The following is a 140,845-nucleotide window of genomic DNA, read 5'->3' on the forward strand; positions in this document are numbered from 1 at the left end:
AAACAAAGCTAAGAGACTCAACCCTGATCACGACTCTTACTCTGCCTCCCAATGGCCAGGAAACACAGGTGAGAGGAGGGGCCCATGAAATGACCTCCATAGGGATGCAATCAATAAATCCAGACGGTGGGAAATGCTGTAGGAAAAATGACCGTGTTTCTCCACCAAAAAACTTACAAGGAAAATGAGAGAGAGGTGGAGGGGGAAATCTACACATTAAAAGAGATTTATTTTTTATTTTAGAGATGGAGTTTCGCTCTTGTTGTCCAGGTTGGAGTGCAATGGCACAATCCTGGCTCACCACAACCTCCATCTCCTGGGTTCAAGTGATTCTCCTGCCTCAGCCTCCTGAGTAGCTGGGATTACAGGCATACACCACCACGCCCAGCTAATTTTGTATTTTTAGTAGAGACGGGGTTTCTCCATGTTGGTCAGGCTGGTCTCGAACTCCTGACCTCAGGTAATCCGCCCACCTCGGCCTCCCAAAGTGCTGGGATTACAGGCGTGAGCCACTGCACCCGACCTAAAAGAGATTTATTAGGGAATATACTGATACCAGCAATGTATATCACTTATTTGGATCCTGATCCAAATACACTGGGGAAATTTAGACACTGAAAATATCTGACAATATTAAAGGATCATTGTTCATTTGGTTAGGTGTGATAATGGTATTGTGGTTGTACGTTTAAAAAAAGTTTCAATGTAACATCTGGGATTTGCTTCAAAAAATCCGGGGTGTGGAGAGAGAGGTACATGGGTGGGGCACAGAGGAAGCAAGCCTGGCCACATGCTGACTGCCAGGGAAGCCAGGTTCATGGGGACATGGGAATTTACACTATTGCCCGTAGTAAAATGTTAAAAAAAATTAACCTGCTGCTTGAAAAGTAACCAAAACATTGTTACGAGTGGTTGCCTTTGGAGAGAGAAACCTGACGGCTGGGAAATGGGGAGGGGGAGATTTACTCTTCATTGTTTTCTGTTTTGTACTGCTTGGATTTGGATTTTATACCATGGTTCTATATTAACCATTCAAGAATATAAACTCATTTTAAAAAAACCACCCAGTTTAAATAAAAAACTTCAAAGTGAGCTCTTGATCATACTTTTAATCCAAGAAGTGTCTTTATTTCCGTTTGTTTCCCAAAGATCAGGTTAGGTAAAACAAATTAGTTCCATCTCATTATTTGAAGACAGGGAGGTGTATGCAGATGGAGGGGAACTGACCTCTTGTGTGTGTGTGTGTGTGGCCTGTGAGGGAGCTGGGGCTATAGAGATGGTAGGCTAAGGAGTTAAACCCTTAGAGCCACCAGACAATGTCACTTGAAAACACAAGGTATGAAATATAAATAATAGTCAGCTACTTTCCTTCAATCCATTTCTAAGCAGTTGTGTGATCGATCAATTTATAAATCGATTGGCTAACTAATTCACCTTCTCTGCTGCCGCTGCCACCGCCTATGGCCGGGGTGGGGTCAGCCCAGCTTCTGGCTGGCAGTAGGGGAGGGATCGGTGGCCTCTGTGGTGGGGGAGCAGGGTCACTGCAGCTCCTTGAGCAGCTGGAGCACATTGGTCGTGTAGGGGTTCTGCTGCCCGCTGGCCCCGTGCAGCTGCACGGGGTGGAGGCTGGGGTGGGGAGGTGTGAACTGCACGGGGCAGTAAAGCTCGTTCAGGAGGAACCAGGTGGAGTCTGGGTCCACCTTCATCAAGTGGAGGAAGACGCTGTGGAGAGATGGAAAGGAGTGAGTAGAGGGTACAGAGAGGGAAGGCGGGGAATTCTACAGCCCCAACCAGGAGGCTGTTTACCGGGCTATTTGACAAAAAACTGATAACAATATCAAGTCACTTCAAATAGTAGAAAAAACCCACTTGAGTTCCTAAGACAGGACCAGTAGGATGGTCCCAAAGCCCAACCGAAATACAGGTAACAGTTTCATATCCATCGACATACAGAAACCAGTAATTAGTCTGAGCAGAACAATATTGACAGCAAACAAGCTCTTGGCAAAGAAAGAGGTTGAGTTCCAGAGTAGAAAGCAGGAGCTTCCACAAAGAAGAAAAACGACAGAGTGTACCCTTTCTTAAAGGCTTTGCTCAGCTCACAGGCCCAGCCCAGGGTTGAGGCAGGCCCAGGGCAGGGCTGCCTGTCCTGCTCGGGGGCCCTGAGCAAGCCTTAATATTATGGTCCTCCAGCACGCTGCTGAAGTCGGCAGTTGGACCCTTCCTGGCTGAGAGCCATGGATACTTGGTGGTGTGAACAGACACTCATGGCTCCCATGTGAGGAGCCCGTTTCCCCACAGGGATCAGATCCACAGAATATGCCGCCTTTGGCAGGCTGTCAAAGGGTTCCTTTATTCTCCTGGGGCAGGACTGGCTGAGCTCTGCTCTGTAACCTTTGGCAGAGATAGAGCACTGATGTCCTCTGACACATGACAGGGACAGAGCTCAAGGGCCCTGGGCTACTGGACACCCCACAGCCACCGAGGGTGGTTTTTATCTTCGTCTGAACTTTGGGGTCACAACTCTTGCCTCTTAGCTGCTCAAATACTATTTCTGAAAGATCAGTCACGTGCCCAGGGCCACTGTGTTGGGCAGTCTAAGCGTAAACTTCATACGTGGTGGCAATTCAGTCCGACTTGGCAATCCCTGGAAGAATGGGGCCCTCCCGCAGTGAGCAGGGCCTCCCAGCTAGTCTGCCCATCTCAGCTCACCGTCGCCTGCTCGGAGGCTGGGCTCCCCATGCCATTTTGCCCACACCACTGTGCCCAAGTAAGGCTGCCCCTTACTTTTCTCTTTCAGGACACCTTTCCTAGCACATATTGACCATTGATTGTCTCCCTCACAACATAAGCTCCCCAAGGGCAGGGACCAGGGACCACATCTGTTCTGTAGGTTGCTGTATCTCGGGCACCTGGAACGGCATGTGGTCAGCATCCAGTTAATATTGACTGAACAGGTTCTCGTTTCTCTTTTTTCCCCTGCAATGTGTCCATGTAACAATGAATGAGTTCTCATTTTAATGAGGACATGGTGAGTTACTACATTGCACATGAATGACTTTAGACGACAACCCTCTCTAGAATACTTAAGTTCTACGAAAGGATCTGAAGGAGGGGTTAAACTCTCACCACCAAGGAAGGAACAAGGAAGATTATTAACAGGATTCAAATTATCAGAGGCATCACTAGCTATGTGGCTTTGGGAAATTATTCAGCTTGCCCTGTTTCAGTTTCCCCATTCCAAAAATGGGGGATGTACTTCACTCAGGGTTTTGCTGAGGTTTAAAGCACAGATCAAGCCCTACACAGTCTAGCACGTGATCCCTATTTACCAATTAACAGTACATAGTATCTATTTGATAAATCACATTTTATTATTGGCAATTATTCTAAGGAGCCTCTTGCATACTGCTGGGCATTAAATAGGAACTTCAACGCCTGCTAAGTCGGAGTAAATTCTGGGTTTTAATTTCACTAATATGAAAGACCTGCACCCTCAGGGGATTTGGGTCTTACCGTGAAGCCAGTCTTGATATCATCCTTAGGTGTAGTGGACATACACTAAGGAGGTCAGGGAGGCAGTGGGGGAGTGGGGAGGGTGGACAAGGGCACTGAATTTTTTTTTTTTTTTTTTTTTGAGACAGAGTCTCACTCTGTTGCCCAGGCTGGAGTGCAATGGCGCGATCTCAGCTCACTGCAACCTTCACCTTCTGGGTTCAAGCGATCCTCCTGCCTCAGCCTCCTGAGTAGCTGGGATTACAGGCATCCATCACCATGCCCGGCTAATTTTTGTATTTTTAGTAGGGACGGGGTTTCACCATGTTGGCCAGGCTGGTCTTGAACTCCTGACCTCAGGTGATCAACCCTCCTCAGCCTCCCAAAGTGTAGGATTACATGTGTGAGCACCGGGCCTGGCCTACTGAATTTTTTCCTGGCCTGTTCTGTGTCCAAACAATTTACTTTTCTTTGCTAGGATAATCTTGTGTTTATAACCTCCACAGTGGTTGTTGGAGAAGTGATTAGAATATTCTAATTCATCGTTTCCACTTCACCGCAGAAAGATGAGGCCTGCGTGGGAGACAATTTTTGTTTAAAAATAAAAATATCTTTGATAATTAGAGTGGCAAGGGAAATTATGAACAAACGCACCAAAAGCGGGGAGCAGATTTCTATTTACACGTGACACAGTTGACAGTTTTCCCTGGTGCCAAAGACTGTTAGAATGCAAATGGTTTCATTTGATTTTTTTCCCCTTTCAAGAGCTGGAACAATTTCTCAAGCTACAGCATGGTGCTCTCCCAGCTTCAAGGAATATTTTTATCTGGGCAACACCCAGCAAAGCGGTGCCACGACCCAGTTCAGTCATAGCTGCGCTCTGACTTACACAGCATGAAAATGCTGCAATGTTCATTTTCTGAGCTCTTTTTAACATGCTAAATATGAATGTCGTATTTGTTGGCAGGAAAGGAAAAGAAAATAAGCCACTCTTTTTGCCCTGCAAGATATCCACATAAAATATTAACAGAAAAGCAAAGGAAAAACTTGTGCAAAGTTCACCTTCTTTTATTAAGCAAGAGCCAAACTCTTGGAAGGACTGTTTTGGGTCTCATTTCTTTGCTCTTAAAGGGGCAGATGCCCCAGAATGGCAGGAATGCACGTTCCTTCTCCCACCTCTGTGGCTTGGAGCAAGTGATTTTGCCTCATGAACCTGTTTCCTCTTTCTCCAAAGATGATCACACCTGGCCCACTCTCCTCACAGGTCGTTCTGAGGCTCTGAGGAGAGGAGGTGCAGGACAACACTTTGAAGTATATGATGAAAACAGTATTCCTTCTTTTCTTCCAGAAAGAGAGAGACAGACACAGAATCTGAGGCATAATTAACACCACCAATCTTAGCAGCACTACCATGCCATGGATAATTTTCAGATACCCTGAAAAGGGCAAAACATTTGTCTTTTGTTTCACTCATAATTTTCTCCATACTGACTTGGTGGGGGTGTCCCAGTTCTCAGCCAATGATGTTCTAATTTCACCCATTATTTTCAGGAAGAAACAAATGCAATATACTTTGTCCTCTGCATGCCTGAGGTGGGGAGCAAATGCCGTGCCATGCAACCAGATGGCTGGCAAGTGTAGCTGTGCTCTCACTCCGAGAGGCATGCGGCCTGCTGAACTCTAAACACGACAAATTCCAAACCGCACCCTTGTTGGCTTTAAGCCCCTGGGAGCTGAGCCTGAGGCCCAGGAGGTCTGATCTGAGTCCTTAGCGCCAGGCTTTGTTCCAAACTCTGGTGTCACTTTGTCCTGGGGCCAGTTCCTGCCCAGCCTTAGCTGAAACCAGAGAGTGAACAGCTGAAAGCCAAAGTTGTTGAAAACTCCTTTTGCATAAGCCAAAGCCAGAAGACAAAGACAGGACCTCTGCTTTGAAGTGACTGGGGTAACTGCCTGGAAAATGTTCCCAATACATTTTGCGATGCGCAGGGATGGCTGTTGAACACGCCAAATGGCCAGTTCCATCTTTTTTCAAACCCAAAGAGAAACACTTTTTAAAAAATATATGTACACCATTTAACTCCTGAACAAAAATTTCTTTCTCCTCCCCCCAGGCCCAAATCAGTGGCTCCAGAGAGCACAGTTATCAAGAGATTATCTGGTCCCCAGAGTATCGGGAGGCACTCAGCTGTGCCACATGCCTCCGAGTGTCCTGAGGCGAGTGATTATCTCTCAATAACCTGTAAGGCCGTGTAGCTTAAATGATAACTTGACTTTAAAAAATTTAGAACTCGCTGTTAGGCAGTTTCTAAGCAACTGTTTCCATGGCAAAGAAGCCTGGTGTTTATACTGATTTTTCACTTAAAATGCAGTTTTATTGAATTTCACTCCATGCAGGCAGCCATTTGCCTGCACTTCAGCCCTATCTACAACTGACGGCTATCAGTAAGTACCTAATAAACTCCAGATGCCAAACCAGAAGTGGCTCCTTCCTTCGTGATCAGTATGGGGGTGCCCCTAGTGAGCAAGCTGGGGGCGAGGAGGTGGGAATGGGGAGGGAGGAAACGTGCTCCTGGAATCTGGTCAGCTGGGTTTAAGTTTTATCTCTTCATGGTTTATCAAACGTTTACTAAAGCCTGGTCCAGCCCAGGCCCTAATTGAGGTGCTTGAGGCACAAAGAGAGAGGGACAAAAAAGGCTCTGCCCTCAGGGCTCCCTGTCTGCTGGGGTAGCCTAAGGGATCACAGAGGCCCATGGCACACTGTGGCAAGGGCCATCCTAGAAGTGATGTGCGGGTGGCACCAGGCATGGCTTCCTGAGGAGAGGCACGGCAAGTTGCTTCTCTGTAAAGAGCGAGTGGACCAGACCAGTTCTAAGATCCCTGGTAGCTCCAACAGACCACGAGAGTTTTCAATCATGGGCACTGGATCATTACCCACCCCCACCCTCTCAATATGGCAAAACCAAAAAGAACCCCCTCTGCTCTGCTGCAGGAGCAAATATTACAGAATATGTTCTCACCATCTCTGTCTAGACAACATCTGCTCAAAGAGAGATCTAGAAAAGCGCCAGCCAATGAAGGCCCAGTGAAGCTAAATAAACTGTAACTGAAATGCAGGGCTTCCAGCTCTCCTGGGTGACAGGCTATTCTTCCTGTGTCAATTACTTGCTTGAGGGATCTGCTGTTCTCCATCTCTTTCTGGATTTATAAAATGCTCTCATGAGCCATCAGGGTAAATGCCAGTGGTAAAGAACATGTGGCTTTGTGATCTGTTTGTTTGCTTACTTATTTGGGGCTTCTAAAGAAGTTACTCAGAAATGTCTCCTTAGGAACACGATACAGGCTCTCTCTATGTGGGCACGGTTAAATGCAGTGGGAAAGTAAGCTCACTTGTGGGAAAGCAGGCATACTCACTAAGTTATTTTGGTGTTCCCGTTGTTCCCTCTCTGGCAGCATAGCCTCCACACTCTCCTCCTCTCTGGCCATCTCTTCTCCCATCACTCTGTGCATGCTGATGCTGCAAAGGAGGCTGTGTGTTTCCTTTTAAACAAATGGATGCTCAGGGTGTTGATGCGTCCTAGCCAGCAAGCAGTGGGGCTATGTTTCTATACTTGGTAATTTACTCTAATGGGTCTCGGTTCATTGGTTAACCAGTATTTCAAGCCTGTCCTTTCTTGCTATTCAATTTAGCTATCTTCCCCTGCACGGAGGTCGTTTTTTATTTCTAAATGTTGGAAATGGAGGATTATGACTTGAAGCAACGATTTACTCTCCAAATAAATACTACCAATTACCTTTGCAGCTATACATGCTCGTTTGACTTAACTATGTTTACCTGTTCAAAACCATTCATCTATCGATCTAACGCCAACATGCATACTCACACAGAGACCCATATCAAAAATATTTAAATGCAACAAGGGCAGGACTTAAAACCATAAACACCAGTAGAAGCAAATGATGCTAACCATACCTCTGAAGTGCCACAAGATAAAGTATCATAAATGCAGAGGAATGATTCCATTGCTTTGCGCATATTTAAAAGGATATGGCGCTGAGAGGTCCAATCTGTTATAGACAATTCAAAAATAAGCCAGAATCTAGGAGGGTTTAAATCCCACTGGGGCGAGATTTAAAAGCAGCCCTTTCCATCTGGCCAGTTCTCCTGCCTCCAGGAACCCTGCAAGCCTAGATCCCACGACAGTGTATTAGGCACAGATTTCAAAGTGGCATTCTGTGCTGAGCACTATGAGGGCTGACTCGGACCTTTCCCCCAGCTGGCTGCACTCTCGGGCCACATTGTTTCCTGCCCCTCCCTGGAAGGTATGTATCCTTGAAGATAAAGACATCTTCATAGCAGCCTAGGTAGGCTTGCCCACCTCCTGCCTGAACTGTTTTCCTGTAACCTGTGCTCTGGCACTAAGCCAGCAGCCTCCACTCACAGATGCCTTCAGAAACAGCTCTAGGAAATGTACTTCTGTATTTACTGCAAGGACGTTGAGGATATTAGTCACAACAGTACCCAGTGTTCTTTTAAGATGACCCACAGAGAAATTTTCCTCAAGCGTCAGTAATAAGGAAAGCCATGCTTCTTTCTGAAAAGCTTTCTTTCCTTTTCTTTTTAAAAACTCTTATTCAGGTACTTCCTGTACCATTTTCCTCTTTGCTGTCTGTCAGGAAGCACAGAGCCACTCTGAAAGCTCCTCTCTAGCAAGGGTGCAGGGCTCTAACTGTATTGTCTATATTAACCTCAACTCAGTCTCATCTTGTTTTTGCTGTTATTTTTCCATTTAAAAAATTTCTTCACTTCCTTCCTTTTTTCTTTGTTGCAAACAATTTATAAGATGTTCCAAGTCATTTTTGGAATAAGAAGAAATTTAAATAATGATTCACAACTACTATTTAGTGACTTTTACTCTGTGGTGGTATTTTGTGCTACCTGACTTTACTGAATACTTGTCGTCATTGTAGTAGGTGAAATAAGCAAAATACCATATATGCTTTTTTCGGTCTTATAGATGAGAAAACAGAGACTTTGAGAAGTGAATTAATTTGCCAAGGTTATCTTGCTATTGAACAACAATGTGAGGCCTTGGTAGTTATCTCTGAAAATCTTCAACTCTCAACACAGCACTTGGCTCATCATAAGAGACCCAATAAAAATCTTTTAAAATACATCTATACAATAAGACAAATAGAGATCATCTCCCTGGCTACTTTATTTACTCAGTACTGAGATAACATTTACTTCCACGCCTCTGAGGTGTTCGAGAGGGATGACAGAGCCTGCAGAGTGAGGAAATGACTACCCTGTGGTCGACCACAGCCTCTGATGACCAAAACCCACTTTGCGCAGGCGGTGCTGCAACCAGGCTCGATCTGTCATCAAGAGCATTCTGCTCCCAACCTGGCACGGCATGTACTGTGCACACACACCCCACGCTTGGCTTTCCTACCGGGTGGTAAGATGGTTGACCCTGGCAGGTTATCAGTGACATGACAACACCAAGGAAGAAGGGACAGAATTGGCAGCACTGAATTTAAGTAGATTTAAGTAGCCCAGAGGTCCCTGCCTTCAGTTCTGAAACCCAGCAACCCACTTTGTTTGTAATCTGCCTGCCAGATGTCTCTTATCTTTGACACCATGAAATCAGGCCTATATATGCACAGTGAACAGCTTCAGATCTGAGTGTATTTTTAGAACAATGGGACTCAAAAAGAAAACCAGCAATGCCTGTCAAAAGATGGATAATAGGAAAGCTAACTACTTGGGTTTGGATTTGTCAACTATTAATCAAGTGTCAAAAGGAAAAAATATTAGGTGTGTCCTCATTTCCATGCTGGGTGCAATCCAAGGGGGAACAGCTTTGCAGTCCAAGCTCAGCCAAACTGCCCACACCATTTAAGGGGATGAGCTACTAATTTCAAGCTCAGCTGAACTAATGGATCACCTCTGTGGCTCCTCATCCGTTCAAATATAATAGGCTCATGTGTGGGTAAAGAGAGGAGTTGGGGCTCTGACAGGGATGAAATGAATGAGCCTGTGCCAGTCTGTGTTCATCCAGGGTTTGAAGGCACCAGCTGGTTCTTTGATGGGATGGGATCCTACTGCTAGAAAGGGAGCAGGGAAGTCAGTCAGTAAATGAACCTTCAAACCCGGTCCTGACTTCTGCAAACAGTGGTGGCACAATTAACATGAAAGATCCTTTTGAGGTGAAATCCCCAGTTCAGATTTTAGTAAAGATGAAGCAGGCTTACAACTAGAAATTCTGTGGCCAGTGTCTATGTGTATGTGTAACATACACATCATGTATAACATATTTGGGAAACTTACATACATGTACCCCACATAGGTGTGTACACAGATGTAAATATACCTTCAGAACATAAGCAGAGGGTAGAGGCCCCTATCTTGTTCCCTCTAATTCCAGTCCCTAGAACAGTACCTGGAGACTCCTTGGACATACTAATGTGATTCATCCACAAGCACCCTATGAGAATGGAGTTTTCATCACCCCCAGTTTACAGAGGAAGAAAATGAAACGAAGCTAAATCATTTGCTCAAGGTCACATGGCGAGTAAGATCTGAACCTCGGTTTGTCCAAAGCAAGACTGCTACTTTTTCTCTCACACACAATGGCGAGGCAGAGGGAGCTGGAATGGCAACCTCCCCAGCGCCCCATCAGGGGCTACAGCAATAACAGCATCCAGGACTTGCGTGGCCAGAAGGTACACCAGCTGGTCACCACCTGCTGGCACCCTGCATCCCTATCTGGGCTCTGGGGTTAGCAGGTGGGAGTAGGACTGGGGGTGGAGGCCAAGCATCCTAAAAGCTTTATTTTTCTATTATGAGACTTGTTGGGCACTGACTTCATCTTCTTCTTTTTTTTTTGAAACAGGGTCTCACTCTGTTGCCCAGGCTGGAGTGCAGTGGTGTGATCACGGCTCACTATGGCCTTAACCTTCCAAGGCTCAGGTGATCCTCCTGCCTCAGCTTCCCAAGTAGCTGGGACAACAGGTGCACACCACCACGCCTGGCTAATTTTTATATGTTCAGTAGAGACAGGGTTTCGCCATGTTGCCCAGGCTGGCCTGGAGCTCCTGAGCCCAGGTGATTCTCCCACCTCAGCTTCCCAAAGTGCTGGGATTACAAGCGTGAGCCACAGCACACGGCCTGACTTCATCTTTTCAAAAATTTGAAAAGTATTGTCTAGTTTTGTTTCCTTTTAGCCCAGGGTAAAAGGCTCATTGGATGATATAAAACCTCACTGCAAAAGCCAGGGAGTCTCAGAGTCTGCTAAGAGATTGGCCCAAGGAGTATGGTTTTAATGGAGTTCAACTAGGCTAAGTACATGTATGGACTTGAAGGACAAACAGAAATTTGGGGTGTATGCTCTCTTTTCAAATTCCTTTCACGTACAGGAGGCAAAAGCTACCTGGACAGAAAGGCACACAACTGTGAAGGCCCAGGGCATGCCGGGAGACATCCTGGAGACTGAGAATTTCAATCAGCAAAGTTTGCCACTGCAGTTGGCTGAGATGGGGGTGTGGCTGATCTGACCTGTTGTCTGTAATCCAATGCCTACCCTCAGGGACACTGTCTTATTTTTAGCTCCTGGTATGCTAAGCCCTCCTCCCACACCACAAATATGATTTGCACATTTGTTATCCATTGAAGTTACTTAACTAGAGGGACTTTGGGGGAGCTGGCTTTTTTTTTTTTGCATTGCCAGTTAACAGTGACACCTGGTGGTAACACACAGCAAGGTCACACCCTGCCCCCACCGTCCCCTGCCCCTCCCCCATGCCTCCCCCAGTTGGAAGATTTATGCCCCCTCCATACAAGGCACATTTGCTAGATAAAAGCATTAAACTGGAATGGCATCTCCGTTCTTAGCATTTACAACCTCGGTTACATCAACCACCCCCTGATCAATGTCCATTTCTAGAGTTTACTGCCTGGATGTAAAAGCCTGCCACAAAGGCTATATTTAATATGGCAAATTAAAAAAGCAAACACTGGTTTGGTCATTCTTTGGAGCCAGGAAAAGCAAATGGGAGCAAGGAAAAACCCAAGCATGATGCACATAAAGATGAACTCTCATGGGGCTGCCAAGTCTGCCTCCACCCCAACTCGATGAAGGCGCCCCTTGGAGGTCCTAAGCCCACCTGCCAGAGGGGCCCACAGACATGGCTGCTCTACAGGGCTGGTGCACATCCCTCTCCTTCCAGAAGACAGGAGGCCTCGGAGCAGCCTCCTGCCCTGAGAGCTTCCCTCACCAGCCCTCTGGCAGACAGGAGAGCCACTTCCAAAACAAGCTGGTCATCTGCCTAGGGTCGGAAACTCACTACCTCTGGCTTTCCTGAATACTAAGCCAAGGTTCCCACTTGGGCCCTTGCAACGAACACAGCTTTCTCTTCTCCCATGAGGGTAAGCGTGTGTAAGTGTGTCACTCTGACTGCAGTATGGAGAATACCTAGAGGGGCAGGACTGGAAGTAGGACCAGTGGTGAGGTCTGTTGTTCTGGTGGGAGATGATGGTGGCCTGGCCTGGCCTAGTGGCTTGGAGGTGTCGTTTTGAGAGCAATTTTCCAAGTGAAGTAGGCGGGCTTTACTTTTGGTCATGGATGTAGGGTGTGAAGGAAAGAGAAGAATTAAGAACAAACAACAGGATGGATGGCAGGGCCATGTGCTGAGATGGGACTCCACCTCATGCAGGGGACTTGGTTCCTCAGTACTAGTAGGTATGACAGACTGCACTCTGTCACCTAGGCTGGAGTGCAGTGGTGCGGTCTTGGCTCACTGCAACATCCGCCTCCCAGGTTCAAGTGATGCTCCTGCCTCAGCTTCCCAAGTAGCTGGAATTACAGGTTCCTGCCACCATGCCCAGCTAACTTTTTGTATTTTTAGTAGAGACAGGGTTTCATCATGTTGGCCAGGCTGGTCTTGAACTCCTGACCTCGTGATCTGCCTGCCTCAGACTCCCAAAGCGCTGGGATAACAGGCGTAAGCCACCCACCGCACCCAGCCGCCAGGTATGACTTTTCCATACTAAGTGGCCCACCCACCCACCCCTCTCTCCATGCGGTAATGAGGCTCACAGAGAGACCAGGTTTCCTATTGTCTCAGGCTTCTTCTCCCACTTAGAGAGCTTATTAATTTCAGCATCAAGATGCCAAATCAGCTCTTGATCAAGGATCAAGACTGATTTTTTTTCCCAACTTCAAGATAAGTTTGCAAGTGACATGTGTGAAGCAATCCACCTAGCTCTTCCTCCCCCTCCCTGCCCATCAGGAGGGAGGCCATCTGACTTAACACTTGAACGGAATGTGCTGGAGCAAACAAAGGGAGCTGCGGTCAAGTGGTGGGGCTGCGTGTTCCTCCACCTGAGGCTCCCTGAACACCAGCTCAAGATTCAGCAAGGTCCAATTCCGGGTTTAATTGCTTTCAGCAGCAAAAAAGAGAATCAGAAATGAAAAGATAATGAATTGAGAATATTAGCTTATTTGATGGTTCTAAACTTGAAGGATGGGATGGAGTGGGTGTAGGAAAAATAGAATGGATGGGGAATGTGAAAATCAGACCTTTAACTCTTGGTTGTAATAGGCATCTAAAAGGATTTACTTCAAGATAAACTCATTATGTTCTTGAGTTGCTCTTTAAATCACAGCACAATCAGCTCCAGGGGCACCGCCCAGGGAGGACTATTTTCACCCTAAATTGATTCTGTACGGAATAAAAATGCCTGGGGACAGAAGCTGGTTAGGATGCGCCCCTGTGCTCACGAAACTATGACTGATTCTGGGACTAAGGGATGTGACGGGAAAGGGACAGGAAAAAAAAAAAGGAAACGGGAAATCAAGAGCAAAAAACAGCAAAGGACAATAAATCAATTCAAGAAGATATTACCATCACTCCCAGGGAGTGCAAGGTTTCTAAGGAGCAAGCTGGCTCTCCTCACTGCACAGTCAGAGCAGCCTTTCCACCCCTCAGGGAATGAGTTGACTCCTAACTCCCACCCCACTGAAGAGGATCAGAGATGTGCCTCTAGAAGCTAGGAAGAAGCAGGGATTCCGCTGCAGGCGTGAAGCTGGTGAGGCTGAAGGAGCTGCAGGGCTCAGAGCGGCACAGAGTGCCAGGTCCAGCTTTCGCCCCAGCAGCAGACCTACCCTGGGATGGCAGTTCCAGGATGCAGGCTGCTCCCACCTGGAAGGAAAGCTTGGAGAAGAGGGGCAGAGTAGATTTGGGGTCTCATGTCTGGGGAATGCTGTTGTGCTCAGAGTTTTAGCTCTTAGTCCTAAAGTAACCAGCAACAGCTTCTTCTCCTAGAGGTGATACAGCTTTTCTCAAATAAGCATGGTCAAACTCTTAGAAATTGGAATCATCTAGTTTCAGAATCAGAAAAGGCCCTTTAAGCCATTAGTCTGGCAACTCTTCATGTTCTTCGGGTCACAGATTCCTATTAGAACCTATGAATGGTTCCTATTAGAAAAAGGCACATGTGCACCTGCCTGCACACAAACAATTTTGCTTTGCACTTGTGAGGGTTCATGGCACCGATGCCCATCTAAGACCTGCCGTGGAGTCGACATATGCCATATCAGGAACCCAGCACTTTCACTTTGCTGTTGAAGAAGCCAAGGCATGAAGAAGTGCCAGGCACCTGGTCTCCAGGCCTAGAAGCAGATTCCCCTCCAACCAGGAGGGTGCTGAGTCCTCTCTAGCACACCGTCTTTCTGCTTCTTGACCCTCTGGAATTGTTGCTGACTTTGCAGCAGAGGAAAAGGTTACTGGCAAAGAGAAACACATCTAGTAAAAATACCATCTCTAGTGCTGGCACAGTTAAAGAATTATCTTAACCTGGCAGGGAGACAGAGAAAAGAGCAGAGATGCCTCAACTCTGCTTGCCATTAGCAAATCATCTGTAATTTAGAACAAACGTAAAGGGATGCGGATGATCAGGCAGACGTACCTCCTGGCAGCCTCTTGTAATTTCACGGGCTGTTTGGCACTGAGGTAAATCAAGCAGGCATCAGCCACTTTATTCAGGTCACCCTCACCTGCAGAAAAGAAAAACAAAACAAGCATCAGCCCTTGCACTTCATTTGGGACAAGCAGTGACCAACTGTGTCTGGAGAAACTGCAACAGCTAGGCAAGATGCCCTGGGCTCTCTACTCCATCCCGCCAAAGAACACATCAAGATAAATGGACAAATGAGGCCAAAATAAGACGGAAGGAGGTACACAGAGGGGAGGGGAGGGGGGCACGACTGAGCAGAGGGCATGATGGCAGGGGTGAGACAGATGCTAAGTGTGTGTGTTCAGGTGGAACTGCCTGGTACCCACCTAGGTCCAGTCTCTCACAGAGGGGGCCCAGGCCCTGTAAGACAGCCAGCTGCAACTTGAAGGCCAGCGTGTGCGAGTAAACTGGTCCAGCCCTGGCACTGATGGGGGCCTGGGTGACTAGGGAGCCAGCCAGCTTTGGCAGGACATCTTTGCAGAACCGGCTGCGAAGAAAGTCACCACACTTGCTTCCCAGGGTACGTAAAACCTGCAGAAACAGCCCCCAACCTGGTGAGTGAACATTGCCAAGGCAGCAAGAGAGCTAAAGAATGCTTGGTAATTCGATTTCATCTAGGTCTCTGCTTGGAAAAAAAAAAAAATAGAATTACTGCTGTTAATTCCTTGCCCATGGTTTGTGATTCTGACAGTTATGAATTTGGAGGTCTCTGCTCCCAAGGCATGGCTGCTTCTACCCATAAATACAGATTACATGGGGAATAATTCAAAGGAATCTTGGGTTGGATGAATAATATGATTAATATCTTGATTTCCCTCCCATTTTTGTTAAAAAAAAAAAAAAAAAGAGAAGAGCTTAAAGCAGTTCACATAGATCATTTCTTGAATCTTCCTAACATCCCTTGAGAAAATATGTATGCTTTTAACTCTAGCTAGCTGAGCAAACACAAATACTATGGTCCAGCTGCTGCCACATGCAGGCATCAGGAGGTTAGTGACTGGGCCGAGGTCCCTGGGCTGAACCAAGGCAGGGTCCCTGAAGTTGCAGCCGACTCGGTGTTCCTTCTGTTCAGCTGCACAATCTCTTATGCACATCACCCTCATTCTATCTTTCAGAACAGATAGTTTCTTTGCATGTCTTGTTTTAAACTTTCTCTAGCAGAACATATTGAAATGTTTTGCCCTGCTGCACAAGACTGAGTATACAGGATAATAGGAATTTCTTTAAAAATTGGTAAGCAAGGCATAACCAGCACAGTGTTTGCTCATTTTGCAGAGAACAAGGCTGCATTTTAGGTCCCTCAGCTGAATGGCACAGCTTCTATAGACCTCAGTGTCATCATCATGTCTGCGCATGGGGAAAGCAGCCTCAGTTATTGTGTACACATCTTTATTTTTTTTCATTTTTCTATGCTTGCTGTTATTTCAGACAACCTATTAATTCTCACCAAACCCCGCCCTGCAGTACATCTGGATAAGATTTAGCAATACCACCTCCCTCTCCCTTAATCTCTTTCTTTTTTCGAGATGGAGTCTCACTCTGTCGCACAGGCTGGATGGAGTGCAGTGGCACGATCTTGGCTCACTGCAACCTCTGAAGCCTGAGTTCAAGCAATTCTCCTGCCTCAGCCTCCTGAGTAGCTGGGATTATAGGCGCCTGCCACTGCGCCCAGCTAATTTTTGTATTTTTAGTGGAGACAGGGTTTCACCATCTTGGCCAGGCTGGTTTTGAACTCCTGACCTTGTGATCCACCTGCCTCCGCCTCCCAAAGTGCTGGGATTACAGGGCTGTTCGATGGTGAGAAAATTCCTTAACTTCTCTGAGCTTCTTTCTTCCTCTGCCAAAAGTAAAGACAATATACCTACCTTGCAAAGTGGTTGTAAGGAGACAAACTCCTTTGTGGAGGAGTGCTGAGCTTACTGCCTGGCCTTTTCATCTACTAGTTCATCTGCTTCAAGTTCAAAAGGAGACTGTTACTTTCTTCTTTGTGCTTTTCTTATGTTTCTATACTTTCTTCACAGTATGTGACATTGCAATCGGGTGAAGAGAACCAATCCAAAAGGCCCCGGTGAGCTCTGTGCCTACTAACTCTACCCTCACAACAGACCATGGGGGATGCTGGTGCAGTACCTTGAAGGCTCTAAGCACTGCCAGGGGGGCGTCCCGTGTGAGTCGGTGAACGAGCGAGGGCCAGGCCTGATGAGCCAAGGGAAGCAGCTGGTTTTTGTGGGACTGAAGAACAACCACACACAGATCCAGCACATCCAAGACCTGAAAGAGACACGATTTCAGCAGATGGTATAGGCTTGAAAACAGATACCTGGGATCAAGTCACCATTTTCAAAGAATAACATTTAGAAACATATTAATTGGATAATTGTTTTCTGAGTGCTGACTACATGCCAAGCACTAGCTGGGTACTGAGGGGACACACAGGGACAAAATACACGTTTCCTTGCCTTCGCAGGGTTCATGGTCAGCTGGGGAAAGACCTTAATTAGATAACGCCTAAATGAAGAGATGATTAGCAATTGGGACAAGAAGGGAAGTCAAAGGTGAAATGCAAAGAAACGAGGGGAAGGATCTAAACCACAGACTGTTGGGAAGGCTTCGCTGGGGAAGGAGCTTCTAAAAGAAGACACAAAGGATGAGTAGGAGTTAGTTCTGTGAAGATTCATGCAACTGGAAACCGTGATGAGGAAGACTCAGAGGTGGAACAGAGCTTTCATAAGAAGTGAAAGAAGGGCAGCGTGGAGCATTACAGAGAAGAGGTAAAACGGGGCCCAACTACAAAGGGGTTTGTTAGGAATTTTTTTTATTTTGTACTAAGTGCAGTGGGGAGTCGTCAAAGTGTTTTAAGCAGGAAAGTGACATGATACAATTCATGTTTTAGAAAGGTCATTCTGGCTGCTGAGTGGAGAAGAGACTTGAAGGGTGACAGAGAAACAAAGAGGCCCTTTAGGATCCACATGAGAGGAGCAAAGTGATGTGGCCGCGTGATGGCGGCAGAGGAGAGAAGTGAAAGGACTGGATATCTGTTTTGGAGATGACGTGGCTTAAATTGCTGAAGGACTGGATACTGGGGAGGGGAAGTGAGGGTTTGAAAAGAGCTGCTTCGGTTCAGGGGTAGCAACTGAAGAGATGCAGATGCCACTGAATGAGATGGGGAGCACGCGGGAGGAGAAAGTTGAGCGGCTAGGGGAGACCAAGTTCTGTTACCACTACATGGAGAGGCCCAGCAGGCAGTTGAGGTACAGGTTAATCTCACCAGAAAGGGTTAGGCTACCCTACATATAAACTGATATTTTACCTTCCTTGTTTCCTGATCTCTTATATCTCAAACTCACTGAAAAGAGACTGCCTGCATCAGTGTCACAGGCAGCGGTCAGTATGACGGCCAGCGCAGGCTTCCCTCCCGCGTGGGCGGCCAGCGCAGGCTTCCCTCCCACATGGACGCCCAACCTTCACAGGGCGAGGCACTCGTTAGTCTGCAAGACAGAGAGAAGCCGGCCAACACAAAGCAGTAAACCCTACTGGGCGCCTACTATGTGCTGGTCCACACTGAGACTGGAACAGAAGAGACCCTGCCATTGAGGGGTGAATAATTAGGCCAGGGAGTAAGAGAAAGCTCAGCTGCACAGTGGGGAGCAGGGGATCAGGGGAGCAGAGTGGAAATGGCTTTGGTATCACTGACAGGCTTGGAATTTGAGCTCTGTCATTAATGGGACAAGTTACATTATATTTCATTGACTCAAAGATGCACATTTCCCCTCTGCCTGGAATGTTCTCCTTGCCCCTTTGCAGGGCTGCCTCCTTCTCAGCCTTGAGAAATGTTACCACCTCAGAGAGGCCTTCCCCGATGACCTAGGCTAAATCAGAAGGTAAGCTCTGTCTTAGTCAGCAGGGTTTTGCACTGAGTAGGTTCCCAACACGTATCTGCTGCATGGGTGAATTACTATTTTCTATCAAATAGAACGTGCTATTACCTTGACAGCCTTTCTCCAATATGTATGAGTCTGTGTATTGCCTCTCTCCCCACAAAAGACAGGGAGTTCCATGAAGACAGGGATTGTGTCTGCATCATCCCCTCTACACATCCTCTGCCTGACCTGCACTAGTCCTCAATAAGCATTTAGCACATGAATGAGTGTATGTGTCTTATTTCATGCTGTTTTATATTTATAATCAACAACGCTGTGAGGTAGGTACCATCATCTTCATTTTACTGATGAAGATGCTAAGGCTCAACATGATGAATTAACTTACTCAAGGTCACATGGCTAATAAGAGGCAGAAACAGGATTTGGACTGACTCAGGTATGTAGGTCTGACTCCAACACTGATGTTCTTAATAATTATGGTATGTATACAGCTGCTACAAATCCTCTACAAAAAGGAAGGTCTTGAAGGATATACAGCAGTATGTTGAATGTATCAGCCAGGCACCTACATTAAAGCCGTGCAGGTAAAAAGGTAAGTGCTTGCTGAATGGAACAACAGATGAATGCTAAGAGCTGTCTTGGGAAGACTAAACAAACTCCACACAACACAGGCGCTGAGATTTGAGATAATCTGTGGATCAGGGTTTCCTAGCCCATCACCCCTGAGCAAGGCAATGTACACTCATTACTAACAGTGAGTCACTAAGGCAGTTGTGTTTCTCTCTCTTTTTTTTTTTGAGATAAAGTTTCACTCTTGTTGCTCAGGCTGGAGTGCAATGGCATGATCTTGGCTCACCACAACCTCTGCCTCCTGGGTTCAAGTGATTCTCCTGCCTCGGCCTCCCAAGTAGCCGGGATAACAGGCATGCACCACCATGCCCGGTTAATTTTGTGTTTTTAGTAGAGATGGGGTTTCTCCATGTTGGTAAGGCTGGTCTCAAACTCCCAACTCAGGTGATCCGCCCACCTCAGCTTCCCAAAGTGCTGGGATTACAGGCGTGAGCCACTGCGCCTGGCCAACAGTTGTATTTCTCACTCCTGCTTGGGGGTAGGGAGGAATGCTGTCTCCCTTTGGGTGTAAGGTCTTCTCCAGGGTGATTCTAAAAGCCCTGCCCCCCACTTCTACCCCACCCCACTGTGTCCTGTTATTGCAGTCACTACTACATGCTTTCAGCCCTTGCTGATGGGGGTGCTGCTTGGCAAACTGCCAGCAAGCCAGTCTATATTAGGAAGTGTTCAAGTTTTCCCTAGAATGAAAACAGAGAGATAAGGGCTAGTGTCAGGCTTGGAAGAATGATCTCATTAAAGTATTAAAACCTGCATCCTACATAGCTGAGAAAATAATATCCTTTCCAAAGCACATGGCTTTCTTTTCCTTGGAGATTCAGTGAATCCCCAAAACTTGTGGTTTTTAATGCAGGAGACTTAGCTCCCTTTGGCATCTCAGCAGACACAGAAAGATGTAAAACTGTCACCCCACAGACAAATTCCTTTTGATGCCTTCTCTTGGCCACCACACGTGGACCAGGAGATAAGGGGAGCTACGTGCTCATCCGTGTAGCCACTGCCAACCAGGCCACACCTTAGTCCTGCTACTCTGGGAATGCAGAGAAGCAGCTGCGCACTGACCTTCAGGCGGATTTGCAGATTTTTATCTGACAACAAGTGGATGCAGCGTTCCATCACGTCCATGGCTATTTGGATCTGCAATGGCAGTGGTGGCTCCACATCTGGATGGGTGTCATTCTCGTCCACTTTGGGAGGGACTGACTGTTCCTCTGGAAAAAGAGCACAACTGGGGGCAGTGTTGTATGAGTGATAAAACAGAGATATCTAAATTTCTGTTCTTTATAAATTACTCAGTCTTAGGTATTTGGTTACAGCAGCATAAATGGACTGAGACACCTCCACTCAAGGGGGAATAGGTACAGAAACCATGGTATAGCCATATAATGGCATTTTATGAGGTCCCTATTTTTTTTAGGGACAGGGCCTTTCTCTGTCCAAGCTGGAGTACAGTGGTGTGAACACGGCTCACTGCAATCTCAAACTTATGGGGTCGAGTGATCTTCCCACCTCAGCCTCCTGAGTGGCTAGGACTACAGGTGCATGTCACCATGCCCAACTAATTTTTAAATTTTTTTGTAGAAATGGGGGTCTCACTATGTTGCCCAGGCTGGTCTCCAATTCCTGGGCTCAAGCAATCCCCCTGCCATGGCCTCTCATAGTGCTGGGATTACAGGTATGAGCCACTACACCAGGCTAAGCATGGGTTTTAATGACAAGAGAAATGCTTATAAAATAATATTGTCTTAAAAAGACAAAAAGCACAACACAAAATTGCATATGCAGCATGAACACTACTACATACGTTTTTGCATGAGAGGAAGTACAGCAAAATATTAAAAGTGACAGGGTAATGAGATAACAGATGACTTCAGTTTTTTTCCCTATGCCTTTGGTCTTTTCTAAATTTCCATTAATGAATATTTAAGATAAAAACAAGATATTTGGGAGGTTGAGGCAGGTGGATCACCTGAGGTCAGCAGTTTGAGACCAGCCTGACCAACATGGCAAAACCCCATCTCTACTAAATTACAAAAATTAGCCGGGCATAGTGGCGGGCGCCTGTAATCTTAACTACTTGGGAGGGTGAGGCGGGAGAATCGCTTGAACCCAGGAGGCAGAGGTTGCAATGAGCCGAGATCGTGCCATTGCACTCCAGCCTGGGCAACAACAGCAAAACTCTGTCTCAAAAAAAAAAAAAAAAAAAGGGAGAGATAGCAGGGTTCTCGTGTGGAGGAGCCTTGAAGCTGGGAAGTTCCATGGCTGGCCTCTGCTCTGTCCTTCACTTTTTTGTCTCCTCTTGGTTCATCCTTTGATTAAAAGGGGGGGTGCACATCTGTCTTCTCCACCAGCCTGTAAGAACTTCTGATGGCCAGAATCAAACCTTACTTATCTTTGTAGGTGAGGTAACAAGGGCAGCTTGGTGTAGTTCATAGGGCATGGGGTTTGGTTAGAGGAGGTTGGACCAAGTCTTGCCTCTAAAACCTATTAGCAACTTCTTTCATCCTACATTACCTCATCTGGAAAAAAAGGGATAGAGCATGTATACCTCACATGCTACTGAGAGCATTAAATGAGATGTTACCAGTCATTATCATTCTCACCGTCTAGAGTGCTGCGTTGCATGAGATAGATGTAAGTTTGTAAACGGAAACATCACCACAAGATTTGAGAATTGCATGAAACCCAGGTCAAAATCCTTACCCTGAAAAATTTTCCTGATCTACTTACAGCCCCCAGCCTCATGCCAACCCTGATTACCAGCTGTGCTCATTTCCACTGAGCAGAGCACTGCTCCCTTAACTTTTTCCCATTTCAGTTCCCTCTGCTGGAAAGACAGACTCTTACAGTAGAGGCTGCACCTGTCTCTAACAGATGCTGAAAAGATAAATTAAAATGCATTTGTAGAATGCTTGGATTTCTTGGAGAAAGGGACCTCAGATATACAAGGTGCTTTTATGTGCTTAAAACAAAAAACTCATGTCAAGCCAGCACTGAGGCAAACATTCCTCAGAATGCCAAGTGTGTGGTGTGTACTTGATGAATGATAAGCATGATAGGCCTGTGCTTTTTTCCCCAGAGGGGAATTTGTTGTTTGAAATTCACCTATTGCAGAATCTTATTTGAGGGATGTGGATTTTCCTGTTATTGGAAGAAGGGTTTGACTCTTTCAGTCTGCTCTACGTGAACATCAACTAACACCAGAAGATCCTAATCATGAAGGAATGGATTCACTGACAGTGCTCAAATTTTAAACAAGAATGGCAAATCTGGATTATGAGGGATCAGAATGCCTCCCCTGCTTCAGCATTTCCAGGTTTGGGTGAAGGGTGCAGTTCACAAAAAGGATTGGATTGGCTCGAGAAACAAATCTGAGAAGAAAAAGCCTGATAGATTTCTGATCAGAAAACTCTGTCCTCGGGGAGAGCAATGACTCAATTCTGCATAAATCATTATTTGGGCCCTGTGATGCCTTTTCTGCTATTTAGAAGGAATTTGTTGTAGTGAGTGGCATCAAGCTACTATTTCCTGTTACACTGCTGGAAGTACTGGCTTCAGTTCACCAGAATCTCACAGTGGAGATCACCAAAAGGAGGAAAAAAACAAAAAAAGGAAAAGAAAAGAAAAAGAAAAAGAAATGTTTTATTCCAACCTAACAAACTAATTTGGGACTCGGTTCGATTTAGGATGGTTCTGAGACCACCAAGCTCATTATGACTTGGCATTTTATATTTGCAGAGGAGATCCTAATAATTTATTAATCCTTCCGTGACCTGAAGCTCCAGATTGAGCTTGTGAATAAAACAACAGGCCAGAGCTTCAACTAGCCTGAACTCCCTTCTTCTTTATCATATAAATTGGTAAGAAAAAGACTGCAATCTCCTCCCACCAACAAACAAATGGACAAAGCATATAAATAGACAATGGGAATAAGGAAAAAACCTGTTAGGAAAGAAGCTTATAAAGACATTCAACCTCACTGGTAATCAAAGAAATGCAAGGTAGATAACAAGAACCATTTTTCACCTATTAATTTAGGAAGAAAACTGGAAATAGCCAATGTTGGTAAGGCTGTGGTGAAACCAGTATTCATCCTGCACTGCCGAAGGAAAAGTATAAATTGACACAACCTTTTTGAAAGGCAATTTGGCAAGCATTAAATTATGTTCATATCCTTGACCCAGAAATCCTACTTCTGGGAATTTAAAGAAATATGCAAAAAAAAAAAAAAAAAAAAGGTCACATGCACAGAATCATCCACTGCAGCACTGTTTATTAGAGTTATTATTAAGCCAGAAGCAACCTAAATGTCCTACAGGGGATGGACACTTAGTAACAGCTATTAAAACATTAATGATCAAAATTCAACGGCAATAAGCAGAGTTGCTTATAACTAAACACAAAAAGGGTACACAGCTGCAACCACGGAAAAACAGTTTTGTAACAGAAAAGAATGGAAAAAGATTACACAAAACAGGAGAATAGCTATGTTAGCCTGGTAAGGTTATGAGTAACTTTTCTTATTTCTACCCTTTCTGTAATGATGTTTCACCATTTTTACAATAATCTGTTTCAGAAAGAAAAAACCAGCTAAGCCAAAATAAACAAGTTACCTTCTTCATTATCAAAATCCGAGACATTTCCATCTGCCACATCCTTCTCTTTGAGGTAGTTCAGCAAAAACTGTTCAATGTCTTCAGCTGTGGTGGTGCTCTTCTCAAGAGTTGCTGGTCTTTGGTTCAAAGGACTTCCCTCTTCTCCTAAACTTTGCTCTTGGAGGTGCCCAAGATTACCTGTGTCTGGGAACCACTGGGCTGTAAATAAAGTGTTACAATGATCACCTTGGCTATTAACAACAGGCATGAGTACTTTATACACAGAATAAGCTCTCTGCCCTGGCCTGCGCAGCCCCCACATGATTCAGTCCCTGCCTGGCTCCCCGGCCTCCCAGTTGCCCATTAACTCATCCTTTTCCAGTTCCCTCAATGCGGCAAGCATTTTCCTGTTTCAGAACTCTTGCATATGCCGTTCTCTCTGTCTGGAATACCTCCCATCTACTTCACATCTGGTTAACTCCAAATCACTTTTCACATCTCAGAACACATAGAACTTGCCCGATAAGGCCCTCCCTTGACTCCCCTGTTTAAATTAGGTCACTTACACGATGTCTTATATAGCACTCTGCTCTTTCTCTTCATATCAGCTCATCACAATATGTGATTATATATTTGCGTATCTATTTATTTGTGTGTACTATTCAGTGTCTGAGCCTCCCATCAGACTCTATGTTCCATTGGTCACCACTGGAAATCTAATATGCCCAGTGTGGGTTCCAGCATCTCTATTCCTTCAACCAACTCAGCTCTAACTGCAATCATTTTTGTATGTCAGGGTTCCACAAAGACTCTTAGGAGAGCAATTTGATAACTCTCTCAAAAATTTAAACATAAACCCTTTAAACCAGCATTTTTTTCCAGGATTTCATCCTATCGATATGCTGAGGCATGTCCAAAATGACCTACAAAGATATTGGGTGCTCAAAGTATATGCAAAAGAAAAAATACACAAGACTGGCAAACACGTCCAAGTGACAAAATTCTGAGTACAGAATATACCACTCATTAGCAGAATACAGGCTTTACAGAGTCTTGAGAATGGATAGTCTCACCTTGTATTTCTCACATAAAATGCTTCAGAAAGCTGGCCATTTTCTCTTCAAAGTCTTCCCTATTCGGTGGTGCTCAAATACCTCTGGTAAGTCACCACAGAATAAACTTCTAACATCACTAGGTCCCGTGGTTTTCAAACTGTGCCTTGAGGAGCCTTAGGGCTTCACAGAAATGTCTCATGGATCACAACAGGGAGGGCACCAAGAGACGGTGGGCTACAGGCATGGGTTCCAGGGTCTCTATTCCTTCAAACAACTCAGCTCTAATTTCAATTATTTTTGTATATCAGGGTTCCCCAAAGGCTTCATTTCAAAAAAGGCTCTTAATACTTAAAGAATAAAACAACAACAACAACAAATCCCACAGCCTGAAAATCACTGCTCTGGTCCAGTGCCCTCCTTTTGCAGACAGCTGGGAAAAAAACTCTGATAACCTTTAGCACCTGCTAATCTCCTTTTCATCAAAGAGCATCTGCACAGAGCAAGAGCAGCAGCAGATGGGAGATGACGGGGCCAGGCAACTGGGAGTATCAGAGAGCAAATGTGTGAGGTGTGAGCCGGAGGTTCCTACACCCAGGGATCCATTATGACATTCTTCAAACTGCATCCCCAGTTGTCTATCAGCTACTTAGTGCACTCTAAGGGACTGGTTCCCAAATAGTTAAAACCTGGACCCAGCATTTACACTGCTAAGACTAGATATGCTGCAAAGATTATTTCTAGATTCAAGGCTGGTGCCAGACATTAAAATGTCTTTGCTCACAAATGGCTTTTAAACATATGAAAAGAAGCTCAATCTCACATTTAATGCAAATTAAAACTATAATAAGGTGCTATTTTTCTCCTATTGGATTAGCAAAGATCAAAAGCTTGGTAATACACAGTGTGGGTGACGGTGTGGCAAAACTGGCACTCTCGTACATTGCTGATGGAGTTTAAATTGGTACAACCTCTTAGAGAGCAATTTGATACTCTCTCAAAAATTTAAACGTAATACCCTTTAAACCAGCATTTTTTTCAGAAATTCATCCTATTAATATACTGAGACATGTCCAAAATGACCTACAAAGATATTCAATGCAGCATTTTTTGTGGTGGCCAAAGACTGGAAATGACCAAAATGTCTACCAAGAAAGGACTGGTTAAATACACTATGGTGCAGACGCATGATGGAATACTATGCAGCTATAAAAAGAATGCAGCAGCACATTCTCCAAGTTGTGAAGTATGTGACATAAATACTTATTTTCAAAGCTACCCTATTTTTTTCTTGTTATGAATAATCAGCTAACCAGCAGTTGGGATTAAGCAGTAATTAACTGATGCTTCTTGCCCTTACCGTGGCACCTAATGCTTTTTTAGTCACTGCATGTGACACACTATGTTAATGATAACTCAATTTCCTAAAGCTCTTACTGGGTTCTTCTAAGGCCTTTCAGAAGTTCTCTGAGAACACATTTCCATACCCATCTTAAAAGAGTGGACGTCAGTTAGATAATTCTATGACAAACAGAAATGACAGCAAAAGGTACTACTCTGATTTATGAGTGACTATACCAACTCCACCTGAGTACTACTTCCTGTTCAAAAAGCGAGTGTATTCTGGGTTATTTCAAAACTTTCAGAAAAGCTAGCTCTAAGTTTGCTTCTGTTCCAAGGAAGCCCCAGAGTCAGTCTTAACCATTCAATTTTCCTTTCTGCAAGGGAGACCCTCTCCCTCCACCTCATTTTTTTTTTTTAAAGCACTACAAAGCTACACAGGAGTCTTGACACTCCTCCTTCAGAGATGACCGAAGACATCAGCAATCTAAGACAATTCAATTTTGAAGGCCCAAATTCAGATACCTCTTGAGAGATATATTTCACAGGGCTTTTCTTAACCTACTTTTTAAAAATTTCAAATTGAAACATAGCATAGGTCGCTAAAGCAGTACAGGTGGGATATATTTGGCCCATGGAAGCCAGTCTTAGTCTGCATAAGCAACCAGTCAGTCCTATGAGGGGCTCCACGAGGGCAGGCCTAAGTGGGTCTTATTCATGGCTGACTCCCCAGTGACTAGCCCACTACACAGGCTTCTAAGTAGCTGCAAAATAAAATCCAAACTCCTTCTCTTGCTCCTCAAGGCCCTACCACGATTTGTCCTTGCCCTTCTTTCCAACTTCATCTTGCAACACTCTCTACAAAGGCCTCTTTTCCATTCTCCAAAGACCCATGCCCCTTCTTCCTTCTGGGCCTTCCCACCTGAATTTTTATTTATTTATTTATTTTTTTGAGACAGTCTTCCTCTGTCACCCAGGCTGGAGTGCAGTGGTGCAATCATGGCTCACTGCAGCCCTGACCTCCCTGGGCTTAGGTGATGCTTCTGCCTCCCAAGTAGCTGGAATTACAGGCATGTACCGCCACTCCCAACTAATTTTTTTCCATTTTTAGTAGAGACGAGGCCATACTAGGTTGCCCAGGCTGGTCTTGAACTCCTGGGCTCAAGCAATCCGCCCACCTCAGCCTCCCAAAGTGTTGAGATTACGGGTGTGAGCCACGGCACCCGGCCTGAATGTTCTTAAAAATAAATGTGATAGCCCCCTATGTGTTGATGGGCCTTTCTCATCCTTCAGGTTTTGGCTTTAGTGTTGCTTCCTCAGAGAGGCCCTCCCTGACCACTGAACTTATAGGAGCCTGTGTCTGTTACATTGAGGTGTTTATTTCCTTCACGGTGTTTATCAGAATCTGCCGTGAGCTTGTCTAATGATTTGTTTACTTGTTTATCATCTCTCTTGCAGTGGCAGGGAAGTTCCATGAGTTTATTCGTCTTTTTCTCTGCTCTATCTTCATTACTTAGCACAGTGTCTGACATACGGCAGGCACTCTTGAATGAATTAATGAAAAAGGAACATTTATGCTGAACGTGAATGCTCATGCATGAATAAACAAACACTGGAAATGGCATTAGCTACAGGGCAGTGCACTGTCCCTGCCCCAGTTACCTTCCATGAGAATGTTTCTTACAAGGTCTTGGCTTTTTCAACTGACAAAATGAGGCCAGTGACCATTCCACCTGCTCAGAGGCTATTAGCAGTACTGAGATAAATACTGGAAATATGCTCTTTAAATAAAAGGGACCCAAGCTATACAGCTTATTATTTTCTCATTGAAAGATTGACTATCCAGTTGAAGGATTCCTTTCCTTATAATTGAAGTCCGAAATTTTGCCATTCCTTTTTTTTTTTTTTTTTTTTTTGAGACAGAGTCTCACTCTGTCACCCAGGCTGGAGTGCAGTGGCGCGATCTTGGCTCACTGCAAGCTCCGCTTCCCAGGTTCAAGCCATTCTCCTGCCTCAGCTTCCCAAGTAGCTGGGACTACAGGCGCCCGCCACCACGTCTGGCTAATTTTTTTTTTTTTTTTTTTTTAGTAGAGACGGGGTTTCACCGTGTTAGCCAGGATGGTCTCGATCTCCTGACCTCCTGATCCGCCTGCCTTGGCCTCCCAAAGTGCTGGGATTAAAGGCATGAGCCACCGCCCCCAGCCAATTTTGCCATTCTAATAGTGGCTAACATCTTCGGCAAGCACCCAATAGGATCAGTGGGAAGAAGAGAAATTTAAACCAACTCACACAATTAAAAGGTTAAAAGGAAGTTTCTAGACCTGCTCTGTCCAGTATGGTAGTCACTAGCTACATGTGGCTATTAAAATTAAGTAAAGTATAGAATTCAGTTCCTCAGGTGCACGAACCACATGTGTATAGTGGTAACTGTACTGGATAGAACGAATAAAGATTATTTCTATCATCAAAGAAACTTCTCTTAGTACTGTTCTAGACAATATGTGACTGAATAATTCATGTTATCTCTGTTCTTCATTAGCATAGATACTGCTAACGCTATGCATCATCAGAAGCAGTTTGCTATACTGGAAAGAACAAAACTGTCATAAATCCTGATTTTATCATTTATTAATTGTGTGACCCTGGCTAAGTAGGATGTCACTGACCCTTAGTTTTTCTTATTTATAAAATAGAAATAATATTTACATTTATCCTGCAGGGTTTATACCCTGGCATAGAGCAGGAGCTCAATAAATGGTAGAGATTACTGAAAGTATAAAAGATAAACAGTGAAACCCCACCATAACCTATGGGACTGGAGAGAAAATGATTAAAACGTCCTCCATAGCATCACCACAAACAATGCAAAAAACGAGGCTAAGCAAACTAGGAGATTGAGTCCTGTCCCCCACACATCAGCATTAAAAAGGGCTCTCAATGTACCTAATGCTGCCATCAGAGCATGCAGAACACTGACAAAGGAAGCAGCTCTCTTATCGTAAAATTGGTCCAGGGTGGCCAAGACATCTTGAACCACATCTGCCACCAAAGGAAGCAGGTTAGCATGTGAGTTCCGCAGCATGACTTCCAGGACCTTTGGGGTATGAGGATGCAGAGCCAGATGACGCAGATTTAAAGAGATCCCATTCACTAAATAGTCTGAATTTTGATTGATCAGGTGCTGCAGGGAGTCGTAGCCACAAGCACGGCAAATGTCCATCATGGTGCTGGTAGCCACCTGACTAATGAGTAGGGTTTGGTCTCCAGCCTTCTCCAGTACTGGATAAAGGGCTGACATCAAGAGCAAACAGAAGCCTTTTCCTAGTGCATATGCAAACTGGCCAATTCCTTCCAACTGAATGCATATTTGCCAGATGTTACTGTTCATGGAGCAAATAGTGGGACTTGGCTTTGAGAAGGCTAGAAAAGATGTAACTTGGCAGGTGTGTTCACCAGACGTGATGGCTTGGAGGCCTGGGTGCTCCATCATCAGCTCCTCTCCCATTTCCTCAGTTTCAAGACAGGTAACCAAATACCAATTTTCTTGACTTGTGTATTCTTCAAGTATAGATGTCACAATCTCTCTCAGTTCTTCTGGGTTTGTTTTAATATGTTTTTCGTGAAGATCCTCGACCTCCAGCCCAGCAGCCCCTGTAACCAGTTCATTAAGGATCATGGCAGCTTGCTTCCGGTAAACCACAGATTGATGGTAAAGTTCCATAAAGTGATCCACAAGCAAATAAAGATTCCCATAATAACCAAGTAGCTGACAAACCTGCCTCAAGAGCATGAAGATTCTCTCATCAGTGAAGAAGCGGAAATATCTCCTCTGGATGCAGTTCCAAGGCTGTGTGGCTGAGGTCTTTGGAGAAGCATTCAGATCATCAGAGTTCCAACGCCGTTCCTCAACAATCTTGATGTCAGCCACGTCTAGCTCTAGAACTTGGATGAGTGCTTTGGAAAGCCGCTGGAGATGGGCCACAGAGTTGAGGACAAAGTTTATTTTTGGGCCCAAGAGTTTCAGATAACCAAGTAACAAGGAAAGAGTAGAGAATTTGCCCTGGTCATCTTGGGAGTTCATTAGGCGAGGAAGAGATGTGGCAAGGGAATGCAGGCTTTCTGACAAGATGTCAGCGAGGGCTTTGTTGCCCACCACTACTTTTTGATCTGCAAAATGTCTCAGAACTTTATTGCACTGGGCTTGGACTTCAGGACTCTCATCATTTACTAGTCCCACTAAGGCCTTCAGAAGGGGACCAGCACATTCGACCAATGATTGACTGCACTTCAAAAGAAGGTCCTGCACAAGTTCTACCAGTTCCAGTCTCACCTTCCAGTGTGGGTGAACAGAAACACACTCAATTATCTTTTTAATAAGGATAGTCAACTTGTCGCCAGTCTTTTTTACCCAATCTGCTTCCCTGTAAACCATCAGCTCCGCTATTCTGTGCTCAACTGCAGGTTTTGCTTGGACCTTTGAGATTCTTTTGAGCTGTTCATCAGCCATAATGAAGCTCACTGTCTTGTAAAAGATCTTTAGGGAAGATACAACAATGCTGTGACCTTGTTTAAAGTCTCCTGTGACAAGCCTGGTCAGTGCAGTTGAGATTCCAGGTAAAAAAGAGGCAAACAAATCCCCCAGCTGCTTTTGTTCAAGTTCATCCAATGACCTTGGATGGTCCTGACAATCACACTGCAAGAGTAGAACCTGTAAACATTTTAAGGCAGCAATTTTAATTTGCTTTGATTTCTCCTGTTCTGCAAGGCCTAACAGTAAAGATACAGCAAATCCTAAACGTGGCAGAATGGAGGGCTCATAAAAAGTCAGAATGATGTCCCCATAAGCTGAGTGCATTAATGTGCTAAGTCCCTGGATCACAGCCAATTTCAACTCCTCGGACACAGCCGCAGGTTTTTGGGAGCTGGGTGAATACAGACAAGCAGAGAGTTCTGAAAAGAGTTCCTGGAGAAGCTCCTGTTCTTTCACACATGTTGAAGAAAGGACAAATGTGAGGCATTCCACCACACTTTGGATCAAACGCTCTCTTTTGGGACCTGGGGTCTTCAGGGTAAATCGCAGAGGGAAGAGGATGTACTGCTGAAGTTCCTGAAGGGCACTGTCACTCACAGCTTGTAGTCGTGTCTGCAGATGCTCCACATTCTCCACTGTCTGGGTCTTTGTGAGCTGAACACAGACTGGACGTAAGACACCAAAGGCCTCCTCAGGAGTATCAAAAACTGCCATTGTGCAGCAGCCTTCCCCTCACTGAGGAAACATCCTGCAGGCTGGAGGAAGGAAACTGTTCAGTAAAAATGTCAAGTTCAAAGCAAGTATGAAGTGAACTTGCATTCATTCATTCAACAGACATTTACCTGGGGTCTATGTGCCAGCCACTGCACAAGGCACTAGGGGTGCAATGAAACTGAGCCCCCTGTCTAGTGAGGGAAGTACATGTACGGTTACAATAAAGTCTCTTCAGGATTAGGACAGGCCTAAGCTTACAGTCCTGAGTGTGGAAGTCATATCCTGAGGAAGCCAGGATGGGTCTCACAAGAAAATTATGCTCGAGGCAAGACTTGAGGGAGGAAGGAATAGGAATCTGTGGACTATTTTCAGGAGTTCGGATTTTAACCTTCAGGAGTTTGGATTTAAACCTTCAGGTTTCATCTTTTTAAAACTGAGGTATACATATGGTAAAATGCACTATCTTAATGTACAGCTCAGTGAATTTTTGTGTTTGTATAGAACAATGTAACCACTTCCCGAAGTAAGATACAAAATAATTCCAACAACCTAGAAGGCTCCCTCATGTCCTTTTGCAATTGATTCCTATTTCACCTGCCTGGAGGTAACCACTTTTATGACTTCTATCACTACAGACATGTTTTGCCTGTTCCTGTCATTAAGAGGTTTAAAGCAAGGGGCGATATGGTCAACTTTATGCACTGAAAAGATCCCCCAGGAGCCTGTAATATGGGAGAAGGATCAGAACTGGGTGAGACTGACAGCAACATAAAGCGAAAGGGCGTACCCAGAGAGATGGGAAAACTGGGAGCACACACTATCACAGAACACACAGGAGAAGACACAGTCCAGCAGGATGGAAAGATGGACAGCAGGCAGGCAAGCAGGCAAGCAGGCAAAGGAGAAAGGATTACAGGAAAGCAAAGAACAACTCAATATCCAAGAGTCTGTCTTTTTTTTTGTGAAGAGAAATTCAAAGTCATGGGCTGACAGTGAACAAGGAGAAGGATAAACAGAGGGCTTGAGGAGAGAAATAAAAGTCTCAAATACTCCCTTTGGGGAAGCAGAGCATGCTGGGAAGACTTACAAAAGTGTGGCCCAAGGGTACTGAGGACTGAGCTGAGTTGGAGACCATAAATGTGTATAACTGTAAAATGTCGGCATTGGATGGAGGCTTAGAGATCATCTAGTCTGGTGGTCTTGTGGTCTTTCTTTTTTCTCTGCTTGCTGGGGGCTTTTGAAGAGATGATAAGAAAGTGCTTGTGCTGCTTCTGTCTACCCCCAATTCCATGAACACTCCCGAACTCGGTGGCTATAGATTGGCAGGCAAGTCGTGCCAGCGGACGTGAGCAAGGCCTGCTCAGTCCAGAAAGAGAGCTGGTGCCAAATTTCCCCATGGAGAGACTCTGATACGCTGGAGAGTCTGGTCTACTGACCTCCCTGGAACCCTATGAGGAAGGGCACTGTTCGTCACTGTGAGGCTTCGTTGGGGTGTATCTCATGCTCTCTGTGGCCCCAAGAAGCCAGAGAAGGGAAGAAGCTTGACTCTTCCCTATCTCAGGCTAGAAAAATGCCACGCGTGGCAGCCACAAAGCTTGGCTGGGGTCTAATGACATCCCATGTGCACTGGCTCATACACTGATGAACCAGAGGCTGCTTTGCCACCTCCCTGCCTGAGATACTGGTAGTTGGATCAAGAAGTAGGAAAGAAAGAGAACTGCTTAATGGGATCCAGCAGTTATGGGTAGAAAAAGCATTTGAGCACTCCTTGAGGTGGTGAATCTTAGATTAACAGAACCAGAAAAAGAGGCAGATAAGAATTTTAATAATAATAATAATAAAAAGACCAAGTTCAATTATGACACCAAAGATGTCTCTTAGAATTAAAAGCATAATTTTCCACACACAAAAAAGCTCCACTGATGAAATTTTTAAAAAGACAGTTAATTGCCGAAACCCAATTAGTGGCCTAGTAGATCAAGTGGACCTGTCTTACCCAAAGCAGGGATGCAGAGACGCAAACTGTGAGACTTGGAGGACAGATCTGGAAGAACCAGCATGTAAGGGGGAATTTGAAAGGAGAAACATTTCCCTTAGCTGCAAAAAGATTTATCTGGAGACCAAAAAGCCTTGAAGGATACACACCTGACCACATTCTGGTAAAATTCCTTCACTCTGAATATGAAGAGAAAAATCACATATGCTTTGAGGAGGAAATGACAAATAACAAATAAAAGAAAAAGAAACTGGCTTTGAACTCCTCATTGGCAACAATGGATGCTAGAAGACAGTGGAATAGCACCTACTTACTGCAAATAAAGGATTGTGGCCCCCAAATGCCACTGAAGATGTTCTTCTGTCAAGATGGAAGAACAACATGCAAGAGAGGGTATTACCCACATATCCCACCAGAAGAAGACACTTACACTGCTGAGGAATTTTTTTTCTTTTAGTATGGAGAATTTTCTTCAAATACAATGTTTAAATGGAAGCCTGGTATACAAAATGGACAAAATCAGAGGGTGTCTTGTAAAATCCAGGGCGAAGGCAATGGCCTAGGGCTCTCTCTCTTATTTCACTGTAGGAGTTTCAAGAAGATAACTTGGGGTCCGCCCCCGACAGGGTGGTGGTTCCTAAACTACATTCTCAGATTATATAACAAAAACCGTAATAGAGCTAATTAAATGGGAATACACAGTATGTCTAACATTGACCTCATCGCTTTCTGCCATATTCCCTTGGTGATTTATAGTCAAGCTAGAAACCCTAGAATCTCTGTTTTCTTTCACCCTCTCTTAATCCCAACATTCCCTACATTTCATCAATTCCACCCCTTTGACACCTTTCAAATCTGCTGATGATGATAACCAATGTGTTTCATATTGGGTCAACTCTCTCAGTTTCCTCTCTGGCCCTTTGGCTTGTTTCTTGCGCTCCTCGAATTCACATTTCACAATGACACTTAAGTAATCTTTCTAAAAGAAAAATCTGATCGCAATTCTCTAGGCTTAATTCTTAAACTGCTCTCCATCCTGCATGAAGGGCAGATACTTCTAGGTAGAAGCTATACCTAAGCATTACCATGGCATACAGGGCCCTTCACCATCAGGCTTCTGCCTGTCTTGCCAACCTCATTTTTCATTATTCTACCACTTTGATCTCTAACCTGCAATCATGTAAAATTTATAAAACTTGCAATTTTCTAAACAGGTGGTGCTAGTTCACATTTGTCTCCTTTTTCCTACCCCTGTACACACCTCTATGACAGTATTTGGCATGCTGTATTATTTGTGTATATGTCTGTTTTACCTAGTTTAGACTAGAGGCTCTGAGAGGGCAGGGCAATCCTATACCTAGAAGCTAGAAGAGCATCTGGCACATGGCAAGCCCTCAAAAACATCTGTACAGATTCTGCTTCCAAGTAGGATATAGTATGGTTTGGCAGGCTAATACTCCTGCCAATGACTAGAAAAAGCCAAATAAATTACAAAAATCATTTCTTAAAGCATCCAATACTTGTGGAAGCAACAAGGACTAGATGGACTAACAGACTGAGAATGTTCAGAGGGAATCAACAATCAATAGCTTGTGTGTGTGTGTGTGTGTGTGTGCGCGCCTTTGGTGTGTGCGCACGAGCCTTTGGTGCATTTGTTGATCCTGGACGTGGGCTTGGGATTAGGGTGTGGTTATCATTGGGGAAAGAGAAACCACAATGCTTTCAATGGTCACCTGGGGCTGGAGAGACAAAACTGCAATCTTGAGGGACCTCCAAATACCCAACTTCTGGAAGAAGGCTGCTGCTGAAGACAACCCAGTAGAGATTTTGGTATTCTTCAAAGCTGGGGTAACAAAACTGGAGATTTGATGGACTTGAAATACTTACTTGGTTGGGGTCTTCCTCAAGACATTTAGTCAATTTTGAAATGATGTGAAGTAGTGGTAGGCTAAATAACTAAGCTGAAAATCTCAGGGGCAGAAGTGAACCTCCTAAAGGCTTTCATGTCTAAGGAGACAAACAGCCTATTAGGCTTTCAACTGAAAGCCCTGGAGGACCATACTCTAATAAGGATGAACCAAAGTAAGTTTGGGGCTTACCAGGATTGCAACCCAGCAGTGACCCAGCTCAATCCCTGAAGTATGTCAGACTAGACTGAAGTATTTAATTAACAGAAGAAAGGGGCAAACCTTGATGGCAGAAGATATATGCAGCCACTATGATTCTTTTATATAATGTTTGGTATATAATAAGTTTTTTAAGCATGTGTGGAGGTAAATGCCCACAGCTAGTAATCAAGAGAAAAAACAGACATTAGAAGCAGACCTATGGATGGCCCAATTACTGAAGTTTAGTAGTCAAGAACTTTGAAATAACCAAGATTAATAAAGTCAAGAAACAGAGGAAAAGACCAAGTAAATGAAAGGATAAATAATTTTATCACAGAATTGGCTGAAATCTATAAAAAAAATCAAATGGATACTTTAGAACTGAGAACTACAGTATCTATAATTAAGAATTTAATATAAGATATTAACAGTAAATTGGACTTAGCAGGAGACAAGATTAATGATTTGGAAGATAGGTCAATAAAAAATATTCAAACTCAATTAGAAAAATGAATGGTAAACACAGATAAGAACATAAAAGACGTGGAATAAAAGACGTGAATAAATGAGTCTCAGAGGACAGCATAGAGCAGAAGCAATACTAAAATGTTCAAAACAAATGAAAGAGATCAACCCACAGATTTAAGAAACTCAGCAACCCAATTATTTGGCCAATACAAAGAAAAGAACACACAGACATCATAGTCAAACTGCTGAAAAACAAAGAAAAAGAGGAAAACCTTAAAAAGCAGTGAAGCAATAAAAATGACAGCTGACTTCTCAAAAGAAATGACAAAATCCAGGAGTCAATAGAATGCTATCTAAAGAAAATAACTCCCAACTTTGATTTTTTTTTTTTTAATCTATGGACTAGGGAACCAACTTTGAATTTTACAGCCTATAAAAACAACATCTTTCAATAAAAAGGTAAGGCTGGGCATGGGTGGCTCACACCTATAATCCCAGCACTTTGAGAGGCTGCGGTGGGTGGATCACTTGAGCCCAGGAGTTTGAAACCAACCTAAGCAACATGGCGAAACTCCATCGCTACAAAAAATACAAAAATTACCTAGGTGTGGTGGTGTGCACTTATAGTCCCAGCTGCTAGGGAGGCTCAGTTGGAAGGATCGATTGAGCCTGGGAGGTTGAGGCTGCAGTGAGCTGTGATTGTGCCACTGTACTCTAGCCTCGGTGACAGAGTGAGCAGGTCTAAAAAAAAAAAAAAAAAACAGGGTGAAATTCAGATATTTACAACAAACAAAACCTGAGGGAATTCATTGCTATCAGGGCAACACTAAAAGAAAAAACAATGTAAGAAAATAAACCTAGACAGAAGCATGGAACTATAAGAGGGAATGAAGAAAATGAAATAGGTAAATATAAAAAAATTAACTGTACAAAACAATAACTATTATGTCTTCTGTAGTTTGTGTATATATAAAACTAAAATGCAAGACAAGAATAATTCACAAAAGGTAGGGAGGGGGAAGGAGTTAAGTGTCTAAGAGTCTAGTAGTGTAATGAAGTGATAAAATAATCTGTATTAGACCATAACATGTCAAGATGTTAAATGCATGTTGAAATCTGTAGAGTAAGCTCTAAGATAATTGTAAAAGAATAGCTACCTAACAAGATTACAGGGCAGTAAAAAATGGGATACTATTTTTGATTAATCAAAAAAAGGGCAAAAATGCAAAAAAAAAAGAAATAAAACTAGTGAGCCAAATTGAAAGCAAAAAGTAAGATGGCAGACAGAAGTCTGAAGTACAACTAAAACAGCGATTACATTTGTGCAGAGTTTCTCAACAGCAGCACTATTGACATTTTGGGTGGGATAATTACTTGTTGGTGGAGGGCTGTCTTGTGCATTGCAGGGCATTTAGCAGCATCCTTGGCCTCTGTATCTTGGCCATCCATCTATCTGCTGCTAGTAGCACCAATCCAGGTGTAACAAACAAAAATGTCTCCAGACATTGCTAGATGTCCTGTCAAGGACAAAAATTGTCCCTGGATTTGGTACCACTGGTAGAGTCAGCATAATCCTAATCAAAATCCCAGTAGGATTTCTGCAGAAATATGATGAGTCTAAAACTGATAGAGAAATGCAAAGGACCCAAAATAGAAAAGACAATCTTCAAAAATAAGAATGCAGTTACAGAACTTACACTAACTGATTTCAAGGTTTACTATAAAGATACAATAATTAAAGGACAGTGTATACTTGGCATAAAGAAAAATGAACAGAACAGAGTTCAGAAATAGACCACACATAGAATAGAGAGTCCAGCTACACATCTGACAAATATGACAGTAAAATGAAGGGGTGAAAAGAATGGCCTTTTCAATTAAAGGTGCTATGTCACTTGGCTACTCATATGAAAAAAAAACATATATGTATCTTGATTCCATCACATCCTATTTAAATGTGAAATGTAAAACAATAAAGCTTTCCAAAGGAAACAGACAAGAACATCTCTGTGATCCTGGAGTAGGCAAAGATTTCTTAAATAGGACACAAAAAGAAAAAAACTGATAAATTGGACTACCTTAAAATTTAAGAACTTCTCTTCATCAGAAGACACTATTACAGAGTGAAAAGGCAATTCATAAAGTGACAGAAGATACTTGCTATATATCTGACAAAACACTCATATCTATAATATACAAAAGATTTTTAAAAAATCATTTAAAAAAGGAAAGACAACCTAACAGAAACATGAAAAAGGACCTGAATAGACATATCACAAAAAAGGATAGCCAAATAGCCAATAAACATATGACAAGACTTTAAATATCATTAGTCAGGAAAATGCAATTTAAAACCACAATGAAATATCATTACACATCCATGAGAAGAGCTAAATTTAAAAAAGGGAAAATACTAGGTGCTGGCAAGGATACAAAGCAACTAAAACTCTCATTCAATGCTGGTGGGCGTATAAATCAGTGCAGCTAGTACGGAAAACTCGTTGGCAGTATCTATTATTTCAAAGGTGAATATATATATGCTCTATGATCTAGCAATTCCATTCTTTGATATATACCCAATAGAAATGTATATATAAGCTTATCAAAAGATGTATTCTGGAATTTACTATACACAATCACCCTAAAATGAAAACTACCTCAATGCCTATCTGTAGTAGAATGGATAAATAAACTGTAGTACATTCTCTCTATGAAATACTATACAGATGAAGATTTACCACAATCAGAGATCTTCAAAAGACTGGGTTATAGGCTCCGAAATATATAAACCAGCTTTCTCTAAGGAAGACAGCATAACACACTGCTACTTTGGCATAACACATTGCTACTTTGACATGACTATAAAAGGCAATCATATAGCTTTATGGGATGGCCATGAAATCACAGTTGTGTGACAATATGTCAATTACAGAAAGAATTGTTTAGAGATTTAGAGCCTTAGGAATTCTACATTCTATTCCTATAAAATGCAACCCTGATTACTTAGAGTGGTGCTGCACCAAAGTTTGATATTTATAACCAACAGCAACAGGGGCATTCTGGTCCAGAAAGTTATACTGGGATGAGGCATTCAGAACAAACGGATTCTCTGGATGAGTAGACAAAACCACCCAGAGCTCAGAGTGACTGAATAAACATGAATAAACATAAGCATGAGCAAACAGTTCTTGACTGCTAATGGACACCTAATCCCTTTCTAGTTTAGTGGCCCTCCGTTGTGGTCCTGGAAAGTAGTTGGCAAGTAGGCACTGGAGAGGTGGGAGATGAGATCTGTGATTGGACAGCATGAATGAACTCACTGCCCCTGGCAAGCCTCTTCCCCTCCCCTCTACCTGCCTTGTAACAGGGGTGGGCTATAAGTAAGATCCCTGGGCCATGGTGTAAAGGTGGTGAAGACAAATGGAACAATCTGTACAGGAGACGGTGTTATACTTTACAGATACTTAGATCCCAAGGTACTTACTGTATCACACAATCAAGAAGTGAAAAAGGGAGGGAAAAAAGTGCAAAAGGAATTTGGAAACAGAATGAATACGAACAAGGAAGAGGGAGAAGGATCTGTGTTGAGCTGGGGTACTATACACTTTGGGCTATGTGAGAAGGCTGCTCAAGGTGCAAGGCCTGTCACAAGCAAAGGCCAGAAGGAAGAAAAGCCATAGCACCTAATAAAGGCAGAGATGAGACAGAGATGCCATTGTGGCAGGTGAGCCAGGCCTCACACATCCATTCAGATGAAATCATTTGGTCAGGGCCTTTGCACTTGCTGTTCTCTCCCCCATGTCCTCAGGGCTCGCTCCTTTACCACTTTCAGGGCTTTGCTCAAGCGAGGCCTGGTCTGATCACCCCTATTAACACTGCTACCCATGCTTACTCCTCATCTCCTTTCCTTGCCTTTAAAATTTTCTTCCTTAGCACTTCAAAACAGCTGTCAAACCAGATTATCTACCTGTTTGTTTACTGTTTCTCTCCTTTCACTAGAATACTAGAATCAGTGACTTTTGACTGGTTTCTTAATTGCTTTTGGCACACAGTAGGTATTCAATAAATGCTCGTTGAATTAGTGGTCATAATGCAAGATCTGGTTCTGTCATTTGTAGAGTGTTCATATCAGCTATTCTGAATCGGATTCTAGATAAAACCTGCCATGCTCTTCTTCTCTTGGGGTGAGTTTTTCCTACAGGTAGTTGATCTCGTCTACACTGGGAGGGTCCTACTAGATTCATTCTGATGGGGTAATCATAGTTCTAGATTTGATTGTACTCCAGCCCACTTTTAGGCTATTTCCAGAACTGGGACAGAGGGAACATGTATATTTTCTCTCTATACATGCTTTCCCTTCTGAAGAACAAGTCGTAAGATGAAATAGGTACTTGTTCAATAATCCATCTGGTTGCAGTGTTCAGAGTACACTGGAGGACTGATCTGGGTTCTAGCCCTGGCTCTTACAGTACCTGGCTGTGTGATTTCCATGAATTTTATCTTCTTCAATATAAAATAAACTTATGGATAAGAAAATCTCCAAAATTTCCACCTTTGAATAACTAGCCTATGGAAAGAACGACTGGGTTTAGAGCCCAGAGATAGGAGTTCAGATGTAAGAATCGCCAATACAAGTTCTTGAATAGGAGGAAAGCATTTTTCTTTTGTTGTTGAAAAAACCCCCATCATACATCAGGCAATGTGCTAGGTATTTATTGTATTCCTCATCCACAAGCTGAGCAGCACAAGGCTCAGAGAGGTTCAGTGATGTCCACACAGCAAGCAGGTGTCAGACTTGGGATTAATCTCAAGCCTGCCTGAATCCAAAGGCTGTATGTACTCTTTCCACTATACCAGAGGTTCCCAACCTGGCTGTTTATCAGAATCAAGGAGGAACAATTTAACTACAGATTTCTGGGCTCCACATCAGATCTACGGAATCAGAATCAATGTGGTGGGGGAGAAGATATGCTTGGGAATCTACAATTTTAAAACTTTGCAAGGTCAGTCCCATGGCCAGTGAGGTGTGGGAACCTTGCACTGTATATATTCTCTATGTGCTTTCCCTTCTGAAGAACAAGTCGTATGATGAAATAGGTTCTTGTTCAATAATCCATCTGGTTGCAGTGTTCAGAGTACACTGGAGGACTACTATCTTGGGTTAAAATGATGAGTTTATTTCTCTTCCCAGCTGAATGGTATAGTGTTACAGCTTTACTTGTGGTTTCCCCAGCATCTGCTGGTGTCTGCCAAGCAGTTCCCACTCACTGTTTGTTTAATAAATAAGTAAAAGAAGCTGGATAAACATTAACCCTTCAGCATATTCTGAAGTTTTGTTGATTGCTACTCATTTTTCCCTCTATCTAGAAATGTTTCCTTAGCATATACTATTTGCCCATACAGTGTGCTAAATTCTTGACAAGGGAAGAGAGATACAATGTTAACCAGAGAGGCTAACACTGTAAGGGAAGTGTACTGCAGAACAGGAAGAATATGCGGAGGAGGGGAATCAAGGAGACTTCCCATACATATTTCCGGAAATTACTCTAGGCTCACATAATGCTTAGTTTACAGCTGTCCCTTATAGAAAACATGTGAAGCTGTGCCTTGTATTACACTAATACTATGTGCCTGTTCCCTCCACTAGACAGGACCTTTTTTGCTAGACAGTACATTTCTAAAAAAGGGATTCTTAACTTAGAAGAGGGTGTACATAGAATATATATACAAATGACCTCCTGCCCTCCCCCAATTTATGACCTGGCACTGGAAACTGGGTAAGTTCTTCAGGTAACTAAAGTATGTTTGCATATTCTACTTATTTATAAATATTAATATAAACAAAAATTCTGTTCACACACACACATGAATACAAATAGAAAACTTAAGCTTCTCGGGAGATGGAGTAGGCATACATTTCCCTATTCTTTTTGTTAAGTATAACTAAAACCCCTGGACACTATATATAAAGCAAATACAAGAAGAAAGCAGACTGGTTAGGGACCCCAGGACCTGGGGAGTGACACAGTGCTGAGTTCCCTGGGTTTTCTTTCTGCCTCATAGACCCAAGCCCTGGAGCTGAAGAAGCTGGCAACCTGGAAGCACCAATGGGCACAGACACAAAAACCCCAACAAAAACCTGCTCTCTCTGGCCAAAGGAGTAGGGGAATGGGCACCCTCGCAAGACAAAAAACTTTTGGACAACAAACGCTCTACTCCAGCCAAACACTACAGAAAATAAGGCGGCCTCCACCCACGGTGGCAAAGGCTGATTGGAGAGCCTAGACTCCCACTCTCATAAGTCTGTAATGAGGCACCCTCAACACTCCTGCAGGGATGGTGTGAAGGAAGACAAAGTAGGAGCAGGCATTCCATCCCCACCAGCCCCAGTGTCAGTGGAGACCACACGGGGAGCCTAAACTTCCACTCCTACTTGGCAGTAATGAGGTAGCATCACAGGACACCTAGTCAGGACTTTCACCACTGCCCAGTGGTAATGATGCCACCTCCACTCCAATGTCAGTGGAGACCAAGTGGGGAGTTGGGACTGCCACACCCACCCAGCAGTACACCTCCACTCAGCAGTAGTGGGGAGACCTTTTTCTTGGGTGTCAATGGAGGCTGAGTGAGGAACTTGGACTTCTACCTCCACCTGGCAGTGATGAGGTACGGACCCCCTTCTCCTACCAGGAATGGTGTCAGAGATTGTTTAGTCTAAACATTAGACTAAACAACCTAAACAGACAAAACAGCCTCAACAGATGTCTCAGAACATTATACAGAAATGTCCGAATCTCAATATAAAAATCACTCATACCAGGAACCAGGAGGAACTCAGACTGAATGAAAAAAGACAATCGGTATGCCGTGGTGGCTCACACCTGTAACCCGAGCACTTTGGAAGGCTGTGGCTGGTAGATCACCTGAGGTCAGGAGTTCAAGACCAGCCTGGCCAACATGGTGAAACCCTATCTCTACTAAAAATATAGAAATTAGCCAGGTATGGTGGCGCGTGCCTGTAATCCCAGCTACTTGGGAGGCTGAGGCAGGAGAATCACTTGAACCCGGAAGGTGGAGGTTGCAGTGAGCAGAGACTGTGGCATGGCACTCCAGCCTGGGCAACAAGAGCGACACTCCATCTCAAAAAAAAAAGAAAAAGAAAAAAAGACAATCAACACATGTCAACACCAAGATGACAAAGAGACAAAGATGTCAGAATTATCTAATGAAGACATTAAAACAGCACGATTAAAATGTATCGATAAGCAATTATGAATATACTTCAAACAAATGAAGGAATAGAAAGCCTCAAAAAAGAAAAAGAAGATATAAAGAAACAAGTGAAAATTTTAGAACTGAAAATTTCAGTAACAAAGAAAAACTTCAGTGGATGGGCTCAACAGCAGAATGGAGGGAAGAAAAAAATCTGTGAGCTGGAAGATGGAACAATAGAAATTACCCAATCTGAACAATAGAGAAAAAACTACTGAAAAATATATAAACAGAGCTTCAGGGAACCTGTGGGACCAAGAGGGCAGGCTGAAAAAGTACTCAAAAGAAATAATGGCTGAAAACGCCACAAAGTTGGCAAAGACATAAATCTATATATCAAGAAGCTGAGTGAACCCCAAAGAAATTTATCCCAAGACTCTTCATAATTTAATTTCTGAAAACTAACAACAAAAAATATTGAAAGCATCCAGAGAAAAATTATACCTTGTCTACAAGGAAGAAACAATTTTTTTTTTTGAGACAGAGTATCATTCTGTCACCCAGGCTGGAGTGCAATGGTGCCAAATCCACTCACAGCAACCTCCGCCTGCCAGGTTCAAATGATTCTCCTGCCTCAGCCTCTCAAGTACCTGGGATTACAGGTGGGCACCAGCACTCCCGGCTAATTTTTGTAGTTTTAGTAGAGGTAGGTTTCACCATGTTGGCCAGGCTGGTCTCAAACTCCTGGCCTCAAGTGATCCACCCACCTTAGCCTCCCAAAATGCTGGGATTACAGTGTGGCCACCATGCCCAGAGGGGAGAAAACAATTCTAATGACAATCTCATCAGAAACCATGTAGGCCAGAAAGAAGTTACACAATAATTTTCAGGTGCTGAAACAAACAAACAGTCAACGCAGAACCATATACCCAGCAAAAAACGTGCATCAGGAATGAAGTGGAAATCAAGACTTCTGAGAAGAAGGAAAACAAAGAGAATTTGTCACCAGCTGACTTACTGTAAAAGAATGGCTAAAGAAAGCTCTCTAAACAGAAAGAAAATGATAAGAAATCCTGGAACATTAAGGGGGAAGAAAGAACATGGCATACAAAAATATGTGTAAATGCAACGGGCTTTCCTTATCCTCTTGAGTTTTCAAAACCATGTTTGACAGTTGAAGCAAAAATTGTAATGCCATCTGACATGGTTCTAAATGTATGTAGAGAAAATGTTTAAGACATTTATATGATAAATGGGCAGAGTAAAGAGACATAAAAGGAAATAAAGTTTCTATACTTTGCTAGGTAAAGGTAAGTTATGTACACACAATGTAATACCTAGAGGGACCACTAAAAGGGCTACATATAAAGAGATATACTCAGAAACATCATAGATAAATCACATGGAATTCTAAAAAACATTCAAGTAACCCACAGGAAGGCTACAAAAAGAAAGCAGATAAATGAAAAAGAGAATAAACAGAAAGAAACAAAATATAGTCATCTCTCGGTATTCACCAGGGACTGGTTCCAAGACTTCCATGGATACCAAAATCAGAGGATGTTGAAGTCCCTTATAGAAAATAGTGTAGTATTTGCATATAACCCATGCATATCCTCCCATATATTTTATATCAACTCTAGATTATTACAACACCTAACACAATGTAAATGTTATGTAAACAGTTGTTACACTATATTGTTTTAAAATCTGTATTATTTTTATTGTTGTATTGTTATCTTTTACTTTTTATTTTTTTCAAATACAGTTGACCCTTGAACAATGTGGGGGTTAGGAGTGCCAACCCCCTCGAGCAGTCAAAAAATCTCTATAAATTTTGACTCCCCAAAAACTTAACTATTGACAGCCTATTGTTGACTGGAAACCTTACTGATAACATAAACAGTTGTTTAACATAAATTTTTTATGCTCTATGTATTATATGCTGTGTTCTTACAATAAAACAAGCTACAGAAAAGAAAATGTTATTAAGAAAATCACAGGCTGGGCCCAATGGCTCACGCCTGCATCCCAGCACTTTGGGAGGCTGAGGTGGGTGGATCACCTGAGGTCAGGAGTTCAAGACCAGGCTGGCCAACATGGTGAAACCCCATCTCTACAAAAATACAAAAATTAGCCAGGCATGATGGCAGGTGCCTGTAATCCCAGCTACTCAGGAGGCTGAGGTGGGAGAATCACTTGAACCCGGGAGGCGGAGGTTGCAGTGAGCCAAGATCGCACCATTGAACTCTAGCCTGGGTGACAGAGCGAGGCTCCATCTCAAAAAAAAAGAAAGAAAGAAAAGAAAATCACAATTACTATTCATTAAGTGGAAGTAGATCATTACACAGGTCTGTCTTCATCTTTGTCTTCACCTTGAGTAGGCTGAGGAGGAGGTGGGTTGGCAGAAGGGAAAGAAAATCTGCATATAAATAGATGGCCGCAGTTCAAATCTGTGTTGTTCAAGGGTCTACTGTATTTTCAATCCACAGTTGACTGAATCTACAGAGACGGAACCCATGAATATAGAGGGTCAACTATAATTGTATTAAGCATAAAAGGTCTAAATACATCAATTAAAAGATTGAGACTGGCGGAGTGGATTTAAAAACATGATCTAACTACACGCTGTCTATAAGAAACTCACTATGCAGAATTATAGAGGCTGATTGAAAATCAAAGGATGGAAAAAGATATTATCATGTAAGCATTAATCAAAGGAAAGTAGAAGTAGCTATATTAGCACCAGATAAAGTAGACTTCAGAGCAAAAGAAAAAAAATTACCAGAGACAGAGTACAATGAATAACAGGTATATCTACTAAGAACATACTGCAATCTTAAAATGTATATGCTGTAAAATGTGTGAAACAAAAATGGATAAAACTAAAAGGAGAAACAAATTCACAATAGATGGTGGTGACTTCAATATTCCTCTCTCAACAATGGATAGGATAACTAGACCAAAAATCCACAAGGATATAGAAAAACCACCACCATCAACCAACAGGACCTATGACATTTATAGAACACTCCATCCTACAATAGCAGACTACACATTCTTTTGTTGTTGTTATTTGTTTTTTCAGACAGGATCTCACTCTATTGCTCAGGCTGCAGTGCAGTGGCTCGATGATGGCTCACTGCAGCCTCAATTTCCTGAGCTCAAGCAATCCTCCCACCTCAGCGTTCTGAGTGGCTGGGACTCCAGGTGCATGCCACTATGCCCAGCTAATTTTCGTATTTTTTAAAGACCGAGTTTCGCCATGTTGCCCAGGCTGTTCTTGAACTCCTAGGCTCAAGTGATCCTCCTGCCTTGACCTCCCAAAGTGTTAAGATTACAGGCATGAGCTACAGTGCCTGGCCCACATTCTTTTCAAGTGCTCATAGAACATAAGACAGATGATTATCCTGCCATAAAACAAACCTCAACAAATTTAAAAGAACTGAAATCATACAGAGTGACATTCCCCAGCCACAATGAAATCAAGCTTGAAATCACTAACACAGAGATAACAGGAAAATCTCCAAATACTTGGAAACTAAACAACATGTTTCTAAATAATCCACGGAACAGAGAGGAAACCTTAAGGGAAATTAGAAAAAAAATAGGGAAATGAATGAAAATGAAAATATGACACACCAAAATCTGTGGATACAGCTATAGCCATGCTGAGATGTAAATTAATAGTACTAAGTCATATATTAGAAAAGGGGAAAAGTCTCAAACGAAAAAGGTAAACTCCTACCACAAGAACCTAGACAAAGTAGAGCAAAATAAAGCAAGCAGAAGAAATAATAAGGAGCAGAAATTGACAAAACTGAAAACAGAAAACACAGAAAGTCAATGAAATAAATAACTGGTTCTTTGAAAAGGTCAATAAAATTGACAAACTTCTAGCAAGATTGACAAGGGAGTGAGTGAGCAAGAGAGAGAGAGAGAAAGAGAGAGGAGAGAGAAGAGACGAGACACTGATACTGGAAATTTCCAATATCAGTAATGAAACGGGACAGTACTACAGACCCTGCAGACATCAAAGGGTAATATGGGAATGCTATGGTTTGAATATCTGTCCCTTCCAAAACTCATGTTGAAATTTAATTCCCAATGTATTGAGAAGTGGAGTCTTTATAAGCCCTCATAAATGGATTAATGGGTTATCATGGGAACTGGTGGCTTTATAAGAGCAAAACAGACCTCAGCTAGCACACTCAGCCCCCTGGCCCTGTGATATCCTGCACTGCCTTGGGACTCTGCAGAGTCCCCATCAGCAAGAAAGTTTTTTACCCAATGTGGCCCCGTGACCTTGGATTTCTCAGCCTCCATAACTGTAAGAAATACATCCTTTTTCTTTATAAATTACCCAGTTTCAGGTATTCTGTTATAAGCAACAGAAAACAAAGACAGGGAATACCACAAATAGCTTTACCCATATAAATATGACAACTTTGATGAAGTGGTTAATTCCTCAAAAAACACAACCACAATATGAAAGAGATTATTTTAACAGCTTTATAACTTTTAAATAAACTGAATTTGTCACTTAAAAACTCCAGAAAAAAAAGGAAGAAGGGAAGGAAGGGAGGGAGGGAGGAGGGAGGAAGGAGGAGGGAGGGAGGGAGGGAAGCAGGGAGTGGAGGGAATCTCCAAACCAAGATGGTTTCATTGGAGAATTCCGCCAAACATTTAATGAAGAATTAACACCAATTCTGCACATACTCTTCTAGAAAAAGAAGAAACACTTTCCAATCCATTTTATAAAGCCAGTATTATCCTGATACCAAACTAAAGGCAATACAAAAATTTAAAAAATCTATAGACCAATTTCTCTCATGAGTATAGATGCAAAAATCCTAAAGAAAATATTAGGAAATTCAGCAGTATGTAAAACACACACACACACACACACACACACACACCCCCCATGATAAAGTGGGGCATATTTCAGAGATGCAAGACTGGCTCAATATTTGAAAATCAATTAGAGTTGTTAATACTAACAAGCTATTAACAAGCTTAAGAAGAAAAATCACATAATCATATCATCCTCACCTTTCAGACCTCTATATGTTGAAGAATCCTAGGACTCAGTCTCTTTTTACACCTTATTCCATTATGACTCTCACATTTTTATCTCTAACCCAGATAGCTCTTCCTTGAATTCCTGACCCATAAACCCAACTGCCCCTTAGACATCTATACTCAGGCATTTCCAAATGGACATGTCCAAATACAAATGCTCGCTCTTACTCTCCAAACCCACTCTTTTCTGTAATTCAGTAAATGGAAGCGCTATTCTTATAGTTGCTTAGGCCAAAACCCTTGGAGCTATCTCAACTCTCATATGTCTTTCACACCCCATATCCAATCTATCAGCGGATCCTGTTACCTCTTCCTCTAAAATATCCCCAGAACTGTCCCTTTCTTACCACTTCCACAGATACCACCCTGGTTTGAGTTATCCTTTCACCTGGGTTACTACAACAGCTGCCAAACTGGTCCTTCCTGCTTCTACCTTTGCACTCTTACTGTCTTATTTTCTACCTAACAGCCACAATGCTCCTTCTTCGTGCAAAACTGCCCAGTGGACTTCATTTCATTCAGAGTAACATCTAAAGTCTATACTATTGCCTACAAGTCACCATGTGATGCAGTCCCTTCGTACTTTTCTGAACTAATTTCCAGCCACCCTTCTAGTTCATATCACTCCAGCTTTATTGTCCTCTCTGTTGTTGCTCCAAAATGCCAACAATGGTATAAACTTGGTTTTCCCTCTTCCTGGAACAATGGCATATGGCTTGTCTCTCAAATGACATCTTATCAATGAGGCCTTCTCTGAGAAGCATAAGTAAAAGACTACCCACCTACACGTATACATTCCTTATCCTCCTTAACTCCTTGATTTTTATTGAAGTTACTTACCACTTTCTGACTTATTCTAAACTTGCATGTTTGTTTCTCTATCTTTCTCAGTAGAAAGTAAGTTCCTGAGAACGTGGATTTTGTCTGTTAGCTTAGAAGAGTGCTTTGGACATAGGTGCTGAAAAATTATTTTCCGAATGAATGAATAAACTATTGGTTCAGGAGTCAAGAATTTGGGATCAGACATAAGATAACCCTAATTTGACTCCTGGCTCTGCTATTTCCTAACTATGTCCAAGTACATAGGGTACTTAACCATGCTTTACATTTTCTCGTCTATCAAATAGTGATTGTAATAATTTCAACTCCTAAGACTGATGTAAGAATTAAATTAAAAAAGTATGTAATGTGCTTAATAGACAGTGATTTGGTATAAAAGTGCTCAGCATATGACAGTGTTATTAATATGGAAAGATGATCTAGATTTCGACACAAAAGCCCTCAGTTATGACTAGATACTCACTGTATGATTTTAGGTTACTCACCTCTTTTACACTAACTCACTTGATAAATCAGGAACTGGGGCCGAAAAGATGGCTAAGTTGCAGCCCCTTCCCTCAAGTCTTAGTAATGTGATCTTGGGTAGGTCACTTAACCTCTCTGAGCCTGTTTCCTACGCTGTCCAAAGGGGGATAATATAATACCTCACAGCTTTGTTGTGAGGATTAAATGAGTTACTGTGTGGGAATTGTGTCTAGCACATAGTAACCTCTCACTGTGTTAGCTATGATTATGATTCTAGTCTGGAGGAGGGGTAAAAGCATGTAAGCAAAGAACTGCAATACAGTGCAATAAGAGCAAAAGCAGGCATCAGCTAGAAGAACGTCTCCTAAACTAGAGTCTGCCCACAACTAGGAAGTTATACCACGATCAGGAAATTTTAAAACCCTCTTATGTCTATAACTTAACTCCCTACCATCACCCCCGTGGCAGTAAGAAAAACAAAATTTCTCTGCTGCTTTGATAACTGGGATTTAAAACTTAAAAAAAAAATAGGGTCAAGGTTTAGAGTCTCAGATAGTGTTTTGTTTTGTTTCAGAGAAGAGTCTCGCTCCATCGCCCAGGCTGGAGTGCAGTGGCACGATCATAGCTCACTGTAACCTCTAACTCCTGGGCTCAAGGTATCCTCTCGCGTAGCTGAACTGCAGGTGAGCGTCACCATGCCTGGCTAGTTTTCGCTGTTACCCAGGCTGGTCTTGAACTCCAGTCCTCAAGCTATCCTCTCGCCTCGGCCTCCCAAAGGGTTGGGATTACAAGCAAGAGCCGTTGCGCCAGGCCTCAAATAGTGTGTCTCAACACGAGGTCAACAGACACATTGGGAAGGCTAAGTTAGTTCCCTCCACCTTTTCCCTAAAGTTAACACCTCACTTAAGTTCGAAAAAGTCAACTGGACCCGCAGAAGGCAAAAGCAGCATGTAATAATACCCTGAGTGAGAACCCACTTAAGAGCCGAGAGCCCAAATGTGTGTTTCATGACGGCGCTGTTACAGACTAAAAGGTCAAAATAGGACATTAAAGGGTGCTCCGGGAGGCTGAGTAGGAGCTCACCAGGTGAGAAAGGGGATGTCACTTTCGGAGAGAGAACGAGCGCCAGGGCGTGGAGGCGTGAAAAGGGCACGTGGGTGGCCTGGAAGAACCAAAACTAAGTGTTTTGGGGGACAGCCAGAGAGCCGAACACATATGGAGGAAAGATGCGGCCTGGGGCCCTCCAGATTAGAAAGGAAATCCCCCTCCCATACCCAGATCATGATCTCTCAGCCTCAATGTCCCCTCAGGATACCCCTCTACAGGGTCCCAGCTGCTGGGCTCCCTCTGGTTCCCGCCACTCTTCCCTTACCTCGTCTTCCAGCCTTTCTCTCACTCTCCCGCCTCCTCTGCCTCGCCGGAAGTGACGCGCTAAGTAGCGCGCCGTATCGCGCCAGAAAGGTTCCGAGGGAGCGGGAAAAAGGGTTCCGGCGAGATCCACTGCGCCGGTGTGCAGGCTCGAGCGGTCAAAGCTCTTTCCGGGGGCCCGGGGAACTACTCTCCTTGCCTCGCTCTGTCTCCTTCGAAGTCCTCTGCGCGAGGTTCAGAGCGGCCGCCGCCTCCAAAGGGACGGTTTTCTAGAGCTCCGACGCCTCTCGGTGCCCCTCTGCTCCGGCCCTTGCCCTTTGACCTCGCTCTCGCGGCAGGGTGAGAGGTCGGGTGGCCATCTTGTGGCGGCGGCGCGGGCGGCTGTTACTGCGGAGACCCATCCCCTCCCCCTCCTCGCACCCCTGGCAGTCTGTCAGTCGGTAAAAAGTCCCGCAGCCTGTCAGGTGAGGCCCCGGCCTCGTGCCGTCGCTCTTCCCGCCGCACTGGGCGGCCCAGGCCGCTCCCTGCCGGGCCTCACTGCCGCCACCATGTCCTCCTTCTCTGAGTCGGCGCTGGAGAAGAAGCTCTCGGAGCTGAGCAACTCTCAGCAGAGCGTGCAGACCCTGTCCCTTTGGCTCATCCACCACCGCAAGCACGCGGGACCCATCGTCTCCGTGTGGCACCGCGAGCTCCGCAAAGGTAAACACCAACTCCCCACCCCCTGGACGGTCCCCGGATTGTCCTCTCGCCCACCTACAACCTAGGCCCCTCTAAGCCTCTTCATTGAGCCTTGCTTTCCAGGCCTGATCGAGCTTCTGAGATGGGAGACAAAGTTAGCCCCATTTCTCGAAGAAGGAAACTGAGGCCCGGGAAGGTTTAAGGTACTTGCCTGAGGGTCCACGGACTGGGACTCAGGTGTCCAGACTTCTAGTTCATCAAGCCATTTTCCCTTCAGTTTCCCCCTGACATTTGTGGCTGTTATTATCTCGGCTGCATTCACTGCCGTACTGGCCCTAGCATGTCGGGCCCAGTGCTGGGTATTTGGAGTAAAAGCCAGTAGGCTCCGGAGTCAGACTCTGCAGATCGAGTCCTGGCTCAGCTATTTGCCAGCTGAATAATACTGGGAGAGTTTCTTCATCTCCCTGTGTCTCCGTTTTCTCATCTGTAAGAGGGAGGCAAGGATAGCTACCCCTTACAAAGCCTTTACTTCATACCAGTCACTATACTAAGACCTTTGTGTGTATCCTCGCACTCAGTCCTTAGAACAGCCCTGTGAAGTAGGTAGTCTCTCCCATCTTAGGTTAAGGGGCCACCCAGACCTTACCTCTCCTCTCCTCTCCTCTCTCATGCAGTTGTCATTGATTTCAGGCCCTGCTCAGGTTCTGACAGACATTCATTGAACTCATTCTGTTATGTGCCAGGCACTGGCTTGGACACTTGCAGCATGTTGCCTCTGCCAACTGCCTAGAATTTAAGCCTGACTTTGCCGCCTTACTGACCCCAGCAACTTAACCTGTCTGTGCCTTAATTTCCTTATCTACAGAATGGATAACTGAAATTTACTATGTCTTTATTACATGCGAAGTGCAGTACTGATATCTTTACATACATTGCCATTAAAAAAAATTCTCGGAGCCCTATGAAGTAGGAACTTTGCAGAAGAGGAAAAACTGAGACTCATCTCGTGGTGAGGAGTAAACGGGATAATCCAAATGAACATTTAGCATGGGGTGAGGCACAGTGTAGGCATTCAGCAGATTATGGTGAGATGAGACTTTTGATTACTCACTGTGAGGCATGGTCTTTACCTTCAAGTTGCTTACAGTCTGGTGGGGAAAGATGGGCACCTACACTCCTGGATGAGTTTCATAATGGAAGACTGAAGAAATGAAGCTCAGAGCTGCTCCAGACACCCTATATGTGGTAGGCCTTTATAGCGAATTGGCTTTACAAGTGTTCTATGCTATCTGTGAGTTGGGGACACCACAGATGTCCTGCTCTACAGGTGAGGAAACTGAAGTGGCTAAGTGGTATTTTCAAGGCTTTCGAACTGAACAGGCTCAGACTACAACAGGCTGGCAAACACCAAAATCCATTTTTTTCAGGAGACCCAGTTCTAGCCCTTTAGCAGGGACCCCCCCTAAATATCGCGTACTGTACTGAGATAGGGATCCCCTCAGCCCTTCGAGCAGTTCCGGGAAGAGGTAGAGCCTGGAGTTTATGGGGCCTTCTTCATGTACCCCACTGTGCCATTCAGAAATTATTTGTAGAGTGTGCTGAAATGTGAATTGCTACTGTACAGAATTCTATTGGGTGGGACCTCAAGAGGCAGTTAAAGTCCATCTCAGGTGTCATTTTTTTTTTTTTTTTTGAGATGGGGGTCTCGCTCTGTCGCCCAGGCTGAAGTGCAGTGGTGCGATCTCAGCTCACTGCAAGCTCCACCTCCCGGGTTCATGCCATCCTCAGCCTCCCGAGTAGCTGGAACTACAGGGGCCCGCCACCACACTCAGCTAATTTTTTGTATTTTTAGTAGAGATGGGGTTTCACTGTGTTAGCTAGGATGGTCTCGATCTCCTGACCTTGCGATGCCCCCGCCTCGGCCTCCCAAAGTGCTGGTATTACAGGTGTGAGCCACCACGCCTGGCCAAGTGTCACTTCTTTTGTGACACTTTCTTGATTCCTTGCCTCACCCTAGTTGAGTTACTGAAAAAAAGCAAATTAGAGAGTACATTTGTGTATGAAGCTCCATTATCCCTAATCTTACGTGGTAAAGCCTTATGTTGCAAGTAGGCTAGCATTATTATCCTCATTTTATAGATGAGATGATAAAGGTATAGAGGGATTAAGTGCCTTGTCCACAGACATACAGCTAGGACATGAGCCCAGGGCTGCCTGATGCCAAAATATGTTCTTTTTCATGTACTCAGTGCCTCAATGCATTTAATAAGTGAAGGTGGTCACCTGACTGCAATCAAACTGTGGTGCTTTCATTTATTAGAATTAATGAGTGCCTCCCACCCCATCATACCAGTTTAGCATTTAATTTGTTCCTACTAGCTGTTCATTTGAACTGGTTACATCTTTGTCATTAGATTATGTTTTGAGAGAGGAACTAGACCTTCTTGTTTATTTGCAACACCACAGGATATCTCATGGTGCCTGTTATATAGTTTAAAAATAGGAATTAAATCATGGTCTCTGATAGAATTTTCGTGGTTGAGTAAAGGATCTAAACAGCGCTATCCAATACAACTTTCTATGATAACAGCATAAAGGATATAAGCAGCACTATCTAATACAATTTTCTGTGATAATAGCAATGTTTTCTATCTGTGCCATCCAACAGGTAGCCGCTTGGTATATGTGGCTATGGAGCACTTAAAATGTGTGACTAAGGAACTAAAGTTTTAAGTAGATAGAATTGAAAATTTAGTTTCCAGTTTTTACCAGCTGCAATTCAGGTGTTCCAATAGCCACACGTGGTTAGTGGCTAACTTACTGGACAGTGCAGAGTTAAAAAAAGATGCTCTTCCAAGCATCAATACCTAGCTTCCGAATATCCAGGCTTATTTCATGAACTGAAAATGCCCCCACACTAAAAGAAAAGGATTCTGTGCCCTAATGTTCAGATTGATTAGCCCTGTAGGTTCTACCTAGGGTGAAGTCATTTTCCGTAGCTGAGATGCTCACAGACTGTCTCTGAGTTGCCTTCAAAATATATGAGATTTATAAAAATTAACTTTTTTCCTTGCTTAAATACTTCTATTCCTGATGTGTTGTCTTTCCATTTTCTAGCAATAATTTTTAATTTATCCCATTTGAGCTCTGTTCTAAGTAGAACGTCTCCCCGTCTTTATGGAATAGTTTTGGTGTAAAGTGCTCCTAAATGAGTATTTTTAATGGTGTTTTGTATCTTGGCCTGAATGTAGGTAATGGGCTTTTATCGCAGAATTACTTTAAGACTTTCTGTAGATGTCAAAACCAGCCAAACAAGTGAAAAGTTTTGATTAACCAGTTGTTTAAATTTTACTCAACAACTAGTTTGACCAGTTTGGAATGGACATGGGTAGTGAGTGAAAGGACCTATTTCTGTCGTATAGGAAGGACATCTGAACAAGTGAGTTGTCCCCCAGGATTGGGATGGAGGGGTGTGCATGTTGTGTGTATTGTGACTGTGTGTGCTCAAGAGCTCTAGGGTTTTGTCATATCACCTTGACACACATGGTGCTTATGTTGACTGTTGAGGATGTTGAATATGGAGGGATACAGTTTATCCTAAATAAATCCCCATTGTTAAGTTCTGGGGTGATGAAAATTAATTGGCATTGTAAACAGTGAAAACCTTGGGTCTCAAGCCCCTTAGATACCTTGTTTGTCTACTGAAAAGTATATCAGGTCTTGAATGTCCACACTGACATTTTACAATATGGATTCTAGGTTTTTTTTTTTTTCAACATAAAGTGTATGGAATTTTAAAGCTTCACTTAATGAAATTTGCTTTGTTGAAGTTCTGTTTTGCTTTCGAATCTGCTAACTTGCATGGGATTATAGGTGTAGTAGTTTCACTTACATCAACTTTGCAGAGAAAGGTTTGCTTTAACAAAAAAGCACGTTTTGCCATAATCATACCTTTGTAGCAACAGTAGATATTGTAACTACTGACACTTTTGTTCTGTTTTTGAATAACAATTAGAAAGTTGAAGAAAGCTCCAGGTTCCTAGTATTCTTATCAGTTGGCCATCTAAACTAGGTTATTACCAGAAGGTTAAGACAATTCAGGGTATCCATATTTAATTTTATGAGCATTTAAGACATCAGTTTCATCAGTTTAAACTGTAATGTGCTATTAAAATCATGTTTTTAACTTGGGTTACTCTCCTGTAGCTACATTTTTTTTTTTTTTTTTTTTGAGACGGAGTCTCTTACTCTGTCACCCAGGTGGGAGTGCAGTTGGCGCGATCTTGGCTCACTGCAACCTCCGCCTCCCAGGTTCAAGTGATTCGCCTGCCTCAGCCTCCCAGGTAGCTGGGTTTACAGGTGCCTGGCACCACACCTGGCTGATTTTCGTATATATTTTTTTTTTTTTTTTTTTTTTTGAGACAGAGTCTTGCTCTGTCGCCCAGACTGGAGTGCAGTGGCGTGATCTCGGCTCACTGCAAGCTCCGCCTCCTGGGCTCACCCCATTGTCCTGCCTCAGCCTCCTGAGTAGCTGGGACTACAGGCGCCCGCCACCACGCCTGGCTAATTTTTTGTATTTTTAGTAGAGACAAGGTTTCACCATGTTAGCCAGGATGGCCTCGATCTCGTGACCTCAGGTGATCCACCTGCCTCGGCCTCCCGGAGTGCTGGGATTACAGGCGTGAGCCACTGTGCCCAGCCTCCTGTAGCTACATTTTAAAATGTCAGATCTTATGCCTGCTATGTCAGACATATCAATGCTTTGTACATTTCAAAAGAAACAACTGGTTTCAGAGAGAAATAGAGTTACTCAGGTGTGTTAAGGTTGATAAAGAGCTTGTGTTTTTCAGGTACTTTAGCATTGGAGAAAACTTTGTGTTTTGAAACATCTAATTATGTTCTTATTTATTTCTTTTAAAAGAAAATTGGAACCAAAAATCGTAGGGATGTAACTTTATAGTTGAGAAATTATGTGCATAGAAGCCAGGGAATTCAGTAATGTTCCCCAAAGCAACTGTAACTCAGACATATTGCACGAGGTTTTTATGGTTTAATATATGATACCATATAGAGTAATAGGGAATAACCACATTTCATATAAATAAGAGAGAATTATGGTTTTTGTGAAAGCCCTAATTTTGCATATCTAGATTTCACACGTGTGTAAATTTTCAATAAGAGTGTAGTGTTAATGTATACTTGTATTTGAGCTAATATCTATTGGTGCACCTAGAGATTCTTCTATATTATTGATTATGGTTATTGGAGTATCAGAGAAATTCTCAGTTTAGGAGCAAAATTACAAGAAACCTTTTTTTTTTTTTTTTTTTTTTTTTTTGAGATGGAGTTTTGCTCTTGTTGCCCAGACTGGAGGGCAATGGCATGATCTAGGCTCACCACAACCTCTACCTCCCGGTTTCAAGCGATTCTCCCGCCTCAGCCTCCTGAGTAACTGGGATTACAGGCATGCGCCACCACGCCAGGCAAATTTTGTATTTTTAGTAGAGACGGGGTTTCTCCACGTTGGTCAGGCTGGTCTCAAACTCCCGACCTCAGGTGATCCGTCCATCTCGGCCTCCAAAAGTGCTGGGATGACAGGCATGAGCCACCACGCTCGGCGAAACCATTTTAAAATTGAAACCTAACTCAGTCTTTTTTTTTTTTTTGAGACAGAGTCTTGCTCTATTGCCCAAGCTGGAGTACAGTAGTGCAATCTCGGCTCACTGCAACCTCCACCTCCTGGGTTCAAGCGATTCTCCTGCCTCAGCCTCCGGAGTAGCTGGGACTACAGGTGCCCACCATCACACCCGGCTAATTTTTGTATCTTTACTAGAGGTAGGGTTTCACCATGTTGGCCAGGCTGGTCTCAAACTCCTGACCTCAAATGATCCACCCACCTCGTCCTCCCAGAGTGCTGAGATTACAGGCATGGGCCACTGCGTCCGGCCAACTCAGTCTTTCATTCTGAAATATTTGATAATTAAAAGTGAGTTAGAAGTTGCTCATTTTTGCAGTAGAATAAATAAAAGCCTTAGTTTCAACATTAGCACTGACTGCTTATCCTTTAGGAATTCTCTTTGGATTATCTTTAAGTTTTACTATCAATTAATTACCCTGGTTTAAACAACACAGCAATGAAGATGGCCCATTCTTTTTCTTTTCTTTTTTTTTTTCCGAAATGGTATTCCCAAACCTATTCCTTAGGTGGTCTTTTTAAACATATCTACTTGACCCCCCAGGTAGATAATACTTGTCTTAATGTTTTTTTAGGAGCAGCCCAGGGCAAAAGAATTGTGAATTGAGAATTTCTTTGGTGTAAGTTAAATTCTTTTCTTTTCTTTCTTTCAGCCAAATCAAATAGAAAGCTTACTTTTCTGTATTTAGCGAATGATGTCATCCAAAACAGTAAAAGGAAAGGACCTGAATTCACTAGAGAATTTGAATCTGTCCTTGTGGATGCTTTTTCTCATGTTGCCAGGTATGTTGTCTGTTTTTTGGATTTGTTTTTAAATTCATTGCCTTTCCCACCTTTTTGTTCTTCCTTTTCTGTGATAGCCTTTGTAAATTGACAACTTCCTACTTTGCAGACAGTTGTGGAGGCCGAATTGTGGTTTTATGTTTTGTTGAGCCCTCAAGAACTATTGAGACATGTAAACATTCTGATACATTTGAGAGATTCAGCCTAGCATTATCTTTCTTCTAGATATATTCATTTTCATTTTTTGAATTTATTTCTTGGTTATGGTATTTTCCTTGGTTTGGTTGAGTTGTCTCATCAGCTTATGATCAAAAAACAAAGCTAACTAGTAAGGGAACCTTTTAGTAACATAACTTAATAGCAAGAAATTAATTGCCAAATGCCTTCCTTTTTATTTCCTTCTGGATTTCTAGATGTCTAGTTTACTAAAAATAGTAGGCATTACTGTAACTGCAATAATAGTAATTATTAGTGTAGAAAGTAGGTGTTTGCTCTGGCTATATTGTATTAAGCCTGATGCTATTGTGTTTTGTGGCAGAGAGGAGTGGCACTCATACAACTAATACCATAGAAAGCATACATTGGATTAAAAGTTTTATAAATTACTTTACTTCATGTAAAAACAAAAGCTTTCTGTGGGCTTAAATTAGGTGCCCAGGAAAAGTAAAGAAAAACTATCGTTCATTAGAATATTATGTTTATAAGTAAATATATAAACAGATATTTGCAAAAGGAATTGGGAAACATGAATGGGAGACTAGTAGGTTAAACATAAATTGTTATTAGGTCTAAAATATAGTGGTGAAAGGCCTTAAATGAGAAATGAAGTCCTGCTTTCATTGCAGGATTTGAAAAGTTTGAAGGATTAAAATTAGAAATCCAAGAGAAAGAAATGACACCTAGCTTTCTAGAGATGAAAAAGATGGTTTTTGTGGATAAGCTACATAACACGGCTCACCTTTTGATCAAGATGGACACAAGTAGCAAAATGTGTTATTAACTTGAAAAAAATACTGAATCTTCATAACAGAGTAAGCTTAGAACAGACTACTAGAGGAGCTATCTGAAATAGACAGATTTTCTTGCTTTGATGAGATTTAGTTCACAGTTGCTTAGAAATTGATGGTAGCTCTGCCTCAGACACTATGTGAGTGACCTTGGATGTGTTACTTAACTTTTTGAGCCCAAATTTCCTAACTGGCTAAAGGGGGAGGATACCACTCCCCCTCATAAGAGTTGTGAGGGTAAAGACAGACAATATGTTTAAAAGTATGTAGTACAATGCCTGTTCCACATTTGCTCATTCATTGGATCATTTGTTTTTTCCTATATTCCAGGCACCTAGTAAAGTGTCTGGCACAGAGCTGCTGAGTTATGTAGCTTGAAGGAATACCATTTATATAGCCTCCATGTAAGTGGTGTCCCAGGAGCTGGGCAACATTATGACACAGAGTAGGCGTTCAGTAAATATTTGTTAAATGAGTTAATTAATGTTAACTCATTATGGAAGAGATTTGGTCTAGGGAGTTGGCTGGAATGATTTCTTGTAGGGATAGTAAACATAACAGTGTTATTAAAAAATTCCAGCCTGGGCAGCATAATGAGACCCTGTGTCTACAAAAAATTTTTAAAAAATTAGCCAGGCATGGTGGTGTGCACCTGTAGTCCTAGCTACTTGGGAGGCTGAGGCAGGGGGATTGCTTGAGCCCAGGAGTTCAAAGCTGTAGTGAGCTATAATCATACCACTGCACTCCAGGTTTAGCAACAGAGCATGACCCTGTCTCTAAATTACAAACAGACAAACGATCTGTAATCTTTAGCTGTCCTGAAACCAAAAAGTAAATAGAAAGGGGTGGAAAAGGGGGTGGGCAATACCAGGGTTAAAAATTCCTTTTTTCTTGGGAACACCTTAAAAACTAGCCAGGTTTTAGATGTCTTGGCAGATTCAGTGGCAGTGTGAGGAAGATAAACCTGGTCCTTCTCAATAAAATAGCCCGAATTCCTTTCTGTTTGCATTCTTCTGGTTCTTTTAAGATTATGCTTGGGTATTACATTCAGGATACCCATGTTTCCAATCTCCTTTCTTGTACCCCATTATTGGGACAGAAAGTCCAACAGTTCTGCTTCAACCGTGATGCAGCTCGTCCACAGTAGGAGTAGCCTAATTAACATATACTTTCTGTGTGCTTTTTCTGTGGTCAGTTGATGAACAAAGATAGTTGACCCATTACTGTTGACTAAATTGATGAGGGATATTTTTATGATAAAAGACACCTCCACACCCAAAACAAACAAACAGTAAAAAAAACTCTCAAGTCAGAGAAAGCTGCCAAGTTCATAGGATAGATTTGATTTGAATAGCAGTTTAATTAACCAGACTGCAAACTTGCTTTTCATACAAGTGCCTTGTTTTCTTCCCAGTGAGGAGACAGCTGTCCATGTCATTTTTCATTCAACATGTATTGGAGTGCCTTCTATGTGCCAAGTATGGATCCAGACACTGGGGGAGCAGCAGTGAACAAGGCAGGCAAAGACAATTAAATGAGCAAGATACTTTCAGAGCAGGGCAATATGGACATAGTAAAATGGAGTGATGTTCTAGAGTAGGATCTCACAGGTAGTGTGGTTCAGGAAGGCCTCTAAGGAAATGACATTTGCGGTAATCGTGTGAAGCGGGAGCAGCTATTAAGAAAAACTTAAGGCAGAGATCATCTTGGCCTGCTAAGAGAAACAGAATGAAGGCTGGTGTGGTTAGAATGTAGTGCACAAAGGGAAAAGTGATATCCAGATGAGGTCCGAGAGGTGGACATGCACCAGTCACATACACCCTGTAAGACTTGGGAGTTAGGATTTTTTTCTCATGGGATGTCATTGAAGAGTTTTAACCACGGGAATGATATATTCCAATGTATTCCAACATACATTTTTAAAACATCCCTCTTTAAAAATGGCTTAGTGTAGAGGGATGGATTGTAAAGGCCAAGGGAGGGGCGGGGACATGAGTTTGGAGGATATTGCTGTGATGCAGGCTAGAGGTGACATTGCCTAGGACTCAGAAGCAATGGGAAGATACTAATAGCTTCCATTTATTGAGTGCTTCCTTCATGGGAGGATCCCCATCTCTCCAGTGTAAAACTGATAGGATTTATAGGCGTTGAGTGGGAGCTGGTAGTAAGTGAAAAGAGAAATCAAAGACCATTTCTAGGTTTTTGATGTAAGGAATGACTGATGGTGCCCTTTACTGAAGTGAAGATTGGGGAAAAGATTTGATGGAGGAAATCACGAGTTTTGTTTTGGCCAGGCCGAGTGTGAGATGGCTAGTGAATATTCCAAGGAGTGATGCCAAATAGGCAGGTGGATAAAATAGTCTGAAGCTCAGTAGAGACTTATTTCTGGAGACATAAATTTGAGAGTTACCCACATGATATTTATTTATTGTTGTGGGCCCCAAGACCACTCCCAGGTTTGGTGATTCCCTAGAATGACTCACAGGGCTCATGATGTAGTCATAGTCATGGCAGTGATTCATTACAGCTAAAGGATCCAAAGCAGCAGCAGCAGAGGGTGATGTGCGTGCAGTGCCCGCAGCAGACTGGAGCGCTCTAGGTATAAGCTTCCGAGTCCTCTCTCAGTGTTATTACACAAACACGCTTAATTCCTCTAGCACTGAGTTGTGATGTGTATGATGTGTAACCTACCAGGAAAGCTCATTAAAGACTCTGTGCCCAGAGTTTTTATTGGATTGGTCATGTAGACACCCTCTGCCAAAATTCTAAGCTCCCAGAAATAAATCAGGTGTTCATTTTTTTTTTTTTTGAGACGGATTCTCGCTCTGTCGCCCAGGCTGGAGTGCAGTGGCTTGGTCTTGGCTCACTGCAAGCTCCGCCTCTCGGGTTCACGCCATTCTCCTGCCTCAGCCTCCCAAGTAGCTGGGACTACAGGCGCCCACCATGATGCCCGGCTAATTTTTTGTATTTTTTAGTAGAGACGGAGTTTCACCATGTTAGCCAGGATGGTCTTGATCTCCTGACCTTGTGATCTGCCCGCCTTGGCCTCTCAAAGTGCTGGGATTACAGGCATCAGCCACCGCGCCAGGCTCAGGTGTTCATTAAGAACCGTATTGCTTGCACAAACAATTTAGGCCCAGTAAACCACCCTTGCCAGTTAGGAAATGGTAGGGACACTCTGAAATCCTAAGTTCCCAGACCACTTCCCTAAGGGTAGCAGTCTGGCTTTCTGTGTTAACTCTTTTCTGAACCAGCTTTACATGAGGTACTGTTGGAAGTGTAGGGAATACTTAGAATTCCTGCCCTTAGTAGGCCTACCATAGGCCTGCTGTGCATGAGATAAGACAGAGTTGTACAAATTACTGTGGTTGTACTGAAAAAGTGCCATAGAACTGTAGAGGAAGAAAAGGCCCCCAAGGCTGGCTTTGCAGGGACTCAGGTGTCCAGCTGACACGTCAAGCAGCAATTCTGTTTGTGTGTATCATACACATTTTTCACTCTTAAAGGTCAGTTTTGCTATCTGTATTGAAAAATAAAGTGATTGAATTTGTTATTAATCAGAATTAAAATACGAAGTGTTCAACGTAATATTAAGTTGTGTATGTAATTATTTGCCATCTTCCACTTTATTCATAGATTGTTGGCAAAGATTGTTCAGTCTTTTTTTCCACTTAAAGATTTCTCAGTTTAGATTGGAGTTAGTACAACCTGAAAATATTTCTCTTTCTGTTATAAAACGGCTTTATTACTTTGGTTGTATCTAATTCCAGATGCCGAAGTGACTTCCATTTAGCTGGAGCTACTTCCTTCAAAACCTAATCAGTAGAAAGATTTCTTGAATATTTTATGTATAACTTTGAAACTTATCTAGCAAAACTTTGATTTACCACAATGTTCAAGGAAATATCTGTCCTGGTTAGTTATATTCACTAATTAAACTAGAACCCCCCTTTTGGCCTTTAGTAGTAAAAGCCTTTTGAAAATGTTTTGTGGTTATAACAGGTTTGAGCATCATTTTCCACTGTGCCTGAAACTGTACACAAAACCAGTCTTAGCCTGAATGGAGTCCCAAGTATCTCCAGGAATGGTGGGTGGTGAGAGTGTGTTGTGATACCCACCTACTTTTAAACTAAATCCTTGATAAGAATTTATTCTCATGAGACTGGTTTCTCTTTCTTTTAAGCGAACAGAGAATCTGCAGCAAACAGATTTTATGCTAAAAGTACCAGCTAGTTCATTAACTAAGTTCTGATTAGTTGCAATTTGGTTTTACTAATTATAATGACTTTATTTTTCTAAGCTATACATTTGCTCACATGAGGGACCTCCCATTGCCTGCAGGCCACATGCTTTAATATGGCATTCAGGGCTCGCTGTAATTGAATTCCACCCTCCTTCCAGATTCTTCTGCAGTTTCCGCACATTCCCCCATATACTTCAGCTACCTGAATTACTCCTTTCCCTTTGCCTTGTTCAATTTTGGCTGTTCCATTTGAAGGAGAAGAGATAGCATAAACAAAGGCACATGCACATGAGAGAACAAATTCTGAGTAGCAAATACATACGGGTGGGTGTTGCTGGAACGCAAAGTTCCAGGTAGGGTAGGGAAAGGAGACTAAAAACAGGTCTGAGGGATTGCTGAGTCGAGCCCTAGAGGTCAGGACCCAGGCCTTCTTATTCTTTGTAAACCTTCATTGGTCGAGCTGAGGAGTGCTTAGTTGATTTCTGACATGACCTTGATACAGTAAGATGATTGTTGAAAGTTAAGCAACTGTATAACTTACCGAAACCCATATACATTTTTTTGGAAAAGATTACAATTTGACAGATATTTATTGTGCTTGTTCAAGGGCATATAGCAATGGGAGAAAATAACAAATCTGCACCCCTGTGGAAATTACATTCAAATGGAAAGCGTGTAAACAAAAAGTAAACTATTGAATATACAGCATACCAGAAAAGTTGTATGGAGAAAAATTGAGTAGGGGCAGGGAGTGTTATTTTCAACGTGGAGATTAGGGAATGACACACTGAAGGTGGTGTAACTAAACATACCCCTGAAGGAGGAGAGGAATTGAGCTGTGTGGCCACATGGGGAATGTGGTTCCAGGCAAAGCAAACTTTTGAAGTGCTAAGGCTCTGAGGCAGTGCTAGGGTAGCTGTTGTTGAGGCAGGAGGTTGGAGGACGGGGGTGGGGAAGAGTGGGTAGGAGATGAGGCCAGGGAAATAACAGCTGGGTTGGGAAAGGCCTTGGAGTCTTTATAAGGACTTTTATTCTGAGGGATACTGGGAGGAAATGTTGGCAATTTTGAACAAAGGAGTGACGTGGTCTGCCTTAGTACAGCAGCTAAAATTGTATTTTGAAAACTTGAGAATAGGTTGTAGGAGGACAAGGGTGGAAGCGAGGAGACCAGTAATGAGGCTACTGTAGTAATGCAGGCGAGAGATGATAGTGCCTTGGGCCAGATTGATAGCAGAGGAAAAGATGAGAAATAACTCATTTCTGGATATATTTTGAAGGTGGAGTAAAAGTGTTTTATCACAAATACCAAGTAATTGGGTCATATTTTTAAGCTTTATAAAATTAGCAGTAGAAATGTTTTTCCTTTTTTTCCCGAACCCTCACTTCTGACTTTAAAAAGTTTAACAAAAAAAGAATTAATTTTTATGTACTCTGATTGAGTCCTTTAGTCAGTGAAATTTACCACTAATAATTCATAAGTGAGACATTCTGACTGGGCTAGGCCGAAACCTAAGTTCTCCTTGAGTTTATGAAAGCGTTGTCACGGTCGGGTGTGAATAGAGTTCCCATCTCAGTTGAATTGGCATGGTTTCTCCTTGAAGTTCCTACTAAAAGCCATTTAACTTAGATACTAAGATGTCGAGGTATCCCTTCTTGTTTAAAGTCATTCAGTATAAGATCGTTGCCATTTAAACCCCCTCACAAAACAGAAGATTTCATGGTAACAGTGCGTGGTGACTGAATTCACTTTGCTTTCAGAAAGTCTAACCCAATCTTCTGCTTGCTGTCTGAGATTTTATTGTAGGCAATTGGTTCTCAGTGAGTGCTAGTTATAGTCCTTTATATCCTGTTTCAGGAGTTAACATGTCAGGGGAAAACATTTTCTAACTTCTAATTCATATCCTTTGATATAAATTATGAAGGACTGCATTATTAAGTGTGTTCTAAGATTATCAGATACCTTTGTGTGAACCTGGACTATGGACTTAGCCCAGAATTAAAATAATTATGCAGTGGTTAGAACTGGAATGATTCTTGACATATACATGTATGTGATTGTGTTTATACATGTAGAGGTGTTGGTGTGTTAGAATTGATGAGTTGCAGTGAATTTATTTCCTGTTTTAAACATCTGGTTTTTTAAAATCATTTTTCTATCTTTAAGAGTTCTGATCCACTTTTAATTTCCAGCAGAATGTCTGGCAGTACATTTTAATTAACGTCTTCTTAAAAAGCAAGCTATCACAACTGATAAGATGGAGTTTTGATAATTTTCTGTCTGTAAAAATTGGCCATTGACTTTTGGTCCTATTTGATTTCAATTATGGCATGATCCCTCCCACTGCACGAAGAATGTAGTTTGTGGTCAAGTTTTGGGTATCCAGGTATTACAATATGTACCTTATTTGCTTTTAAATGTGTAAATCATTTAGTCAGTTGTTGATTTCTTTTTTTTTTTAAGTAGGTCTGTCCTAATTAAAAACAAAAAATCTTAAGCTTATATATATCTTTTCATCTTTTCTGGGCAGAGAGGCAGATGAAGGCTGTAAAAAACCTTTAGAAAGATTGCTGAACATCTGGCAAGAACGAAGTGTGTATGGCGGCGAGTTCATACAGCAGCTGAAGCTGTCTATGGAGGACTCCAAGAGCCCTCCCCCCAAAGGTAGAAACATCACCACATGTTTACAGCTCTTGGTCTTTGCCTACTTTCGAATCAAATATGAAAAGCTGCAGTGGGGTTTGCTGTGAACCACCAGCGATTTTATGATTCTTCAGAGAGAGAGATGATCATGAATGATGGTGAGAATTTATGTAGTGCTCACAGCGTGTAAGCCTGGTTCTAGTATTCATGCTATTCATCCTCTCACACCCTGACTTTTGCTCTCTGTTCTCCTTGGCTTGCTTCTGTCTTTCAGAGACTTTCCTTGCACAAGGAAAGGAACAACAAAGTTGTTCAGAGTTGTGGTGAACTAGGAAGTAGCCTGGACTAAGATTTTGTCCTTGCTCTGCCATTAACTACAATAGGACCTTGGATAAGTTTCTTAGCTTTTTAAGAACTTGATTTAATTAAATGTAGATGTGCTTTTGAAACATATCCTTAGGATTGTCAGCATGGTGTCTGTCTAAAGTTGATTGTTTGTTTGTTTTGGAGACAGAATCTCACCCTGTCACCCAGGCTGGAGTGCAGTGGCGTGATCTCGGCTCACTGCAACCTCCGCCTCCTGGGTTCAAGCCATTCTCCTGCCCCAGCCTCCCGAGTAGCTGAGATTCAGGCACCTGCCACAACACCCGGCTAATTTCTGTATTTTTAGAAGAGACGGGGTTTCACCATGTTTGCCAGGCTGGTCTCGAACTCCTGACCTCAAGTGATCTGCCCGCCTCGGCCTCCCAAAGTGCTGGATTACAGGTGTGAGTCACTGCGCCCAGCTTAAAACTGATTTTGATCTTTACTGAACCCAGGATATCTTTAGGAAGTGCATCTGTGTGTGAATTTTGCAAAGCCCTTAATAAGAGCTTATATTATTTTTTCTTTTTTTCTTTTTTTTTTTTTTTTTTTTTTGAGACAGAGTCTTGCTTTGTTACCTGGGCTGGAGTGCGGTGGTATGATCTCGGCTCACTGCAACCTCCGCCTCCCGGGTTCAAGCAGTTCTTTGCCTCAGCCTCCCGAGTAGCTGGGATTACAGGCACCTGCCACCATGCCCAGCTAATTTTTGTATTTTTGGTAGAGACAGGGTTTCACCATCTTGGCCAGGCTGGTCTTGAACTGCTGACCTCGTGATCCACCCGCCTCAGCCTCCCAAAGTGCTGATATTATAGGCGTGAGCCACCGCACCTGGCCTATTTTTTTCTTTAAAGAGTAAGATCAAATGTTGTTTAGTTACTTGGCTTCTGGTTAGTTGTGGTTTAATTCTAGTTGGCATGACATGTTTCTTAGCTACAGATCTGATCTGCCTGCATACATACTTGTTTCCTGGAGGATCAAGTCCAAGTACTGATAGTGTTGAAGACCCTTTCTATCTGAACTAACCTGTTTTTCCAGATTCTTCTCCTGCCACTTCCTCACTTAAACTGTATTCTTTGGCCAAACTGAATTGCCGACAGTTTACCCTCTGGATGCTCTGTTGGCACTGCTTCCTTTCCATCTGCTGTTACCTCTACTTGATGTCCTTCTACCGCTTTCACTGTGTGGTGAACTCATTCTCCAAGAATGCAACTCTCATTCTGACATCTTCCCTGGCTTGTCTGGGCCCATGTGGTCATTCCCTCCTTGTTCTCTGGTACTTTGTACATGCATCTGCTATAGAACCTAGTCATGATTAGCATGTGTGACAGTATCCTTCACTGAGCAACCCTTTTGTGTACCCTTCATGATCCTTTCCAGGTCTGGAATTATTTGCATTTTACAGTGGGTAACTTTCCTGTGAAACCAAAGGTTAGAGGCTTTCTGTGAATGACGGAAGTGCTTTCAGACTGCAGGTCATTGTTGTTTTACTTGGTGTTGCTAGAAGATAATTTTAGGATCACTCAGGTGATTGGTAGCTTCTGAAAAGCAAGATGTTTCCTGCTTTGGATTCTGGTGTTTGCATTGTGTCCTTTGGAGGTCTTCAGTACAGCTTTGGGGAATTACTCAGCATTCTTTACTCTGCCTTAGAGTTCATTGGTAAACAGTGCTGGTTTTTAAGAACACCTTTGGGCAAGTAGGGGAGCCTTGAAAGAGGATGTTTGAAGCTAATGTTGAATTTCAATTTAATGTACATTTGCTGGACACATACTTTGAATAAACACCTATGCTAGATGCTATAGGAAAGAGGGAGAAAAGAGTGAGGAATAGGTTTGCACTCTGGGAATGTGTGGAATTTGTGGCAGTGATAGTATTGGGAATAGCTTCAGTGGGTTTCTGATTTTTTTTTGAAAGTCTAGACAGACATTAACAATAATAGAGGCAGTTTCCTCTAGGTAGAGGATAATGCTAATCTAAAGATAATTTCTCTTTCTCTATTCTATAAAGATGAAAACACACATCAAAAGATTTCAACATGTGTGTTAGTCCCAGCTGACTCACTCTGTCTTCACTCTCTTCTCTGGACCTGAGTTATCAGAATATTTTACCACAGTCCTTTCAAATGTTGATGAGTTCTCGAGAAGTTTATTTCCAAATTTGAGTAGTCCTTTTATATTCCAGCTTTGATTCATGGGTAATTCTTTGTCTTCAGGCAACTTCATGGAGTTTACCTCTGAAATAAAAATTTTTCTATGGAACTTTGACAGTTCTTACAACATTAGAGAATGCATGAGCTTAGGAATTCTGTTTTAGAACTGGGTATTAAGTTTATAAACCTGTCTCTCAAGGTGTTCTAAAGGTGTCTCTCAAAACATCACACTGTACCCTATAAATATATACAATTATTATTTGTCAGTTAAAAACAAAATTTAAAAAGCAAGAAAAGGAGAAAAGTTCTCTACTCTTGAGAATACTCAAGGTGTTGCTTGACTGAATGGAACTTTTTTTATTTGAGCCACATGTGACTCATGTAGTATACGGTTGTAGAAGGATTTAGAGAGAGAGGGTAGATACAAAGGGACTAGCATTTATTGAGCATCCGTTATGTACCAGCCTCTGCTGGCTGCTTTTCATGTTAATTTGTTTTAGATCCTTACAACTACTCTGTGAATTTGGTATTATTTTCATACTTTAGATGAGGATACTGGCTCAAAAAGGTATAGTAATTTTGTTCAGAGAGAGATAATTGGTAAGTGGCGAATTCCCAGGTCTATACGACTTTAAAGCTGATATTCTTCACACTGTCGTATTTCCTGAAAGCACACGGTTTCAATATTGGTAGGAATTTTGGTAGGAATTTGTGAGTAGGTTACCCAGCTTTCCTGGATCTTAATATAGTTTAGCTATTCAGGCTTCCACAGTATGAATCCTAGCTGTCATTTCTTTTTTGAGATGAAGTCTTGCTCTGTCGCCCAGACTGGAGTGCAGTGGCGGGACCTCGGCTCACCGCAACCTCTGCCTCCCAGGTTCAAGTGATTCTCCTGCCTCAGCCTTCCAAGTAGCTGGGATTACAGGCATGTGCCACCACGCCTGGCTAATTTTGTATTTTTAGTAGAGATGGGGTTTCTCCATGTTGGTCAGGCTGGTCCCGAACTCCCAACCTCAGGTGATCCGCCCACCTCAGCCTCCCGAAATGGCAGGATTACAGGCGTGAGCCACCACGCCTGGCCCCTAGCTGTCATTTCTAAAGCTCTGTGACCTTGGCCATGGCATTTGATCCTTCTGAAGCTCAGATCCTCACTGTACAATATGGCTATTAATGGTAATACCTTCTAGGATAGTGATGAAGATTACTTGAGATAATGCAGGTAAGATATTATCAGTGGGGCAATGATACGAGTTTTGTTTGCCCCTGCCAGTTCTAGTATCTAATGTGCTGAGTTTCTATATATGAACTGGTAGCAAAAGTAAGAAGAGGTTTTTAATATTTTCACTCCCCCAGTTTTTGTGCGAGCCTGGAGAACATGGTAGCTAAGAGTATGAGTTCTAGGCGCAACTTCCCTGGGTTTATGCCTGGATTTGGCCACTCAGTTCAGTGAGATGATAAGGGTAGACAGCTTGTAGAACTGTGCCTCAAATGTTAGACCTTTATCTGTTGTAGGTTCTTTTCTCTCCACAAGTAAAGTTTAATGTGCCTTATTAAAATGTCCTTTATTATGCAGGGATGGAGCAAAGAATGAGGGAGCTGTTGCAAACAATATTTCCTGATCCTTTTCTCATTATAAAAGTAATATAAAATCTATAGGTGTGGTTTTTTTTGTTGTTATTAACTAGTCAATTGAAGCAGTGGGAGTAGAGAAGGAACAAAAAAACCTGTAACTGATTGCGATCAATTAGTTGTAAACACTGCTGCACTCGGACCAAACGCGGTGTTTTTTTTTTTTTTTTTTTTAAATCACAGAAAATTTCAAGTGGATCCTCTAGAAGATCCAGCTTTACGGTAGATGGCTGCATATTATAATGTGATTTGGGAACCTGCAGGCCAGCTTTTTGCCTTAAGATTAGTTTCACAGTCTGCCATTGTGTCTGAAATTGTCCCACAATCAGGTTGTAAGAGGCATACCGTAAACCCTTAGGTAACGAGGATTACTTAAGGTTAGCTGAGTACAAGGCCTGCTGGAGACACAGGGACAAGTTGGAGGATAGAATAGAAGGTGCCCAGTATGAGGACAGAAGGACTTTGGCTACCCCCACAGTTTGTCCTGCCTGTAAACAGAGTGGTTGAGTGAGTGAAAAAGGGAGAGTAAATATATACCGTGGTAGAAGCTGAATTGATAGTGGAAGGCTTACCTTAAATTCAGATGTAGAAATGGAACTGACACATATTCTAGTTTTTAAAATAATTTTAATTTTTAAAAAAATGTATAGCTTTTGAAAAGGAAACCTGGAAATCCTAAGTTATTTTTAATGGCTGTCTGACTAGACTGACAATACTGGGCACCGTAACTGCTGACTTCGTAGCAGTGATAGTCATTTCTGGCCTAGCACTAGCATTTTCCAAGCTCTGTGACTCCTCCCTTCAAGCGGTTTCAAACTCCGACCTGTCACCCCTTTCCTAGGTACTGCAGGGATGTAGAGGAATAAGACACAAAGTGCTCCTGTCGGAGAAGAACGCTTGCCAGTGGCCAGAGTAGCAAGGCCAGGTGCTTTAAGAGAGGCCCGAGTGCCGTGGGAGTTGGAGGCCATTGTCATCATTAGGCTTTGAACTTAGGAGGAATCTGTAAAATCATTAGAAGCCCCTTAAGGTTTATGAATAGGGACATGATGGAGTGAGCACTCCGCTTTAGGAAGATTAATTTAATAATAGAATACAGTCTTCCATATTTACAGGTTCCACATCTGCGGATGCAACCAGCTACATATTGAATATATTTTGGGTAAAAATAATACATATTTTAAAAATGAAACGGTGTGACAATTATTTACATATGTATACAATGTATTAGGTACTATAATCTAGACATAAAGTATACGGGAGGATGTGTGCGTAAGTTATATATAAATACTATGCCATTTTGTAAGGGATCTTGAGTATCCCTAGATTTTGATATCCGTGGCGGTCCTGGAACCAATCCCCCATGGATACTGACGGACAACTGTGTAGTCTAACTTGGGAAAGGAGCAACTAGAGGCGGGGAGACAGTGGTCTCAACTAGCTATGACAAAGGGCAGATTGCTGATAAAAGGCTGTGTAGGTGAAGGAGCAAAGGGAGGGAGTATGTAAGGCATCAGTCTGAGGTATGGAATCTGCTAGAAGCTGGGACCTTGGGATAGATTCTAATGGTTTCCAAGGCCTTGTACCTGGAAGACAGGTCAGTGAAAGTGTTCGTAATGGAAATAGGTAGCTCAGGGAATGAGGAGCCCTGTGGGGGAAATGATTACTAATTCATGTCCAGAAATCTTACGTTTGTAGCACCAGTAGGTCCTCCAAATGGAAATAGGAGGAAACTGGAAAAATAGGGTAATGGTTAACACCTATTGTGCCCTCTGCCATCAGGATGGCAAAGGACATAAGTTATCCTAAAATGATTTCTTATTTTAAGTCTTGGAATGCTGTTCGTGAGCAACAGTGTGAAGTGGTAAAGATAACTCCAGATAATGAGGCTTTGATCTGTAGCACCCAGATTTACACTAACAAACTCTCTGACTTTGGGCAAACTGCAACCTGTGGACTTAGATATTTTCATGAAAATTTGAGTTGGGGGAAACAAAGGCATGGGTCTATCTAAGTCCTCCCAGTGCCAAAATTCAGGAATTCTAAGTGTCGAGGTAGTGTTTGATGTTTATATATAATAATTTCTGTGTGAGAGTTTGAAAACGGAAGGATTTCAAGTTTTGTAATTTTTTTCTACCTTCTTTAGCATATCTAATAGTTACTTACTGAGTACTCTTCTAGGTGCTTGAAAGCAAACAGAACAGTATAAAAAATTTTGAAGTTTGTACTTACCTTCTAATGGCCACTCCTTCCACATGACCACTTTGATGCCACAGTGGCTAAGTGTCTGCATGGGTCATAGCACACATTAATTAGGCAGCTACTATGTACAAAGTACTGTTAGGTGTTTCTTATGTAAATTTTATCCTAATAGATTTTTCATATTAAAAATATAGCAATCTTTGCTTTGCATAGTAGTGCAGGACTATAACCATGACCGTGCAAGCTGAACCCATGCAAAGCAATCTTTATAATCAGTGGGGAAAATTATGATTGTTCTGTGACTTTTGAAATTTTTTTTGCAAAGAATTAAAAACTCATTGTTGATTCCAAATGTGTACGGAAACAAAAGAGATAATAAACTAATAGTTATTTAATATGCTGTAACAACAAATTAGAAACATTGAGAATTAAAGTGTGTTTTCTTTGTAACAAACTTATCAAGAGTAGTTTGAACAAGGGTTGCCTTCTTCTGGTATAATTTATGTACATATACAGAGCAAACATCTTTTCTGTGGCTTTGCAAATTGTCATACTGTATTTTGTTTGGATCAGCTTCCAACATTTTATCTTTTATGCTTTCAGTATTGTAAAATACCTCTCAGTTTCTTTAGCATGCAGTTTTTTTTTGTTAGCGTCTCTTCCTCTAGGACGTTGTCATTCTTTTCATCACTCCCACTTTCTTCATTGCTAAGTTGGCCTCTACAAGTTCCTCTGGCCATGGATCTAGGCTCCCTCTGATGCTGGCAGTGGCAGCATCCTGCAGCGTGCTCTTTCTTCTGTAACTCCACTGATATGCCAGTGGGATTTCAGTTCCGGCATTAGCTTTTGTTTCAGTTTCTTTGTTCCACATTTGTCTTTATGATCAATACCCTCTTCTGATCGTTCATTTTAATAAAATGTCGTGGGTGTTACCACTGGGCGATAAGGAGACAGCACAGCGAAGCACTTTGCTGTCTTTGTGTGACCTGCATAACAGGTGTGCTGTGACGAATCACTGATTGACTTGAAGAATGATGTGATTGGTCACTGATCATGATTTGAGGGCTGAAGTTAGCAGCAAAATTTGTACTTTATGCAACTACTCAAGAGTTAATATGCCATGGTAACTGAAGTTCGAACTTGTTTTATTGAGGGACTGGTGTCATTTAACGAAGCCATGGTAACAAATCTGTGTATAATAGTATGTGCAAAGTGAGGACGGCCTGTATTGCAGATGTTCCTGTCTCCTTTTTTTGTAATAGACAAAATCATTAAGAAGAAATGAAACTTGGCCAGGCGTGGTGGCTCACACCTGTAATCCCAGGACTTTGGGAGGCCAAGGCGGGTGGGTCACTGGAGGCCAGGAGTTCGAGACCAGCCTGGCCAACATGGTGAATGAAACCCTGACTCTACTAAAAATACAAAAATTAGCCAGGCATGGGGGCAAGTGCCTGTAATCCCAGCTACTCGGGAGGCTGAGGTGGGAGAATTGCTGGAACCCAGGAGGCAGAAGTTGCAATGAGCTGAGAACGTGTCACTGCACTCCAGCCTGGGCAAGAGAGCAAAAACTCCATCTAAAAAAAATAAAATAAAAATAAAACTCATGATATTGACCTGGCTTTCACTTCAAACGTAAGTTTGGTCAGTTAGTATATGATGTATATAATGTAGAGAACAGGAGCTACGTGGCTTGTTTCCAGAAGAAAATGTGTAAGCAAAAAATGTGTATGTATCTGAAGCAGGTGCCTGGTGTCCCCTTTTTTCTAAATGAGAGGGTACCTGTGTGGTGCTAAGTAATTTGAGTGCAGTGGAAAGAGGACAGGTTTTGGAGTCATACCGTAAGTGTGTCATTTAACCTCCCTGGCCTTTGTTTTCTCACCTTTCAGATGGAGATGCTGTATCTTAAAATTGTTGGAAAGATTAAAAGGAAACTATTGCAATGCCAGGCACAGGCTGTGTCCAATATTTCTTTACTTTCTAAACTAGAATTTATCATTTAGATTTATTTCCCACAGTTGTTTGGCATTTATTTTGTATTGTCTAATTTGATGCAAAAAGAATGATTTTGGAATTAACACATCTATCATAACAATGTAAAAACATATGGTGCAGATAGATCATAAATAATGTAACCTGTCAGCCTCAAAAGTGGTTAAATTTAAGATGGTAACTTAAGTAATTTTTCTCAGTAGTATCAATCACATGTCTCAGTAATGGTTATTTTAATTTTAAGGTAAAATTAGATTTATTTTATTTTTAGGGGAATAGTGTAAAGAATATTTGTGTTTGACACAATTTTATTGATAAAATTTTCTCTCCTATTTTCTGAAATGATCCCTGGAAAGCATAACGTATCTCATTTTATACACAATATCTTCTCTGTAAACCCTAGCACACATTGGTTTGCTTCATTGTATTGTCCCATGAGTTTCTTACTCAAGTGTGATAGTTGGGTAAGTTTTCACTTTAGATGCCTGTTTTCTGTAGTATTTTACCAGAGAATCAATCTGAGATGACGGACAAAGACCTGTTTGACTCTTTTCAGTAATGTAGGGAACTACAGTCAATTTAAAATAACTAGCATAAAGGTTACTATTAAGCCATTCTGAAAATGTGTGCCCCTTCTGCCCTGTTTTTACATGTGGCCCATTGTGCATAGCATGTGACTTATCACTACAGGATATGTGACTCAAATTTATCACTTTCTCTTTTGTCTAGCAACAGAAGAGAAGAAATCTCTGAAACGAACTTTTCAGCAAATTCAAGAGGAGGAGGATGACGACTACCCTGGCAGCTACTCTCCTCAGGATCCTTCTGCAGGACCCCTCTTGGTAGGTCTTGACCCCGAGAGAGTAGGGAACAGTGGCTTAAAGTGACCTCTAGTTGAAGACTATGGCCACAAGGTGGCGCCAGTGACCACTGGTATGGAATCATCAGAGGGCACCTCTCAGGGGCCCCGTGCATCATCCTGCCCAAAGGAGCTTGCCGGATGGCAGGCGTCACTATGTCTTTGCGTGCCATAACTCTGGGATGGGCTTATGTTTTATAAAGTACTTGGACTTGGTTTTTTCAATCCTAGAAATTAAGAATATTCTTTAAAAATAGATTTTGGAGAAAGGGATAGATAATATTACAAAGATATTCAAAAGTCGTCTACCATGGCCTGTCTCCAGTAGCATGGTAGTTTTATAAAGTAACTCATTAATATCTAAAGACAGTCTATGTGTCAATAGCAAATTTGTTGCACTGTAGCCTATTAAATATTGAAACAAGGAGTTAGTCTTTACCCATGTGTTTGTGTTATTTGGCTATACAGGTTAGCTTACAAAATCTAAATGAAAGAAGTTGGGCACAAGGTGACAGTTTAAGTAACTTGACCAGTGTCTTAATTTAAATCCAGGTGTGTCTGACTTCAGAGCCCATGCTCTTTTCAAGGCGGGGGCGGGGGGGCTTCATCTTATTTTGCCTAAAACAGCTTTATTACACATGGTCATGCTTAAAGCCTATGTAAATATTAAACATGTCTAGTTTGTGTTATGTTACGGTGTTGAGTTAGACTAGGAATTAAATGACAGCAGTGTTAGGTCATATATCTTTGGATTTAAACACTTTAAAGACGACAGCCTAGATTATTACCTTTCAGGGTAATCTAACTACCATCTACAGAGCTAGCTACTCCTTGGTGATTATGGAGTGGCCTGTTAGCATTGTTTTCTGACAATTTAAGAAACTCCTTTTTGATATATACAGAAAATATATCCCTGGTTTACTTTTCTTGTTTTTTCCCCCTTGGTTTATAATAAGTTTGATACATTTAATTTTGGGAGTGACATTCATTTTGTCAAGAAAACCCAAGAAAGAATTGAAGTAGGTTGATCAGTCAACGTATAATTTTTTCCTTCTTCTTCTTGAGACAGGATCTTGCTCTGTTACCCAGGCTGGCGTGCAGTAGCATGATCATAGTTCACTGCAAACTCAACCTCTGGGGCTCAAGTGATACTCCTACCTCAGCCTCCCAAGTAGCTGGGCCTATAGACATATGCCACCATGCTTGGCTAATTATTTTATTTTTATTTTTTTGTAGAGACAGGGTCTCGCTATATTGTCCAGGCTGGTCTCGAACTCCTAGGCTCAAGTGATCCTCCTGCCTTGGCTTCCCAAAGTGCTAGGATTACAGGTGCGAGCCACCACACCTGGCCACAACACACAGTTGTTAACATCTGATATTTATACCTTTATTCTATACTGGAAATGATACATCATTTGAAATTAAGCAACATGAACCAAACTCCATTGTTTTGAATTGCCAAAAACATGTTCTTTTAGAATTAAAAAATAATAATAATTATTCAGAATTTCATTCATGTTCTGCCATGGACTTAGATAAACTAATTTTGTGGATTTTCTTAGAGTCCGTGACATTGACTTACATGTAAGCTCTGGGGCTAAGAACAGTTTTTTTAAGAAATGGCAGGAATGACTGTTTTAAGAATTTGCCTCCACCTCATTTAACTCCAACTAATTTTCTTTAAACCCCATGTCTTAATGGATAGTGTTGTTTGTGTTTTCATCTTACAGACTGAGGAACTAATCAAAGCTTTGCAGGATCTGGAAAATGCCGCATCAGGGGATGCTACTGTCCGACAGAAAATTGCTTCTCTGCCCCAGGAAGTGCAAGATGTTTCTCTATTGGAAAAAATAACAGGTGAGAAGGTAGAGTTTGGGTGAAGGGTGAGGAGAGAGGGACATAACTGTAATGCAGTAACCCTAGGCCATACTTAACGTCTGCAGGTATAGACTACTTTCCATGTTGTATTGGTTGCTCTACCATCTTGGGATTTGCAAACATAACTCACATGGTGTACAAAGAAACTTTTGAAATAGTCAAAGCTTGAATAGTGATTCTAGGAATTATTGCAGAAATGCTGGTGTGCCACAACCTGTGGCTCTCTAAATAAGGTCTGTTAAAAACATAGTACAAATTGTGTGCGTGTGGGGTGGGTGGGGGAGATTAGGTATTATTCTGTCTGTTAGACTCATAACCCTCTTACTAAAAGAAAAAAAATTATGATTCAGGGCTGTGTGATTTGTGCCCTGCTCTCTGACAAGCCCCGTAGATGATAGTGCGTTCAGTGCCAGGAATTTCAGGTGTGTGTTAGACATGTCATTTTGCCCTAGTCGTGACCTCCCTAGTTAAACAGCGAGGGGCAGTTGACACGATTCCTGCTTTCCGTATGGGAAATTGAAAGGAAGGAATGAAGCATGAACTAATATTGACAGTAGGCTTTGCACTGGTACTTCTGTTCTTTGTGATAGTCTTTGGAGGTGACTAAATGTGTGTCTCCATATTGCATAGGAGGACATTGAGGCTTTGAGAAGATAGGTGTCTTGTCCAAGGTCACGCAAGTAGTGGATCTTGGGATTCTAATCTAGGCTGCAAAGCCTATGTTCCTCCCCTTACAAAAGCTCAGACCTTTCATTCCACTGTCTTCCAAAGGCCACCATTTTCCCACTCCAGTCCCTTGACTTGGCTGCTTCTCTAACTTCTTCCATATCTATCTAAAGGAAATCAAGGTCACTGATGAAATATTTCCCTCAACAAATATTTGAGGCCCACCTATATCCCCTCAAGTGAAGTGTCAAGAAGGAAAATAAAGCAGGGCGGTGGGAGCGGAGAATGATTGCAGGCGGTATTAATGGTATTTTAAAGGTGTTTGGGGAAAGCCTTTCTGATGAGATGACCTTGAGCAGAGACCCGAAAAATTAGGAAGCAAGCCATGAGGATATCCAAGGGAAGGAAGGGCCACCAGGCAGTGGAAGCAGCACAGGGAAAGACCTCAGGCAGTGGGTGTACTGGGTTGGAGAACACAGCTCGGAGGCCTTCTGAGTCACGCAAGAAGCATCTCAGCCCCTCACTCTGCTTTCCCACCCCAGGAATTCACCCCACTGGGACCTGCAGTCTCTTGATTCCTCCCCCACCTCTTCCTAGTCCTTGAGTCCTCATTTTCTTCTTTATTCAGATTGGAGTCTCTCTTTTCACTTCCTCACACACACCTTCAACCCATTTTCTTCTCTTTCTCCCTTCAGTGTAGTCTCCTGGCAAAATCCCTAAACAGGTTAAATCACATTTTAAAAATACTTACTACTAAAAGGACCACTTCATTTATTCTTACTGTCAAAATCATAATCTGCAAAAATTGCAAGCAATTTAATGTAAAGCTAGCCATGTATGTAATTTTGTTTCTCTGTTTCACTGACCTAAAGGTCTCATGTAGCTTCCTTTTAAAATACTTTTTTAATTTTGATTTTTAATTGTGGTAAAATACATATAAAATGGTAAGCTACATAAAACACAAAGGTGTGCAGTTTAGTTGTGCTAAGTATTCTCATGTTGTTACACAACCAGTTTCCAGAGTTCTTTTCGTCTTGCCAAACTGAAACTCTATACCCATTAAACAATAACTCATCATTTTTCACTTCCCATATCACCTGGCAACCACCATTCTTAAATTTAGCTTTGTGTCTGTTCCTTTCCCGAACCTGTGCAGCGGAATGTGGCTGGGAAAAACTAACATGTCTGAGTTGACTTTTCCTCCTATTTCTCTACATGGACATGCTATTTTCTTAACCCGCCTCTCTGTGTGTTAGATCTGCTCCTTCTCATCTAGCCAAGGCCATTGCTCCAACAATGCTCCCTCTTTCTCCTGCATTTTCCATTTTTTACTCTTTACTGGATCATTCTCAATAGCATAAAAACATGAATTTTTCCCCCACTTGGGAAGATTTTTTTCTTGACCTCATATCTTCCTCTAGCTACTGCCTCATTTCTCTGTTCTTTTTAGCCAAACCACCTGAATGGATTGCCTGTGCTGTCTCTCTACTTCCCGTCCTCCCAGTTGCTGATGACTTCCTTGTTGCCGAACTCAATGGTGGATTCTCTGCCCCCATCTTAACTTCACCCCAGTAGTATTTGGCCCAGTAGATTATTTCTTCTGCCTGAAAATACTTTCTTCACTTGGTGTAGTAGTTGGAATAATGCCTCCTGACCCCCCACCCCCGAAACGCCCATGTTTTAATCCACAGAACCTGTGTATATGTAATCTTATATGGCCAAGGGACTTGGCAGGTGTGATTAAATATCTTAAGATGAGGAGATTACCCTGGATTATTTAAGAGGGCCCAGTGTAATCACAGGGTCCTTGTAAGAGGAAGGTGGGAGAGGGGGAATGAGAAGGAGGTATTACCGTGGAAGCAGAGGTTGGAGCGATGTGCTTTGAAGATGGAGGAAGCAACTGTGATAAGGCATAAGATAATTAATTGGTGATATTCCAAGCCACTAAATTTGTGGTAATTTGCTACAGTAGCAGTGGGAACTAGGACCCTGCATTATTCTAGCTTTCCTCCTCTCTTTCTGTGTCTTTTCAGCTGCTTGCTGGTTTCTTCACTCCTCCTTGACCTCTTCATATTAGCCCCCTTCTTTAGCTGGTTTCACTGGCAGCCATTCTCACCCAATTGCATGACTATAAATAAGAGTTTTTCTGCGGATTATTTCCTAATTTACATCTCTAGTGTTGACCCTTCCAACTTGAACTTGAGACCCATATATCCAACCTCCTACTCAGTTTTATTAGTTGGATATCTTGATAGGCATTTCAAGCTTACTCTGCCCCACACTGAACTTCTGACCTTTCCTCTAAAACTTGTTTCACTCATGGTCTTCTCCATCTCAGTAAATGGCCCTCATCATTCCTGTTGATTGGGACCAAACCCAGCATCTGATATCCTGTCACCGCCTCTACCACTGCCACCTGGTACAGGTCTCTACCATGTTCAGTTGATTTATTGCAGTAGCCTCCCAGCTGGTCTTGCTACTTCGTTTGTTCCTCTTGCTCAGCCGTCATTCTAGTCTCAACATAGTAACCAGAGTGATCCTCTTAGTAGAAGGCAGATCATGTCTCCCGCTCCACATAACACCCCCACGACTCCCCCCATCACCAAATTAAAAGCCAGAACCCTTTTTTTTTTTTTTGAGATACAGTCTCATTCTGTCACCCAGGCTGGAGTCAGTGGCATGATCATAGCTCATTGTAACCTCAAACTCCTGGACTCAAGCAATCCTCCCATCCTGGCCTCCCAAAACACTGGGATTACAGATGTGAGCCCCCTGCCTGGCTTTAAAACAGAGTCTTTCACTGACCTCTGTTACCGCAAGACTTTTACTATTTTCCCCTCACTCACTGCTCAAGTCATATGGGCACCTTGCCAGTCACTCTTTCCTCCTAGCGCCTTTGTACTTGCTGTCCCCTCTGCCTGAAACGTTCCTCCCAGATAGTTACATAGCTGGTTCTCATTTTCTTAGGCCTTTGTTTATGTATCACCTTAGCGAAGCTCACCCTGACCACCTTTTTGAAAATGTTGATCCCCCCCACCTTCCAGTGCCCCACTTTTTCTCCTCTGCCTTGTTTTTCTCTGTAGTTCTCTTCAGCTGATAAGTAAGCATAATATTTATTGTATATTGATTCTCTTCCTACCTGATAATATAAACTTGAGGGCAGAGAGTTTTTATCCTTTTTATTCTCTGCTGTTTCTAAGAGCCTAGTTATAAGAACTCAAATTTGTTAAACTAATTGGAAGGTTTTGAGCAGAGGATTGGTGGGCATAAAGTCCGATTGGGGTGGGCTCAGGAGGAGAGCAGGTGGCTACACTTCTCTGAAAAGAGTTTAGCTGCAAGGGGGAGCAGGGAAGCAGATCAGTAGTGGGAGAGTGGTATGTAGGTGGAATACATGGCAGCAGGTTTGTGTGCTAGTGGTTTTCTTCAGGAGGGAGAGAGAGAATTTGCTGAGGTAGAGAAGACATGGGGCGGCTGCAGAAGTTTAGTCTTTGAGGAAACGAGGGAATGGGATGCGCATGCCGCTTGGAGGACTGGCCGAAAGAGGCACTTGCCACTCCTCTGATGGGTGAAGGAGAGCAGGGAGCGTGAGGACAGCGTGGGTAGGTCCCCCGAAGCGAGCATCTGGCTTCTGCATTTTCACTGCGTATTTTGTATAACTCACTAAACTATTATAAGTTACTTTTCTGGGTTGTAATTATTTGTGTAAATGAATTATTTCCTTTGTAAAAGTTCTTGAGGTTGCAAATTGATTTTCTTTTTAATCTTAAAAATTAGTATTTGCCATTTTTTGCCACAGGCACCTAAACATCTTAGTGAATTAACCATTTTTTAAAAACGATCAGTCAAGCAATAACAAAACTAAAACCAACCTAACCACCCCAGGAGCTTGCTCATGGACTGAGCCACTGAGCAGGAAGGAGAAGTTGGCGGTCCTTTATCCTCTGTGACTGAGGTGATCTCTTTCCTTTGTGTTCCATTCTGCTCGCTTCTTCCCCTTCACCAAGGACATTGTTTTGTTTCCCATCCCTGAGGAGGGTAGAGGTTCCTAATCTTTGGCATCACACCCAATCTGGAATCCTTCAGCAGTTCCTCTTGCAATATTCACATTAAGAAGGCATCGAAAAGCCAGATGGCTGTTTGCCAGAGATACTGTGTTGGGGACTCTTAAATCCTAGTTCCCCAGGAGAATGCGAGCTCTCACCTCTGACAGCCTGTATCCATAGGGAGTGTCATGGAACTGTCCCACGGTACTGCCGGAGTCTCTGGTGCCCTTTGTTTCAAAGCACCAACCTACTCTTTTGATTCATTCAGGTCTTTTAAAAATGAGGTATACATATTTAAAATTCTAATCTCACCACCACCCACACATAATTAATTATATCAGTTCTTTGTAAATACAGATCCTGCTTTTTCTTCTCATTTCTTAATTATGAGCCTTTGTTCATCACTTCTTCCCAAAAATACCCTTTCTTAATGTTTTTCCACCCCCAAAGCATGAGTTACAACCCATTAATTGGATATGAAATCAGTCTGGTAGCTAATGACCAACAGTTTTTGAAAAATGGAATAAAGCCATCCTGGCTAACACAGTGAAACCTCGTCTCTACTAAAAATACAAAAAAATTAGACGGGCGTGGTGGCGGGGGCCTGTACTCCCAGCTACTCGGGAGGCTGAGGCAGGAGAATGGCATGAACCTGGGAGGCGGAGCTTGCAGTGAGCCGAGATCATGCCACTGCACTCCAGCCTGGGTGACAGAGCAAGACACCATCTCAAAAAAAAAAAAAGAGATAAAATAGAAAATAGAGCACACATAGTAAGAATGGGTATTTTATGAAACGCTGCTTTCATTTTTCTGTGCATTTACATAAGTGTATTTCTGCTGTGGGTCATGTTCAGAAACATTTAAAAACCTCTTTCTTATCAGACTTTACATTTTGTCAAATGTAGGAAGAAGTTCATCCCCACGTCCAAGGCTTACATAGTTTAAGAGATAGAGTACTATAGATCATTTTAGAGATCTGGCTTCGAGTCCCAGCATCTCAGCTCACTGCATATAGAAACCTGTCATGTAGTTTTTTTTCTGGCGGGGAGGGGGTCTTAGTTCCCACACCCAATAAATAAGTGCATGCTATTTTTTATTCCAGTGGAAAGTAAAAAGACTACTTAATGAAATACAGTGGTCCCTCCATATCCATGGGGGTTTGGTTCCAAGACCTTCTGAGGATACCAAAATCCAAGGTTGCTCAAGGCCCTTAAATGGTGTCGATTTGTCTATAACCAACAAACATCTTCCCATATACTTTAAATACTCTCTAGATTACTTATCATAGCTAATGCAATGTAAATGCTATGTAAATAGTTGTTATTCTGTATTTTTAAAATTGGGTTTTTTAATTGTTATTTTTATTGGTTTCTGGGGTTTTTTGGTCTGAGTATTTTCCATTCATGGTTGGTTGAATCCACAGATACAGAACCCACAGATATAGGGGCCAACTGTAATATAAATGAAAGCACTTGCAATTCTCAGAGACAAGGAACGATTTTTTCACAGGTGATCTTCAATATCTCTTTATGCTTGTTTTGTCAGGAGAGCTTTTGCAGGAACAGGCATTTAGAAAGCCTTTGCCGGATTCCCCCCATGTACAGCTTCCTCACTTCAGGTAATTGAGTAGTGTCCTGTCTTGTTGACAGAGTGAATGCCTTTGGATTTCTTGCTCAATCAACTCATTGTTTGTCCACAGGTGCTGGCTTATTCTCAGACTCTGTATATTGGGAGAGAAACCGTTAACCTCCCCCAGAAATGTTTGTAGTCATACCTATGTGATTTGTATATTTTCTCTATTTTTTGGTCTCATTTGTACTTAGACAAAGAGGCAGCTGAACGTCTTTCAAAAACAGTAGATGAAGCATGTCTGTTACTAGCAGAATATAACGGGCGCCTGGCAGCAGAACTGGAGGACCGTCGCCAGCTGGCTCGGATGTTGGTGGAGTATACCCAGAATCAGAAAGATGTTTTGTCGGAGAAGGAGAAAAAACTAGAGGTGAGTGCATTGAAGGCAGACCCAGACTGCCCACGTTTCCCTTCCTGTAGCCCACATTAGGAGGTTTTTATTATGCTTTAATTAACAACATTTTTATCGTTTAAAAATTCATGATGTGAATTCTGAACATCCATCAGATACTGTAATTATTTGAGCCCAGTTAAAAATTGAAGTCATGTTCTTATATGTCCAGGACAGAACAAACTGGATTGTAGGAAACAAACAGTGAACTCTTAATCACAGCCTTAGGATCTTAATATTGCTTTCGTTTGAACTCATGTTTTTAAAAAAATTACGAATTGAGGTACAAAAAGGATAGCAAATCAGTGAAAACCAAAGAGTATGTTTGGTAGTATTTGGGAAGTGCTGAAAAATGTTTCTTTCAAGTCATTTGGAGGTTTATTTCTTTTTTTTTCGAGACGCAGTCTCGCTCCGTCGCCCAGGCTGGAGTGCAGCGGTGCGATCTCGGCTCACTGCAAGCTCTGCCTCCCAGGTTCACGCCATTCTCCTGCCTCAGCCTCCCAAGTAGCTGGAACTACAGGCGTCCACCACCACGCCTGGCTAATTTTTTGTATTTTTAGTACAGACGGAGTTTCACCATGTTAGCCAGGATAGTCTTGATCTCCTGACCTCATGATCCGCCCACCTCAGCCTCCCAAAGTGCTGGGATTACAGGCGTGAGCCACCGCGCCCAGCCATTTGGAGGTTTATTTCTGACTTTATCCATGCTGCGGCCAAGAAGTTGTCTGCCTCCAAGATCTATCTGTAATTAGCTCTTAAATGTCACAGTAGTATTTATATAGCACAGTTCTCAAACTGTAGAAGACCTCATTTCTACCCTGGGTTGAGGACATTAGTCCGAGTGACCTTGGGGAGGGAGTTCAGAAACATTTCCTCACCATACACTTGTTTGGCTTCGTAATTAAGTACATGGTAGTTTACCCTCAGTACTTGGTCCCGTGGGATAACAGAGCCAGCAGTGTGGATGTTTGGGAACTTTGCTGCCCCGGGCTGCTGCACTTCCTTTTCAGGAATGTCTGCTCTTCTTTTTTTAAGAGATAGGGAAAAGAGTTGCAGCCAGTGGTTTTGTGAAGGAGGACACTTCTGAGTTAGAGAGCCAGTCATGTTGTATTTCAAGAAATACTTCTTAAATCCCACTCAGAGTAGACAAGGGACAAGGAGAGCCATGTCACCTCCATGCTCAGGAAACGTGCTCTGGCACAGAAGGAGGGAACATTGAGCTAGCTCTGAGGCTGAGATCATTGTATTTGCCTTTCAGCATGGTCACCTGACTTGAGGGGAAATGAGTGGCAGGCACTTTTTACCGTATCCTTACCTGCAGTGATTCTGGGAACTGTGTTGCGTAGTGGTAGCAGGAACTTCACATTCGTAGCTTGCTTGAATGTGGAAGATGGGAAAGGGCTGTAAAAATCCTACAGCTTAGATTTAGACATCGGCACTGACCAGAGATCCTAAAGGGAGTTTTACAGGCAGTACCAGACGGTCATTTATCTGAAATGCTCATCTTTCACTGAGGAAGCGTTTTCAGCACTGTGCCCCGGGACTAATAAGAGAGTGTAATTAATGATTCTGGTTGTAAGTCACCATGCCATCTGTTGAACTGCCCCTTGGTGACACATTAAGGGCTTTCTCTGATCTGTCAGACATTGATTATCATGAGCAGCTGTTGTTGGGTAGAACGTGGCAAGCAACCATAGAGGACAGAGTCTTTGAGGAGATTGGGTTGGTAGAGCTGGTTAACTCTTTGTTCTGTTTTCCCTCCCCACAGTTGCACTCTGCTCTGTGTATTGTTGGGGAATCATTCTGGTTTTTGTAGAACTAGTGGTTTGCTGGACGCCACGAGAGGCCATTAAGGTGGAGAAACAGATTAGAGCTTTGGATGCGTTCTGTAACTTTCCAGTCTGCATTGCTCTGCCCGGTTCATTCAGTGGAATGGGGCTGGCATTCCATTGCTGAAGAAGCGGAACAGAAAGGCCCCACCACGGGAACCAACGTACAGAGTCTGAACTGAAGGTTCTTATCTCAAACCATGTCTCCGAGGCACATGAGCAGAACCATTTATTGTAAAAAATAGAGCCGATTTGCTGCATTAAAGAAAGCAAATGACTAGATACAATATAAGGTTCTTTTCTGAGATGGAGTCTCGCTCTGTCACTCAGGTTGGAGTGCAGTGACGTGATCTCAGCTCACTGCAGCCTCCACCTCCCAGGCTCAACCAATCCCCCGTCTCAGCCTCCTGAGTAGCTGGGATTATAGATTATAGGCATGTACTACCACGCCTGGCTAATTTTTTTTGTTTTTAGCAGAGACAGAGTTTCACCATATTGGCCAGGCTGGTCTTGAACTCCTGATGTCAAGTGATCTGGCCGCTTCACAATATAAGATTTGAGAGATGGTTTTAGTTCTTTTCTTTATCCACGCTTGCTAAAAGTTTAGGCAGTCTGCTCTCCTGAACCTAAGATTTTTCTCTCACATTCTGTAATAGACTGGTCCTGTCCCATCACATCCCCATGGTGGTGGCCCAACTTGATAAATGTATGCCCCTTGAAAGATGCGTGAATACTGTGAATTCCTTCAGATTGTCCAAAAGTCTCTCTGTGTGATGGGGCAGTACATAAAGTTTACCCACTTTTTTAACATTCATTTTTGTAACACAGCCAGTCCGTTTTAAAACTTCCAAATCAGAATGCTAATTAAATATTTTATTTTTTAATCCTTTCATTGCCTTCAGCATATACATAGATGAAATTCTCAGAACTCTTTGGAGAAGTAGTTATTTGCTTGCGAGTCTGTTTTCATCCCAAAGCTCTAATATACTTAGGTTTTTTGTGCTTTCCTTTTTAACTTTGTATCTTGCTGTATGTAATAAGCATCTTTTTCTCTTTCACTTGGGAATTTTATGTCGGTGGCTCCTGCATGTCAGGATAGGGCGTGTGATGATTCAGAGCCTAGGATGTAGGAGAGGGAATTACGGCTCAAAGTAGGAGATTGTGTTTCTTCCCTCAAGGAAATCATATTCTGGTATAAAAAACACAAGTGAACATAAAACCAAACCACTTGATCGTACATAATGTAGATTAAGGAGGCATTTGGCGGTTCTGATTGTGGTTTAAGGTAAGTCCAAACTTCCTGTCAGGCAATAAAACCTTTTTGTAAAAGGAACTAGCAGTTGAAGAAGAGAAGCGTGTTTATAAATGGGGAGCAGTTAGACTGGACCAGACAGGTATCTGAAGAAAGACAAAGGCAGATGTGGGAAGGAGGTGCTGCAGACCACCAGTGGGAGATTAAGGTCTGTGCTCTTTAAGAAGCTACGTATTCATTCAGGGAGTCAGCAAAGCCTGTGCCAGCCAGATGTACAAAGATGGGTATGATGCACTTCTCCCCTCAAAGGGCTTATGCTCTAGTCAGGGGGAAATAGCAGCAAACAAGGGGTTAAGGTAGAATTCAAGAAAGGTTGTCAGTAAGGAAAATATTCTCACTTGTGTCTACCTTGAAATAGACCAAGAAAAAAATGAAGATGCTAATAATAATTTGATCAGATGCTTATTAAAAATGTGAGAGTTATCAAATCATGGACAGTTTCTGAAACTGTAATGCCTTCAGCAGGTCTCCCAAAGTTTGCTAGACTGTATACTCTTTGAGTGCTCTCACAGTGCCAGGAACATATTTGTTCCTCAATAAATACTTGTTCTGTGACTGAAATCCATCACTTGATGTAATCTTTTTCTATAGAGAAAAGGGTTTTTTTTAAGATTGCATTAAAAGTGGCTTAACAAATCTGATTTAATGATTGGTTGTAAAGAATATGTTAGTACGGAAAGGTAACCATTTTTAGAAGTTTCTGTAGGTTTTCTCCTTTGTACTACTTTTCTTTTTTCCTTTAAGTAGAATTATGCTTTATTCTGAGATAATCATCTTTTTTTGTTCGTTTGTTTGTTTTTGACTTTTGCTTCAGGGTGTCATGATTGACTTTGGCCTATGATGTTGGCCCTTAAACACCAGGCAAGGGTGGAAGGAATGCTGCTGAAAATCTATGGGTAATGTTTTTGTCATGAACATGAGAAAACCTAGAAATGGAGAAGGCACGTGGAAGGAAGCACAAATGGCAGCCCAAAGAGGAGGTTAGAGAATGCGGAGGGTATAGAAGAAAGCCCATTCAGAAAGGCAAAGGCCAAAGATACCAGAAAAGCCTTCCAGCTTCACTTCCAGAGCAAAGAGAAGCTTTGTTTGTGGTTGACAGAGGTGACTGCATTACTCCCAGTTGTCTGCTCAAAGCTCATAAGACATAGCGTGAGTGGGTTGGATAGGGTTCCTGTCTTGTCAGCGTGAATAAAGCATGATACAGACATGTTCTGTTAGCATGATCAGTGCATGTGGAAGAGTGTGTGTGTGTGAGAAAGAAACCTATTTGTACAAGTATTAAGGAAAGAAAAAAGGTCAGGAACCTGCAGTTTTACCGTCTTAACTGTGATTTTTTTTTTGAGACAGACTCTTGCTCTGTTGCCCAGGGCTAGAGTGCAGTAGAGCAATCTGAGTTCACTGCCTCCTGGGTTCAAGCGATTCTCGTGCCTCAGCCTCCCGAGTAGCTGGGACTACAGGCGCATGCCACCACACCCAGCTAATTTTTGTATTTTTAATAGAGATGGGGTTTTGCCATGTTGGGCAGGCTGGTCTCGAACTCCTGATCTCAGGTGATCCACCTGCCTTGGCCTCCCAAAGTGTTGGAATTGCAGGCATGCGCCTCCATGCCTGGCCTTAACTGTGAATTTTATTCAGATCATGGTGTCTGACTGTCAGTGATCTAGAACTGAAAGGAGATAGTCCTGTGTTGACCCACATGCCACATGGTGCACACACACAAAGATGATATGCCACACAGGGAAGAGCTCTTGAGAAATTTGTTCCAAGCTGCAGATTTATTGTTTTAGTTGAGGTGAAATTCATATAACATAAATTAACCATGCACTTCAAAGTGCACACATTTTGGTGGCATTTAGTACGTTCACAGTATTGTATCAAGTTCCAAAACATAATTGTGTCTGGCTTCTTTCACTTAGCATGATGTTTTTAAGATTCATCCCATGTTGTAGCATATATCAGTACTTCATCTCTTTTATGGTAGAACACTAATCTGTTATATGGATGTGACACAGTTTATAACCTGTCTATGGACATTTGAGTTGTTTCCACCTTTTGGCTCTTACGAATAGTGTTGCTATAAACTGTCATGTGGAGGTTTTTGTGTGGCCATATCTTTTCATTTCTCTTGGTTATGTATAAATCTAGGAGTGGAATTGCTGGGTCATATGGTAATTCTATGTTTAACATTTTGAGGAACCATCAGACTGCTTTCCACAGCAGCTACATCATTTTACATCCCCACTAGCAATGTGCATGAGTTCCAGTTTCTCCACATCCTCATCAACATTTGTTATTGTCTCTTTATTTTCGACAACCTTCATGTGCAGGTTTATCTCATTGTGATTTTGATTTGCATTTTGCTAATTACTAACGATACTGATCATCTTTCAGTATGCTTGTCGGCTGTTTATGTATCTTTGGAGAAATGTGTGTTCAATTCCTTTGCCCATTTTCAAATTGGGTTATTTGCTTTTTTTGAGTTGTAAAAGTTCTTTATATATTGTGGATAATATACCTTTATCACATAAATGATTTGCAACTATTTTCTCCTATAAGTTGTCTTTTCACTTTCTAGGTAATATCCTTTGATGTGCAAAAGTTTTTTATTTTTATGAGTTCCAATTCATTTATTTTTGTTGTTGTTGCTCATGCTTTTGGTGTCACATGTAATAATCTGTTGCCAATCCCAGGTCATGACAATTTTTTTCTGTGTTTTCTTCTAGGAGTTTTATAATTTTATGTCTTAAATTTACGTTCTTAATCTGTTTTGAGTTAGTTTTTGTATGTGGTATGATGTAGGGGGGGACCAACTTCATTCTTTTGCCTGTAGATATCCATTTGTCCCAGCACCATTTGTTGAAGAGACTACTCTTTTCCTCCACCTGAATGCCCAGCACCCTTGTCAAAAATCAATTGGCCACAGATGTATTGGTTTATTTCTGGATTCTCAATTCTATTCCATTAATGTATATGTCTATCCTATGCTCATACCACACTATCTCCATCACTGTAGTTTTGTAGTAAGTTTTAAAATCAGTAAGTATGAGTCCTCAGAGTTCTTTTTCAGTATTGTTTTGACTATTTAGGATCGCTTGCAATTCCCTATGAATTTAACAATCACCTTTTCCATTTCTGCAAAAAAGGTAAATGAAGTTTTACTAGGGAATGCATTGAGTCTGCGGGTCACTGTGGGGAGTATTGCCATTTTAGCAATCTTAAGTGTTTCAGCTCATGAACAGAGGATGTCTTCACATTTATTTAAGTCTTCAATTTCTGCTGCAGAATTTTAAAAAGCACTCTAGGAGAGTGTCATTTACTGATGCATTTGATATTATAAAGGCCCTGTCTAGGTTTTGGGACCACAGATGGAAGGCAGTGGTATCACCTTTCAATAATGTTAACCCCCACCTCTAGAAGATATGAGTATTTTGTGTATGGACTCAACAGAGTCAGCAGGGCACAGTCACAACAGCAGCTTTACAAAGTAAAGTGACACATAGAGGCCTGGATATCTAAGTAAAGTGATTAGCAGGATTATTGAGCTGGACAGAACCTTAGAGATCATATAATCAGACTTCTGAATTGGTGAAGAAACCTAGAGAGAGAGGTAGCTGCAGACCAGCATAGAGTCCAAGGCAGACATCTGGTAACTTCATCAGATTTGTACTTTTGTTTTGATTTCAGAATTTTGATTCTGCAACATCAACAGCAGGAAGACATCTTACACAGAATAGTAGCCAAAGTTTAATCATTTAAACAATTCCCAAGAATCTTGTTGTAGAGAAATGACATTTTATGTGGGGTCATAAAATGATTGCATGAAAGCATTCTAAGTGTGAAAGAACCTACTCTGCCACCAAGGTTCTAAGTACCTGCCTCGCTGTACCCATGCTCATGCTCTTGCTCTGATAGGAGGGGAGAAATTGGCTCATGAGCTTAAAGCTGCTGGTGTTTCTCCTCGCTTGGCACCTCCCCCTTGGCTGTAATGACTACTCAGGAGTAGAGCCTCTGACTTCAGGCAACACAGCTGGGAAGGGGGAAATGGTTCAGAATCCAACATTGCCTTATGACTCTTCATATTTCTGTTTGATTGTGGTTATAACAACTTGAGAAATTCTTTGGCTACAGTTGAAGGGGTGCTAAACCAAAATGATGGCAGATTGTTGTTTTTGGCAGCACCTCCCTGCAGGGTGCAGATGGTTAGAAGCTTTTGTTTCAATATTAGGCCAGGCAGTAGGGGGAGATAGAGAGCTCCTTTTTTGTCAACTTTGGAGTAAATTCGTCTTTCCTATGATGATCAAAGCCAGTATCTCAGTGTCCTATTATGGTAAGGACAGATGGGAGCCAGTGATCTAATTGTCATTTTAGGTAAGAGCCCTTGGGTTTATGTGAACACTTCAGGGTCACAGAGGAAGCCAGTGAGGACCAGTACCTGGATCTTCTGACTCCTAACTACAGTGATCATCCACTGTGTTCTCCTGGGAGCTGAGAGGCCCTGCCTAGTGCTGGTCCCCTCCTCTCAGTCCTCTAAACTCACTGCCCTTCTGTAGTATTCAGGTCTGTCCTCCCTAGGCTGGCAGCTCTGTCAGCACCCAGGTTGTTAGAATAGTTGTTGAAACAGGTCATTCTGTTGCCAAGTAATTACGGGGCCTTGCACTCAGTCCCTTCCCACGAAGCAGGCCGTAGTGTGCTCACTGCTCTCCCTTGCCTTTCCATCCCCTACTTTGATGTGGGAGTTTTCTTTCTTTTTACTTTTCTTTTCTTTTCTTTTTTTCCGCCAGTTTCCCTCCAATATGTGAGGAGTTTTATTGAGTTGATGTGTGGGCTTCTGTGAGTGATTTGGAGTTCCTTGGATTTCTTTTATTCATTTTAGTCTACTGACCCTACTGCTTAGGCCCAGTTTACAGCTGGAGCTTTTATCTGTTGGGTGTGTGTGTGTTTCTTTATTACAATGTGAAACCTATGATACTTATTTTTCACTCCAGGAAAATAATGCCACATTATAATGTACTTCACATACTTAGTGACTTAAGAACATGATTTGCCAACATTTGAGACTTTGAGACTTTACATTGAAAAAGTGACACGGTTTTAAGGCTTTCCCAGCAAGAATTCATGCCTTTAGCCATAGTACCATTTTCATATTTGTAGCCCAACTTCTGTGGGCAGTGTAACCCCTGCTTGATGGAACAGTGCCACTGAGTTTCAGCTGGTATATGTAGCACTAATTTTTCATATTTATGGAATGCATATAATATGAAGTTAAAACAGCACCTGGGCCTCTTATTACTCCTGCCTGCCAGAACATTCACTCTGATTCAACTAGTACTCAGGGTTTTTGTTTTTGTTTTTGTTTTCTTTTTTTGATTGTAAAAGTAATACATCAGAGGAAACTTAGCAAATAAGTATAAAGAATAAAATTAGTCTCATTACCCAGAGATAACTATTTTTAATTTTTGCGTATTTCCTTTTCCTCTTAGTTTAAAATTAAACTGAATGATAACTTGCAGATAATTTTCTGTCATGCTTTTTTCTTAACATGATTATTTTTCCTTGTAAATAAAAACTTTATAAACATTGTAAATGATTGCTTGAATACCTGTGGTTGGATAGTCAGTGATTATTTGTATTGAGCACTTGTATGTTTCTGTCTCTGTCTCTTAGCTTTAGGCTAAGTTTCAGTATTTGGATTATTTTCTTCCTGTAGATTTCTAGAAGTGGTTCTGTGTATATGTGCAGATGTCTGCTTGTCTTTTAAGTATACTGAAGGTCATATACATTTCACGGTCTCTGCCACCAGAATGCGTTCCTGCTGTAGGAGTTCTTGTCTTTTCCAAAGCATCTTAACCAGTCTAGGACTTCATTGAGCTTATTTTGTATAAACCTCTATACAAGTTAAGGATTAGTCTTTTGTTTTATGAAGGAGTAAACACAGAATAGTTTAATTAGACTAATGGAGCTCTCTTCTGGCTTTTAAATGATCTTGTTTACATTTGAGACAGCTGTGTGAAAATAGCACATACTTCTACTATAACATTGACTTGAGTGAGCATAATTTTGAGAGCAAGGTTCAGATTGCAGAAATTTGAGCTGCCTATTTGACCTAGTGGGTGCAAGTTATTTTGAGCAAGGTTCTATTTTAGTCTTTATGAATGTTCCTACTACTGTTAAGGTGGGCCTTCTACTCCCACTTAAAATTGGGATTCTGAAGAAAGTTAAAATTGGATTGTGGCATACTTTGCAATCTTGGAAGTTAATCTCTGACTTTGTTTTTCTGTCTCTAAAATGTTAGACTTGAAATAGATCAGAAAGAGTCATTTTCTGAGATCAGGGCAAAGTATTCTGGTTATAATCAGGAGTCAAGTGAAACCTTTGCAGATGAAAGCCATGAACCCCAAAGATATGGCATGCTTTATGTGAAGAGGATGGTACTAGCCAGCTGTCATGATGGCTGTGCAAGCCTCCTTATTTGTTTTTTTCCTTATTGAGGTCCTTTATCTTTAAACATCTGTAGGAAGAAGTATGATTAGCTCTCTTTGCCTAATTCTGCCAGTAGCTACTTTGAGAATTTCAAGCACAATAACTTCGCAAACTTCAACTCAACAAAAATTTACCAGCAGCCTTTCTGAGAATTATTGGGGTTTGGACAGTAATTATGAATGGACAAATCCCACTTTTACTCATGATGTCCTTTTCCCAGTCCTTTCCTTTTGCTCACAGTGTGTCTGTTCTGTGGGGCATAGACTCAGTAGGAATTGTTCCCTTTAAGATACCATTTACCCCAATTGTGGTGCAGTGATGATGATCTGCTTCGCATATTCCAGGTTCTTTTTGGCTTTTTCCATTGAAGCCAGTGGTCCTCCCAGCGTTTTATCTTTGATGTGGCTTTTCATTGATAAAGTAACAATTTACCTTCCTGGGACAACAGATTCCAACACCTTAACTAATCTGAAGTTGTTAGCTTCCGCCTTCCCTCGTCACATGGGACCTTTAGGGCCAATTTATTTTCCTGCCCACATGAGAAGTCTCCAGTAAACTAGCTGAAGGTCCTCAGCATGTAGCATGCTTTGTCTCTCCAGTGTTTAAAAGAAATCATCACATTCACATGAGCATACCCTCTGCACCACCCTCCCTTTATAACTGCCACCATATCCACTTCCCTTGCTGCCTCTGCTTCTCAGCCTGTTGCAGCTTGGCATGCATGTCTACATTCCACCCAAGTGGCTGTCTTCAGAATTTCCCCCCTTCCCCCCACCCCTGCCCCCAGTGGTCTAATCTCAAAACCCAAAAGGTACTTCTTAGTCTCTGCCTCTTGGCTCCCTTTCTCTTTTTGACCCTGTCTGCAGCATTTAATATTACTGTATTACAATGTGTTTGCATTTCTGGTTTCTGTGTACCACCCTCTGCTGGTTCTTCTGCTTTTTCATCCTTCAATAAGCTTTTCTCCATGCCTTTATTGTAAATGTTGCCATTCCTTTAGCCTTTTCTCATTCTGGACCTTTTTTTTTTTGAGATGGAGTCTCGCTGTTGCCCAGGCTGTAGTGCAGTGGCGCGATCTGGACTCACTGCAACCTCCCACCTCCTGACTTCAAGCAATTCTTCTGCCTCAGCCTCCTGAGTAGTTGGGATTACAGGCACCCACCACCACGCCCAGCTAATTTTTGTATTTTTAGAAGAGACGGGGTTTCACCATGTTGACCAGGCGAGTCTTGAACTCATGACCTCAGGAGATCCACCCGCCTCAGCCTCCCAAAGTGCTGGGATTACAGACATGAGCCACTGCATCAGGCCTGGACCTTTTCCTTGAGTGCTTTATACTTAGGCTGGCTTCAGTTACCAACTGGATGTTGATGGCCTACCTCTAGATCTCTAGGTCAGACCTCTTCCTTGTACTTCAGACTCATGTATCTCATTTCCACAGACACCTCAGACAGTATGGCTGCGACAGACTGTCTCCTTCCTTCTCACCTCTCCTTTCCTTCTCTTTCCTTGGCTTGGAGAGTGGCAGTGCCATCCATCAAAATCAGACACTAGGCCTCATCCAGTGTTTCTCCTGATTTTTTTCAGCTCCCAAATCTGTTGCTTTGGCCTCCTTGTCACAGCCTCTCCTTCAGTTCCTCTGCTATGCCTCTGCCAGGTTGACCTCCCACCACCATCTTCCATAGCTGAGTAGGTGCTACGCCAGTGTGGTTTTTGCTCCCTCTCAATTTTTCGTGAATCTGCCTCCCTTCTCTGCGTCTTTGTCTCCACTTCCATCACCTTAGTCCACTCTGTCATCATCTGTCCCCCCTGGATCCTTGCAGTAGCCTCATGACTGATCATCTACATCTGCTCTTAGGCCCTATAATCCATTCTTCACATGGCAGCCCTATGATGTGTTCAGAATGCAGCTCTGAACATGTCATTCCCCTGTTTAAACATTTAAGTAGCTTCTCATTATTCCTAGTTCTTGGAATATGGGCCCAGTGGCCAGGTGTGGTGGTTCACACCTGTAATCCCAGCACTTTGGGAGGCTGAGGCAGGCGGATCACTTGAGTCCAAGAGTTTGAGACCATCCTGAGCTACATGGCAAAACCCCGTCTCTATCAAAAATTAAAAAATTAGCTGGGCATGGTGGTTCATGCCCAGCTACTGGGGAAACTGAGGCAGGAGGATCACTTGAGCCCAGGAGGCGAAGGCTGCAATGAGCCATGATCGTGCCACTGCACTTCAGCCTGGGCGACAGAGTGCAGGCTGTCTCAAAAAAAAAAAAAAAAAAAAAAAAAAGACTATGGGCCCAGCTGCTGGCCTGGCCCCCTCCTGTGCCCTATGACTTGGCCCCTGCTGACTTCCTCAGCCACATCTCTTGTTGTGTCCCATGGCATTTTGTCTGCACTTGGCCTTCTTTGATCTCAGGCTTTACATATGCTGTTCCCACTCTCTGCCCAGGACACACTTCCCCTTGTTTACTTTCCATCAGTTATACTTACCTAGTTAATTCCTGTGTTCACCATTTGTATCTCATGTCAAACAGTATTTTCTCAGGGCAGTCTTTCCTCAGACCCCACCTCAACCCCCCAGCCCCATACACTGTCTTAGCTCCCTAGCTTTTTCCTTCAGAGCACCACATAGGTTGTCAATCTGTTTGTGGATTATTACCAGACCATAAAGTTCTGTCTGTATTGTCACTCAGGCATGTCCAACCCACTCCTGATACTTGGCCCACTGTCCTGATCTCAGAGTGGCAAGTACCGATGTCACTTGGTTCATCTCTAGACAAGGTCGGTGTCTGCCTTTGATGGGGACTCTTTCCAGTCTGAGGATGTTGCTCGATGGACTTCTCACTAAGCCTATAGCTTGATGGACTGACTGGACTGTGATACCACCAAGTTTAAAAATTCTGTGATTTTTTTTGTTTTCCAATATTACAGGTAGACCTTTAAGGAAAAAGAGGTGCCCTCGGTCAAAGATCCTTTCCTTTTCTCAAGGCAGCTTCTAGTAAATGTGCTAAATTTTAAGGATATAATCAAATGGTTCCTGGGAGAAAGGATCTTGTATCCCATTAATAATTCTTTTTCTTCAACTCTGCATGTCTTTTCTTGACGTATTATAAATCAGGAAGATTAAGTATTGCTCATAAAATAATAGAATATGGGAGGGGTGAGTATTCTTTCTCCATCAGATCTGTTGATTCAAATGGAACAGTTTAGCAAGGGCCTGTTCTCACCCAAGCTTCCCCCATGCCATAGGCGTTGTTTTCATTCCCATCTCATATATAGGAGCCCAGTGAGTTTGTCACATGTTATATCCTAGGCACATGGAAGTGTAGGATAGGAACTTGGATTTTCTTTTTTTTTTTCTTTCCAACTTTTATTTATTTTATTCAGGGGGTTCAGGTTTGTTAACATGGGTACATTGTGTGTCACAGGTATTTGGCGTACAGATAATTTTGTCATCCAGGTAATTGGCATTGTACCTGATAGGTAGTTTTTGAGTCCTCACCCTCCTCCCATCCTCCACCCTCAAGTAGTCCCGGGTGTCTTATTTTTCCCTTCTTTGAGTTCATGTGTTCTCAATGTTTAGCTCCCAACTTATAAGTGAGAACATGCGGTATTTGGTTTGCCTCATCCATGTTGCTGCAGAGGACGTGATCTCATTCTTTTTTATGGCTGCATAGTATTCCATGGTATATATGTACTCATTTTCTTTATCCAGTCTACTGTGGATGGGCATCTAGGTTGATTCCATGTCTTTGCTATTGTGAATAGTGCTGTGATGAACTTAGGCATGCATGTGTCTTTATGGTAGAATAATTTATATTCCTTTGGTTATATACCCAGTATTGGGATTGCTGGGTTGAATGGTTGTTCTGTTTTAAGTTCTTTGAGAAATCTCCAGACTGCTTTCCACAGTAGCTGAACTAATTTACATTCTCACTAGCCCTTTATAAGTGTTCCTTTTTCCCCACAACCTCCCCAGCATCTGTTATTTCTTAACTCTTTAATAGCCATTCTGATTGGTACGAGATGGTATCTCATTGTGGTTTTGATTTGCATTTCTCTAATGATTAGTGATACTGAGCTTTTAAATATGCTTGTTGGCTGCATGTATGTCTTCTTTTGAAAAGTGTCAGTTTGTGTCCTTTACCTATTTTTAATGGGGTTTTTTGTTACTTGCTTATTGACTTAAGTTCCTCATAGATTAGGCCTTTGATGGTGGCATAGTTTGCAAATATTTTCTCCCATTCTGTAAGTTGTCTTTTTGCTCTGTTGATAGTTTCTTTTGCTGTGTAGAAGCTCTTTAGTTTAATTAGATTTTACTTTTCAGTTTGTTTTTGTTGCAGTTACTTTTGGAGTCTTTGCCAGGGCCGGTGTCCGGCATGGTATTTCCTAGGTTTTCTCCTAGGGTCTTTGTAGTTGGAGGTTTTACATTAAGTCTTGATCCACTTTGAGTTGGTTTTTATATATGGTAAAAGGAATGGGTCCAGTTTTAATCTTCTGCATATGGATAGCCAGCTATCCCAGCATTTATTGAATAGGGAATTCTTTCCCCATTGCTTGTTATCATCAGCTTCGTCAAAGATCAGATTCTTGTAGGTGTACAGCTTTATTTATTTATTTATTTATTTTATTTTATTTATTTATTTATTTATTTATTTTTTTGAGTCTTGAGTCTCTCTTTGTCTCCCAGGCTGGAGTGCAGTGGTGCGATCTCGGCTCGCTGCAACCTCCGCCTCCCAGATTTGAGCAGTTCTCCTGCCTCAGCCTCCCGGGTAGCTGGGATTATAGGCATGCGTCACCACGCCTGGCTTATTTTGTATTTTTAGTAGAGATAGGGTTTCCCCATGTTGGCCAGCCTGGTCTCGAACTCCTTACCTCAGGTGCTCCACCTGCCTCAGCCTCCCAAAGTGCTGGGATTATAGGCATGAGCCGCTGTGCCCGGCCAGTGTACAGCTTTATTTCTGAGTTCTCTACCGTGTTCCATTGGTCTTTGTATCTGTTTTTGTACCATTTCCATGCTGTTTTAGTTACTGTAGCCTTATAGTATAGTTTGAAGTTGGGTAATGTGATGCCCTGGGCTTTGTTCTTTTTGCTTAGGATTGCTTTGGCTATTTGGGCTTTTTATTGGCTCAGAATCAATTTTAGAATATTGTTTTCTCTGTGTTTTGTTTTTGTTAGTAGATGCTGTGCATGCAAAAATAGTCTTTCCTAATTCTGTGAAGAATGTCTTTGGTAGTTTGATAGGAATAGCATTGAATCTGTACATTGCTTTGGGTAGTATGGCCATTTTAACAATATTGATTTTTCCTATCCATAAGCATAGAAGTTTTTCCATTTGTTTATGTTGTCTCTGACTTCTTTGAGCAGTGTTTTGTAATTCTTGTTGTCGAGATTTTTCACCTCCCTGATTAGCTGTATTTTATTCTTTTTGTGACTTTTGTGAATGAAATTGTGTTCTTGATTGGGCTGTCAGCTTGGACATTATTGGCCTATAGAAATGCTACTGATTTTTGTATATTGATTTTGTGTCCTGAAGCTTTGCTGAAGTTATCAGAACTAGGAGCCTTTGGGTAGACATTATGGGGTTTTCTAGTTATGGAATCATATAGCCTGCAACGAGAGATAGTTTGACTTCCTCTCTTCCTATTTGGATGCCTTTTATTTCTTTCTCTTGCTTGATTGCTCTGGCTAGGACTTCCAGTACTGTGTTGAACGGGAGTGGCAAGAGTGGGCATCCTTGTCTTATTCTGGCTCTCAAGGGAAATGCTTCCAACTTTTGCCTGTTGAGTATGATGTTTGCTGTGGGTTTGTCATAGATGGCTCTTATTATTTTGAGGTATGTTCCTTCGATGCCTAGTTTGTTGAGGACTCTTAACATGAAGGGATGTTGAATTGTATCGAAAGCCTTTTCTGCATCTGTTGAAATTTGAAATGATGATGAAGTTTTTGTTTTTAGTTCTGTTTATGTGATGGATCACATTTGTTGTTTTGCATATGCTGAACCAACCTTGATTCAACGAATAAAGCCTACTTGATCATGGTGGATTAGCTTTTTGATGTGCTGCTGGATTTGGTGTGCTAGTATTTCATTTATTTTTACATCTGTGTTCATCACGGATATTGGCCTGAAGTTTTCTTTCTTCATTGTGTCTGCCAGGTTTTGGTATCAGAATGATGCTGGCTTCATAGAATGAGTTAGGGAGGACTCCCTCCTTCTTGATTTTTTTGGGAATATTTTCAGTAGTAGGATTGGTACCAGCTCTTCTTTATGTGTCTGGTAGATTTTGGCTCTGAATCCATCTGGTCCAGGGCTTTTTTTGGTTGGTAGGTTTTTAAATTACTGATTCAATTTTGGAACTCGTTAATAGGTCCGTCCAGGGTTTCAATTCCTTCCTGGTTCAATCTTGGGAGATTCCGTGTTTCTAGGAATTTATCCATGTCTTCTAGGTTTTCTAGTTTGTGTGCATAGAGGTTGAACTTGTATTTTCTTTTTTTGTTGTTGTTTTGTTTTTGTTTTTGTTTTTGAGACGGAGTCTTGCTCCGTCCCCCAGGCTGGAGTGCAGTGGCGCCATCTCGGCTCAGTGCAAGCCCCGCCTCCCAGATTCACACCATTCTCCTGCCTCAGCCTCCCGAGCAGCTGGGACTACAAGGCACCTGCTACCATGCCTGGCTAATTTTTTGTATTTTTAATAGAGACGGGGTTTCACTGTGTTAGCCAGGATGGTCTCGGTCTCCTGACCTCGTGATCCGCCTGCCTTGGCCTCCCAAAGTGCTGGGATTACAGGCGTGAGCCACCACGCCCAGCCTGAACTTGTATTTTCTGACTTCTGCCACAGCCATCTCCCTCCAGTAGAAAAGATATGATATACTCCCAGTCATTTGGAGGTGCTAAGAAACATAACCTTATTGTTTGTTTGCTAATGGAAAGGAATTGAAATTTTTTTTTATTATAGAGAGAGCTGTATTCCAGTGTAGTAAGTAACCTACAGACTGTCTTACCCTGGGCAGATCTGCCAGCACTAAAAACTACAATAAACATTGCTTAAAAGAATTTTACATGATACAACCAAATACACAAGCACACACACAAAAATTTGTCTGTTAGTTTGTCTTTTTCCTTTCTACCCTTTGTTTCTCAGCTGTCCTCCAGGAATGCTTGACTCTACCAGTATTTGGCTTAAAATGAGAAACCTTTGTCTGTACCTTTGATGTTTGTTTGCACAAAAATCAATAACCTGGCTTTCCATTAAAATAGTCCTTAAAGAAGCTAGTTTGTGGGGTCTTTGTTAACTTGTGCAAAGCATACATTTTTGATGGTTTACTTTAAAAAAAAAAACTAAATAGTTTGTCTTATACTTTAGTATTTTGGTTTTACTGGTTTTATGTAGTGAGGGACCCCGTTCCATAAATGTAAGGATTTTTGAAGGATCCAGGTCCATTTATTAATCTGTATCTTTTTAAAGCATTTTATGAACATCTGTTAAATTGAAAATATTTAGCTTTATGATTATATTAAGGCTTGAAAATTGTCCAGTCCTAAAGTGTATTTTCCTTTTTTAGTTTTTTTTAGTTAGTATAGACACTGACTTTTCATTCTCCCCTTGCTTCCGCATGTCCCTGTGAGATCAGGGGTTTTGTTGTGCCAGTAGAAACTCCCTTATCACCTTTTGTGTAGAGGAACCTCTGTGGGGAAAGCAATGCCCTGAAAATGCTTTGTGGTACAATTTCAGGTTTAAGAAGCTCGCTCCCATTTGGCGTTTCCTGTGGATGGCCGAACTGCTCCAAGAACATTCCTCCAGTTATAGGCATTTTGTCGTTTTTCCTTTTGGGAAATACTTTGTGTGTACCTTTATTATGGGTTTTGATAGTGGAGCTGAGAGGCCCCGAGTATTGGGATTGGAGCCACAATTTCTTCTCTTCTTTGTATCTTACCCAGTGTCTTACTCAGCAGCTCCCGCCGTGCTGTGACACCCCAGAATGTATCATTTCGAAATGTCGCAGCTGCCACTAGGTCATATGGGAGCGTGGAGCTGGCTGGGGGAGAGGTGCAGGTCAGTGATGGTTTTTTTTTCCCACATGGGATCTTTGAAGAAGATTTTAAAATGGCACTCTTATTTTCAATCCAAATATTCATATATTGTATTTTCCAAAAACATAATGAGTGAATGAAATTGTGGTTTAAGAGGCTGTGCTTCTCAAGTGTAGGTCCTGTGGCCTTAGTAGCAAGGGGTAGGCCTCCTGGCAGGATGAGGGGGCTTGGCGGGTGTGTTAAATATTGGTGGGGTGTGGGTCAGCTTCCCCTTTGGGCTTGGCTCTCTCAACCTCCATACTATGAAGCAGTCCTTTGACTTAAATTCAGTGTGGCAGGTCACCTTTAAAACAGGGGCCTTCGTAAACTGCTTCATGCACGATAACCCTTTATGACTCTTAATTGGGGGTAGCCGAGCAGTGGGTGATTTTGATTTACCATATGTCCTGTAGCACAACAGGGCAAGATGATGGAGATTTCCAGGAGTCCTCTACTTAGCAAGAAAGAAAATAGGTTTAATAAATGTTTACATTTTGATAATTGTTTCTTACATGTGTTGCTAGAGGAAACGCTTATAGTTTTGTTTGTTTTGAAAATGAAATTCCTGTGGAAAGGTCATTGCAATGCCAGCCCCTGTCATTTCTAGCCCACTTATCCCAGAGCTCATCTGCAGTGTGTCAGGTCTGGCTTACTTCTCTAACCAAAAAAGGCAAAGAATGTGTAAGCCCTGCTCTCTTCAGCAAATTGTCTGGGTGCTCCGTGATGGGTGGAGTTCACGGTGTCAGCTGGATCCACAGGAAGCAGGGAAATGTTATAGACACATTTTCTCCTGTAAGTTTAGAGAGTCTGTGAGGCAAGATTCCAAAGCTTTGCCAGGAACATAAATCCTAGGCTTTATCTCAGAACTACACATTGGGCCTTACCCTCTACATTGTAAACATTTCTTGGCAGTCAAATAAACGCAGGCAGTTTCTCGAAGGTGCCTGCCACCTCCTCCACCTCCCCTTCTTGAGGATCCTGACACAGATTTGCTGCAGCAAGTCAGATATGATTCTTCCCTATTCGGGGCCCCCCACGGCTCTTCTGGGCTAGGGCAGGGTTGCCGCAGTAGGTACTTGCTGCTGAATGGAAGGCCCACCTCAGCCCCCCACTTCTCAGTATAAATAATGCGTGCACTGGAGAGGAATAGCAACCAGACTGCCTGGGCTTGCCATGTCTTCTCTTGCATAAGATTGGTCGTGGAGGAAAGGCACCCTCTGAAGATGAGAGTGCTGGAGAGAGCCTTGTGCGCTGTGGTTGAGAAGAGTGCGCTGGTGGGGAGAGGAGACTGATGGGCAAGAACGCTGCAGCAGGCTCGTCCTGCAGCTGTAAATGGCACAGGACTGGAGCTCTTGAATTCCAGTTCTAGGCAGGGGAGCGTGGGTGTTGGATGAAAGGTTTAGTCCTGTGTTACATACAGGACTAAAGTATAGTCCTGAGCAAAGTATCTGAAACAAGAAGCATGTGACCACCTGGGCACATCATTTTTCTACCTGAGTGGTACTTGGTGTACTAAAGAGATTATGGGATGCAGCACACTTAGACAAGGTGGAAGAATCTGAGTGGGTCTCATCACGTTGGAGTTGGTTTTTATGGGATATGGAAAAGAGGCCCGGATTTCTTCTGAGAGCAGGAGTAGCTGAGGAGCCCTGTGGCAACAGAGCTCGTGAACTACACTTGTGTGAGAAGACAGGCTGGTAAGTTGAGACACGAGATTCTTGGATTTTCCTGAGACCTTTCTCCTTCATCTCTCCAGACCCAAAGAGAATAACCTGGAAAGTCAGCTAGTGAGGGTCTGCAAGACCCAATTGAGAGAGCTTAAGAACCAGAGAATTTGGAGGCAGGTGAAGGCTGGAGTTGTATTTGGGGGAGTTTTGTTTGGAGTCAGTCTTTTTTTTTTTTTTTTTTTTTTGAGACAGGGTCTCACTCTCACCCAGGCTGGAGTGCAGTGGTGTGATCTTGGCTCACTGCAGTCTCCGCCTCCTGGGCTCAAGCAATCTTCCCACCTCAGCCTCCTGAGTAGCTGGAACTATAGGCATGTGCCACCACGCTTGGCTAATTTTGCATTTTTTGTAGAGATGGGGTTTTGCCATGTTCAGGCACAAGTGATCCATGTGCCTCAGCCTCCCAAAGTGTTGGGATTACAGGCATGAACCACCTTGTCTAGCCTGGAGTCACTGTTAATTTCTTCTGTTGGTCCATGGCAAGGTTTACAGATGACTTTGTTTGGAAAGCCTGAATCTGTTTTTAAAAGCAGGGATGGGGAGTGGGAAATCACAGTAGTTACTACTTGAGTCTATTTAGTGGACTATAAAAATTACTATAGCTTCAGTTTAACCTAATCAGAGCTTGCCATGAATTTGAGCCTGCTTGCCTCTCTTCAGGAAATTAATCTGGGTCATTTGACTGTCCCAGTTAAGCAGGTACATGTTTTAACAGTTTTAAAGGCAATTGCTACCTGTATTTGGTTATTCAGAGTATATACCTAGTTATCCTTGCCAATACATTTAAACCTCTTAGCCTACAGATCTTTTCTTTTTACCAGCCTCAGTGTTTTGTGTTTTTCATTTTTTTGTGGAGACAGGGTCTCACTCTATTTCCCAGGCTGGTCTCGAACTCCTGGCCTCAAGCAGTCCGTCTGCCTCAGCCTCTGAAAGCATTGGGATTAAAGGCATGAGCCACCATGCCCAGGCCAGCCTTGATGTTTATTAATCCTTTTCGGTGACAGTCTCACTCTCCCTCTTTCTTTCTCTAGTGATTCCTTCCTCTGACGCCTGCTCTTACAATAGGCGTCCCTGCGAGAAGAGTCACCCAGTGGCATCAAGAGCTCTGGGCAGGATCCGTCCACTTCCAGAGTGGCCTGAAGAGTGGAACACATTTCTTTTTAGTTAAATGAGTTTCTTCGGTAATGTCCAGAATATAATAGCCTAAGCATGATGGAATCCCCCGTACCCCACCCTATACCCCCTTCCAAACAGAAACAACTGTTGTTTGGTTTTTGGGGGTTTTTTTGTTTTTTTGTTTATTTTTTTGACACGGAATTTCACTCTGTTGCCCAGGCTGGAGTGCAGTGGCACAATCTCAGCTCACTGCAACCTCTGCCCCGCCGGGTTCAAGCAATTCTCCTGCCTCAGCCTCCTGAGTAGCTGGGATTAACAGGCACCCACCACCCTGCCCAGCTAACTTTTGTATTTCTTAGTAGAGATGGAGTTTCACCATGTTGCCCAGGCTGGTCTTGAACTCCTGACCTCAGGTGATCTGCCTGCCTCGGCCTCCCAAAGTGCTGGGATTATAGGCATGAGCCACTGCGCCTGGCCACAACTGGGATTTTTAAGAAATTGCCTAGGAGAGAGTTAGTTGAACTTAAGGTGGTGTCTAATTAGAGCAAAGTGCCTTCCATTTTAACTTCAATGAACTTGCCAGGTTGGTCTGATGATAACCCAAGAGTAAGGAGTCTTGGATTCTGATCCCAGCCTCAGCTTCTAGAGACTTGGTGGTTTTCAAATTGTTCTTGAGGGACTCCTTCAACTGAAGGGCTCCCTAGTTGCCAAGAGTGGTTGGTTCTGAGTCGAGGTGGCTTTGATTTGTCAGCTTTGATCAGAGAATTCAGGCAGGGGGCAGGAAGTCCGTGTTCTGTAGTTGTTTTGCTATTTTACCCTTTTTATACCTTCCATTCAGGAGAAGTTTATTAGATGAATCCATGTCCAGAAATAGTGAATTAGTTGCCTTCATCCTTTATGTTAATTTCCCTTGAAGTATAAACAGCCAAAGAAGAAAAGTACTTGTGGGAGAAAGGGGGTTCAGATCCTCAAATTTGAAAATAGTTTTCAACTTCAGGAACGTGAAAGGTGACTGTTAACCAAAGTCTGAGTCTCAGGAGCTACTTCATGTGGTATGCTTTTACCTGATGTTATGTTTTAGATATGGCTCATTCATTCGGCACATGTGCTGGGTGCCTACTGTTTGCTGGACACTGCGGAGCCTGGTGGATGCTGGGGGAAGCAGATGGGTCTGGTCCTGGCCTCCAGGAGCTTACTAGTTAAATGTGGGAGTCATTGCTAATCATTTACGTAAGTCATTGTTTAATTTTAGTTGTGGTAAGTTTACAAAGAAAAGAAATGGGCTGCTAGGAGAGCTCACTCTCTACCCTTTTCTCTTCCTTTGTAGACTGCGTGAGGAGCTCTCATTGCGGGTAGGAGACTGATTGCCTGCAGTAATGGGGAGAGGATATGCCTGGTTCCCTCCTCTCACTCCTTGCTTGGACTTTTGTCTTTACAACTTGAACTAAGTATTCTCCATTTGACCTTTTTCCTGCCTCATTATTCTTCCCAGACATTCTTTAGCTTCTACTTTCTGCCTCTTCAGGTGTGCATCAGGGATCTGGTATCAAGGAATTTAGAACTTGAAAAGAAGTGTTATGGTCCAGTTCCCTCACTTTCAGATATGAAAGAAGGGAACACATCCACGGTCACACAGCAGGTTAGAGGCAGAACCAGGACCAAGCCTAGGTCTCTGCATCTCAGCCCAGGGCTTCTTGTTAACATTCCTGCAGGAAGGGCTTTCTAAGTCAGCAGGGGCCCAGCCTCAGGGACCTACTTACCCTTGCAGAGACACTGAGAGGACAAAAACTAAGCCCCAGGGGGGCCAACAGCCCCAGACTTCACATGGCCTAGGGTTGTTTTCTATATATCTTGGCAGATTTATCAAGAGTACCTTTTTCCGGGAGCTGAGGAAAGAAAAAAAATATGCCCCATTCCTATCATTAGGGGATTCATATTCTAGAGGAACATAGAAGTCTCACATGTATGGAGAGAGCATAGAGCAGCTTGCTAGGGGCTCAGGTACACACCCTGTGTGAGGGAGAGCTCTGGAGCAGGAGGAGATGGGGAGTCGTCTCCTGGATGCAGAGCAAGGATTTTCCTAGAGAGGTGGAGTCCAGATAGTCCAAGGAGCAGAGGAGTGGAGGCCAGGCTTTGCTAGGGCTAGGAGAAGAGAGAGACCCCCTCCAGGCTTGTGGGGAATCCTGAAAAAATGGTCCACACAGACAAAGAGGGTTAGGAGGTTGTGAGAAACACACCTTGGCAGGGGCTGATTTTGCAAGACCTTGAACTCTGCTCTGAAGGACCAGATCATGGAGCTAGTGGGGTGCCGTGCCTCACTTTCTCAAGGGAGTGGTTTCATGCAAGCTGGGCTTTTGGGAGAGAAGTCTGGTGGCATTTTAGGAGCCCTAGGGGTCAGGAGGCCTAACCAGGGACTTACTGCAGTGACTCAGTCATGGAATGAGGAGGCCCTGGTCACAGGGAGTAGCAGTGGGGTATTTTGAGCTTCTATAGTGCTTGTTTGCAAAACATGATAAATTTGGGTTAATCTCCAAGCTTTAACATAGGAAGTATAACTTCAGTGTTTTTTTTCTTGCCATATCTAGGTGGAGTCCGCAAAGAAATTGTGACGCTCAGGTGTCTGTTTTATTTTATAAAGCATTTTGAAACTTTTGAGAACCAACAAAAAGAGAATGCAAATACCAAGTGTTACTTCTTTCTACTTCCAAATCTCAAGCCCTAAATTGAATACCATTTAATTCACTGTTGCCAATATGGCACTCTGCGTTCCTTTTTTGATAGAAAGTTTTGCCTTTTGAGCATTTGAAGCCCTAGCTTTGCGATATAGCTGAACAGGGTGGGCAGGCTGGTGGGGACAAGGAAGAACACGAGGACGAGAGTAGCTGCCCGGCTCCAGCAGCACCCATGCCCTCGGCACGCACAGACTTAACGGTATTGTCTTCTCTTTATCTCCTTAGGAATACAAACAGAAGCTTGCACGAGTAACCCAGGTCCGCAAGGAACTGAAATCCCATATTCAGAGCTTGCCAGACCTCTCACTGCTGCCCAACGTCACAGGGGGCTTAGCCCCCCTGCCCTCTGCTGGGGACCTGTTTTCAACTGACTAGGATGGGTGTCATGTCCCAGATTTCTGTTTGTACCAGCAGAAAGAAGAGGGCAAGTCATGGTTGGAAATAACCTTCTAGCCCCTGGTTCTATCCCTTCTTCCGCCCAGCCCCCCAGCCTCAAGAAAGAACCTCAGACTCTGATTCTTCTCTTCAGCCTCTCATCTTGAGCACAGTTCAGAACAGTGGCGACTGGAATTTGGTTTATATTCATATTTGCAAAGACTACAGACTTTTTCTCCCACTTCATATTTTCATGCCCCCCTGTTGGTTTTCCATTCTTAACTGTCTCCTTATACCTAAGAAGTTATGAAAATCATGTGTACTTCTGGAAGCTTTCAAAAGAATCTTGTCCCTCATGACAGCATTTTATCATGAAAGCAGCTTCTCCTTTCTGAGCTGGGCTTGTTCAAGTTCGGTGTGGGCTTCCACTAAGGCACTTGTCCTGGAGACGTTGGCTTTCCCAGCTGCATCTGCCCCAAAAGGTTGTAGGCACAGCTGTCGTAGCGTTGCCATAAAGAGTTTGCCAAATCTCTGATCCTCCCTTTCCATTGCTTCTCCTAGTGATGCACGAAGATTAGGTGCATTTATTTTGTAAACAGATTGGAGAATCTAGCAATAAGATTCAAAGCTAATCTGGAGCATAAAGGCACAGTTCAGAGACAGAATAACAGGGATCACAAGCATGAATTAAAAGTAATTTATTTGCTTGAAGTTCCTAGATACAACCTTCCCATGCTGCACTTCTCCACTGTCGGAGCACGTTCCGAAAAACAGAATGCCTTGATCCCTGGTGGGTGCGAAGGCAGTTGTTAGGGATGGCAGGCATTGGTGGGCTCCAAAAGATGAAGGCCCCACACACAGGTGTGCTGCATTTGGGATCTGTGGGGGTGTTTCTTGGACCCTTTCTTCTGGGAGTAGGGTACACACTAACGTTTAATCTGCTGTCTGGGTGCATGTCCACAGTACGGTGGCTAAACTCGAACATCACTGCAAATAGGATGCTGAGCAGGTCCGTCTGTCATGTCACGCCACTGCACAGGTCCTTGTCCCCACACGACGGGGAGTACTTGCGTCAGATGTTATTGAATAGCTCGTCTCGGGCAGGGGAAGTGGGGAGTTGGGGATATTAATTGGGGGTTTTAATTCTATTATCATGTCAGCTGACATTATGACTATATAATGTAGTTAGAGACAATTTTTATCTTGCTTATAGTAAAGGTTCAGCCTGCCAATTGTAAATCATTCTAATTTGGCAGGCTTATTTTTGACATTGGAAAGGGCAGAAAGCGATTTGCCCCAGTAGTGTAATAGGAGTTATAGACCAGAGGCTGAAACCCAAACTATATAAAAAGGAATTCAGTGGAGGGGGCTTTGTAATCTCCATTAATTTGTGTTGCTATTTCCAGGATCACCAAAAATTACATATAATTTTACATGTTAAACACATTGAAACATAACCTATGTTTATAAAGCATAACGGGCTTCCCTTCCAGAAGCTCTCCTGCTTGTCATGAAGTGAGAACAATGAAAAGTCGTAGCAGATACTCAGTTTAACTCTGTGTAGAACCTAGTAGTGTTTGAGCTGTTATTCAGATTTGAATTCAGACTGTGTGTTGTTTGCTTATGGACACTGCCTGTCGTTCTGTCACTGTTAAATTAATGAGTCTATAAGGTTTTTCTTCCAGAGGCCATAGGTGACATCACTAAAATTGCAAGATAAATTGTAATCTTTGCTGCTGCTGCACTCTCCAACCTCTCCCCCACCCCCCGTGGTGTGCTGCTTTCTAGATGAGCGTGTTTTGGAGCAGGCCCATCTGGGACACTCTATGCTTTCACCAAGGAAGTGCGATCTGAGCAGCCACAATCCAGCCAAAAGAGGATCGTAGATATTTGCTCTGATCAACTAGATGAAAATATAGCAGAATGGATTTAGCCCACTGCTCTGTTTTATCCAACTGAGTCTCTGACCAGCAATTGGTGCATAATTATTACAGCAAAAGTTAAGAAATGAAACTGTAGCAATTATGTAAATGAATGTGTTGGCCTCTTAATACCTGTTACTAGTGGACTTCCTGTGAGGAAGTTAGTTTTTTGTTTTGATGAAATGCTTTCGTTTTTTAAATCTTAATTCTGCTGTCCACATCCTCCCAAAGTGTGCTTACTTCATTTGTTTAATTTAAATGAACTTTCCTCCTTGTATGTATGAGGTGACTTGGTGGGTGGGGTGGGTGGTTTTGTTTTTGTGTTTTTTCTTTCTTAGGGCATCTGTAGGCCTCAAAGGACCTTTCCTTTAGGTCATATTCCTCAGAAAGTCTTCAATCTTCCCTTGTTTTTGTTTGTTTGTTTTTCTTAAAGAATATTTTCAAAGCTTAAATTTGTATATTAATTTAGGACTATTTAGAAGTATAGGCTGTCGTTGGCGGCAGCAGTATATTCTGAAATGTCTCATAGATATATATTTTTGAATAAAGATGGTGTTGTTGAACAACATTGTGTGATTTTTTTTTTTTAAACTACCCTGTTACTGAAAACAGTGCCTTTCTTTGTAAGCAGTGGGTGATTAGTAATCACCAATAGAGAATGTGCTGTCGGCACAGAATCTTGTCCCTTGGGAGTTTTTGTGTCTGTTAGCGGCACATAAATACTCAGCACTTACGTAGTATTTTCTGGTTCTTTCCAGGGGCTTAATTAGCTTTAATTAGGCAGTCCACACAGTACCCGTGAGAGGTGCCGCCATAGTTTTACCCTCATTGTACAGAAGTGGGAACTGATGGAGAGAGATTAAATGACTCTTCCCCCATACTTCACAGCCAATCTCTGACAGATTAAAACTTGGAAGTTCTTTGATTTTAGCGCCTTTATTCACACCAGTAGGCCTCCTGAGAGCGATTTGATTTTGGCAGTACACGGAAAGCCACGCTGAACAGTAAAAAGACGAAAAATGTGAGATAATTGCGAACCCAAGTGGTATGTCTCTTAAAAACAATCATGGCTTTGCTTTGTCCTTTTCACTTGTACATGGAGTGAAAGCATATTGACTGTGTATTGCTGGTTAAAGCTCGCAAAATAACAAAAATCGTTTTGAATTAGGTCCTTTTGAAGCAAGTGATATGTTTGGAAGGATCATAAAGCTGTCCACTGGGTAATGGCAGCATCTGCCAGAAGAAGTGGGGTTATCTGATTGTCTTATGGTGCAAAAACCTCTGTAGTAGGTGTGGTTCATCAAGACTGCAACCCAGATAAGTCCAGTATTAGGAAAATTGAGACTGCATTACCCAAGTTCTGTTAAAATATGAAAGTTGGATGTTACATGTGAATCTCAAGAGACAAGATCTCCTTCTGTGTCCCCAGATTTCATGGTCTAATTTCTTCACTCCTCCCTATAAATAGTAAGTCCATGATTCTTCTGGTTTAATTAGCACTTCAGGCTACAAAATGACTTTGAGGTCTTCAGAGCTGAAGACGGAGCTACCCAAGAGTCCATGAATCTGTCAAAATCCTTATCCTTTGTGACTAGAGCCATTAACTCTCTGTGTCACCTTCCTGGGCAAGGTATTTTCCTCTCTGGGCCTCAGTTTTTTCTTTCTTTCTTTTTTTTTTTTTTTTTTTTCTTTTTGAGACAGGATCTAACTCTTGCCCAGGCTGGTGCAACCTTAGCTCACTGCAGCCTCAATCTCCTCGTCTCAAGCTATCCTCCTATCTCAGCCTCTCAAGGAGCTATGACTACAGGCATCTACCCACGCCTGGCCAATTTTTTTCTTTTCTTGACTTTTTTTAGAGATAGGGTCTCGCTATGTTGTCTAGGCTTGTCTCGAATTCTTGGGCTCAAGCAATCCTCCCGCCTTGACCTCCCAAAGTGCTAGGATTATAGGCATGAGCCACCACAGCCAGCCTCAGCTTTCTTATCTGCAAAATGTAGTATTGGACTAAATTATCTCTAGGCTTTCTGCGAGCCCTAAAAGCTACGATTGTTGTGCTGCATAAGAAGCATATGGGACTGAAGTCTGAGAACTCTGGATGGTATATCCTGGGCACGCAGTGCTATTTGTTAGAGAAATGAATAGTATCACCATTGTGCTGTGTATACATAGGAAACCCTGGAGACCATAGTCTAAAGATCGGGGCACAGGAGACAGTGCCACGACCGGGAAGATGGGAGTAAACACAGTAGTTCACTGCACAAAATTCATGTTTGGTTTATTTGGGATCTTTAAGAAAAAGCCATTTGCTAGCATGGTTTCCTCTTTTACTTTCTCCTGGAATAATTCATCTGGCTAAAGCTCATCGCTCACTGCTACCTCTGTAGGATTTTCCATTTAAAAATCATGCTTCTGCTCTGAGGCACAGATTCAATTAAGAATCCATTCTCCTGTACAGTAGGTTGGGATTCATACAGCTTTATGTAGTGTTGAAAGCCCAGTGTGTTCAATTTTTTTAGACTCAAATAGTTATTTTGCATTAAAAATTCATTTCTACCATTGGTTTGATAAATATTAAAATTAGCAGGAACCCATTTATCTAGTATTTTTTGTGAATAAGAGGCAGCTGTGATGAGTGAAAACTCATATCTTCTCATCTCTCACTATGATGACCTTGGGCAAGTCACTCAGCCCTTGGGGACCTCAGCTGCTGCTTACAGGAAATGAGTAGGGTTGATTACGTAACCTCTGAAGTCCTTTCCAGATCTGAAGTCCTGTGACTAGGTTTTCAGAATATTTCTTCCTACTGAGAATCTTAATAAACTCAGTACCTGAATAATGTACTCCATAGATTTTAAAATACTCACTATACAAATTCTTAGGAAATAAAGTAGTTACCAACATACTTGTTAATAACTGAGATGTTTGTAAAAAGGGCCTAGTGCTTTGGTACAAATTAGGGACTCGGTGGCTGTTACTATGTTAAATAATGAATGCAGGTATTTATAAACACATGTAACAAGATTAAAATAGATGTCTGCTGGAAGGAGTAATAGAGACCACATGGCTAGACCATCTGCAGCATTTACAACAGAGTGATCAAAAACCTGTCATCCTCAACCCCCCTCACCCACCTTAAGGGTATGAAAACAGTCAGGAGTTAAGAGGTAAAGGAAGAGGATTTGGGGTGAGAATTATTTGAAAAGGGCCATTGGTGTGTTTGGCATCTCCCTAGTGGGAGCAGTGGGTGCCACCTACACTTTGTCTCAAGACTAGGGGAAAGGGCCTCCATGGAGCTTAGTATGTGTCCCTGATCTGGTGGATTAAACAGACCCCTGCCTGGAAAAGTCTAAAGGATGAGATGCCAGTGCTGGCTAAGTGTTTGATGACGAAGCAAGGGAGAGGCTGGGTGCAGACTCCACTCCTAGAGTTTGTCAGGGCAGAGCATGCATGTAGAAGAACTGGCCTGCATCCTGGGGTGATAGAGCCTGGGCAAGAGGCCCGGGGTTTCAAGGAGGCGAACTTCAGACTCACAGTGCTGAGGAAGGAGTAGAGCAAAGAGCCAGGGAGAAACCCTCACCCCAAGAGACCCCAGGTGATGGGAGATGAGGATGGGAGACTGGGGGAAGGGAGGGGAGGAACCACTCCAAGGAGCATCTGAGGAGCCCATGGGGGAAGGAAGCTGTTAAACTTTGTTAAACTTTTGCCCAGCAGCGCCCAGTCACCACCACCAGACCTTAAGGACTGTCTCTTGCTGCTGCTTCACTCCCACTGCTGTGTCCCTGGAAGGGTCAGAAACGGTAAACAAGGGAGGCCTCCCTTCCCGGATGCTGGCCTCCCTTCCCAGATGCTGGCCTCTCGCCCCCAGCAGACCCAGAGAAGTCACCTTCACATGATAGGCTATTTTGATTGTAACATGGGCTTGCACATTGACATCTCTGAAATGAGACTGTTTTTACACTTTAAGTGTGACTACAGGAATTTTTTTAAATAAAAATGACTAGAGAAGTTATGGAGGCCTGGGTTTTTCTTTGAGAGTTACAGGATACATTAGCCCCACAAATTGGATTTCAAGGGACATTAGGAGACAAAGTTGCTTTGCGATTGCAGTTCCCCAATCCTGCCTGTGTACTATGGTGGTTACACACATATGATTCATTTTAGGACCTTTAATTCTTGGTTCACCTTTCCATTTTTGTTACTTAAAAAGTTCATTTTCACAACCTCAGTTTGTTCATTAAATTGTGAATTCATAATCCTATGTATATGTGAGCATATTTTTCAAAATTGTGGTAAAATACATATAACATAAATTTACTATTTTAGCCGGACACGATGGCTCACACCTGTAATCCCAGCACTTTGGGAGGCCGAGGAGGGTGGATCACCTGAGGTCAGGAGTTCAAGACCAGCCTGGCCAACATGGTTAAACCCCATCTCTAATAATAAAAAAAAAAAACACACAAATATTAGCCAGGCGTGTTGGTGTGCGCCTGTAGTCCCAGCTACTCAGGAGTCTGAGGCAGGAGAATCACTTGAACCTGGGAGACAGAGGTTGCAGTGACCCGAGATCGCGCCACTGCACTCCAGCCTGGGTGACAAGAGCGAAACTCTGTCTCAAAAAAAAAAAAAAAATATATATATATATATATATAACTATTTTAAAGTGTACAATTCAGTGGCATTTAGCACATCTGTGATGTGCAGCCATCACCACGATCCAGTTCCAGAACATTCTCATCCCCACAACAGGAAACCCTGTACACATTAAGCAGTTACTCCCATTATCCCCTACTCCCAGGCCCGGGCAACTACTAACCTGCTTTCTCTCCCTGTGAAATTGCCTATTTGTATATTTAATATAAATGGAATCATACAATATATGACCTTTTGTGCCTCGCTTTCATTTAGCATAATGTTTTTAAGCTTGGTTCATCTATGTTGTAGCATATATCAGAATTTCATTCCTTGTTTATGGTTGAGCAATATTCTATTGTATGGTTATGCCACATTTTATTTATCCATTAGTTGGTGCACATTAGAAGGGTTGTTTCTACCTCTTCGTGACAGCCAGTTGGGCTGCTGAAAACATTCACATACCAGTTTTGGGTTGAACACCTGTTTTCAGTTCTGTTGGGTATATACCTAAGAGTGCCATTGCTGGGTCACATGGTAATTCTACGTTTAGCTTACCGAGGAACCACCAAATGGTTTTCCAGAGTGGCTGCACCATTTTCCATTTCCACCTACAATGTATGAGCCTTCCAGTTTCTCCACATCCTCACTGTATTAGTCAGGGTTCTCCAGAAAAACATACATAGAGAAAGGGAAAAAATTATTTTAAGGAATTGGCTCACACAATTGTGGAGGTTTGGCAAATCCCAACTCTGTTGGGGTAGTCTGGCAGCTGGAGACCTAGGGAAGAGTTGCAGTTCAAAGGCAATCTGCTGGCAAAATTCCTTCTTGCTTAGGGGGAGGTCAGTCTTTGTTCTATTAAAGCCTTCAGCTAATTGGCCGAGGCCCACTCAGGTTAGGGAGGGTAATTTGCTTTACTCTAGATCCAACAAGTTAAATGTTAATTTCATCCCAAAAACATCTTCACAGAAACATCCAGAATAACATTTGACCAAATATCTGGGCTCCATGGCCCAGCCAAGTTGACATGTAAAATTTAAAAAATAAAATAACCACTACTCTTGCCAAAACTTGTTATTTTTCATTTAAAAAATTATAGCTGTATTAGTGCCCGAGGGCTCCATAAAAAAATATCACCGACTGGGTAGTTTAAAACAAGTATATTGTCTCACAGTTCTGGAAACTAGAAATCCAGAATCAAGGTGTTTTCAGGGTCACGCTTCCCCTGAAGCCTCCAGAAGAGGATTTTGTTTTTGCCTTTTTCAGTTCCTGGTAGCTCCAAGCATTTCTTGGCTTGTGGCAATGTAACTATAACCTCTGCCTCCATCTTCCTAAATGGCCATCTTCCCTGTGTTTCTGTGTCCAAATTTCCTTCTTTTAAGGACACCAGTCATATTGGATTAAGGCCTACCTTAATAACCTCATCTTGATTAAATCTGCGAAGACCCTATTTCCAAATAATGTCACATTTACAGATGCTGGGGGTTAGGACTCCAATGTATATTTTTTGCAGGGGGGCTGGTGGGGGGAAACACAATTGAAGCTGTAACAATAGCCATCCTAATAGGCATGAAGTGGTGTGAGGTGGTTTTGATTTGCATTTTTCTAATGACATTGAGCATCTTGTCATGTTGGCCATAACAACATGGCCAAATGGCTTGTTGGCCATTTGTATATCTTCTTTGGAGAAATGTCTATTCAAGTCCTCTGCCCATTTTTGAATTGAGTTATCTTTTCTGTTGTTGAGTTGTAAACATTCGTTAAATATTCTGGATACTAGACCCTTAATCAGATACATGATTTTCAAATATTTTCTCCCACCCTGTGTGTTGTCTTTTTACTCTCTTGATAGTGTCCTTTGATACACATAAGGTTTTAATTTTGATGAATTCCAATTTATTTTTTATTTTGCCTGTTCTGGGGTCATATCTAAGTAAACACTACCAAATCCAAGACCATGAAGATTTAGTCCTAGGATTTTATACTTTTAGCTCTTACATTTAGATCTTTGATCCATTATGAGTTAATTTGTATAATCCCACTACTCATCAGCATGGGAGTTTTGACCTGCTCCATTTCTGACCTGGGCTGGTTTACCCCTCCTTAGGCAACCTGATGGCCCCCCACTCCCAAGAGTTTGCCGTATTGATGCCAAACTTATTGCAGGCACCCAAACAGCATAGTGCACTACAGCCCAGAACTCCTGGGCTCAAGTGATCCTCCCACCTCAGCCTCCAGAGTAGCTGGGACTACAAGTGTGCACCACCATGTCCAGCCAAACAAATTTTCTTCAAAGTCTCTACCAATCTTTAATAAAATCATCATCTATTAGTTAAATGATATTTTGAAGTACAAATCAATAATGAAAACAACTAAGTTAGAGACTTTCATTCCTACCAATGAAGGATTAAATGCTATGGGAATTGCCCTCTACGATAAACAACTATAAAAGCAGACAAAATATATAAAACAAGTGTTTCAGGCATTGGACAATAAAAAACACAGAACTGTAAGTCCCTGAGAGAAGGAAAACAAACAGAGAGAAGGCTATGATTGCCTACCTTACTTATTCAGGTCACTTCCAGTGTGCAGCACAAAGATAGGGAACCAGAGATCCACCGTATCCCTGAATTGAGGAGATAGAAATCAGAGTTCAGGAAGGCTGAGGTGGCTAGAACTTGCAGGGAAAAATAACAGGAAGTATCTGAACAGAAACAGAGCTCAGGAGCTCTGCAGACAGTCCCCTGACCCTTAAGTGAGTCAGGAAGACTGAGGTGGCTGGAACTTGCAGGAAAAAATAATAGGAAGTATCTGAACAGAGACAGAGCTCAGGAGCTCTGCAGAGGGGCCTCTGGCCCTTAAGTGAGTTCCAATCAGTACATGTGTGGGATGAAATACCATGAGATCAAACAGAAAGAACAAACAGAAAGCAATAGACTAGATAATTCCCAGAGCTCAAAAAAGTCTGGGAATAGTTGAGGTTTACACTAACTAGAGTGGGGAGAGACCTTGTAATACAGACAGCATTGGTAGAATCCTCAAAAAGATTATGCTTTTGTAGTAGGGCTAAATTATCCCTAGAGTAAAAGCTCCTCACAGCTTGCCATAAAAAAATAGCTTAATAGTAGACCTTAAATAGATCCACAGGTAACTTAACTACATGGCAGAACAAAGCCTAACCCTGTTTAAAGAAATACAACAAAACCTAGCACTCAACAATGTAAAATTCACTGTGTTTATCATCCAACAAAAAGTCACCAGGCATGCAGAAAAGTAGAAAATTATGGCCCAGAGCTAGGAGAAAAATAAATTAATTGATCCAGAATGACACAGATTATTGAATTAGCTGACAAAAGCCTTAAGATAGCTATTATCAATATTGCAAATACTCAAGGAGATAAAGGAAAACATGAACATAATGAGGAAAGACATGGGATATATATTACCTAAATCCAAAGCAAATTCTTAGAGATAAATAATATTTGAAATTAATCTGAATGGGATTAACAGCAGATTGGACATTGCAAAAGAAAAGATTACCATAACCTTAAAGACACATAAATAGAAATTATTCAAAATAAAGCACAGAGAGAAAAGTCTGGACAAAGACTAACTGGAGGAACCTGTGGGACAGTACCAAGAATCAAAAATACATACTAGAAAGAGAGGAAAGAGGGAAAGAGACAGAAAACACTTTTGAAGAAATGTCAAAGAAATTTGGTGAAAATTATAAAGCCATAGATCCAAGAAGCTCAGTAAACCTCAAAAAGAATAAACATGAGAAAACTACACACATTAAAACACATCATAGTTAAATTGCTGAACCAGTGGTAAGTGGGTAAAAAGAAGCATTATATACAGAACAACGAAGGTAAGCATGACATCAGACTTCTTAGAAACTATGTAAGCCAGAAAAAATAGCATGACGTCTTTAAAGTGCTGCAAGAAGCAAAGCAAAACAAAACACCATCAGTCTAGAATTCTATATTTAGCAAAAATTTCTTTCAAAAATGAAAGGGAAATAAAGACTATCACAGCAACAAAAACTGAAAGAATTCATCACCACTAGACTTGAACAATAAGAAATGTCTTTTCAGACAGAAGAAAAGTCATACCAGATGAAATCTGGATCTACACAAAGGAATAAAGAGCACTGAAAATGATAACTACACAGGAATATTTTTAAAAGACAATTGACTAAGCAAAAATAATAATACATTTGGGAAAAAAAGTGAAATGTATGACAACAACAACATACAGGTCAGAAGGCGATAAATGGAATTATACTCTTTTGAAGTTCTTATAGTATTTGTGAAGTGTTATGTCACTTGAAAGTAGAATGTGTTAAGGTAACAAGTACACTAAAAGTCTAAAACAACCACTAAAATAACAAAGCTAAGAGTTGTAACTAAGAAGTCAACAAAGGAGATACAATGAAATTGTAAAAATTATTCTGTTATTCCAAAAGATGACAGAAAAAGGAAAATGAGCAGAGAACAGATTAGACAAATAGAAAATAAATAGCAAGATGATAGACTAAAACCTAATCATACCAGTAATCACATTAAATATAAATGGTCTAAACATCTCAATAAAAAGGCAGAGCTAGGTTGGATTTTTTTTTTTTTTTTTTTTTGATACGGAGTCTTGCCTCGTCGCCCAGGCTGGATTGCAGTGGCATGATCTCGGCTCACTGCAATCCCCGCCTCCCAGGTTCAAGCAATTCTCCTGCCTCAGCCTCCCGAGTAGCTGGGACTACAGCTGTGTGCCACCACACCCAGCTAATTTTTTGTATTTTTAGTAGAGATGGGGTTTCACCTTGATGGCCAGGATAGTCTTGATCTCCTGACCTCGTGATCTGCCCACCTCGGCCCCCCAAAGTGCTGGGATTACAGGCATGAGCCACTGTGCCCAGCCAATAGATAGGATTTTTTAAAAAGGCAAGACCAAGTATATGCTACCTACAAGAAACAAACTAAATATAGAGACACAAATAGTTTAAAAGTAAATGGATGAAGAGATATATCTACATTAGACAAAAGAAATCTAAATAATATCAGGCCAACTAGATTTCAGAGAAAAGAATACTATCAGGGATAGATGAGGTCATTTCACAATAATAAAGGGGTCAATTAAGAGGACATGATAATCTTAAACATGCATTTAATAACAGAGTTTTAAAATATATAATGGAAAAACTGATGGAACTGCAAAGAAAATAGACAAATACACAATTGTAGTGGATATGTCAATACCCTTCTCAATAATTGATAGGATAATGCTGTGGACTAAATGTTTGTGTCCTCCCTCCTCTCCAAAAATTGTATGTTGAAACTCTAATCCTCAATATGGTGGTACATGGAGATGGGGTCTTTGGGAGAAAACTAGGTAATGAGGTTGTGAAGCCCTCATCATGGGATTACTGCCCTTATAAGAAGAAACAGAAGAGAATTTGCTCCCTCTCTCTCTGTCCTCATCCTGTGAGGACAGAAAGGTGGCTTGTCTACAAGCCATGAAGTGGGTTCTCGCCATAACCCAACCATGCTAACACTCTGTTCTCAGAATTCCAGCCTCCATAACTGTGAAAAATAAATGCTTATTATTTATGCCATCCTGTCTATGGTATTTGTTACAGCAGCCTGAGCAGACTAAGACCAATAAGTAGGCAGAAAGTCAGGATTATAGTAGACTCGTACAACACCATTAACCTTGACCTGATTGACATTTCTAGAATACTCTACCCAACAACAGCAAAATACAAATTCTTCTCAAGTGTCCAAGTAAGATTTACCAATATAGGCCACATTCTTGGCCATAAAACAATAAATTCAAAAGTTCTCTAGCAAGCTGACTAAATTTTTATTTTAAAAAAATTTTAAAGGATTCAAGTCATAGAAAGAAAGTACGTTCTCTGACCACAGTGAAATTAAAATTAAAATCAAGGCCGGGCACAGTGACTCACGCCTGTAATCTCAGCACTTTGGGAGGCCAAGGCAGACGAATCACCTGAGGTCAGGAGTTGGAGACCAGCCTGGCCAACATGGTGAAACCCTATCTCTAATAAAAATACAAAACAGCCAGGCATGATTTTGGGCGCCTGTAATCCCAGCTACTCAGGAGGCTGAGGCAGGAGAATTGCTTGAACCTGAAAAGTGGAGGTTGCAGTGAGCCGAGATCATGCCACTGCACTCCAGCCTGGGTGACAGAGCAAGACTCCATCTCAAAAAAAAAATTTTTTTAATCAATACTGAAAAGATCCTCGGAAAATCCCCAAATATTTGGAAACTATGTAACATGCTTCCAAACAAAATAAGGATAAAAAATAAATCAAAAGGGAAATCAGAATGTATTTTGAACTGAATGAAAATTAAAACACAACATACCAGAATTTGTGGAGACAACAAACTAGGAATAGAAGAGAATTGCTCCAACCTGATAAATAGCATCTATGGACTACTCATAGCTAGCAACATACTTAATGACAAAAAACTACAAAATTTCCCCCTAAAATCAGGCACAGGCCAGGCACAGTGGCTGATACCTATAATCCCAGTGCTTTGGGGGCTGAGGAGGGAGGATTGCTTGAGGTCTAGAGTTTGAGACCAGCCTGGGCAGCATAAGTGAGACCCTGTCTCCTAAAAACTAAAATAAGAAAAAAAACAATCAGGAAAAGTCCAGGCACGGTGGCTCATACCTGTAATCCCAGCACTTTAGGAGGCAGAGGCAGGCAGATCACGAGGTCAGGAGATCGAGACCATCCTGGCTAACATGGTGAAACCCCGCCTCTACTAAAAATACAAAAAAAAAAAATTAGCCAGGTGTGATGGTGGGCACCTGTCGTCCCAGCTACTCGGGAGGCTGAGGTGCGAGAATGGCATGAACCCGGGAGGCGGAGCTTGCAGTGAGCCGAGATTGCGCCACTGCACTCCAGCCTGGGCAACAGAGGGAGACTCCGTCTCAAAAAAAAAAAAAAAAAAAAAAAAAATCAGGAACAAGACAAAGATGCTTTTCTCCATTTCTGTTCAACATTGTGCTGAATGTTATGGTGAGGGCAATCAGGCAAGAAAATGAAATAAAAGACATTCAGACTGGAAAGGAAGATGTAAAACTATTGATATTTTATTGATATTTACAGGTGACATGATCTTGTATACAGCAAATCCTAAATAATCCACTAAAAAATTTCTAGAACTAATAAGCAAGTTCAGCAAGGTGGCAGGATAAAAGACCAATATACAAAAAAAATTAATTGTGTTTCTAAACACTAGCAATGAACAATCCAAAAACAAAAAGGAAAAAATAGAAAAAATAGAATTAAGAAAATGTTTCATTTTCAACAGCATCATAAACAATAAATAATTATGAATAAATTCAACAATAGATGTGCAAAAATCATACTTGAAAATAACAAATATTGTTGAAAGAAAAGAAGGCCTAAATAAAGAGAAAGATATCCCATGTTTGTGGATTGGAAAACAGTATTATTAAGATGCCAATACAGCCAGGCGCAGTGGTTCATGCCTGTAATCCCAGCACTTTGGGAGGCTGAGGTGGGCAGATCACCTGAGGTCAGGAGTTCGAAACCAGCCTGGCCAACATGGAGAAACCTCATCTCTACTAAAAATACAAAAATTAGCTGGGCATGGTGGTGGGCACCTGTAATCCCAGCTACTTGGGAGCCTGAGGCAGGAGAATCGCTTGAACCTGAGAGGTGGAGGTTGCGGTGAGATAAGATCGTGTCATTGCACTCTAGCCTGGGCGACAGAGTGAGACTCCATCTCAAAAAAAAAAAAAAAAAATACCAATACTTCCCAAAATGATCTACCTATTCAATGCAATTCCTATCCAGATTCCAGCAGGCCTTTTTTTTTGTAAACATTGACAAGCTGATGTTAAAATTCATATGGAAATTGTCAATCTTGAGAAAGAAGAGCAAAGTTGGAGGACTCACACTGTGAGTCCCAATTTCAGAACTCACTACAGAGCTACAACAATTGAGATTGTGTAGTACTGTCATAAGGACAGACATAAATCAACTGAATGGAATTTAGTGTCTAGACACTAATCCTCATATTATGGCCAATTGATTTTCAACAGTGCCAGGACTCTTCAATGGGGAAAGAATAGCCTCTTCAACAAACAGTGCTGGAACGACTGAATATTCACATGTAAAAGAATGAAGTTTGACCTCTTCTTCACACCATATGTAAAAATCAATTCAGAATGGATCATAGACCTAGAAGTAAGAAGTACAACTATAAACCTCTTTGAAGAAAATATGAGTAAATCTTCATGACCTTGGTTTCGGCAAAGCTTTCCTAAATATAACACCAAAAGCACAAGCAACAAAAAAGTACGTAAATTGGACTTTCTCAAAATTAAAAACTAGAAATTCTTCATTTGGACCCTATAAAAAAGGAAAGACAGCCCCCCCCCCACCCAGAATATTTGCAAATCATGCTGCAAGTTGACTACCTGTGAAGTGATGAGCCAGTTATTGGGCTATAACTGTAAACTCCTCCCCCCCTCCCCACCATTTATTAACCACAATAATCCTGTGACTTCACAATATCCCATCTTTACAGATGAGGAAACAGAGGCTCAGAGATGTGACTCGCCCAATAGAGTGTGATGCTGGTATAGATGGAACGGGGATTCAGCCCCAAGTCCCTCTTGTCTCCAGCTCTCTTTCCATCACCCTGTATTGCTCGTTGGAGAATGCCAGACATAGAAGATCTGCAGCCTTGTTTTACGCCGGTGGAAACTGAGGTCCAAGAAAGGAAATACTTCTCCAAGTTCCTGCTGCCGCCTCCTGCCTCCTGATTTGTTGCTGTTTGTTACAGCAAACTACAGGGAACCTATACGATAAAATCTCACTCATCTGGGCTTATCTAATGCAAAGTTACATGAACAATCGTCTATTTTAAAAGAAATAATTTGATTACTCTTTAATTTGTGAGGGAAGGAATGTTGGGCAGTAGAAAGGACATTCAAGTTTATAACCTGAAAGATGTGAATTTGAGAACTGACTTGTACTTTATTAATTCTGGAATCTAGGATATATGACTACACTGTGCCCCAGTGTCCTCATCTCTCACATGAGAGGGTTGTGCTTTACCCACCTCTCCCAGTGTGGTGGGGGCTCAGGCAAGAAGAGCAATGCCACTGGGCTTCAAAGACGATGGAGTCGGCACAAGTGTAGTAATTGTTTCATGTCAAAAGGACGAGGGCTAAAGTTGCTGAGAAGTAGAGCTCTTTTTGCTTCTCTCTCTCTCTCTTTCTCTCTATAGAAATATTACTGTTTTAATTTAATGAGACGGCTGGACGTGGTGGTTCACGCCTGTAATCCCAGCACTTTGTGGGGCTGAGGCGGATGGATCACCTGAGATCAGGAGTTTGAGACCAGCCTGGCGAACAGGATGAAACCCCATCTCTACTAAAAATACAAAAGTTAGCCAGGCGTGGTGGCAGGCACCTGTAATCTCAGCTACTCTGGAGGCTGAGGCAGGAGAATCGCTTGAATCCGGGAGGCAGAGGTTGCAGTGAGCCAAGATCGCACCACTGCACTTCAGCCCGGGCAACAAGAGTGAAACTCCATCTCAAGACATAATAAATAAATTAATTAATTTAATGAGTCACTAAAGATTGCTGATCCATTGTGGGCAAACGGGTACTGCTTAAGTGTTTGAAAAGTTCTTTTATTTTTTACTTCTTTGAGACAGGATCTCACTCTGCCAGCCAGGCTGGAGTGCAGTGGCACAATCATAGCTCACAGCAGTCTTGAACTCATAGGCTCAAGCCACCACACCTGGCTAATTTTTAAAATTTTTTGTAGAGATGGGATTTCACTATGTTGCCCAGGCTGGTCTTGAACTCCTGGCCTCAAGCAACCCTCCCACCTCTGCCCCGCAAAGTGCTGGGATTACAAGTGTGAGCCATCGCGCCTGGCCTGATAAGTTCTTATAAGTGGATTTGGCAGTCTGTGAGAGCCTGGCTTGTTTATGGTGATGTGCCTTTCCCATAGCTAGTGCCCAAGTCAGCAAACTTCCCTTGGCCTGTTCTTGTAAATAAAGTTTGACTAGAACACAGCCCCACCTATTTGTTTATGTGTTGTTTGTGGCGGCTTTTGCCATACAATGGCAGAGTTGAGTGGTTGAGATGAAGGCTGTATGGTGGCCCACAACGTCTAAAATATTTTGAGCACATGACACCTGTTACCACCTCCAGGGGAAGCAGTCCCACTGCACAGAGGATAGCAAAGCATACTAATGCCTGCCACTAGGAGCGGCAGTCCGAGAATGTCAACCTACTGCATGGTTTGCTGGTGCTGGGGTTGCCAAGAAAGCCACTTGCACAGGCCTTGGATGGCACAATGCTTTATTCACCTAGAGAAGAGACAGAGCAAGATCAGCCTCAACAGTCAGCATCCAAAAGCCAAAATTGACAAATGGGATCTAATTAAACTAAAGAGCTTCTGCACAGCAAAAGAAACTACCATCAGAGTGAACAGGCAACCTACAGAATGGGAGAAAATTTTTGCCATCTACTCATCTGACAAAGGGCTAATATCCAGAATCTACAATGAACTCAAACAAATTTACAAGAAAAAAACAACCCCATCAAAAAGTGGGTGAAGGATATGAACAGACACTTCTCAAAAGAAGATATTTGTGCAGCCAAAAGACACATGAAAAAATGCTCATCATCACTGGCCATCAGAGAAATGCAAATCAAAACCACAATGAGATACCATCTCACACCAGTTAGAATGGCTATCATTAAAAAGTCAGGAAACAACAGGTGCTGGAGAGGATGTGGAGAAATAGGAAGACTTTTACTCTGTTGGTGGGACTGTAAACTAGTTCAACCATTGTGGAAGTCAGTGTGGCGATTCCTCAGGGATCTAGAACTAGAAATACCATTTGACCCCGCCATCCCATTACTGGGTATATACCCAAAGGACTATAAATCACGCTGCTATAAAGACACATGCACACATATGTTTATTGTGGCACTATTCACAATAGCAAAGACTTGGAACTAACCCAAATGTCCAACAATGATAGACTGGATTAAGAAAATGTGGCACATATACACCATGGAATACTATGCAGCCGTAAAAAATGATGAGTTCATGTCCTTTGTGGGGACATGGATGAAGCTGGAAACCATCATTCTCAGCAAACTATCGCAAGGACAATAAACCAAACACCACATGTTCTCACTCATAGGTGGGAACTGAACAATGAGAACACATGGACACAGGAAGGGGAACATCACACACCAGGGCCTGTTGTGGGGTTGGGGGAGTGGGGAGGGATAGCATTCGGAGATATACCTAATGTTAAATGATGAGTTAATGCGTGCAGCACACCAACATGGCACGTGTATACATATGTAACAAACCTGCACGTTGTGCACATGGACCCTAAAACTTAAAGTATAAAAAAAAAATAGCATCAGTCCCCCATGGCCAGCGGGTCTCACTTGGGAACCAGTGCTCACTATTGCACTCTTGCAGCCCCACTTTTGTGCTGCAGGTGAGGGACTCTGTTCCTGTTCCCTCTCTGCCAGGAACACGTATAGCAGTGGGCTGGCCAGGTGTCATATGACACCCGTGTCTAAGCAGACTAAAGAAGTACACATCAGCCAGGCGTGGTGGTTCATGCCTGTAATCCCAGCACTGTGGGAGGCCAAGGTGGGGGTGGATCACCTGAGGTCAGGAGTTCGAGATCAGCCTGGCTGACATGGTGAAACCCCATCTCTACTAAAAAAATAAAAAATACAAAAATTAGCCGGGCGTGGTGGCAGGTGCCTGTAATCCCAGCAACTTGGGAGGCTGAGGCAGGAGAATCGCTGGAACCCGGGAGGCGGAGGTTGCAGTGAGCCGATATTGCGCCATTGCACTCCAGCCTGGGTGACAGATCAAGACTCTGTCTCAAAAAAAAAAAAAAGTATACATCAAGGCCAGAACAGGAAAAGACATTTCCAAGAGAGGTGATATACCCAGCACAGGCTTTGAGGGTTCTTTACTTTCCTGTATGGAAATGTTCCAGGCCAGAGGCAGGCTCTTATGCAACCACACAAGGGCCGGCAGCCTGTGTCTGCCTTTCCCAGCATCTTTACTATCTGTCCCCTTACAAGAAAGAGTTTGCCGATCTCCAGATTAATGTGATATGCACTTCAGCCCGCAGAGATCATGATGGCTTCTGAGTTATTGGGCTCTGAATTAATGAGGTTTCTGTGTATTTCCTAACATGTGCTATTTCAAACTCTCAGATACTTAGATTGGGCAGTTCTCCTCTCCTTGGCCCAGGGGCCCACTGTGTCATTGTGGCCTGTCAGATCTGCATCCGGGCTCAAAGCCAGGTTACATGCATTCTGCTTCCCTGGATAGGATCTCTGTGACATTGCTACCCTGGAGGATTTGTTTCTACTTCAATTAAATCAGATTAGTCCACTCACATGCTCTTGTCTTGGGCAAAGAGCCCTGAATTTGGAACCCAGTTGAAGTCCCAACTCCATCACTGCAGAACTGGGTGACTTGGGACAAATCACTGCTTGGCATGGGGCTGACGTATCAGGAAGGCCTAAGTATTTCCGCATCTCCCTGGAAGCCTTCTCCCCATGTTTAACATGAACAGCTGCAATGAGAGACAGCACTGGGATGCTTACAGGCAGCAGCTCCAGACCCCCATGATCTGAGTTTAAGTCTGGATCTCATTACCTAACCTGCTCTTTGGCCAAGTGACTTCACTTCCCTGTGTCTTGGTTTCGTCATCTGTACACTGGGAAGGATAATAATAGGCTCTATCTCATAAGGTTATGGGGACTTCATGAATTGCTATTGCTCAAGTAACAAGCTATATATCTGCCAAATCAATACAAGTTGTTTGCTGATACAGAACAATCTGTGCAAACTCAGAGAGTGACAGCCTGAGATGGGGCACAGCTGGACCCAATCAGGAGGTCCTGGAGTATGAACTGTGTCCGCTTAAGGTCACAGCTGTTGTAAGAAGATCCTGGAGAAGGACCCTGGCCAATTGCAGGAGGGTAGCCAGGCCTCAAAACCAAGTTCTCCCCGGAAGGAATGGATGATGGGGAACAGTTTAGCCTGTAAGTGAAGAAAAAGCAAGGACAGTGGGGCTCAATGGCTGTGGATGAAGATGGAGCATAAAAATGGTTCTTGCCTTGAGGTTAAAACTGGGGCAAGAGACGGATGTTCCAGTGGGGAGGGCTTCTGCCCCATGACCAGGAAGACATGTTGCCCCCACCGAGGCTGGCTGACCCTTCTCGGCTGGGGTGCTGTAAGGAGCTTCTTGGTTAAGGTGCAGAATGGGATGAGATGAAGCATGTAAGGCCCCTCCCAGATCCAATGGTCCAGACTAATATTTCTGTTGGCTTTGAGATTGGACTGCTGATAAGTGTGGTAGGAACAAAGCCATTGCTATTTTAACATTCCAAACTTTGAAGCTTGCCAAGAACTTTATAAAGAGTGTCTGCTCAAATTTCCCAGGCCGCCTCCTGATGAAGTGCTCAGTGGCCTGACATTGCTATGAGACCCTCCCCGCTTCCTCCCATGGATTATGACACAGGGATGGTGGTGACAGCTCCTGGCAAGGTCAGGAGTCAGCTCAGCCTGGCCTGAGTCATGGGAAAGTAATTTATATGAGAGCTGTCATTGCTTAAGAACCCAAAGTAGGTAGGACCTCCAAACTCTCTTTTGATATTTGCCATGGTTGCCTTTGAAACCTCAAAAAGGCCATCCAGACCTGGCCCCTAGTTTACCCGGAATGCAGTGGTGTCTGGACTTTATTTGAATGGCCTGCAAGTCTGTAAAGTCATTCCTAGTGGTAGATTTCTTATCTCCTCAGCCAAAACAAGCACGGAGAGTTCTGGTTATGAGGCAATAAAGTTTATTAGGCTCTGGGATTACATTATAGCATGACCTGTTATACACGGTTTCAGAGATGCTGTGGTTCCAGTCAAGCTCCCCCCACCAACATCTACCCGGCCAACAATGGAACAGACTGGTAGTGAACTCCTGGTCCCTGGAGGCAGCAAAAGAAGCCACTTACCTGGGAAGTATGTTATAGAGGGTATTCTGCAAACTTAAGTAGAAGAGGGGCTGCAACCTCCAATGCCTACAAAGGCTGAGAAGGCAGTGAGGAGGAGGGAATTTGGCCCACTTGGACAGGAGAGACAGATGGTGTGCCTGCCTCTGCAGACGGCCACTGCTCAGGTCAGCCAGGTGTTGGCATGCCGGATTGCATCGCCAGATTGTCCGATTTTTCTAAAAGGAAGCTGAAAACCTAGATTTGTATGTAAGAATCTCTCGATTTTAAATGTTGGAAACTAATTTGGATCTTGTTGGAACACCAGTTTGCCACTTTTGCAAGTAGAGTTACTCTCTGCTGAGTATCTAGGGCAGGAGTCTGCGCAGCTGACCGCGGTCTCAGTAAGAACCCCTTGTTATAAGAAGAATCTGTTAGCCTTGGGTCACAGTCTGTAGCTTTCTTCAAGTTCATCCTGGCCTGCCACCTGCAGCCTTGTGTGGAGACATTGGCCTGAGGGTGAAGGGGCCTTGGTTCTGGTCCCAGCCCTGACACTGATGACCTGTGTGACCTCAGGAAAGTCTCTGTCCCTCTCTGGCCTGTTACCCCTTCTGGAATTAGCCTAGTGTGTCTCTGGCCCCTGCCAGCTCAACCAGTTTAGGCCTCCACCTGGGAGAAACCCACAGTGGAGAATTTTCCAAAGCAGAGCCAGTTCTTGATTTGGGGTAAATGATTGTTTTCTTTCTTTCCTTCTTTCTTTTCTTTTTTTTTTTTTTAATTTAAGAGACAGGGTCTCACTCTGTTACCTAGGCTAGAGTGTAGTGTGTAGTGGTGTGATCATAGCCCACTGTAACCACAAACTCCTGGGCTCAAGCAATCCTCTGGCCTTGGTCTCCTGAGTAGCTGGGAGTACAGGCAAGCACCACCATGCCCAGCTAATTTTCACATTTTTTGTAGAGATAGGGTCTTTGTATGTTGCCCAGACTGGTCTCAAACTCTTGCCCTCAAGCAATTCTCCTGCCTCGGCCTCTCAAAGTGTTGAGATTATAGGCTTGAGCCACGGCACCTGGCCTATTTTCTAGACTGATTGTGCATCTTTAGGTATTTCCAAAACTGAGAAAATAATTTACCAGAAAGGAGGCTTCCCAGTGACTTCCAGCATTTGTGCCGATGGCTGATGGAGTGACCTGTTAGCATTTGTCAAATGCCAGTGGTGAAGGTTAGGTGGTGACAGAAGGTAGATGGGGCTTGTGACTGATGGAAAACAGCAGGTGAGGGGTCACCCCAGAGGCCTGGCCTCTCATCTCTGTCCTTACTTACTGCAGCCTGGGTAGTCCTTCCTGTCTCTGGGCCTCAGTTTCCTCCTCTGAAAATGAGAAAATCAGTTTGGCTGGATGGTTTCTGAGTCCCCTTTGAGCCCCGGAGTTCTGTGATTCCAACGAATTTATGTTTCAAAGTTGTAGTTTTATCAGCTGCACAAGGACTTAAATCTTTTTTTCAGTTCAACAGATGTTTCCCCTTCCTCCCCCCCTCCCTCCCTCCCTCCCTCCCTCCTTCCTTCCTTCTTTCCTTCTTTCCTTCCTTCCCTCCCTTCTTTCCTTCCTTCCTTCCTTCCATCCTTCCTCTGCCTTTCTTTCTTTCTCTCTTCTCTTCTTTCTTCTTACTCTGTCATCCAGGCTGCAGTGGCACGGTCATAGCTCACTGCAATCTTGAACTCATACAGATGATCTTGGAGATAGCTCTTCTGAGGCCTGCCAACAGGTAGTAAATGAGTTTGGAATTGGACCCTCCACCAGCCGAGCCTTAAGATGACCACAACCAAGGCCAACACCTCGTGAAAACCCTTGAGTCAGAACCACCCAGCGAAGCCACAGAAACAGAGAAACCACTATTAGTTCCAGCTGCTAAGTTTTTGGGTCATTAGTTCAGCAGCAATGGGTAATCAGTGCAGCCCTTCTGCCACGAGCTGAGCTCTTGGGGCTGGGGCTGGGAAGGGAAGGGTTAACCCCAGAGCCCAGACTTTCAGGTGGGCAGCAAGGTTAGTGCCTCCAGCTTGGGGGACCGTTCATTACAGAGTTACCCAGTGGTTCAACCAACGTTTGGGTCTGCTGCCAGCTGGGCCTCAGCCCTCCTGTGGCACCTGTCAGGGCAGGAGCATTCTGTTGTGGGGGGCGGGGGGTGGGGGAGGAGGGACATTCTGGAAACTGACTGATTCATTAGCAGCTTTGCCTCCCTGCATCTGCCCGCGATGCACCAGCTGCAAGTAGAGCCGGCATAGCTGATCGGCCTGTGTTCCTGGCAGGGGTCAGGGCTGCCTTGACTCCTCAGCTCCCGGCCCTGGGCCTATGGTTTTGAGTCCAGAGGGAGGTGTTGAGGAGCTCCCCTAAACCCCAGAGACTGCTGATAAACCAGGCCCACAGGCAAGGCGCACCTCCTGGGTGCCATCCCCATCTTGTTTAATCCTCATGGTAACCCTCCCAAAGTAGGCATGCCCATCAGCGCCATGCTGCAGGAGGAAACCGAGGCCCAGGCTTGTGCAGCTGGAAAGCACAGAGCTCTCTGACTCCAGAGTCCACCTGATCATCCACTCTGCTTCCTTGGCCCCACCATGGGGAGCATGATGGATGTGGTGCCTCAGTGGTTTGGGGGAGCTGCTTCGAGGAAGAAGGTGGGAGAGTTGAGGAGGCAGGGCTCCTGACCCCCCTACTCCCCGCTCCACCGAAAGCAGCTCTACTACTCTGTGCTGTGCCATTAGGGGATCGGGTACAATGTTTCACAGTGTTTCACAAATGTGTGGTCTGAACAGAGAATGTTCCAGTCCCAAGTCCCCATACCGTGTGACCTGAGGAGCCAATAATAACCCCTGTCTCCTGAGGAATCATGGAGAATTCAGTGAGGTCAAACAGGCAAAGCTCAGAACACAGTGCCAGGCACACAGTGAGAGCTCAGTGTGGTGGTGGTGGTGGTTGTGGTGGTTCAAGGAAGGATTCGCTTTAATCAAAGGGCCTGTGGTATGGAGAAAACATTACTCTAGGCAATGGGGCGCCTTTGGAGGCTTCTAACAGAGTGACCTCCCTCAAGTTTGTGTGTGGAGAGGCTTCCAGCCCAATGCCCACCACATGGGGCAGCCGTGTTCTCTGCCAGAAAACTTGAAATAGGAAGATAAGCCTGGTGGGGCGGGGTTAGGGGAAAGGGAGGAGAAATAACCGTCGTGGGTTTTCTGTGAAAGCAGAGCCTAGGGGAGGTTGAATGGACAGTGACAATATTAGGGATTGAAGTGGAGCCATAAATCCTGGCTCATTATCCCCAGAGAACCAGAGGGATCAGGTTGACTTGAAGAGGAGCCAAAGGTAAGAAGAGAGGCTGGCTCCCAAGGTGAGAAGAGCTGAGGTCCAGCATGGGGAAGGACCAGCTTCTCCCTCTGAGTCCAGGTTCTTTCTCTGGCACTCCTGGAGGCAGCCCATCCTGTTCCTGCATGAACCCTGCCAGTAACAGGGAACTCAATGACGTGTGCAGTAGCCTGTTCTCACGAGGTTCATCTCTGGATGTTCAAAAGAGCTTTCTGCCTGCTGAGTGCAAACCTTCCCCCAGAAGCTTCATTCAATAATTCAGTAAGTCTCTGGGCACCTACCATACGCCCTGCCCTCATGAGGAAGGAGCAACATAGCACTGAGCAAGACAAAGTCCCAACTCTCAAGGAGCTTAGGTTCAGCTGTAGGAAGGCAAATATTATGCAATGATATCACATAATGCCAGATGATAATACGGGCTATGACAAAAATTAAAATAGAGTGACATGACATAGTGACTACCCTTGATAGGGTGGACAGGGAAAGGCATGAAACATTTAAGGGCAGGCATAAATGACAAGAAGAGACTAGCTATGGCAAACTGCATTTTCCAAAGATGGCTTCAGCAATATCTCCCATCCCACTCACTCTTATGCAGTGTGACTCACCACTCCTTCAGCAAGAGATGGAGTCTATTTCTCCAGCCTTGATTCTGGGTGGGACCTGTGATGCTTTGACCAATGGAATAAGGCAGGAGTGATGCTGTGTTATTTCTGGATGTAACCTTTAACTACTCCAGTAGCTTTTGCTTCTGGGTTCTTCGGACTCTGTTTCTTAGGCCACTTCCTCTTGGAATCCAGCTGCCATGCTGGGAGAATTCTAAGCCACATGGAGTGGCCAACCATGTAACTGGGCTCTCAGCCAACAGCAAGCGTCAACTGCCCACCATATGAATGCGCTGTCTTCCATCCAGCCCTCGAGCCTTCAGATGACTGCAGCCCTAGCCCCCATCTGACTACAACTGCAGAAAGAAACACTCAACTGGGCACAGTCAACCCCAGAAACATAATAAATTACTGTTTTGTTTTTGTTTTTGAGATGGGGTCTCACTCTATCACCCAGGCGGGAGTGCAGTGGTGTGATCTCGGCTCACTGCAACCTCCACCTCCCAGGTTCAAGCAATTCTCCTGCCTCAGCCTCCCGAGTAGCTGGGACTACAGGCACCCGCCACCATGCCTGGCTAATTTTTGAATTTTTATTAGAGACGGGGTTTTTCCATGTTAGTCAGGCTGGTCTTGAACTCCCAACCTCAAGTGATCTGCCCGCCTCGGCCTCCGAAAGTGCTGGGATTACAGGCGTGAGCCACCGTGTCCAGCAATAAATTACTATGTTATGTCTCTAACTTTTAGAGTATAAGAAATAAGTAGAACACCACAGAATAGCTTTGTGCAAACGCCCTGAAGAGGGAAAGAGTTTGGGATATTTTGAGAAATCAAAAAAGTCCAGTTTGGTTACAGCAGAATGGGTGACTGGGGAACTGACAGAGAGAGGCAGGAGTGCGCCAGACCATGCCGCTCATGGTAAGGACAACAGGGAGACATTGAATGGCTAGGCAAGGGCATGCATGATTGGATTTATGTTTGAGAAACTCCCTCTGGCTGCAGGGAGAAGAATGAATTCTAGGGGGTTGTGGTAGTTTTTAATAATGTTGAATTTTGGGGGGCTAATATTCATTTTTTATTTATTCATTTTTTAAGAGACAGGATCTCATTCTCTGTCACTCAAGCTGGAGTGCAGTGGCTTGATCATAGCTCACTGCAGCCTTCAACTCTTGGGCTCAAGGGATACCCCCACCTCAGCCTCCGAGGTAGTTCAGCCTCATAAAATGAATTGGAGTTTATTCACTCTTTTTCTATTCTCTGGAAGAGATTATCAAAGATGAATGTTAGATAGAACTTACCAATGAAGCCATCTGAGGTTGAAGTTTTCTTACTGGAAGGGTTTTAACAATTGATTCAATTTATTTAATTGTTAAAGGACTATCTAGGGTTTTTAATTTTGTCTTAAATCAAAATTGGAATGTTATACCTTCTAGTATGTTGCTTATTTCACTTAAAATTTCAAATTTATCGGATCAAAATTTTTCAAAATAGCCTCTTTTTTCTTTAATGTTGGCAGCATCTGTAGTGATGTCCATTTTTTATTTCTAATATTTTTGTGCCATTTCTCTTTAATTAATCTTCATGAATATTCATCTTTTAACTGGAGCATTTGGTCTTTTGATATTTAATATAATTTATCAATGTATATGGGTGCAAACCCACTAGCTTATTTTGTGATTTCTCCCCTCCCCTCCCCTCCCTCCGTCCCTCCCTCCCTCCCTCTCTTCCTTCCTTCCTTCTTTCCTTCCTTCCTTCCTTTCCTCCTCCCTGCCTCCCTCCCTTCCTCCTTCCTTCCTTTCTTCTTACCGCCTCCTCCCTTTCTCCCTTCCTTCCTTCCTTCCTTCCCATTTTGAACTGATTACTTTTTCGTTCTATTTCCCCTCTCCACTAGTTTGGGGATTACGCACTGTTTTTATTCTTTTAATGTTATCACTGAAATTACAACATGAATATTTAACTTACTGAAGTCTAAATATAATCAGTACCATTGCTCTTCTTCCAGGCCTTAGAACACTGCTACTCTAATTTGACATATACTCCATAGTTTTGGTGTATTCTAATTATTTTTTTAAAAAGATAAACTCTACAAGACATTAATGTTATTGTTTTATGTAGTCAATGCTCAGCTAGACTGGCAGATGGATTGATCATTTCTTTGTTCTTCACTTCTCCTTTCATCTCAAGCCTTCCCTCAGTGTTCGCATTTCTTCTACATAAAGTGTACACTGTAACAAGTTTCAACAAGCAGAATGTGCTCTATTCTTTTTTGTCTGAGCATGCTTTTATTTAACCCATATTCTTCAAGTACATATTGATGAGCATGGAATTTTAGTTGGGTAGTTAATTTCTTTCAGCACATTGAATGTATCATGTTACTATCACCTGGCTCTGTTGTTGCTGTTGAGAAGTCTTCATCACTCTGTCATTTCTTTGAAGGTTATTTTTCTTATTTTCTGGTTGCTCATTAGATTTTTCTCTTTGTCTGTGATGTTTTTCTCCTTTACTGTGATGTCTAGACATGGATTTATTCTTATCACTTTCCTTGAGATTTGTTGGGATTTTTGAATTTGTGGATTAGTACCTCTCATCAGTTTTGGAAAGTTCTCTGTCATTATTTCTTCAGTTAGTGTGTCTGCCCCATTTTCTCTCTTGTATTTTTCTGAAACTGCTATTAAATAGATGTCAGATATTTTCAGCCTCTCTTCCATGTCTCCCAACTTCTCTTTTATGTTTTACACCTATCTACTTCTCTGTACTATATTCTGGATCATTTATCTTTGCCTCACTCGTGTTTTTCTTTAGCTCTGTTTAATCTTCTATCAAACCCAACCATCGACTTCTATGTTTCAGTTATTGTATTTTTCATTTCTAGAAGTTCTATTTGGGTTTCTCTATTTTTTCAGTTGTTAAAATTGTTGCAAAAATATGTAACATAAAGTTTACCATCTTAACCATTTTTAAGTTTACAGTTCAGTGGTACTAAATACATTCATAATGTTGTGCAACCATCAGTATTTGGTTCTCTTTTAATTCTGCTGGTACTTTTCATGGTTTCTGTTCCCAGTAGATATTTGTAAGGTAACATGCCTTCCTTCGTGCGGTGCCCCATCTAGATTGCTAATCCTCACTTATCTGTACCCATCCTCCCAAATCTGGAGGTAAGTCTCATCTCCTTTTAAAACCTTTGACTGGACAGTCATGGTAGAAACTAAAGCCATCATCATTTAATCATTTTGTGTTTACTCAAAAAACAAAGAAACAAACAAACTTCTATTAAGTTCTAGGCTGTTCTCTAGGGCATGCAATAATGAATCAGGCCTGGAATCTTCCATGGAGGACCTGTTTCCCGGGGGGGAGGCTGATATGAGAAAAAGGATATTTAGAATGAATTCCACATACCTTCTTTGAATGCCAACTGTGTGCTGGTCACATTGCTGGATTCTGAGTAAGCAGGAGGTAAGATACAATCTTCTCTCTCAAAGTTTGTAGTAGAGTAGCAGAGATGAATGGGCCCTTAAGTAATCATGCAAAATGTCAAAAATGCCAGGCACATGATTGGTGCCTTTTAAATAATCTCTGAGTGAATGATGGTGAATTGGCGTGGGAGTTCAGAGGAGAGAAAAATTGCTTCTGATTGGAACATATTAAGGAAATCTGTAATGGCATTTGAGTCAGGCCTTAGAAATCTGTTACTTTTGGACATCCAAAGACATAGGAGAAGGTAGGGGCAATTCAAGTAGGAAAACAGCATGAATAAAGGCATGGACGGTCTTTTTATTTTAAACTGCTCTATTGAGATATAATTCATATATCGTGAAGTCCGCCTGTTTGAAGTGTACAATTCAATGGTTTTAAGTATACTTAAGAGTCATGTGACCATCACCATAATTTAATTTTAGAACATTTTCATCATCCTAAAAGAAAACTACTCATTCATTCCTTATCCTCCTGCCTCTCCCGCCACCACAGCCACAAGCAACCACTAATCTATCTTCTATCTGTTTATTTATTCTGAACATTTCATATAAATGAAATCGTACAATATGCGGTCTTTTGTGACTGGCATTTTTCATTTACCATAACGTTTTGATGTTTCATCCATGTTGTAGCATATATCAGTACTTTATTCCTTTTTATTGCAGAATAATATTCCATTGCATGAATATACTGTATTTTGTTTACTCCTTTATTCACTGCATTCAAAGAATGGATGTTTACTGTCATCCATTGATAGACACTTGGGTTGTTTCTACTTTTTGGCTCCTGTGAATATTTGTGTACAACTTTTATGTGGGCATATGTTTTTTATTCTGTAATTCTACCAGGAATGGGATTGATAGGTAAAATGGTAGCTCTATGTTTAACCTTTTGAAGAACTGCCGAACTGTTGCCAAAACAGCTGCACCATTCGATGTTTCCAGAAGCAGGGTATGAAGGTTTTAATTTTTCCACCTCCTTGCTCACACTTGTTATTATCTGTCTTATGGATCATAGCATTCTGCTGGGGGTGAAGTGGCATATCTTTGTGGTTTTGATTTTCATCTCTTAGTGGCTAATGATGTTGAATGTGAGCACCTTTTCATGTGCTTATTATCCATTTGTATAGCTTTGATGGAGAAATGCCTATTCAAATCCCTTGCCCATCTTTTTGGGGGGAGGGGGACAAGATCTCACTCTGTCACCCAGGCTGGAGTGCAGTGGTGCCATCATAGCTCACTGCAGCCTCAAACTCCTGGGCTCAAGGGATCCTCCTGCCTCAGTCTCCAAAGTAGCTGGGACTATTATGTGCCACAGGTCCAGTTAATTGTTTCTTGTTGTTGTTTTTTTTTAGAAATGGGGTCTTGCTATGTTGCTCAGGCTGGTCTTGAACTCCTGGCCTCAAGACATCCTCCTGCCTCAGCCTCCTAAAGCACTAGGATTACAGGCATGAGCCACAGCACCCAGACTATTTACCTTCCTATTGTTGAATTGTAAGTGTTCTTTATATATTCTGGATGCTAGACTCAGATATATAATTTGCAAATGTTTCCCCCATCCCGTGGCTTGTGTTTTCACTTTATGACATTCTATGAGATGGAAAAGTGTTAAATTTTTATGAAGTCCAGTTTATCAGTCTTCTCCTGTATTACCAATGCTTTTGCTATTATATCTTATGTTCTGTTTTGTAATGTGGGGTGAGTCCCATGGGCGGGTTCAGTTTGTGGAAACTCATCAGGCTGTTATAATTTGTACTTTTCTGTGCCTGTAAGACTTCAAAACCCAGTTGTAAAAAACAGGACTGATAATAATTGCAGCTTCCTTTACTGGCTCATCGTGAGGACTGGATGGGCAAACATACTCATAGTGCTTAGCACAGAGCCAGCCACTGCCTAGTGCTGACACGTGGGGGTGAAGTTGTTACCGTAGTTATTGTTTTTTTGTTTTTGTGCTTGTTTTTGTTTTTGAGATGGAGTCTCGCTCTGTCGCCCGCTGGAGTTTAGTGGTGCGATCTTGGCTCACTGCAACCTCCGTATGCCGGGTTCAAGCAATTCTCCTGCCTCAGCCTCCTGAGTAGCTGGGACTACAGCTGTGTGCCACCATGCCCGGCTGATTTTTTGTATTTTTAGTAGAGACAGGGTTTCACCATGCTGGCCAGGCTGGTCTCCAGCTCCTGACCTTGTGATTCACCTGCCTCGGCCTCCCTAAGTGTTAGGATTACAGGCGTGAGCCACTGTGCCCGGCCTGTAGTTATTGTTAAAATCCAGCTCTCTCCCTTGTCGGGTGGTGATCTTGGCCCTAAGTCACTTTACCTTGTTGGCCCTCACTCTTCTCATCTGTAAAATAGGTTAGCACCATCCACTTCACCAGGGCCACCAGGGCCCCCAATGAAACAAGATGCGACATCATCAGGCTTGAAGTCTGCCTCCAAGAGGGCCTCACAAAAGCTTGGGTTCATGAAACAGGGAAGAGGAAAGAGAAAAATCAGACTCATGATTGAAGAGGGAAAATTGTCAGTGCAGTGATGAGTGTTTGGGTGCCTGCCATGAACTGGGTGTGGGGCGGCCCCTCAGAGTTTCCACAAGCAGGGTTGGCCAGGCCTGGGAAGGAATGAAGGGGGAGTTGGCCAAAAGAGAGTTCTCTTCCAGGGGAGTGGGGTCTGGTGGTGCCAGGGCGCTCAGCTTGGGCAGGGCTGGTGTACAAATCTTGGCTTTAGGCCTGGCTGGGCAAAAGTTGATTGACTCTCAGTGCAGAACAATCAGAAACCAAACCTCCTTCTAGCCCCTGGCCCCCCACCCCCATTGGTTGCCCCTATGTGATTCCAGTCTTCCTGTCTTCGCCCAGACAATCCCACCCACACCTCCCCTATTCCTTTCTTGTTTCTTGAGGTCTCGCTCCCTGCCCCCATCACCAGGTCAGGTTTTAAGAGGCCTAAAACTTATACCATCGGAGGAGAGAGTTTCATTAAAGTAGAACATGTATAGAGAGAAGGCACAAATCATGTCTACAGCTTGATGAATTTTCCCAAACTCAACATGCTCATGTAAACTGACATTCAAGTCAAGAATCAGGCCAGGCGTGGTGGCTCACGCCCCAGCACTTTGGGAGGCCAAGGCAGGTGGATCACCTGAGGTCAGGAGTTTGAGACTAGCCAGGCCAACATGGTGAAACCCTGTCTCTAATAAAAATACAAAAATTAGCCAAGCATCGTGGTACACACCTGTAGTCCCAGCTACTCGTAAAGCTGAGGCAGGAGAATCACTTGAACCTGGGAAGTGGAGGTTGCAGTGAGCCAAGATTGCCCCACTGCACTCCAGCATGGGCAACAAAGGGAGACTCTGTCTCAAAAAAAAAAAAAAAGAAAAAAAAAAAATCGGACCATTATTCCCAGCATCCCAGAAGCCTCTCGGTACCCCTTTCTTATCCACCCCTTAAACATAACCACTCTCCTGACTTCTGACATCATAGATGAGTTTTGCCTGGTTTTGAACTTTATATGTTTGAAATCATCCAGTGCGTGCCCGGGTGTCTAGCATCTTTTTTTTGTTTGTTTTGAGATGGAGTCTTACTCTGTCACCCAGGCTGGAGTGCAGTGGCGCGATCTTGGCTCACTGTAAGCTCCGCCTCCCGGGTTCAAGCGATTCTCCTGCCTCAGCCTCCTGAGTAGCTGGGATTACAGTTGTGCGCCACCACACCCAGCTAATTTTTGTATTTTAGTAGAGATGGGGTTTCACCATGTTGGCCAGGCTGGTCTCAAACTCCTGACCTCAACTGACCCGCCTGCCTTGGCCTCCCCAAAGTGCTGGGATTACAGGCGTGAGCGCCGCGCCTGGCAAGAGTCTGGCATCGTTTACTTAACATGTTAGCAAGATTCAACCACGTTTGCTGCATGCAGCTGTACTTTGTTTCCTCTCATTCCTATAGCGGCCCTTGGAATGACAATACCACAGCTTCTATGTTCACTCAGCAAGGGTTGCACTTTGGGGTTGTTTTCAGCTTTGGGATGTCTGGGGGAAAAGCTGCTATGAATATTCTTGCATGTGTCTTTTGGGGGACATACGGGCTCATTTCTGTTGAGTCATCCACGAGGGGAGTTGCTGGCTCACAGGGAGAGATGAATGTTCCGCTGTAGAAGATTCAAGGACTGCAAATTGTGTTCCAGAGTGGCCGCACCAGCTTCCTCTCTCCTCCCAGCTGTGGAGGAAAGTCCTGCCGTTCCACATCTTCACTGACACCGTGTGTGTGTGTGTGTGTGTGTGGGTATACACAGTATGTGTGTGTGGTAGGACCTAGTTCATCCATGCAATGCACACGGTGTATGTGTGCATATATACTGTGTGTGTAGATATGTAAACACACATATGGGGTGTGTATATATATATATATATATATGTATCCCCATTATTCTGAGCCCTAGTCCTTCCCTCCTGGCACCTCTCACTTCACACTGGTGGTCTGTCTGAATGCTCTGTGGGACAAGCCTGTCCTCAGGACCTAAATCAGCACCTGGCCCTGGCCCATATTAGGAGCTATATAGATGTGTGTGAGTATATATATATATACACACACATACACACACACACACACACAAATAGGTAGATACACACCCACATATATGTGTGTATCTATTTATCTATTTTTTGCTTTTTCATTTTTAGTCATTCTCATAAGGAGGCTGTGATACCACATCATGGTTTTAAGTTTGAGGGAACGTCTTTAAGAAAAAGAAGCCAGGCATGGTGGCCCACGCCTGTAATCCCAGCACTTTGGGAGGCCGAGGCAGGTGGATTACCTGAGGTCAAGAGTTCAAGACCAGCCTGGCCACCGTGGTGAAACCTTGTCTCCACTGAAAGTACAAAAGGTAGCCAGGTGTGGTGGCATGTGCCTGTAATCCCAGCTACTTAGGAGGCTGAGGCAGGAGAATCGCTTGAACCCGGGAGGCGGAGGTTGCAGTGAGCCAAGATTGTGCCATTGCACTCCAGCCTGGGTGACAGAGCAAGGCTGTATCTCAAAAAAAAAAGAAGAAGGAGAAGAAGATAAAAGAAAATGATAAATTGAGTACACGAAAAAGATAAAAGTAAAAGAAAATGAAAAATTGAGTACAAAATAAATATTTATAAAGAATGTGAAAAGAAATCACAACAAACTGCTGGAGACTTTCAAGTTTCGATTCCTTTCTTCTGAGTGTTTCTGAGCATTTCTGAGCCTGTTTCCCAGAAATGTGTGCATTCAGATGCTTCCTGATAGTGACCTGGGTCCCTGCCCTGTGTGAACACTGCCGGGCTTCCTGGGATTCCTGGTACGGGGCCCCTGCAGATGAGTCTCCCTGAGGCTTAAATGTCATCAGCTTCCCAGGAAGTCGCCTCTGCCTGGTGCTCACCTCTGGCCCCTGCCTAACACCCCAGCCCCAGCTCACAAACTTCCCCACCTACCCCTCCTCCTCTTCTGGGCTCAAAAACTCCCCTGCTCACAAACACTCCAGCTCACAAATTCCCCAGCTCACAAACTGCCCCACCTACCCCTCACCCTTTCCTGGACTGAC

At 42.8% G+C, this 140,845-nt stretch overlaps 2 protein-coding genes across 15 annotated transcripts; one reads left to right on the forward strand and one right to left on the reverse strand.

Annotated features, from left to right (window-relative positions):
• Window positions 1-1,103: 1,103 nt before the first annotated feature.
• TTI1 (TELO2 interacting protein 1) lies at window positions 1,104-50,898 on the reverse strand. 8 transcript variants are annotated; one of them, XM_063802934.1, is made up of 10 exons: window positions 50,797-50,849; window positions 36,427-36,566; window positions 28,952-31,294; window positions 23,634-23,834; window positions 20,083-20,231; window positions 16,643-16,783; window positions 14,839-15,043; window positions 14,465-14,552; window positions 6,907-7,009; window positions 4,543-4,773 (listed from the first exon to the last, which is right to left on the reverse strand). In XM_063802934.1, exons 3-10 carry the CDS (start codon window positions 31,251-31,253, stop codon window positions 4,621-4,623), a joined length of 3,342 nt encoding a protein of 1,113 aa, XP_063659004.1. In that variant the 5' UTR covers window positions 31,254-31,294; window positions 36,427-36,566; window positions 50,797-50,849; the 3' UTR covers window positions 4,543-4,620. The 8 variants fall into 8 exon arrangements, 6 of the variants coding, with proteins under 6 accessions (XP_009435459.3, XP_514634.4, XP_063659004.1 ...); XM_009437184.5 differs by lacking the exons at window positions 4,543-4,773; window positions 6,907-7,009 and adding an exon at window positions 1,104-1,722; XR_001712220.4 differs by lacking the exon at window positions 36,427-36,566 and having other exon boundaries at window positions 6,907-7,032; window positions 50,797-50,898.
• A 3-nt stretch (window positions 50,899-50,901) lies between these two features.
• Window positions 50,902-109,756, forward strand: RPRD1B (regulation of nuclear pre-mRNA domain containing 1B). Of its 7 annotated transcripts, none has more exons than XR_010154015.1 (9): window positions 51,341-51,491; window positions 57,819-57,948; window positions 65,727-65,860; window positions 74,895-75,007; window positions 76,755-76,881; window positions 83,435-83,610; window positions 105,241-105,389; window positions 105,487-106,775; window positions 107,117-109,754. XR_010154015.1 is itself a non-coding variant. In XM_063802479.1 (8 exons), the coding sequence occupies exons 1-7, from the start codon at window positions 51,341-51,343 to the stop codon at window positions 105,379-105,381; spliced, it is 972 nt and encodes a 323-aa protein (XP_063658549.1). In that variant the 3' UTR covers window positions 105,382-105,389; window positions 107,117-109,754. The 7 variants fall into 7 exon arrangements, 4 of the variants coding, with proteins under 4 accessions (NP_001229521.1, XP_063658549.1, XP_054530254.1 ...); XR_001712007.4 differs by having other exon boundaries at window positions 105,487-105,684; window positions 107,117-107,628; XR_010154016.1 differs by lacking the exon at window positions 105,241-105,389.
• Window positions 109,757-140,845: the final 31,089 nt, after the last annotated feature.

Source organism: Pan troglodytes, chromosome 21, assembly GCF_028858775.2.
Source record: "Pan troglodytes isolate AG18354 chromosome 21, NHGRI_mPanTro3-v2.0_pri, whole genome shotgun sequence".
NCBI classification, from domain to species: Eukaryota; Metazoa; Chordata; class Mammalia; order Primates; family Hominidae; genus Pan; species Pan troglodytes.

What these genes read in the sequence shown, in the direction of transcription:
- RPRD1B (NM_001242592.3), top strand. Translation starts at nt 51,341, where the DNA reads ATGTCCTCCTTCTCTGAGTCGGCGCTGGAGAAGAAGCTCTCGGAGCTG. An exon ending in GCACCGCGAGCTCCGCAAAG is followed by an intron (nt 51,492 to 57,818) that starts GTAAACACCAAC and finishes TCTTTCTTTCAG; the next exon opens with CCAAATCAAATAGAAAGCTT. An exon ending in GCTTTTTCTCATGTTGCCAG is followed by an intron (nt 57,949 to 65,726) that starts GTATGTTGTCTG and finishes TTTTCTGGGCAG; the next exon opens with AGAGGCAGATGAAGGCTGTA.
- TTI1 (XM_063802933.1), bottom strand. Translation starts at nt 31,253, where the DNA reads ATGGCAGTTTTTGATACTCCTGAGGAGGCCTTTGGTGTCTTACGTCCA. An exon ending in TGCTCTGATGGCAGCATTAG is followed by an intron (nt 23,835 to 28,951) that starts GTACATTGAGAG and finishes CTTTATTTACAG; the next exon opens with CCCAGTGGTTCCCAGACACA. An exon ending in CAGTGCTTAGAGCCTTCAAG is followed by an intron (nt 15,044 to 16,642) that starts GTACTGCACCAG and finishes CTGTTTCTGCAG; the next exon opens with GTTTTACGTACCCTGGGAAG.